Below are 121896 nucleotides of genomic sequence, written 5' to 3' on the forward strand. Positions count from 1 at the left end.
AAACTCTAGTGTCTATAAGATTTTTTGCGATACTTGCTCTTCTTACCACATAGGACAAAAATAGCGTTAGTTTACAGTCAGATTCAAAGAACATCTTTTAAGAAAATATGACACAAGCACCCAGAATTCATCTTTGGCCGACAAACTTCTGATTACAGGTCACGCACCAAAAGCTTTTCACGATATCAACATTTTACACACGGAGAAGAAAGGCTGTAGATTAGATATTTCCGAAGAATTAGAAATTTTTAAACACCTTTTCGTAATGATGATCTTATTCTTGATGAGCAGCAACAATTACGTAATAGAAGCTTCTTCTGTGGTATAAAGCCGTTACTTGATATTTGATTTCGTGTTCCGTCGTGTAGTTACCAAAATACTTTTTCTACCTAAGTCGACTCAGAATTATTTTTTAAAAACTTATACAGGGTGAGTCAGGAAGAAAGGTACATGCTTTGAGATGCGATAGTATTAGTGATTCTGAACAAAAAACTTCATATGGACATATGCCCTATTGCGAATGGTTTCCGTGATAGAACAGGTTTAATATCACTTTTGTTCGCTTTAATAGCTCGAAAGCCGCACACTCCAACGAAAACGTGTCTCAGTACACAATTAAACAAAATTAAATTTTCTACAAAAAAAGGTCCTATTTATTTTTAGTCTAGGACTAACAGTTTGCGCAGAGAGGTCGCGAGAACTTTGAAAATCTCGTGCGACGCGCGAGGGCTGTAGCTTAGGCGCTTTTTTGTAGGCCCGTTTTTGTTAGTTTTCCGACGTGATAGAGCACAAGCGTCCTGTATCATAATGTTGGTCTCAACTTCCTCTGTATTACTGTGGTACGTTGTAAAAAATGACAATGAATAATACAGAAAATAAATAGAAATGTGCATTTAAAGGGTTCTATCTTGGAAAACAGGCATGTATCCACACCAAGTTTTTTTGTTCAGAATCACTAATGCTGTCACCCGTCAAAACACTTACTTGTCCTCCTGACTCACCCTGTATTAACTGTATTTCATGTTTCATCTTTCTTTTCTACTAGCTGAGTTATTCAGCTCCCCTTGTATTTCTAAAATGACCTCTTGTGTAGACAATTTGTTATCGTGTTTGCTGCTATAAGATAAAACCGTTTTCGTTTACTTCACGTTCAAAATAATGCTCATCATCGCAACTTTCATCTGTCTACATTTTGAATGTCAGGTAGCCTGTTCGTATTTGCGGCTGCTAGATGGCACTCTTGGTGTCATGTTCATCTGCCAGCAACTGTTAACGCGGGCGTCTCAGTCTGATGCTGCCGTAGCTCGAAGCGTGTGAGCAGCCATCAGAGGCTGGCCTTTTATGTATTCTGTTTTACAAATTTATGACTAAAGCTTTATTGCTTGATTTTCAGTTTAATATGTGACATGTAAGTAATGTTTCTTTTTTGTGCTACTAGCCAGTACTTACAATTAAAATTTTTTTCTTCCCTTAATTTTATAATTCTGTTATAGTCCGATTTGAGAGTTTTATTTCTGATGGAGCACTAATAGCAGTGGTGAAACTTGGGTCAAAAGACTCCTTTTTTGCGAGCGAGGGCTGCTATTGCTATTAAATTTACCGTTTACTGTCCCGTTGTGGCGGTTTTCATCTCACTGCCCTTGATACACAATGCAGCTCTACTAAAATGGAAGAAAATGCTGTTTATACCGATGTGCTTGGTCTTATGTAGCTCGGCGAATCTTGTCTTTCCTATACATCGCTATATGATACAGGGCCTTACCTCTTGAAAAAATCACCGTTTTTTGCTTTTTGAATTCGTTAACACATAAATATAAAATGATATTTCACTTGGCACCTTCGTCATTACAAGAGCTATGTCGATATTCTTTTAAACAGATATATTTTAACAAAATATTTTAAAAGATGGAGGTTCGAAGACGACCTTGCTATCTGACGGTTTCGGTGAGCAGTCTTTATCTGTTTCTTTTTTTTAAAGAAACAGATAGTATACACAATATTAATAACAAGTACTGCAATTACATAACAGTTTAAAGAGAATCCTAAATTTCGTTTTACTACATGCAAAGAAAATATGAAGGTTATCTTCCTCTATAAATGATATTTACGATAATTTTTACCTTACTTTTTTAATTGGTTGGTTTCGTTCGTTACTGTTGTTGCCCTAATGTTACAGATGTGTTACAGGACCTTTCTTAATGTTGGTTACTTCGGGTAACCATGGTCATTCATTCTGTCTGTCCTTGTTTCTCTATTTGGATGTCGTAACGTCTGAATTCACATCTCCTTCTGAGCCGCTAACTGCAAATTTTGTCTGAACTCGAGTAGGAAGGTTGGTTAACTATGTAGTATATTGCTGGTATGTCGTACCAACTGCATTAGTCGCATATTACTTGTGTCACTTCGAGACTCTAAACAGTAGCTTCCCTCATCATTAACGACACTGTTAATATGAAAGGTCCTTATTGTCCATGTTCCTTTGTGTTTTATTTAGTCTGAAGGAAGCTAGGTATTTATTTCCTTTTATCACTGTTTTGCAACAAAATTTCCTTTACGGATTTTTTTAAGTAACCAGTTTTTTCCTACGTTTCATTTTTAAGTGTTAAGGTAATTATGCCTTCTTAGAAAATTCTAGCGTTTTAGTGGTGTAACAATTAATTCGGTGTCCCAATCATCGGCTTTTATACCATCTGCCTCTCGTTCCCTTCGTTTCGTGTAAGCACCTCACAGATTAATGTAGGAAGTTGTATATCTCAGAAATTAACAGTGCTGTTCAATTAGCTGCTTAGAGGAAAATACCCGGTTTGTACCAACCACTCCGTGTGTATCATTGTCTTTGACGAATGGAATTAAAGGTAAGCCTGTTACCCACTGGTACTGATTAGTGTCACTGGACGTTAGGGAATTGAATGCTAATCTTCCGGTAGGCGAGACGATTAGGCTTAAAAAAATCTGTTGAAGTATAAGAAACGTTAGAACAAGGAGACGAGTGAGCCTGTCAAGTAGTTGCAGCTGGTCATGGATTTTTAATTATTTCTCGTTTAACAATATATTTTACATCCAAAGCAATGGATTGGCATTGAGATCAGGTACATCAGCCACAACTGCCGATACTTCTATTCATAATTTAGAAGAGAAGCTTATTAAACTACTATAGATCCTTAATGAATACAGTTGTCCATTATACTCAAAAGTGGGTATTATTTGCAAATAGTATTGATGACCTCGACAGTATTTCTGATGTACTTAATGAGAAAACGGACTTCACTGTATAACTTGAAGTGAATATCTGAATTCAAATTTTAGCCCAAGATATAACAAGGAACAATAATTTTCAAGCCTTTGAAGTCTTAAGTCTAAAGTTACTACAATGGATGTTGTGATTCCAAACATTTCATACCACCAAGTAACCTAGAAAGAAGCTGTATTCAATAAGTTTGTGCACAGGGCATCGGATGCGACGATGGGTGTAGCAGACAGATAGCGGTGAATGGCAGTTGTGATACACATGTGGCTTTAGGACAAGGAGAGTAGGCAAGAAAAATTCGACCAGTTAAGGTTAACAGAAGTAAAGTGGAAATAACTTCAAGAAACTTTTTATGGTGTTGAGCCACAGTCATGCAATACCTTTTAAAAAGAGTAAACAGCCATTTGTCTGTGTATTACTATACATATCTTCTGTGCTATCTAGATTTTGGTTTTTATGTCATTATCAAGTATTGTGCTAAACGTTGTTAGGCCATTATTAAATCATATCATGTATTCCAAAGCAAGAAAACAAGACTTACACGTGAGTTTAAAATGTAATGTCAGAGAACTACTTTCTTCGACAGTTACATATTGAAGTCATGTGTTAGTATTGTTTACTTGCTTTGGACTGCATTAACAGATATGACATGATAATGGTGTAACAACTTTTAACCCTATACTTGATAATGCTACAGAAACCGAAATTTGGATAGTACAGATATAAATAAATTAATACACAGTCAAATTGTGGTTTACTCTTTAAAAAAATGTTTTCAACAAGTTAGGGATTATTTTGGAACAACTCATTATGCAGTTAAGATTCCAAGCGAAATAATAATTTGCTTAAAAAAATTCACATAGAAATGTTCGATATTTGAAATCTATTTCGACACACGTGGTACCTGTGGTCTTGTTGCATGACTTCAGAACTTCGCTTTCAAAGTATGCAACAACAAAAGTCATTCGCCATCTATCGGCTGTGTGATCCACTACAGTATCATGTGACCCCTAAAAAACATGTGAGTGCCAACGTCCCAGTGTTCTCTAGAGAGGTACAGAGACATCAGTTCTCAGTTGCGGACGTTCTATTCAACAAATCATTTGCAGTGTGACATATTGATGCACTACAAGGTTCAAGAGCTGTATGTTTGATCCAAGAAGGCTGGACTTTGTGTCACGTTGTTGCAAACGCCAGTGTCTCTCCATCTATCATCCGCAGGTTGTGGACACGCTACAGGAAGATAGATCAGCTCACAAGACGAGCTGGCCAAGGTTGCTGACACACTGTAACCCCATGTGAAGACTGATATCTGGCCATCTCTGTGTTGCGGTGCTGTACGGCTACCCCCAAAGCACTGCAAGGCGATCTCAAAAGGGCCACTGGAGACACTATGTACTATCTATTCTAAGAACCAGGTTACCAGAAAGGACCGTTCCCATGTCAATCGCCAGTTGTTCACTGGCGAAACATGTTATTTACAGACGATTCCAGATTTCCTCTGACGCAATGCGGTGGCCCTGTTCCTGTGTGGAGACGCCGTCATGAGTAGTACCTGCCAAATGCCGCCCAGGAAATCGACAGATTCGGCCAAGGTTCTGCGATGGTTTGGAGAGGCATGAATGTTGACAGCTATACTGATCTTATCGCTGTTCATACATACTAACGTCGAGGCTCCGAGAGTTGGTGCCACGAGGGATGTCTTTCAACGCCTGGACATTGAAATAAATGGGTGGTCAGCGGTGAGCCCCTATCCAAACCCCATAGGCCACCATGTATGGCACATGCTTAACAAACATGTTCTTTTTCGTCGTGATTCACTACTGACTCTCGAAAACTCACAGACGCTCTCATTGGGTAACGGGTTCTATAGAGCGACCTCCGTAGACTTATACTGAGAGTGTCACCTAGGCGTCAGACGTTAATAAACACGTGCACAGGGAATGCACTTCGTTGAAGCTAGCTAGGTCCAAAGGAAAGTACCAGGGTGACGGGATGAATGATGATTAGCAGTTTGTTATCAGCATCTGTCGGAAATTTCGGTTCTTGTTATGTAAATGGAGGAGGAAGTGGTTGTATACTTAATTTGTGAACGATGGAGGAATAACTTCATAACATACCTGGTTCTCAACTAATGCTCAATGTAGTATTACAGAAGCCCGAAGTCACGTTCCCCTAATTCGTTTGGGGAGTGTAGTTTAAAGCATGAGGCCGAAAGTATGAGGAATAACTTGAACCAAAAAAATGTTGAAATGTGTGTGAAATCTTATGGGACTTAACTGCTAAGGTCATCAGTCCCTAAGCTTACACACTACTTAACCTTAAGTATCCTAAGGACATACACACACACACCCATGCCCGAGGGAGGAATCGAACCTCCGCCGGGATCAGCCGCACAGTCCATGACTGCAGCGCCTCAGACCACTAGGCTAATCCCGCGCGGCTAAGTTGAACCAAGTAGGTGTTTATAGAAATATCATCTAACGCGAGGTATACCGACAGACAGGGATAAGACAAGCACCAGAAGCAAAGAACAAAAGCTCCTTGGACGAAATATTAGTGACTCCCCTCTAGTAGAGCACGTTGGTCACTTTGCAGCGCAGTAAACAGTGCACAACTGGTACCAGCGGTGATGTGAGACTCCACCCCTGGCGTTGAGTGAAGACAGTGATTGGCTGTGTATTGCAGTGTGTTGAGTGGAATCAGCGCAGTGATATAGGTCGACGTGGGCAGGTAACAGAATGGCAGAAACGAGCTGTTGTGTTTGGTCGTATAAACCAACCGATTTGTTTTCCGCATCGCGACTTGGGCCGACTTAAAAAAATTGTTCAAATGGCTCTGAGCACTATGGGACTTAACTTCTGAGGTCATCAGGCCCCTAGAACATAGAACTACTTAAACCTAACTAAACTAAGGACATCACATACATGCACGCCCGCGGAAGGATTCGAACATGATACCGTAGCGGTCACGCGGTTCCAGACTGTAGCACCTAGAATCGCTCGGCCACACCAGAACGTTCACCTCAACATCCTGAGGAAGTAGTTGTTGCCCTTTCTTCTACATTATCATGATAATAATATTGTGGACATTCCTGTTTTCCAAGATCACGCAATCGCCTCTCAGTTGACTTGCTAAATCATCTGATCTAAATTCCATAAAGATTGCGGATGACACATAGCAAGGAACGTATTAGCGATTTAGTAGTTTTGTTTGATCTCATCATCATCAGTGACTCTGGGCGCATGTGGCATCCTGTGGAAACTTTGAAAGGTCGTGTTGTTACAAGGAAAAAACTTGACGTCTTTGCAGGTAACTATATTTTGGTCCGGGGTGGTTCTACGAAACAGGCCACTTGTGGTATCACGTATCGATGCAAGCCCACAGGCGTCGAAAAGTCGGCAAAGGAACTGTAAGTTTCTATCAGACACAGATAGAGGGCTCTTGGGATCTGGTACACCCAGTGCTGCGTGTCTTCTGAGATGCGCCTCCAGTGACTCCGTATAATGAGCGCCCACTTCCGCCCCCATATGGATGGCCGGTGGCAGCCAGACAGCCCAGTCGCACTTGGAGCCCCTTCCCTACATGGCGCTGCAGCTCCGACGACACCGATCGTGCTTTAGTACAGAAAGCCCCATCGTTGTAGATGCTGTCTGAGCTGGACTATGTTTCTTGCTGCATTATTTGTTATGAGTCTGTGTCGGTAAACGATTTATAGACATACAGTCAGCACGGATTCAGAAAATATCGTTCTTGTGAAACACAACTAGACCTTTATACTCATGAAGTAATAAGTGCTATCGACAAGGGATGTCAAATTGATTCCTTATTTTTAGATTTCCAGAAGGCTTTCGACACCGTTCCTCACAAGCGTCTTCTAACCAAACTTCGTGCCGAAAGAGTATCGCCACAGTTGTGAGACTGGATTCGTGATTTCCTGTCAGAAAGGTCACAGTTCGTAGTAATAGACAGAAAGTCATTCAGTAAAACAGAAGTAATATCCGGCGTTACCCAGGGAAGTGTTATAGGCCCTCTATTGTTCCTCATCTATATTAACGACAAAGGAGAAAATCTTAGATTGTTTGCAGATGGTGCTGTCATTTACCGTCTTGTAAAGTCATCAGATGATCAAAGCGACTTGCAAATTGATTTAGATAAGATATCTGGATGGTGCGAAAAGTGGCAATTGACCTGAATAAGGAAAGTGTGAAGTTATTCACATGAGTATTAGAAGAAGTCAGCTAAATTTTGACTACGCGATAAGTCACAAATCTGAGAGCTGTAAATTCAACTAAATACATAGGGACTACAATTACAAATAACCTAAACTCTAAAGATCACATAGGTAATATTGCGGGTAGAGCAAACCAAAGACCGCGATTCATTGGCAGAACACTTAGAAGGTGCAACAGGTCTACCAAAGGGAACTGCTTGCGCTACGCTTGTCCGCCCTATTCTGTAGTACTGCTGTGCGGTGTGGGATAAGCATCAGGTGGGACTGACGGGTGACATCGAAAAACTACAAAGAAGGACAGCTCGATTTGTATTATCGCGAAATAGGGGATTTGTATTATCGTTAAATAGGGGAGATAGTGTCACAGACATGATACGTTTATGGGGGTGGCAATCATTAAAACAAAGGCGTTTTTCGTTGTTACGGGATCTTCTCATCAAATTTCAATCAGACGTTTTCTCCTCCGATTGCGAAAACATTCTGTTGGCACCCATCTACATAGCAAGAAAGGATCATCACGATAAAATAAGAGAATTCAGTGGTCTCACGGAAAAATTTAAGTGCTCGTTTCTACCGCGTGCCGTTCGAGAGTGGAACGGTAGAGAGACAGCATGAAGGTGGTTCATTGATCCCTCTTCCAGGCACTTTATTGTGAATAGCAAAGTAATGTGTTGTGTACAGAGCTGTACACAACACCACCCGCTACGAGGAACTAAAGTGGGTTTACTGACGTTGCACGAAGCCAAGAAGGACAATAAGTATACGAAACAGCAATTCGCAAGAACAGATTTTATAACATTCCCAGTGTTCAACTAGATTACTTCCCAGTTCCATAGATCTATTCTGACTCTAGTATAAACATCAATCGCAAAAAAAGACATTCGCAGATAACTAACGTAAATATAATCTTCAGCACTAAGACTTGTTGTTATCTTTAGAGGAAGAGGGAAGCATTGGTACCTCGTTGTGTTCATGCAGTACTTTCAGTGTTGAATTAAACGAGCCACTGTTCGAAAATTCTAGTGCTATGTGAACAAGTAGACACAGACAGAGGGACCTCTGAATATGAAAACGCAAACTGTTGAACATGTAGTATTATAATGGGTCGGAAAAGAAGTTCACCAACGGTCTTGATTGAAACTGGACAAGGGCTATTTGTCTGAAGGACATTATTTTGTGATTTCTACATTGCACTTCCAAGTACGTTCGATTGGTGGTTTAAACGTGTGCACCCAGATGATGAGAGGGAGAATCTAGAAATGTGTAGTGTTTAACCTTCCTCTGTTGTGTGTAGGATCACTGAACAAATATGATGATTAGGAATTGCCTGGCCGTGAATGTGCAACAAGCGGTTTCACGCAATATAGCTGGTAACTGTGCTCCAAGCACAGAGGGAACTCCCTTAAGCAAAATACAGCGACTGTATCCCGCCGAAATCTCTGCAGAGGGGTCGGATTATTGATCCGCTTTTGCTACGGAGCACGCTAAGAGAAGGGACGAACTTGGGTCTTAAATACCGCCTTGGCGTTAAGGCTAGCCATTCGGAGTCTGTGGCGTGGAATGGAGCGTCTGTTAATGAGCTTCGCGAGGGGCAAGGGTGGCGGCAGCGGCGGCGGTAAGCTACCGGAAACCCCGTCTCACGTTGCAGCGGGAGTCCGCCCTGCTGGCGGCTCTGGAGGCTGGACGGCGGGTTCCAAGCCCAGTTGCTCAGCACTGTGGCTGCCCTTTGGTGTTTCAGTACCAATTAATCTTTCGTTGCAAACGACACTGTTGTTGTTGTTGTTGTGGTCTTCACTCCTGAGACTGGCTTGATGCAGCTCTCCAATCTACTCTATCCTGTGCAAGCTCCTTCATCTCCCAGTACCTATTGCTGCCTATATCCTTCTGAATATACTTAGTGTATTCATCTCTTGGTCTCCCTCTTCGATTTTTACCCTCCACGCTGCCCTCAAATACTAAATTGGTGAGCCCTCGATGTCTCAGAACATGTCCTATCAACCGATCCCTTCTTTTAGTCAAGTTGTGCCACAAGCTCCTCTTGTACCCAATTCTGTTCAATACCTCCTCATGAGTTATGTGATCTACCCATCTAACCTTCAGGAGTTTTCTGCAGCACCACATTTCGAAAGCTTCTATTCTCTTCTTGTCTAAGCTATTTACGTCCACGTTTCACTTCCATACATGGCTACACTTCATACAAATACTTTCAGAAACGACTTCCTTACATTAGGTCTATACTCGATGTAAACAAATTTCACTTCTTCAGAAACGCTTTCCTTGCCATTGCCAGACTACAGTTTATATCCTCTCTACTTCGACAATCATCAGTTATTTTGCTCCCCAAATAGCAAAACTCCTTTACTTCTTTAAGTGTCTCATTTCCTAATATAATTCCCTCAGCATCACCCGATTTAATTCGACTACATTATATTATCCTCGTTTTGCTTTTGTTGATGTTCATCTTATACCCTCCTTTCAAGATACTGTCCATTCCGTTCAACTGCTCTTCCAAGTCCTTTGCTGTCTCTGACAGAATTACCATGTCATCGGCGAACCTCAAAGTTTTTTTTTCTCCATGGATTTTAATACCCACTCCTAAGTTTTCTTTTGTTTCCTTTACTGCTTGCTCAAAATACAGATTGAATAGCATCGGTGAGAGGCTACAACCCTGTCTCCCTCCCTTCCCAACCACTAGTTACCTTTCATACCCCTCGACTCTTATAACTGCCATCTGCTTTCTGTACAAATTGTAAATACCCTTTAGTTCTCTGTATTTTACCCCTGCCACCTTCAGAATTTGAAAGAGAGCATTCTAATCAACATTGTGAAAAGCTTTCTCTAAGTCTACAAATGCTAGAAACATAGGTTTGCCTTTCCTTAATCTTTCTTCTAAGGTAAGTCGTAGAGTCAGTATTGCCTCACGTGTTCCAACATTTCTACGGAATCCAAACTGATCTTCCCCGAGGTCACCTTCCACCAGTTTTTCCATTCGTCTGTAAAGAATTGGCGTTAGTATTTTGCAGCTGTGAGTTATTAAACTGATAGTTCCACGACAGTGATACGAACCGCATAAAGTCTAGATACACTTGAGGTGATAAACAAATTGCTTTTATTTTGCTACCACCTTCGGTTTAGTACATCACCGTTAAGCGCAGAATCCTCCCCGCAGTCTAGAAAACTTTACACTACACTATAGTGACGAAAGTCATGGCATAGAATTACGCACGTATACAAATAGCCGTAGTTTCGCTAACACAAGAAGCGCTGTACATTGGCAGATCTGTCATTTGCATTCTGCTGAGTCATATGAAAAGACTTTAAACGCCGATTGGTAGTTGGAATTAAACGCACGGGGAATTCCATTTCGGAAATTGTTAGGGAATTCAGTACTGCGGGAGTGTCAAGAGTGTACAGATAATACCAAATTTCAGGCACTACCTCTCACCACGGGCGCCGTAGGGATCGACGGCCTTCGTTTAACGACGGAGAGCGGCGGCATTTTCGTACAGTTGTCAGTGCTAACAGCCAAACAACTCACTGTGAAATAACTGCAGACATCAATGTGGGATGCACGCAGAACGTGTCCGTTAGGACAATATGGCGAAATTTGGCGTTAAGGGGCTATGGCAGAAGACGACCGAAACGAGCGCCTTTGCTATCGGCACATCACCTGCAGCGCCTCAACTGGGCACATGACCGTATCGGTTGGATCCTAGACGATTGGAAAACTGTGGTCTGGGCAGATGAGTCTCGATTTTAGTTGGTAAGGTGTGATGGTAGTGTTCGTGTGTGTCGTAGACCCCATGAAGCTATGGACCTAGGTTGTTGACAAGGCACTACACAAGCTGGTGGTAACTCTGTATTGGTGTGGGCTGTGTTTACATGGAAATCACTGGGTTCTCTGGTCCAACTGAACCGATCATTGACGGAAAATGGTTATATGTGGCTACCTCGAAACCATTTGAAGACGTTCGTAGACTTCATGTTTCCAAACAATGATGGAATTTTTATGGATGACAGTGCGACATGTCACCACGCGTCAATATTCTTCGCAATTGGTTTGAATAACATTCTGGACTATTCGATAGAATGATTTCGCCGCCCAGCTAGCCCGACATATATCCCATCTTACAATTATGGGACATCATTGGGAGGTCAGTTCGTGCACAAAATCCAGCACAGGTAATACTTCTGCAATTTTGGATGGCTATAGAGGCTGCATGGTTCAACATTTCTGCAGGGGACTTACGATTACAAGAGTACGTGCCACGAGTCGTTGCATTACGACGAAAAGAGGAGGTCCGTCTTGATGTTAGGGGCAGATATAATAGAAATGTCAGTAGTGATGAAACGATTAATTAAAATGTCGAATGACTCTGAGCACTATGGGACTTAACTTCTTAGGTCATCAGTCCCCTTGAACTTAGAACTACTTAAACCTAACTAACCTAAGTACATCACACACATCCATGTCCGAGGCAGGATTCCAACCTGCAACCGTCGCGTTAGCGGTCGCGCGGTTCCAGACTGTAGCGCCTAGAACTTGTCGGCCACCTCGGCTGGCAAAATGTCGAATGTTTATGAGGAATGATACAACATTGCAAAAGGATGTAGCGCATTCACGAGGAGCGATAGAACGTGGCACTAGTATGTTGAATGTTCGAGAGTGATAGTAAGTAGTAAGCAGTGCAGTGTATAGAATTCACGAAGAGCGACACATATTGCAGCAGAATGAATATGAGGAGCGAAGAATCGTTATAATAGACTGTAAAATATTTGTAGGCGTGACTGAACACTACAGTTGATTGTAGAATATTTAAGAAGAGTTCTATAGCATTTGCAGCAGATCACAGAAAAAAAAACATGAAAAATGATAGAACATCGCAGTATAATGTAAAACGTTCATAGGGACCGACAGGGCGCAGCATAAGGTTGTAGAGTGTCTATGACCAGGGACAAGCAATTTCCTATAGAATGTAGAACCTACATGAGGGTTGACAGCACATTGTAGTATAAGATGGGCTCCACTTACAATGGCTACAGTGAGCCAACCATTACCATGATCAAAAGTATCATTAATGTCAATACTAAAATTAAGTCTACAACCACAGAAAACACAAGGTCCGTCGACAAGTGCAGTAGCAGCCACACTCCTCACTGGTATGCGGTTCTTCTTGTCTCCAGCTGTTGTGGCGAACTCGATGTTCTCGATGGTTTTATAAACTGTCTGTTTAGAACGGCGACGGCTACAATGTAGCAGTAGTAACCTATTTGTGAAGACAGGTAATATTCAAAATGTACACGAACCACGAGGGAACAATAAAACTGCCGGAAGACCAAGGACGAATTGATCGGATTAACAAGGGTGCAAAACAGAGATTCAGTATTTGACTCCGAATGCTCCACTCATGCATCAAAGAAGCAAAGGTGGAAATAAGAGAAAGGCTCAGCAGAGTGGTTAAAATTGAGGATGAAGGGATATCGGTGAAAAGATTCGCCGATATTGCTATCCTCAGCAAAAGTGGAGAGGGATTACAGGATCTGTTGAATGGAATGAACTGTCTGAAGAGTATGGAAAAAGACAAAAGTAATGTCGGGTCGTAGAAATGAGAGTAGCTAGAAGCTTAATATCAAAACTGACGATCATGAAGTAGACAATACGAAGGAATTCTGCTACGATGGAAGCAAAATAATACATGAGGAACGAAGCAGAGAGAACATAAAAATAGATGGGCAGAGGGAGAGTGGGCATTCCCGGCCAAGAGAAATTTAGTGGAATCAAATACATGTCCTAATTTGAGGAAATACGTTTGGAGCACAGTACTGTGAAGCAGTGACACATTGACAGTGGGAAAACTGAAAAGTAAGAGAATCGAAGCGTTTGAGGTGTGGTGCTACAGAAGAATGTGGAAAATGGGGGAAGACTGATAAGGTAAGGAATGAGAGTGTTCTCTGCAGAAATGGCGAAGAAAGGAACTGTGAAAAACCCTGCAAAGGAGAATGGTCAGAATGATGGAACATGTGTTAAGACATCACGGAATGATATCTATGGTACTAGAAAGAGCTGGACAGGGTAAGAACTGCAGCAGAAGAATGTGTATCAAAAGTTGGAGATTGGAACTCATGCAACACACGAATGAGGCCGTAGGGTGCAAGTGCTGCTCACAATTGAATAGGTTGGCGCTGGGGAGGAATTGATGGAGGGTTGCATCATACCAATGACAAGACTAATGACTCCCCCCCCCCCCCCCCCCCACAAAAAAGTCATGAATCAGAAGTGATAGAAAACTGCTATAGAGTGTGTAACGTTTAGAGTGTTCACACGTTTAAGTAGAATGTAGAAAGGTAGAATGTGTGTGAGGATCGATGGAACATTGTAGGAGACGGTAGAATGTTCATGAGAAGTTATAGAACACTGAAATAGAATTCAGAACATTTCTTACAGTCTACAAGGTTCCTGAGGAGTGATAAAACATTGTTTCAGGGTATAAAACGTTGCTGGAATGTGATACAACATTGTGGAAGATAGTATAATGTTTACGAAAATGAATGCATATTTCAGTAGACTTTAGAACATTTATGAGGACCGATTGTACATTGTAGTAGGATGTAGACGGTCCTAGATGCGTGTTAGACCAATGCAGCATAATGTAAAACGTTTGTCAGTGGCCATGAAATATTGTTGCAGAATGTAGAATGTTCATGAGGAATGATAAGACATTTGATGTAGAATGTAGAGGCTCATAATGTACGTGATACAAAACTCCAGTAGAACACAGTATGCTAACGAAGTGAGGTAGAACATTGCAGCAGACTATAGAACGTTAATGAGCAGCGCTAAGGTATTTGCAGTAGAGTGTAGAACATTCATGAGGGGTGACAGAACGTTGAAGTAGAATGCAGAAACTTCACGAGAAGTAGTGTGTACCATTTGTGTCAGGACAGCAAGCTAGAGCATATGATTTTTCGACAAATATGTGTTAACAAGATAGATTACAATGACAATGTGATTGTATGTGAGCAGTTCATGTCGCCTACAAAAGACACGAAGTTTGAAGTTTTTCTCAAAATGGCATTTTAAGAAACTTCTGATACACATTACCTAGACACACATGTTCGAAAACTTGTAACCTTGTCTACACTGGCGTCATATTTCTTAACTTACAGATGGTATGAAAGACCAAAGTTGGTTGCAAAATGAAAGCAATTCACCTCTCAACTATCAGCTAGTGTACAAGTTAAGCTATGTACAGTAGTTACCATCTGTTACGACCACTTGTCAAAACTATTTTATCTTTTCTGAGTCGTCTGGAGAAGTCTTCCATTTGCCTCTACCGTATGACTGTAACGTGGGCACCCTCAGTTTAGGAATGTTTAATCAAAATAAGCTCCTCGAGGACTGATTTTACGCAGAAGGTAGAATAGCATTTTTATCTATATAGATAAAGAAGTACCTACCCGCCAGGGGAGCCGAGAGCGCTAATGTGCAGCTTCCTGGACTTGGGTAGGCGTGACAGCCCCGGATCGAATACACCTGGCAGATTGACGAGGGCTGGTATGCTGGCCAGTCTGGATGTTGTTTTCAGGTGGTTTTCCAGATTCCGCTAGGTGAATAGCAGGCTGGTCCCCGCGTTTCTCCTCAGTTACACGACTCTCAGACATTTGAAAACGTTCGCACTCTTCCATGGCTAACACTATATACAGACATCTGGTGTACACTCATTCAGCCCTGGGGCATTCAGAGTGGCAGCAGGAAGAGCATCCAGCCATCCCCTGTAAGTAACACTGCCAAATCAATAGTATCAAGGCCGACCCCGCATTACAGTGGAATAAAAGCGCGAGAAAGAAAGATAATGAAGTACCTATAACTTTTCTTTTCTTTCCTTTTTTTTAACGTATCGAAGTTTATATTCTTCTGCATCGTTAATTTCTTTGTTGGAAGTGTGCACTGAATCGACAGTTGGTGCGAAACATCTCACGAGCGTGGACAATCCACTCTCTTGAAACGAGAGCTAAGAGTACCGACTGACTGCAGTTTGAAGAACTTGAACCGGCGTTTGACAACAGATATCCGTTTGAGTTTTACCACTTTATCCAACTATTTTCTAATTGGTTGTATTCACACAACAACAAATATTTTCCAGGCAGTTTGTTGTCTGTGTTAATCACACAGAAAGTACCTGCCATCTAGTATAGTATAATGTTGTTTCGATAACTGAGACCATTTTCATTAAATAACAATATACAAATAAAATACTGATAAAATAGTAATGCGTTTCAATTGAGAATCGGTGAAATCTATTCCGGGTAGTAGTATAAGTTAACCGTTACAGTTAGGCATATAAATACTTTGTTTACATACATGGAAAAGGGGTATGCATGGGAAGCAAGAGTTACGTGTCATAGAATGAAGCTTTGTTTATCTCGAGCAACATGTCATCGGGCGTTGTCTTGTTAGCATGAAGTGCTAGGAATCTCAATAGTACTTTCGTTACTGAGGCAGTTGTTGCTCTTAACAGTTCCCACAATTTAGCTATGAGATCCATGATTTCTTCTGACACGATGACTGTTGTTAGTGCAGCATACGGCTTCAGAGCCCGTTGAAGAAGATAAATCATCGTCGCCGCCGCTTTTCATGTTAAGTTTCTCGTTATTCTCGTATTTCCTACTTTTAATTATTTCCGTCTTTTTCCGGTTTGCGTTTAAACTTCTTACTGTACTAATTACTCTGTTCATTCCATTCCTGCACTTCTTCTTCACTTTGCTGAATACAGCAGTTTCATTGGATGAATCTTATCATTAGTATCCATTCAGCCTGGACTTTAACCCCACTCACGAGCCTTTCTGTTAACTGCATCATTGCTTCTTCGATGAATAAACTCAACACTAGAGGCGAACGACTGCACCCTTTTTACTCGGTGCAAATCGTTCTTGAGCTTCCAGTCTTATTGTACCGCCTTGGTTCTTGCACATATTGTATAAGACCCGTCATTCCCATTGCACTCTTAATGTTACCGCCCTTGCTTTTAATTTTACAGATTGTTGGTCGGACTATATGACGATAGTCACTCCGACGATCATTTTGTCTTCGATTTCTTCACCTTTTTCCTGTAGTTTTGTAGCCTTGGCTGCCTGTACTTCCTGTTTATTTCATTTATAAGTGACTTATATTGATGTATTCCTGTCTCTCCCTAAATATTTTTGTACTACCTCCTTTCATCAATCATTTGGAGTGTATGCTTTGTTACCAGATTTCTTCTACCCATGTCTGACCGTCCTACATCTGTGACTGCCATTTTGAAAGACGTTCACTCCTCTTCAGATGAACTGCGTACTGTGGTATTTCTTTTCGCAATGTCCACATCTCTACCGAAATTCAAACGAGTCTCATCCCACCTCAATGCTGCAGTACCCCACTTCGTTTCACACTGACTCTTCCGTACGATTCTCTTAAACTTCAGTCTGTTTTTATCATTAGTAAATTATGATCTGAGTCTACATCTGCTCCTGGGCATCTGGTTTCAAATGCTCTAACTGACTGAAATGTAATCTAGGTGGTATCTTTTGGTGTTACCAGGTATTTTTCAAGCATACCTACTCTCCTTGTAATTCTTCAACAGAGTATTCTCAATTAGCATCTGAATTTTGCTGATTTTCTACTGAAATTGATATTATTCTTTGTTCACCTGATCGGAAATGATTACCTCCTTTCCGTTTCACATTACTGACCGTCAATATATGATCTAGATTGAGCCCTTGCATTGATCTTTTCAAACGTCCTAGGTTTTCTGTTATGTCCACATTCCCGACATTCCACGCTCCAACCCGTAGAATGTTATCCCATCGACGCTTATACCATCCTTTCCTCATGGTCATCTCCCCCTTGGTAACCCCTCCGGGAGATCCGAATGGCGACCAAACAACATGGTCATCAGCCCCTTCTTCCACAGTCAGACAGGTCGCTTTACACCCATTTATCCATAACTGGAGGTTTCAGCTGGTATTCACAGAGAGTGATTGCGTTTTGTTGGAAGTTGCGGGTTTATAATTGTCTACCATTTTTCTGGTCATTTGTCATTTTCTGTGATCACTCATTAGTGCATAAGGATTGTAAGTAGGCTGTTTAAGTTTTTATGTTGGTAATGCCAAGTAGCGCTCTGTATAAAAATCACTGACTGTGCTGTGTGCAATCTGTGGCTGGTTGGCATTGTTGGAATATTCGCTATTGTAGTGTTGGGCAGTTGGATGTGAACAATGCGTAGCGTTTGTAAGGTAGCAGATTTTGCATCTTACATGATGCTAAATCAGTACTAATGCACCGAAGAATAATTGATAATTGTCCAACCGATAAGAGAGGACGGACACAAAAAAAGTAAGTTGTGTGTGTCATGTCAAACTAAAGAGATGGCCACAGAGGCTGGAACACGACCGGAACCCCTAAGGATGGTGTTTATGTCATGTCAAACTAAAGGGATGGCCGCAGAGGCTGGAACACGGACGGACCCCTTTGTTGACTGGCACTTCATACCACCAAAGATGTTGGGAGGGGCTGGGCAATCACAACAACAAGTGAGAATGAGCTATATGCGAAAGAGAGAAAGACGATTTAGCGCCACAGTGGAAAACTTGCGGAAGACTGTGACGGGATTGGCGCAGAGCGCGTAGAGATACGTATTAAAAGTATTTGTTTGGGTATGTCGTGATTGGTTACAAACGCGCAAGGATACATGGAAATCGGTGTTGTGGTTAGCTACCAATGCGCATGGATCCATGCGGCGAAGAACGGCCAGGTTTGCAAAAACTCTGAAGTATGACTCTGAGATCGGCAGTGGACTAGAGCAGTCGCAGTGTCTGGCTGTCTTGCTTGGAGAGCGTGGAGAGAAGTAGGTTGGAGAAATTACCGGCATTGAGTCCAGTGGTTACTCTCCAAGTCAGAATAGTGTAGAGCATACGACTCCACACACGTAGCATTATCTGTTCCTCTGAGGATAGAAACAGATTTGTACTAGCTTGTGGTGTTCTTATGCAATCTGAAGTTTACCTCTGCTGCTGCGCACTTGAGTCGACCAACTACTCTTGGCATACGTGCAAGTAGCTTGAGTATTCACTCGTGACGGACTCCGCAATTGAACACTTACGTACAGGAGTTTACGGACGCAAACCACGCCGAGATTACAGCCAAGCTCGCTCACGGGAAAGACGGCATCACGACGTTTGCTTGGCCATCCTTCGTAATCATCACGGAGAATTACGGTGATATTAGCAATCATCATCCAAAGTAGAACACTGTAATTCTAAATGAGTTCGTATTCCGCTAGCTCTTTGACAGGCGCTCTCTGAGTCTGTCCGTTCAGGCAGAACTTCATTAGAGTCACTTGGGGGTTCAGTGTTGACTGAAGTAGTTAGGAAAAGAGGATGCATTGTACCAGTGATAGGATAGTTAGGTTAGCGTGTGTATTGGATTGTCATGTTGGTATCGTATGCTAATCACCGCATTATTTATTTCGTAGCTAGCAATCACCATATTCTTTTTAATAATTAGAGTGTTATGATAATTTCTATGCAAATGATACTGGGGGCACAACAGCGAGTTTAAACAGAGCCAACTTAAGTCAGATAGCAACTCATGGTCGACTAAACTACCAATAGATATTTATCAATATATCGATAATTTAAAAAAAACATAGGCTGCATGTTGTGCAGTTGGAGGTGAGCTGCCAGCAGTGGCGGATGCGGGGAGAATTATGCAGAGTTTTGAGAGCGGACGATCTGGACGTGTGTCCGTCAGAAAAAGGAAATGTGTAGGACTGGATGATGAGTTTTGAACACTATTAAGGAAAATACATTGTTTGTTCTCCATCAAACTCTTTCATTTAATAACTACGCCTATCAGTAGTTAGTGCCTTCAGTAGTTAGAATCTTTTATTTAGCTGGCAGTATTGGCCATCGTTGTATTGCAGTAGTTCGAGTAACGAAGATTTTTGTGAGGTAAGTGATTCAGGTAAGGTATAGTTTGTAGTTAGTCAGGGCCATTCCTTTGTAGGTATTATTGAAAGTCTGATTGCGTTGCGCTAAAAATGTTGTTTGTCAGTTTAGCGTTGATCAGAATAAGTAAAGAGAGAAATATCTGAGTACGTTCAGTTTTGCTCATCTGTTTGAAAATCCAATAACGTAGAGGTTTACCAGCACAGTCATTCTTAATTTTTCTAAGGGGATGTTTCAGGATCTCTTACGGTCTGCACTGTCCATCGAGCATTGTATTAATTTATTCTGTTGTTCGTAGGGAGCTAGCTTTCTATGTATCCACGGGGCTGCCCCGGAATCAGGCATCTACAGAAGGAGCACTTGCAGTATGACCTTAGAATTAGGGAGCGTAGCACCGAGGGTAGTGTTTCTGAGCTGGCGGCCAAGTTGCGAGCTTTGTTGGACACTCAGCTTTGCTCTTTCGGCGATTAACTTTGGGTTTTCCTCGATAATATTTCCGCGGACTTGGATGAGGGGCAGCGGAATCTGTCCTTTCTGCAGGACAGTCAACCTACTGTTAGGCAAATTGTTAGAATTCAGGCCCACCTAGCACGTTTGGGGAATAGTTTGAGGGACATTACCTCCTTGCAATTTAGTCAACCTAAAGTTACCAAGCTGGGAAATTTGAGTGATTGGGCGACGGATTTGCAGGTGCAAGCAGCGTCCTCAAGCTTTGAAAGTCAGGAAGCGGGAGCAAGTCCAGCAGCTATCCCCACAAATTAATTCTCTGACCAGTCATTTGTAGCCCAAGGTTTAAGTATTTCAGTGCACCGTTTTCAGCAGTTTTTGTAGTTTTGGTGCGATTTGAATTTCGTGTGGATGCCTCACCACGTGATATTAGCATTACTCTAACCCCGTGGCGTATGGTATTCTGAGTGATTTTATATCTGAAGTCTCGAATCGGGAGGGCTCAATAGGACAGCTGTACATCGAAGAAGCATTGATGTAAATAAAAGAAACGTTGAGGAGTGGAATTAAACTTCAAGGTGAAATGATATCAATGATACGATCCGCAGATCACATTGTTATCCTGAGTGAAAGTGAAGGAGAATTACATGATCTGCTGAACGGAATGGACAATCTTATGAGTACAGAATATGAACTGAGAGTAAATCGAGGAAAGACGAAAGTAATGAGAAGTTGCAGAAATGAGAACGGCGAGAAACTTAATATCATGATTGCTGGTCACGAAGTAGATGAAGTTAAGGAATTCAGCTACCTAGGCACTAAAATAACTAATGAATGACGGAGCAAGGAGGCCATCAAAAGCAGATTAGCAATGGCAAAAAGGGCATTCCTGGCCAACGGAAGTCTACTGGTATCAGACCCAGGGCTTAATTTGTGGAAGAAATTTCTGAGAACGTACGTCTGAAGTACAGCATTGTACATTGTACAGTAGTGAAACGTAGACTGTGGGAAAACCGGAGCAGACGAGAATGGAAACATTTGAGATGTGGTGCTACAGATGAAAGTTGAAAATTAGCTGGACTGATAAGACAAGGAATGAGGAGGTTTTGCGCGGAATTGGAGAGGAAAGGAATATGTGGAAAACACTGATAAGAGAAGGGACAGGACGATATGACATCTGTTAAGACATGAGAGAATGACTTCCGAGGTAGTAGAGGGACCTGTAAAGGGCAAAGACTGCAAAGGAAGACAGAGATTGAAATACATCCAGCAAATAATTGAAGGCGTAGGTTGCAGGTGCTACTCTGAGATGACGAGGCTGGCGGGCCGCATCGAACCATTCAGAAGACCAATGACCTACACGCACACACGCACACACACACACACACACACACACACACACACACACACACACACACACAATTGTGGGACAGATTGTCAATAGGAAGCTCTCGCTCAGAATGCGGAACGAGCTTGAACCGCTGAGTCAGTAGGTCGAACGAGAGCGCCCAGCCACATTGGCTCTTGGATCTATACTGTATCAAACACTTCCGAGGGCACGAGTCCCAAGGATAGGTCGCGCTTCGGCTTTTCTTCCATCCCACTAACTTTCGGGAACTGCAAGAACTGGTTAGGGACGTCGAACAGATGTGCAGAACTATAGACCTATATCTCTAACGTCGATCAGTTGTAGAATTTTGGAACACGTATTATGTTCGAGTATAATGTCTTTTCTGGAGACTAGAAATCTACTCTGTAGGAATCAGCATGGGTTTCGAAAAAGACGATCGTGTGAAACCCAGCTCGCGCTATTCGTCCACGAGACTCAGAGGGCCTTAGACACGGGTTCACAGGTAGATGCCGTGTTTCTTGACTTCCGCAAGGCGTTTGACACAGTTCCCCACAGTCGTTTAATGAACAAAGTAAGAGCATACGGACTATCAGATCAATTGTGTGATTGGATTGAGGAGTTCCTAGATAACAGAACGCAGCACGTCATTCTCAATGGAGAGAAGTCTTCCGAAGTAAGAGTGATTTCAGGTGTGCCGCAGGGGAGTGTCATAGGACCGTTGCTATTCACAATATACATAAATGACCTGGTGGATGACATCGGAAGTTCACTGAGGCTTTTTGCAGATGATGCTGTGGTGTATCGAAAGGTTGCAACAATGGAAAATTGTACTGAAATGCAGGAGGATCTGCAGCGAATTGACGCATGGTGCACGGAATGGCAATTGAATCTCAATGTAGCGAAGTGTAATGTGATGCGAATACATAGAAAGATAGGTCCCTTATCATTTAGCTACAAAATAGCAGGTCAGCAACTGGAAGCAGTTAATTCCATAAATTATCTGGGAGTACGCATTAGGAGTGATTTAAAATGGAATGATCATATGAAGTTGATCGTCGGTAAAGCAGATGCCAGACTGAGATTCATTGGAAGAATCCTAAGGAAATGCAATCCGACAACAAAGGAAGTAGGTTACAGTACGCTTGTTCGCCCAATGCTTGAATACTGCTCAGCAGTGTGGGATCCGCACCAGGTAGGGTTGATAGAAGAGATAGAGAAGATCCAACGGAGAGCAGCGCGCTTCGTTACAGGATCATTTAGTAATTGCGAAAGCGTTACGGAGATGATAGATAAACTCCAGTGGAAGACTCTGCAGGAGAGACGCTCAGTAGCTCGGTACGGGCTTTTGTTAAAGTTTCGAGAACATACCTTCACCGAAGAGTCAAGTAGTATATTGCTCCCTCCTACGTATATCTCGCGAAGAGACCATGAGGATAAAATCAGAGAGATTAGAGCCCACACAGAAGCATACCGACAATCCTTCTTTCCACGTACAATACGAGACTGGAATAGAAGGGAGAACCGATAGAGGTACTCAGGGTACCCTCCGCCACACACCGTCAGGTGGCTTGCGGAGTACGGATGTAGATGTAGATGTAGATTCGATTGAATGCCTTTCGTATGACGATGAGGAGCGGAGGCGTGAGGACTTAGAAACTCCTCCGCCCACTTCAAGAGTCAGTAGGGCTCCTCCTTTCTTGGAAAGGTTGTTTTCGGTGGTGCGCCCGCGATCACTTGGTGTGCGAATGGTCCGTAGCACGAGGTCCTAGACCGGGAAAATGGTGCCAGGTGAAGATGGGTGGGTGGGAACTGATTCCATCGGTGGCGAGCGTCATGGTCCACACGTATTCAAGCTCCCTCTGGATCTGACTTCCCTTTTATCTCTTCCCTTCTACGACAAGAACCCTTGTGCGAGTTGTTGGATTCTGGTAGCTAAGCGTCCTTGAATTGTAATTGGTCTTTGGACTTTGGAAATTCGCGTAAATTATCTTCCTTGCGCCCCTACCCTCAGAAATGTAGTGTGACCAACGGGCAAGTTACCTCTGGCGAGGTGCGTGGTAGTTTGTCCATTTGTAATTTCTCATTGCCCGTTACGCTCTTACTTGTTAAAGATCTAGCTCTCAGTTAATTGCTCAGGTGCGATTTTATTCAGAAAACTGGATTCGTTCTCGACCTTGCGAGCCGCAGCTTCTCTTTCAGGTTTCCGCCTAGAGACAAGATAGCCTTTTGCTCTTGCTGCTGCGCAGGTGTGTGGGATGAGAGAGTTGAAGCCAGTTTCGCTATGATGAATCCTGGGTCCCCTTTGCAACCGGCAAGCTTCAGCTTCGATTCGTGAACTTCAGTCAAGTTTTATTTTCTACTTGGTAATTTCACTTACCTGAAGCTGTTATTAAAGAAGGCCTGCATGATTTCAATTTGATAATTTTACATAAGTGAAACTATTGCTATAGAAGGCCTGCCTGTTTCCCATTTGGTAATTTTGTTTAACTCAAGCTGTTATGAAAGAATGCCTGGCTGTTTTCCAATGGTTAATTGTACTTATCTGAAGCTGTCATTAAATAAAGCCTGCCTGTTTTCTATTTGATGATTTCATTAACTGAAGCTATAATTAAAAAAGGACATTCCGTTTTCTGATTCGTAGTTTTATTTAACTGAAGCTTTTATTATTGAAGGCCTCCCTGTTCGTTTTTGATTAAATTAAGAGCTGCCTCATAATTTGAGTTATCTCAAACACTTATTAATGACGGGCTAAGTGTTTTTATTGCCCTATTATTGAGATCTATCCTCAGTTGTACTAATTTAAGGAGATGGGACCTGGATAAACTGACAAAACCAGAGGTTGTAGAGAGTTTCAGGGAGGGCATAAGGGAACAATTGACAGGAATGGGGGAAAGAAATACAGTAGAAGAAGAAAGGGTAGCTTTGAGGGATGAAGTAGTGAAGGCAGCACAGGATCAAGTAGGTAAAAATAAGAGCGCTAATAGAAATCCTTGGGTAACATAAGAAATATTGAATTTAATTGATGAAAGGAGAAAATATAAAAATACAGTAAATGAAGCAGGCAAAAAGGAATACAAACGTCTCAAAAATGAGATCGACAGGAAGTGCAAAATGGCTAAGCAGGGATGGCTCGAAGACAAATGTAAGGATGTAGAGGCTTATCTCACGAGTGGTAAGATAGATACTGCGTACAGGAAAAATAAAGGGACCTTTGGAGAGAAGAGAACCACTTGTATGAATATAAAGAGCTCAGATGGAAACCCAGTTCTAAGCAAAGAAGGGAAGGCAGAAAGGTGGACGGAGTATTAGAGGCTTTATACAAGGGCGATGTACTAGAGGACAATATTGTAGATGAAGACGAAATGGGAGATAAGATACTGCGTGAAGAGTTTGACAGAGCACTGAAAGACCTGAGTCAAAACAAGGCCCCAGGAGTAGACAACATTCCATTGGAACTACTGACAGCCTTGGGAGAGCCAGTCCTGACAAAACCCTACCATCTGGTGAGCAAGATGTATGAGACAGGCGAAATACCCTCAGACTTCAAGAAGAATATAATAATTCCAATCCCAAAAAAAGCAGAGATGCGGAAATTCCCAAACTATCTGACTGATAAGTCACAGCTGCAAAATACTAACTCGAATTCTTTACAGACTAATGGAAAAACTGATAGAAGCGGACCTCGGGGAAGATCAGTTTGGATTCCGTAGAAATGTTGGAACACGTGAGCCAATACTAACCTTACGACTTATCTTAGAAGAAAGATTAAGAAAAGGCAAACCTACGTTTCTAGCATTTGTAGACTTAGAGAAAGCTTTTGACAATGTTAACTGGAATACTCTCTTTCAAATTCTGAAGGTGGCAGGGGTAAAATACATGGAGCGAAAGGCTATTTACAATTTGTACAGAAACCAGTTATAAGAGTCGAGGGGCATGAAAGGGAAGCAGTGGTTGGGAAGGGGGTGAGACAGGGTTGTAGACTCCCCCCGATGTTATTCAATCTGTATATTGAGCAAGCAGTAAAGGAAACAAAAGAAAAATTCGGGGTAGGCATTAAAATTCATGGAGAAGAAATAAAAACTTTGAGGTTCGCCGATGACGTTGTAATTCTGTCAGAGACAGCAAAGGACTTGGAAGAGCAGTTGAACGGAATGGATAGTGTCTTGAAAGGAGGATATAAGATGAACATCAACAAAAGCAAAACGAGGCTAATGGAATGTAGTCGAATTAAGTCGGGTGATGCTAAGGGAATTAGTTTATCAAATAAGACACTTAAAGTAGTAAATGAGTCTTGCTATTTGGGGAGCAAAATAACTGATGATGGTCGAAGTAGAGAGGATATAAAATGTAGACTGGCAATGGCGAGGAAAGCGTTTCTGAAAAAGAGAAATTTGTTAACATCAAGTATACATTTAAGTGTCAGGAAGTTGTTTCTGAAAGTATTTGTATGGAGTGTAGCCATGTATGGAAGTGAAACAGGGACTATAAATAGTTTGGACAAGAAGAGAATACAAGCTTTCGAAATGTGGTGCTACAGAAGAATGCTGAAGATTAGATGGGTAGATCACATTGCTAATGAGGAGGTATTGATTAAAATTGGGGAGGAGTTTGTGGCACAACTTGACAAAAAGAAGGGACCGGTTGGTAGGACATGTTTTGAGGCATCAAGGGATCACAAATTTAGCATTGGAGGGCAGCGTGGAGGGTAAAAATCGTAGAGGGAGACGAAGAGATGAATACACTAAGCAGATTCAGAAGGATGTAAGTTGTAGTAAGTACTGGGAGATGAAGAAGCTTGCACAGGATAGTGTAGCATGGAGAGCTGCATCAAACCAGTCGCAGGACTGAAGACCACAACAACAACAACGCAAAAACATCCTCAGTCTATGTTGTAATTAACTGAAACTGTGATTGCCTGAGGTTATGTCAATAAGGTAGTAACAGGAAATGACACATGGTGGTACATGGGCTCTAATCCTTTGTGTCACATCCCTTTATTCATAATTGTAGGTTTCACTGTTCATCTTTCCGTTTTGCCTCTTGGTAAGTCATTGAGTTCAGGATCTTGTACTCCGTAATTTTATGCCCCATTGGGAGTACTGTGCAGTCCAAGCGAGCAAAGGGGAGTGGTGCTCTCCACAGTTGTCACAGGTGGGAGGAGGTTCACATGGAGTATCTGGATGCAACTGACGTCCGAAATCTCTACATGTGGCGCTGGAATTGCTGTGGGAAGATATGAACCCAAATTTCCATCACTTAAAGCGCCACATAGGGGCAGCGACGTATTGTTTTACGTCACATTGGTATACCTTCACAAAGACCTTTTCAGGTGAAGAATCACCTTCAAAGGCCGAGATTAAGGCACCGGTAGCAACCCTATTATCTTCTGGTCCCCTGTAGACGAGACGGACGAAGTGAACGTCCCATTGGCGCTTGGCTCATAGCTGGACTGCAAGATGCCGCGATGAAAAATAACTCCCTGGGCTTTGTTGAGTCTTTTATGGGGAGTGATCGAAACGGGAATATCGTTCAGCTTGTCTGTGCCGAATGACGCCCGTAACTGGGCTGGAGATGCTGTCTGAAGAAGGATTGACGTACCGTGCATTTTGAACAGCGCTATCACTTCCCCAAACTTATCCTCCAAGTGTTCAATGAAAAATAGAGGCTTTATAGCTGTACTTTTCTGCGTCATAGTATACCTACCCTTCTTACAGACTGCTGGCGCCATGCGGCCACCATTAAGAGATGAGTCTGTTTTCTTCATTGTGGTTCATCTACTCTTATGCCACCCACTCCGATCAAGGGCTCTCCTCATGGGGTCAACCAGCCACAGCAAAGGCCACCTGGTGCGATGGACGGTGCTGGGAGTCCTGATGTCCCAAGAAGATGGGCACGTACTCCTTGGCATACGTAAGGAGTTTGCAGCTCAGGCATCGGCAGTGCAACCAACCCCTTTGTTGTCAGAGTACTTCCACCAAATTGGTACATGACGCTCCCACAATGACATCCTGGCTACGACGCTGGGTGCAGAGAAATCCAGTATTGTACTGGATGCGGAAGGGGACAGTGGGCAACGGCACAAGATGACTTCTACATCTACATCTACATCCATACTCCGCAAGCCACCTGACGGTGTGTGGCAGAGGGTACCCTGAGTACCTCTATCGGTTCTCCCTTCTATTCCAGTCTCGTATGTTCATGGAAAGAAGGTTCTGTGTCGGCTCTAATCTCTCTGATTTTATCCTCACGGTCTCTTCGCGGGATATTCGTAGGAGGGAGCAATATACTGCTTGACTCTTCGGTGAAGCTATCTTCTCGAAACTTTAACAAAAGCCCGTACCGAGCTACTGAGCGTCTCTTCTGCAGAGTCTTCCACTGGAGTTTATCTATCACCTCCGTAAAGCTTTCGCGATTACTAAATGATCCTGTAACGAAGCGCGCTGCTCTCCGTTGGATCTTCTCTATCTCTTCTATCAACCCTATCTGATACGGATCCCACACTCCTGACCAGTATTCAAGCAGTGGGCGAACAAACGTACTGTAACCTACATCTACAAAAAGCCTCGGTGAACTTCCGATGTCATCCACCAGGTCATTTATGTTTTGTTTTCGGATTGCATGTCCTTAGGATTCTTCCAAAAGAATCTCACTCTGGCATCTGCTTTACCGACGATCAACCTTATACGATCATTCCATTTTAAATCACTCCTAATGCGTACTCCCAGATAATTTATGGAATTAACTGCTTCCAGTTGCTGACCTGCTATTTTGTAGCTAAATGATAAGGGATCTATGTTTCTATGTATTCGCAGCACATTTGTATACATTGAGATTCAATTGACATTCCCTGCACCATGCGTCAATTCGCTGCAGATCCTCCTGCATTTCACTACAATTTTCCATTGTTACAACCTCTCAATACACCACAACATCATCTGCAAAAAGCCTCAGTGAACTTCCGATGTCATCCACCAGGCCATTTATGTATATTGTGAATAGCAACGGTCGTATGACACTCCCCTGCGGCACACCTGTAATTACTCTTACTTCGGAAGACTTCTCTCCATTGAGAATGACATGCTGCGTTCTGTTATCTAGGAACTCTTCAATCCAATCACACAATTGGTCTGATAGCCCATATGCTCTTACTTTGTTCATTAAACGACTGTGAGGAACTGTATCGAACGCCTTGCCGAAGTCAAGAAACACGGCATCTACCTGTGAACCCGTGTTTATGGCCCTCTTAGTCTCGTGGACGAATAGCGCGAGCTGGGTTTCACACGACCGTCTTTTTCGAAACCCATGCTGATTCCTACAGAGTAGATTTCTACTCTCCAGAAAAGTCATTATACTCGAACATAATACGTGTTCCAAAATTCTACAACTGATCGACGTTAGAGGTATAGGTCTATAGTTCTGCACATCTGTTCGACGTCCCTTCTTGAAAACGGGGATGTCCTGTGCCCTTTTCCAATCCTTTGGAACGCTACGCTCTTCTAGAGACCTACGCTGCAGGTCGGAAGGTGTCCACGCTCAAACAGCTAAATTGTCAGTCGTGTTGCATAGCTATGACAATAAGAGGTGCAGAAGATCTAATCGGACAATGAATACCTGGTGCACCACGTAAGGTGTCGTTCCCCAAACGGCCTGCATTTCTGTAGAATTCTAAAAGTGTGAATTCAAACCCTAAAAGGGGACCAAAACTCAGTCAGCCAAAAGATTGGAGACTCCCTTTAGTGTCCTCTAACGACAGACAGGAATATCTCAGGCTTATTGTAACCACCGAATCCGCATTTGGATAAAGAATCGTCACCACAGTTGTTAGACTACAATCCATGTGCTCTATGAATACACATTATGTATCTTTAATGCAGTGGTTTCCGTTGCCTTCCGCTTCCTCATTCCGGTAGTCATTGCTGATTCTTCCGCCGTTTTGGATCAGTTTCGATCCCAAGTGCAACGGAACGCTCTGAAATTCTGTCCACTTCTCCGACCTCTTGAAGGGGCTGTTAGCAGAGCGAAGGTGACATCTTACTTCGGAAGTCTTCAGTCCCCATTGCTGATGATTTTTACTCAGAATTAAAGCAGAGGTTGTTTCGAATCCAGGACCCAGGATGTTTCGATTACTGGGCAAAGACGCTACCCCTAGTCCACGGGAATGCTCTAAGCGGCCAAAATATCTGTTCCTAATGGTACAGTGCCATTATCCAGTAGAGGCTGATCGACTCTTGACGTATGTGAAATAATGTAAGCGGTTCTTGTATGTTGTTATTAACTGAACTGGGTTATTGTTTCTTCCGCTACATTAATGAATGCATAAATGAATGTTTATCTGGGAACCGATAATGTGGGGACTGATCTTACGAACTTCTTATATTCATAGCGGGTAACCTGTAGCTTTCAGCTTAGCTGTTAGAATAATGTGCGGTGGAAATGTAAAAGTTTCAGGCAACAGTGTACCTGTAGACTTCTTCCCATTTCATTAGCTTTTTGAGGCTTCTGTCTGTAAAGGAGGTCTAACAGAAAGCGCGGCTGAAGATACTACAATGACTGCTAACATCTGGTACAATATTCGACCCAACTATCGCTGTTATAATCTGCTCAGAAGACTTCCCTTTTTTTAAAGTTCTCCAAAGTCGATGATGCTTGACTTTCTTCCAGTTTCCCGCTTTCTTCACGACTCTCGAAGTTTTAACATTCTCTATATCACATCGCAAAACGTTATTCACATTCAACTGCCTTCTCGCAAATTTCCCTCGAGCATTCGCACAAAGATACGAATGGCGGAATGAGTCACTTCAGTTGCTTTCTACAAAATAAATAGCCATTATGACTTTATTTTTGATTCTTTGGAGCGTCGTTAATGTAATTGGTTCCTGTACCCCAACCTACAAATCCATGCTGATCAAATGCATGCTGATTCTTCTAATCTTAGGAACGATACAGTTGTCACAATAGAATTGAGGAATCCAAAACTCGTCTGTTTGTGTGATTACGTAGTTATTGACAAAGTGAGGACGTATTGTTTAGAAAATCTCCACGCCCACATAATCATGGAACATTATCATGAAATATGACAAATTTTCTATCAATAGAACATATGAAATTTACAAGCATGGTATCAATGAATTTTACCTTATTGCTTATATTTGACATTATATACCGACGTAAGTGATAACTTCTCACTATATTAGATGAAAATTTACGGACCGATATTATGCAGCTTTTGGTGTTACATTATTAAAAGTTCACTGGCAGCAAGCATAGTTTCGTGTCCTTTAGTACGTGACACAGAGTTCCAAGCGCGATGTGACGCAAAGAAGATATCACTCTTATGAACAGTGCCGCCAGGGTGACGAAGCCCAACAAGAGCTTTCGAGAAACGTTGTTCTCTTCGTTATTGATAAGAGGACGCCTAGAAAGTTCCGTGGCGCTCTGCGCCCAAAGTTCAGGCTTTGTTGCTGACTCACGAACTGCCCAGAAGCTTCCAGACGTCGACCAGCCTGGACGACTTCGCAGACTCTTATCTGACCTTGTGCGGCGGTTCTCGGCTGCCTTCATACTCGTATCTGCGTAGCGTCCAGCGGCGCAGCTTATCTTATAAACACTTCGCGATTTCTGCAGTGCTCTTGATGGGCCCCCCATGAAAGTTGTAGTTGGTGAGTCGGGTAGACGTCAAGAGTAGCATCTATAGCTTTTGAGCTGATGTTCCCTATACCTATGACTGACGTAATGTCTCCATTAACCAATCCGTTTCAAATCGTTTAATTTCTCGATTCAGTAGTTACAAGATAGCAGGTGTGTGTGGAAATGTACACTGTTTCCAAAACTTACACTGAAAGTTGCACGTTAAATTTCACTTTCATTGTTGCCCATTGCTCTTTTTTCTTTTACTTTGTAAAATCACGAAATAATCCTTTCAATATTCAGCATTCGATCAGTCGTGTATACTCTTTGAGCTATCTCTTCGTAGTACTACTGAAGTGCGTCTGCATCTTTGGTACACACCTCGGTCATTCAGCGAATAAGAAATGTTGCCAGTTGTCTGAGCCGCGAGACCGTGTAAATGCGAATGGGGATTGCATTACTAGGGGTTCTGGAGTAGACGCGAGGTGTTTCAGACACCTACAGTTCTGCACTAGGTCTTACCAACTGGTTTGACGTGGTAGTTACTAGCAACGTAATGTTCATTTTAGTCATGTCTTGCAAATATTCCTACGTTTACTTTATCATGATTCCACTTACAGAACTTGGCCGTGAGTTGTAACGTAAGATGGTATTCATGCACGTAGCATCAGAAAAGTTTACTGGTCACTCGTTTTTGTAAGCTGCTACCTGGTTTACGGAATCCAGTGAGATCTATTCAACACGTGGTGTTATGCATTAAACCTTAGCATCCTCTCCTGCATTATGAAGAGTTGATTATCTTTTGGAAAGACGTACGTGCAGAATGTATACTTTAATTGCTTTTACCGGAATTTCAATTCATGCTACATGCACTGAGATGCCACGTGGTTTTTTTTTTAACCAGTCTGCACAATTTGAAAGAAATATCAGGATTATATTCATCATTCCTTTCAATTATTTTGCTCTTCCTGAGACATTCCTTTAGGTAGCAACATGGTGGCGCGCCGCCATCCAGCCAACACTTATTAGTAAAATCTTTGTCACATCAGTGCTAAGTAAGTCTACGAATAATCAAATACTTCAATGGAACACAGCTATTTCGGTTCATTAATAATTAATATCCTGCTATGTGTAAGTAATTTACAGGCGCAGAAGGTAAGTTTTGAGACGCTATTCCATAATGGGGACTGCTGTTGGTTACTACGCAGTGTGTTTCTTCGCATAATAATGAGCTACGTTGTGGAAAAGATGGTGCTAAGGCATCTGCCATTTAATATGTGCAGACTTTGCTTTTGAACTGCGACAAGATCTTATGGGACTGCCGAATTCGTTCAGTGATAAGGGTTCAAATTCAGTAATTTCTCTCTTGAGGAGTCCTGTGTCCTAAGGAAAGTCTCTAAAGAATAGTCAAAACATCTCTTCATGAAGTATGTTAGCGTTTTAAATGCTTTAGAATTGGTACGAGTGGGAAGGATGAGGCAAGGTGATGCGCCGAAATTACATTACACATTTTGTTTAAAATAATTTATTGCATAGGAATTAGGAGTTCAATACCAAAACCAAAAAAAAACCTTGTTTTAACTTTCACAGAATGAATAACACATGTTATGTATTTCATATTATAACTGATGATGACAGCGCGCTACAAGAAATGGTGATTCACATGAAACCAAACTGGATCAATAAATTTTACGAACAAACTATAGCTCAAAGAAAGAAGATTCGAAAACTGACATAAACTTACAGAGTTTAGGTAACAACCGTACAAGATAGAGCTTGAGGAAACTTAGCTGCGCATTTGCGAATTTTCACTTAGTTTAATCTCAGAAAAATGAATTTGCATTTACCATATAAATTATTAAAACTTATTGAAAGGTTTGTAGCAAAGTTCAATGTAGTGAGCAGATTTTCAAGGGAGTAAAAACAATTACGTACTTTAAGTAGTGAACACTAAAATTTACGATTAAGTACACCAACGCTAGATAAGGTAAATCTTAGCCACACAGCCTTTTGAAACAGCATCTACCTACAGCACCTGACACATCTCACTAGAAAAAGTGGTAGTTTCAAGAGAAACACTGACTAGCCTACAACACGACAAATTAAAATACAGATATCTTAAGCCTGGCTCCGAATGATAACATACAGGTACAAGCCCAACTGTGAAATGGCGTCTTCCTCATTTTTTGACAAAACATCTGTCAAGGTGGCCTTTAAAATTCGTTAACAGAGAGGAACATTTGCGCAGAAATACCTGAAACAGATCTGTTACCACAAGCAACAAACGTAACTAAAACATAAGGGTTGCCACTTACTAACTTCTTACACGCAATAGCTGTTGATTTCTATGTTAACAAACCACGACCAACTTGGGGTCACAGCACTGTTCAGATGTTGACATGAGAATAAACGTAACTTTCAGATATAACCAAGAACAGTATAAGTAGTATAAAAAGTCTCACCCTATTCTGGAGGACTCGGCGGAAGGAAACCACCGTCACATAGCTAAGCTCTCTAGACCAGTTAGTTAATGCGGTGGCGACAGGATACTAGAATAAGAATAACGGACATGAATCCCAAAGTAGTCTGCCACAGTGTCACCAATTCATTGAAGACTCCATAGGATCTCGCCCCACAGAAACCTGATCTGCTCTTCAGGATGTTAATAGAGCCCTTCGAGAGCACTCTAGCAATGGAAAGCCGAACCACGCAACTATACAAGTAACAGTCCAACGTAGACGCACTACAGTCGACTGCCCCGGCACCTGTCGTCACAGTCCGTATCACACACAGACCCTCACGAAGGCCTATCACACAATCAATGGTGTTACTCCCGAAGCCAGAATTCATGCAACGTGCACAAGTCCAAATAGTCTCCCATTCGCTGCATAAGAAACCCTCTGAGGGAAAAATTTTGAGAGAACGCTCGATTTATCGAAGACATTAGATGGCGCAGCAATACCATCGCAAAGGAGTTTGGGAAAAGCGAGCCGGAAGGCTCAGTTTTACAAGATGAGGCAATAATACACCCAGAAGGGTGTTACATCATAACAAACAAACAAACTGTGCGTCATACCGACGTATTAGTACTTTTGAAACAGTTAATGTTTTTTGGGTACAATGACAAAATTTTTGAATCCGTTACCCTACTACAAACATGGCCTTTGTCGTCATTACGAAGTCCATTGATATGTAATATGTTGGGTTAATATAGCTTCTTCTGTGGCATCTGCATACGTTTTGTAACTGATCTATGGCGAAACGTATGAAAATAAAACTAAACGCCGACCGAACAAGCCATGAAGGCCCAATGGCACCGACCGGTCGCCGTGTAATCCTCAGACAACAGTGGTCACTGGGTGCGGTTATGGAGGGCATGTGGTCAGCACACTGTTCTGCCGGTCGCATTTCAGTTTAACAGACCGGAGCCGCTATTTCTCAGTCAAGTAGCTCTTCAGTTTGCCTCACAAGGGCTGAGTGCACTCCACTTCCCAACAGCGCTCGGCAGACTGGATTGTCACCCCGACAGCGCTTAACTTCAGTTATCTGACGGGAACCGGCGTTACCACTGCAGCAAGGCCGTTGGCATAGAGAAAAGTGTGGCGTTTGAAATCAAGAAGTACACCATGCGTCCCTCCATTAGTTCATGAAATGTGAGCATTTGAAAATACTTCCGGGTGAGAATATATTGCGATTCTTCACTGCTGGAACTCCTCTAATGCCTCTTCACAATTTTGTTTCATGGCCAGAAAATTGTTTTTTAACACAAGAATTGATGCTAACACCCTAGGGCCCTAAAGCATGCCTAGTATCCTGGTCTTGACTCTATGGCATGTTCTGAAGTTCTGAAACAGGATATACTTCCTATTAAAAATGCAGTAATACTGTCATGCAACTAAATGTTCATCACATCTGCGCTGGAGCTGAAATTAAAATGTACCTGCAGGACATTGCAGGCCATAAGAGTCAAATTATTATTATTTTAGGATCTTACAAAGGATAAGAGGTACTGAAATCGGTAACTATATTGCTTTTTAAGAATCAACAAATTTGAAAACGATAAATCTTAAATGGTAATCAGGCGCAATGTTTCGAATTCTCAACTTCGACTTGGGACTGACTTTGTTCGTAAAATAGTGCGTGTTTCCTAGTACTCTTATAAAAAAATCTTATCAGTTTAACAATAGGCCTGAGCCCTACTTATCCATAACACTCTGGGAACATTGTAGACATTGATGAAAGATCTATTAGTCTCGAAGGAGTGTTTTAGGAAATCTCTTGTAGTTATAATTTTTAATTACTTTTAACAAAAGCCGCCAAATAGGCCAAACATGCTTCAGATTACATTATGTAACCTAATACTGGACATGTTCGCACAACTGCCCCTATCTCTTTTTTACTTTTACCTGAAGACATGTTGGTTGCATGAGGAATCTTCGTTTACTTACATACCTTCAATAGTTCGATATGTTTGTTTTTCTTCGTGCAAAGAACAGTTGTGAAAACCGAAAAAGAAAATCTTAAGAAAAATACGATCTCACATGATGAAGTTGCATCCACACATTGTATACTATCATGAAACGGAACTGTACAAGTAAGGACAGACTGTCTTAGACAGCAATGTGTATATTTATCATAGTTCATTGTAACAATAATAATGCCATAGAACTGTTTGTAGGTTTGATCTTAGATGCGTCACATACGATTTAGGCATAGTATTTTGACTTACTGTCACGACCGATCAAGGAATGTTGTCAGTGAAAAAACGGCACTAGGCCCACTCCGTAAGTATGCTACCAATGGCCAATACAGATCCAGTGTAGTGCTTATGCTACCCAGGTAACTTGACCAATGCCTCGAGGATCACATTGGATTAGGCCTGACATTCCTAAACTTTCCCTCTGACGAAAAGCTTTGAAAATCTTATTACTTTGATAATCTTGCTTATTTTACGGCTTAATGAAATTAATAAAATTATTAAAAATTAGAAAATTTTGTTTTCCGATTACCCTAGCTTTAAATCGTAACTAATAACACACATCATAATATTTTTTTTCAAAATAAGAGTTAATTATTTAATTCAATTTTATTTAGTAGTTATTTAATTTTACCCTTAACAAATAACAGAACAGTGGAATAAAGTTGTTAATGGCTTCGCTGATTTTGGGTCCTTAAACATCAAATCTTGTTTATATAGTAAAAGTTGAATTCTAATATCTGGTGCAGCATCAGGCTTGTACCTGAACTTCGTTTTCGTGGTAGCATAATAAAAAAACCCGGCTTCCCGTGCATATTTAGTGGTAAACGGAAGTAAAGCAATCGTCGAGTAAAATAATAATAACTTGTTATACTGAAAAATTCATTCAGATATTACATAATGTCTGATCTGTATGGTCATGTTATAAATTATAGTCACTTATTACGTCAATTAGCATCTTATAGTCCCTTGCAGGTGTTTGCTGGCTCATCTGTTATGGAATATAGGTTTCGAAACCAGGAATTATTCTTACTAATCTTACTATTATGAATATTGCTGAAGAGTTGTCTCCAAGTCACATATGTGTTCTATGAATAGCTTAGAAACTTCTACATCTATTTAAAAATTGTTTTCAGTCAAACATTCATGTAAAGTGGCACAGCAATTATAATTGTTTACTTGAAATGAAGAAATCCAAAATTTCAATGTTCTCTCAATGACGCAAATTTGTCTCTTGAATTAAAAATTGTAACAGTCTTTCCTATCGATGAAAATTCAATTTCTTTGTAAAAATATGTGCGCAGATATGGAAGTCTCATCAGTGATAAACAATTTCTAAAAAATTTAATAAAAGTGCTGAATTACTTTTCGCATTAAAGAAGACCAATAAACCATTACAAAATTCATAAAGCCTCAATATTGTCTTGCCTGTGAATAGCGATATCGCTTATATATGTAGTAGAAGTACTTTAAATAGTCTGGATTGCAGTGGTCGAGACTTTACGTGATTTTTCAGTCTGACAGCTTCATCCATTTCATATTTTAAATCAGTAGGCATTTTTTTGTTTCTAGAGCTTGCCTATGCAAAATACTATGACTGCAGCTGCATCTGCCAACATGTGTGACACCTTAGTTTTACCTACCATGGCTGTAGCACCATTTGTGCAAATGGGCCTATATATGTAACTCTCGCAACCGATCCTTTTTTTTGCAATATATATAAGGCAATGTCCTGACAGACTGAATCATGTCCCAGCCCCAAACCGCAGAGGATAGAAACTTCGAAAGGGCGTGGATCTTATACTGTAGACTTCAGTTAAGAGGGGATTTTGCGAAATTCCATCCCTAAGTGGGTGAAATAGGAAATGAATGTTTTTTTAAAAATTGGTTTCTATGAAGGCATTTTTGAAACAAGACCTACGAAAATTTGTGTTTGAGTTTTGGTCAGAAATAAAGAAATATGTGTTCCAGTATTTTTGGAAATTTAACCCTTATGGGTGAAAAATAGTGGAAGACAATTGTTTCAATTTCATATTTTAAAATAATTATTAAAGATACACTGAAGTACTTTTAAGGCCTCATCTATAAAAACTGGTGTTTAACTTTATGGTTACCAATAAAAAGAATAATTGTTTCAGTATGTTTGATATTCACTCTTAAGGAGTTGAAGTAGGCAATGAAACGTTTTATGTAAATATTTCATTATGGAAGTATTGTTGAGGCTAAATCCAAGAAAACTTCAATTTAGTTTCTCTGCTAAAAATAAAAAAATACGTATTTCATTGTTCTTGAAAATTCAGTACCTAAAGGGGTCAAATAGAGGGTGAGGTGTTTTAGCACAATATTTCATAGTGAAAGCATATTTAAAGCTGTATCTTTAAAAATCGGTATCTTACTTCTTGGTTGGAAATGAAAAAAAAAGTTTCACTTTTTGTGTAAATTCAAAACCTGTGGGCGTGAAGTAGGGCCAGACTGATTCAGTCACCTCTCATCACGCAACCACTAAAGATGGATACTAGAAATATGGAGATGGAATGGATCTTATATTGTATGCATCAATGAAGAAGGGAAGATTCTACATTCCACCCCTAATAGGCTAAAATAGGGGATAAAAGGATTTTTCAAAATATCTGGGTATTAAGGCAAGCTAGAACCACGGAAATTGATGTTTGGTTTCTCAATCAGAAATGAATAACACTTGTTTCAGCATTTTCTGAAATTCAGCCACTAAAGATGGTAAGCAGTGGGCGAAAGTGTTTTTGAAAGTAAACCGTTATTAAAGAACTTCTAAAGCATTTTTAAGGCTAAGTTTATGAAAATTAGTATTTGAATTTTGTCTCAGAAAAAAATTGTGTTTTACTATTTTTGGAAGTTCAATTGCTAAGAGCTGAAATATGGGATGTAAATTTATAAGAAAATGTTTCGTTATACTAAAAAAATTTAAAACTATATCTATGAAAACTGGTACATTCTCTTTAAGATTAGACACAAAAAAATTTAGCTAGACGATGAAAGTTTCTATGGAAATATGGCCGAAAGAAAGCAAAAGGCATTACTGGCAAAAACAATGAACTCTAGTTACCAGAATCGCTTTTTGGTCAGAATTGCATGTTTCCATGGCCTTAATTAGCGTGCCAAATATAGAAAGTGTTGCAAATTGATAACAACATAAAAATTAGATAAACTAAAAAAAATATCTGTGCAGACCATACAATCTGCGAGAGTGAATTAAGTATACAAATAAATTATGCTTAGAAATTTTGTAAAAAGAAAAGCAATAATGTAGAGATCCCTTCTTTACATTTTAAATAATGGATTTCCATAAGTCTACAGTCTGTTCTCAGTTGAAGTTCGCTCTCAAATGAGCGCAGGAAGTATATGAAGAAAATGACTTCCGCATCATGTACGTACGTGAGACGGAAACGTCGATATATTTTTCTTTGATGAATACAGGTAACAGGGATACATTACCTGTTAAATACGGCACACTCTATGTTAATGGTTTCTCATTGTGCACAATGTCAGCCATATTATGTACTTTAAATATGTAAACATATTCTGTAATACAAAACAGGTCCATAAGACCAGAAAGATGTTATTTCGACAATGACATGTCACGACAGGTCAACCATATTTTAACATTTCAGTACGCATTGAGAATGGCTAAAAGTCCGAAATCATAACTGCGAAAAATAAATGAACAATTAACAGTCAAATGGCAGAAATTTTTTTCAAGAAATTCTATATGACTGTGGTTTCCTTCGAAGGAAAAATCATAGTGTATATTAGAGGCTGTACATTTAATAATAGGTATTAAATTTAATACCTGTAAAAGCAGTAGATATACCCGTTTCGTGCTTGATAAAAAAATAGATCGTTTGGTATATAAGATACACGTTAAAACGAATATACAACCGCATTTAAATTGAATGAGTGCATAAGTATGACTAAACAATAATATATTCATTCATATTAAAACTAATTATGTGTACAGATTGTGTAAGCTGACATCATACAAGACCAGTTTTCAATAGTAGATTCCCCTGATGTCCAAAACAAACATTCTTCTTCTCATATCGTACCGAATTTGTGATGTGAATGCATGCGAGTACCAGTGGCTCTCATGGGGTGCAGCTGCCCAACTATGACTGCATGTAGCTATCAATCGACCACAATGTTATTTCAACTGGGAGACAGGGCGCTTCTGCCGGCTTATCATGAGCTTTTATCATGATATTTCACTAGGAGAAGCAGTGTGATCCGTGTTCCTTACTACTGTACTTGTTTACAGGATCGTCTCTTCGCGTTTCCGCATTGAGGGCCATGTGCAGTAATATCGCGGTCGAGTTGTGGCGCCTGGAAACAGGGCGAGGAGAATGCGCGAATTCCTTGAGCTGCCATCATCTACGAGGATACCTACGTGCCGTCTCATGTCCAACGTGTGGACGTTACTTCAAAGGGACCACATAGTTACCTGCAGACTCACATGAAGAAAGAAAGGATGAAAAACTTCTGTTAAACGTTCCGTCTGCGACGGTGTCACTAAAAACAAAACACGAGCTGGGATGGGAAAAGAACAGTGAATGTATTTGAAAAAAGACACAAAAATTAAAAATTAATAGGAAAATAAAAATAAATTGAATGTAACTCCATCTTCTGTCTGGAGTATCGGACTACGACTGGTGAGGACACAACAAAGCAGAACCAATTTCCGTTATTTAGGTTTTATTTTTAGGCCTAAAAATAAAACCTAAATAACGGCGATTGGTATTGTTTTATGGGAAAAATAAATTGCACTCTCATGACCCTAATCAATATCTCTAGCACAAACCTTAAGAAAAATAGCCACAATATGAACTACACTATTGGTGACTTGAAACAAGCGCGAATTTGGCATGATGTGTACTACTAACCTGGGAATGCAAATGATTGGCATTTTAAACAGAATCGCACAAAGCATGTTACTGTGACATCTTCTACAATCTATATACAGAGTGCAACAGCCATAAGTGCAGACATTTCCACTGGTAACTGAGGCTAGTGTACCGAAAAATATTACGTCAGTATTATGTTACTTGCGACTAGTAATTATAATAGTTACAAGTCGTATGTTTTGGGTTGGGTAACACCTCCAAGTACAAATGACAAAAGCAAACCATTAATTCTTACTTTCCCCTGGTCAACAGATCAGGTGTTGAAGTGTTGACATGTGGACGCAAAAGGTTCGTCAATATTGTCAGGCGTAATCCACTTGGTGGTGCAGTTACAACCATGCTGAAAACATTGAGCAGTAAATTATGTGAGGTATTTGCAGAAAGACTGTTCGAGAGAGAAGAACAACCAACACATCGATATACACTCCTGGAAATGGAAAAAAGAACACATTGACACGGGTGTGTCAGACCCACCATACTTGCTCCGGACACTGCGAGAGGGCTGTACAAGAAATGATCACACGCACGGCACAGCGGACACACCAGGAACCGCGGTGTTGGCCGTGGAATGGCGCTAGCTGCGCAGCATTTGTGCACCGCCGCCGTCAGTGTCAGCCAGTTTGCCGTGGCATACGGAGCTCCATCGCAGTCTTTAACACTGGTAGCATGCCGCGACAGCGTGGACGTGAACCGTATGTGCAGTTGACGGACTTTGAGCGAGGGCGTATAGTGGGCATGCGGGAGGCCGGGTGGACGTACCACCGAATTGCTCAACATGTGGGGCGTGAGGTCTCCACAGTACATCGATGTTGTCGCCAGTGGTCGGCGGAAGGTGCAAGTGCCCGTCGACCTGGGACCGGACCGCAGCGACGCACGGATGCACGCCAAGACCGTAGGATCCTACGCAGTGCCTTAGGGGACCGCACCGCCACTTCCCAGCAAATTAGGGACACTGTTGCTCCTGGGGTATCGGCGAGGACCATTCGCAACCGTCTCCATGAAGCTGGGCCACGGTCCCGCACACCGTTAGGCCGTCTTCCGCTCACGCCCCAACATCGTGCAGCCCGCCTCCAGTGGTGTCGCGACAGGCGTGAATGGAGGGACGAATGGAGACGTGTCGTCTTCAGCGATGAGAGTCGCTTCTGCCTTGGTGCCAATGATGGTCGTATGCGTGTTTGGCGCCGTGCAGGTGAGCGCCACAATCAGGACTGCATACGACCGAGGCACACAGGGCCAACACCCGGCATCATGGTTTGGGGAGCGATCTCCTACACTCGCCGTCCACCTCTGGTGATCGTCGAGGGGACACTGAATAGTGCACGGTACATCAAAACCGTCATCGAACCCATCGTTCTACCATTCCTAGACCGGCAAGGGAACTTGCTGTTCCAACAGGACAATGCACGTCCGCATGTATCCCGTGCCACCCAACGTGCTCTAGAAGGTGTAAGTCAACTACCCTGGCCAGCAAGATCTCCGGATCTGTCCCCCATTGAGCATATTTGGGACTGGATGAAGCGTCGTCTCACGCGGTCTGCACGCCCAGCACGAACGCTGGTCCAACTGAGGCGCCAGGTGGAAATGGCATGGCAAGCCGTTCCACAGGACTACATCCAGCATCTCTACGATCGTCTCCATGGGAGAATAGCAGCCTGCATTGCTGCGATAGGTGGATATACACTGTACTAGTGCCGACATTGTGCGATGCTCTGTTGCCTGTGTCTATGTGCCTGTGGTTCTGTCAGTGTGATCATGTGATGTATCTGACCCCAGGAACGTGTCAATAAAGTTTCCCCTTAATTGGACAATGAATTCACGGTGTTCTTATTTCAATTTCCAGGAGTGTATATACAGATAAAGGTACCACATATAAAAATATCTGCATATGACAGCGGTTTAATTACAGACTAAGTAGGAGCCGTCGCACTCACAAAGCGTACTTGAATATTTGATTTCTTGTGAGATCATTTTTTTATTCGTGTAAGAACGAAAAACATTTATCACCGTGAGACAAAATTCATAGGTGGCTGGATGATGGCATATCGAGGCCACAGTTTATTGGTTTGGGTTCCTCGAATGTCGTGCATGTATGGAATCGATGGGTTCAGTAGAATCATACTGGACGTCACTCAGGATTTTTGTGGCCTTGTGCGACTAGCGCACGAGAGGGCCGAGACATTTGTTCGGACATACAATACCTTACGTTCATTTCATATGCCTCGACTCACGAAGTGATTTTGTTTACATATTCACATGATCAGTGCCCACAGTACGGAGCGCTAAGGAGTGTCAGCCAAGCTACTATTGTTGTCTCTTCCATTGATGCAACAATAGGGGTGCGCCAATAGCAGTGCTAATATTGACAGCACTTGAGGTGCTCCTTGTCGTGGTTCGGCGCAGGATATCACGCCTTTCCTATGTGTCAAGTCTCAAAAACGAATGCACGTTGCCAGATTGCATTCAGCAACGTCATATGGCAATACCATGTGTCGTGGTGGTATGGAGTGGCGCTGAAAACAATACACAATCAGAGCTGTTTCACATAGCTGCAAATTTAAACAGCAGGTACTACGTAACATAGGCGTAAAGTTCGGTGCTGTCCCCTGTGTTTGACTTCTTCGTTTAGCTACCTTCCAACAAGATAACGCAAAAATGCATAATTCAAGTGGCGCCCTGGCGTACCTCGACAAGAGTGTCTTAGACTGTTTTCCTGACCAGAACAGCCTCCTCTACTTCACCCACTGGAAGTATCTGGATACGATTAGCAGGGATACAGGCACGACACCACTCATAAGCTACTACGATTGGCGAATTATGTCACAGAGTTAAAACAGTATGAAGCGACGCAGACGTGTCTTTCATCTGAGTACGACTTGATAACCAGCCGTTGTTGTTGTCCATACTGCCCTCACATACCTCGATACCAAAGGTATTCGACTATTACCATGGCCCATACTTTCAGAAGATTTCTCTCCCGTTGAAAACTTGTTGCCGAGAGACTGCTTGCACCACCATTCCGCTACCGCAGTTAACGAGACATGCAAAGACAAATGAAAAAGTACACTTAAATATGAATATACTTATTTGCACGAACCCTTTGGGCATACTCAGTTTTGAATGATTTTGAAAAGCAAATATATTTTTTTTTCAAAATAACTTAGATCTTATTGTGTAATGCTTGCAATATTACGTATATATTACGTATTTGTAACAACTTAGTATTTGATATCCTAAAAAAGTGTAAATTGGGAGCTCTAAGACTGATATTTCTTTTCACCATTTTACCGAGAGTTCCAATTTTTTCTGCTTGCTTCAGAATTATTTAAAATATTAAAAATCATCATGCAGACTACACCGATATAACAGCTCAATTACCTACTCATTGAGGTAACTGTAATACTTAAAGATATGAACCAGAATCTTCTTCTAAACAATCACAAGCAATTTACCTCTGTGTTGAACAACATAGGTATATCGTTAATGATGCATATATACTATCGTTAAGTCCTCAAGATGTCACCAGTCTTCTCAGAAAATAGTTTACAGTAAACCATCGACCTCTTTCTGCTTGTCGTCTGAGATTGGTTGGCTGGGAAGTACCTCAGTTCGTGGTTAAAGAAAGAGTTTCTCAATGGTCCAGCTACATCATCTACATTTTAGAAAAGACTTCTGATGTTGTACATCTTGCTGAGGCCTGTAGAATAGATTGTTTCCCATAGTTTCGTAGATGTATAGGAGAATTCGTTTCATTTCACTTACTTCAGCTGCGGGGGCACCGTCGCTGAATGCCAACTGAAGAGGTTTGGGTTCCATTCCAGGCCGGATCGAAGACTTGCTCTGCTCGGGGACTGGCTGTTATATTGTCCTCATCATAATTTCATAATCATCGACGAGTAAGTAACGTCGCACAAACCGACTTGCTCTTGGTGGCCGGGCAGCCACACGCGAGAGAGAGAGAGAGAGAGAGAGAGAGAGAGAGAGAGAGAAAGAAAGAGAGGGAGAGAGAGAGAGAGAGAGAGAAAGAGAGAAAGAAAGAGAGAGAGAGAGAGAGAGAGAGAGAGAGAGAGAGAGAGAGAGAGACTTATGTGGCATTACAGCAGCTGGCTTGCTTCGTAGAAATTCATCTACTCTACCCAAAACGTGGTCAGCAGGTTACTAACTATACCGTCGCAATAATTACTAACGTTAGTACTATGCAATAGTATTACGAGCTACCACAGAAGGATCATGAGCTACGTTTCGGATTTTCCGCCCACAGTTGTCAAAGACGTACGACCATCTAGCTCTGAATGTCAGAAAAGCAGCTGACACCCCTGTACCCTGTACTCACTCGGAGACTCCTTGAAAGAAACTCTAAAAAGGGAATTTTTCAAAACAAAATCTTACATGATCTAGAGTATTATTCCTTTTTCTGAAATCTTTACACAAAAGAAAACACAGAAAAAAGAGAAAACTGACTTAATTGTTGCATGATTCGTCTTATTTTTTTTTAGTGACACCGACACTCTCAGTGAACTGTAAACGAGATTCTAAACATAAGTATTACAGGCATTCTGAAATCCATCATTCGAGAAGCGTGGGCCATTACCACGTGCACTCTCTTATGGGATTCAGATTCAAGTAAATCTGGTCATAGTGCATGCTTCAGTTATGACGTCAGGAGTGCACTGTCATCTTTGTATCAAACAGTTGAATGGTACTGTTTTTCGGTTTTCATGTCAATATGTTCTTAAAACCACCAGTCAACATATAGTGTTTCGAATTCCCCCCGTTTTTTTCGTACGCTTACAGTTTGTTCCCAAAAGTCATGTCAAATGATATGCCGCCAGTTCAGATGCATACGTTCATTAGGCTGCTTATTATAAAACTAATGCAATATGCGGCTTAAAGTTTTCATCTAATGACCGTTAGCGTCTTATAAGAGCTCATAAATTAAGAATTTCTGTGCAACAACGGAGAGTGACAGATGCTAGAAATGCGAGGACAGGCAAAAAACTCCAGAGTGGTCACAATACCGTCCGACTGTTATCATGTAAGCGACATTATTCGTATTTTTTTCGCCGATTTTGAAAGTTCCTCGCATTTCGCTCGATCAGTTTCTGTAAGTGTGAGGTGATTCTAGATAAATCGTTATAGTTCATGTTAGTTCTTTTTTGAACATTATTATAATTTTGTTCGAATACAGTCCTGGTTTCCGTAGTACGTTGTTAACGCTTTTCTGAGCCTATACACACCGTACTAAGATAGACGAATTTTCATTGTTATTGCACTCACGAAACACGTTGATTTGTTCGCATTTTCCCTGTGAACTACACACATGTGTAAGTTACCGAGAAATGGGAAAGGCATTCTGCATCCAAACAATAAGATGAAGAATGAACTTTAAATACAGTCACCCAATGTTTCATATGGAAGTTTATTTTTATTCATTCTTTCTTCAGAGTGCGGTAGGTGCTTCGAATTTTTGGCTCGACCTGCTGTCGCCAATGTCACCGAATCAGTGGTATCGCACGATAAGCTATCAGTAACATTTTTTTCATACCGACTGCCCTCTCTCAAAAGCACTCTAGATGGCTGATATCATATGGTGCGACTGCGAATCCTTCTTCCACATTTTCGTGTTTATTTTGAGGTGGTGGACTGCCATACTCACCGTAGAAATCAGGTGTTTCTCTTTTAACCAAACACTTGTTCAGGCTTCATCAACGGCCATAGCTAGGAACTTTTCGACTTGTCTGTTAATGTGTGTAATATTTCAGTGTGGCAAGAGATTAGCGGCATAAACTGGCCAAGTGTTATAAGCGTACAGCAGCCTTGTCAGAACTAAATCTCGACGATGTTTGATTGCGAACCTCAACCAAGTATTAAAGGGATTCCGACATTCAATAAAACATGAATATAAAGAACGTGCTACACATGATTGACAGTAAGAGGCTCTCAGTAACCTTGCAAGATGAATTATCTCATTAGTCCACGGTGTTACGGGAAACGGTTGGGAAAACTTTTAAAAAATTGCCAGGAATTCTCTGTACCAACAGAAGATGCATTTGTATCCATGTTCAGCAGTTGCGTACATTGTTGACTTCAGCTGAAAAGGAGCACTCGAATTTCAAAAGTGCTAAGTTTGACGAGAAAAAGAGTTGACAGAACTGTTAAATTTGCAGCAAGTAAACAAAGTGTATAATGATTGTGAAATATGTGGTATTATTTATTCTGATGTTCATAGTTTGTATTCAGTATAATATACTGATATGATTCCTCGTAATAGGAAAAGACAAAAATTATAACCTGATGGAAGGTTATAAAATATGCGAGAGAACCATCAATGCTTGTCGCAGAAGAGTTCAGTGCAAATAAAAGTAGAGAGGACATCCTTATGTGGGAGTTTTCATCCTCCAAAAGTTAATGAAGGTATCTTCTAACTGAACGTTTATTATCACTATTATTGTTATTCTTAAGTTTTATCGGGGATTAGGGCATGGATGCAGATAAGGATGGTGAGACCATTGGAGGTCGTTTAAACAATCGCCTTAGTTGTTGAAAAATTTTTCTAAAAATTATAACACAACACATTTCTGTTGCAGTAGTCCTTGTCAGCAGAAAAAAAGAAACTTAATTCTGACTAAACACAGATTAGGTGATCTCTAGCCAAGTTAACTGTAATCTACACTGAGGCGATGAGACTACTGGTAGTGCGATATGCATATATACAGATGCCAGTAGTACCAAGTGCACAGTGTGTAAAAGGGCAGTGCACTGGCGGAGCTGTCATTTGTACTCAGGTGATTCACGTGAAAAGATTGCCGGAGTGATTAACGCTGCACGACGGGTACCTTACAGACTTTGAACGCGGAGTGGTGTTTGCAGTTAGACACATGGGCCATCCCATTTTGGAAATCATTAGGTAAATCCACAGTGTCAAGAGCGTGCCGATAACACCAAATTTCGGGCATTACCTCTCACCACGGACAACACAGCGGCTGATGGCCTTCAGTTAAAGACCGTGAGAGGAGTTTTTTGAGTAGTTGTCACCGCTAACAGACAACCAAGACTGTGTGGAATAGCCGCAGACATCAATGTGGGAATTGCAACGAACTTATCTGTTGTGACAGTGCGGTGAAACGTCGTTAATAGGTTACGGCAGAAGATGACCGACGCGAATGTCTTTTCTAACAGCACGACATCGCCTGCAGCGCTTCTCCTGGGCTCGTGACCACATCGGTTGGGTCCCAGACGACAGGAAAACCTTGGCGTGATCAGATGAGTCCCGATTTCTGTGGGTAATAATTGATGGTACGATTCGAAACCATGGGCCCAAGTTGTCAACAAGCCATAGTGCAAGCTCGTGGTACCTCCATTTTGGCGAGGGCTGAGTTTACATTTAATGGACTGAGTCCTCCGGTCCAACTGAACCATTCATTGACTGGAAATGGTTATGTTCCACTACCTGGAGACCATGTGGAGCATTTGATTGCCTTCATGTTCTCAAACGACGTTGGAATTTTTTATGGACGATAATGCGCCATGTCACCGGGCTTCAGTTATTCGTGACTAGTTTGAAAAAAAAATTCGGTCAGTTCGAGCGAATGATTGGGCCACACAGATTGCACGACATCAACTCCATCGAATGACACATAATCGAGTTGTCACTTCATGCACAGAATTCTGCACCGGCAACAGTTCGCTCTTACGGACCGCTGTAGAGGCAGCATGGCTCGAATCCATGTCAAGTCGAGTTGCTGCACAATGCGGCACAAAAGGAGGTCCGACACGGCATTTGGGGGTATTCTATGACTTTTGTCTCCCCAGTGTCTAAAGTTAAGTTAACGCGAATCTCACTAACAGCCGAGCAGCAAAGAATTCTACAACGCGAGCCAGTCGAATCGAATGCTAGTTAAGTGTGCTGTGCTCATCAACGGCCGAGCCTGTTTCACTTTAACATTGTTTCCGTCGGAAGAAACTATTAAATTGTAAGACAAACGCGTGGAACGCTCTGTAATAACGCACATACATGCGAAATAATGAAGGACTGGAGGCACATGCTACAGTAGCTATAAATGAATGAACAACATTCTTTGCTTTATTAAATAATATACTCTACAGCATCCTACATGCGTAGGACGCACATAATGTGAGCGCATGCATCATTACTCTGCAATTCACGTGTAACTATTTGCGACGCGGTTCATAGAAACACTTTCAGGCTAGACTTTTACTTGATTATCCTTCCTTCGAATACCACGAGTGAAAAATCAGCACTAAATACTTACGTGAAAGCTCTGATATCCCTTATTTCAACTCTCCCCGTTGGATTTCGAGTCCTCCCCCGGACATGTGTGTGTTGTGTTGTCCTTAGCTTAAGTTAGATTAAGCAGTGTTTAAGCCTGGGGTTGGGTTTCACAGGAACTTACCACCACCCGTATTTTAACACGAGTGTCATTTATCTTTATGCATATTTGATAGATTTGACTCAAGAAAATATTAGAGCATTCGGAGGTGAAAGTTGTTCAATTAAGTTTAGTGAAAAGATCTCGCCAGAATGAAAAATGTTTAACGACTACCATCCCCAGACACTCTCTCCCCTTTTTTGTTGTTAATACAAAACCAGATGACTTTCTTAGAATTTTTTCGACGTGCTCCATCAATATTATCCTGTAAGAATCTCATATTACATAGTAATATTCCAAAAGAGGAAGAACAAGCCTAGTACATGCAGTTAGTACATGCAGTTTAGTAGAGTTGTTGTACCTTCTAAGTGTTCTGTCCACATGTTGTCAACGTTATATCCGTTACGATACATAATTTTCGCTAGGAAGCCTTTACACGTTCTCTATTCAATTTCAATTTTTGGAGCCCTGAACAAAGACATTCGTAGCCGTCGATTTGCTACGGACGAAGATTAGCACACCTGGGTACGTTCGTGGTTCAGCAGGCAATCGCAAACATTTTTCCATGAAGGCATTGAGCGTCTTCTCTCACAGTGGGGTAAATGTATTAACACTTTTTGTGATTACTTTTGAAATAATAATCAGTTTACTAATTTTTTACCACCAGTCTCGTTCTCGTTTGACTGCAGCTTATAGTTATAACTTCCTTTTCGCTCCATACATGTCTGACACAACGCCTTTTTCTAATCTTGTGCAGTTCCTGGTACTCCGAAAGTCAATAGAAATCTGTGCGTCGTAGAGACACAGCGTTAAGAATACTAAACGGAATTTCATTGCACAGGTACATGTCGGCTGGCCTCTGATATTCGGCTGGGAATTGACTATCTGTAATTCTATGAACAAAACAGTTTATGCTCCAAATTTACATCGTAAATGAGAAAAGAGGCGGAGGAATGTAACTACAGTGTAATATGTAATGCCGCGAGTCTCATTACTAATCGATCCACGATCACTTTTCACGATCACTGATGACCATCGCATCTTCCCGGACAGTGAGCTATCTGCCTACCGCAGCGACAAGGTTAGGTTACACGGCGACAAAAGGCTACACAATTTTTCTCGATAGACTGCTGTTATGCCGTACGGAATTCTTTTACTTTTTCACAATAAGTAAATTGAAAAGATATGAGAGAAGCAAACGACGAAACACTGCGTGACGTAGTTACTTAGCTATCATCTGTCAGAATGATGGAGTATACAGCCAAGGACGTTTGGGCAGCTAAGACAGACAGAATCTTGACGAGTTATCTCATTTCGTAGTTTCCAGCACTAAGACTATAGTGGTACGTACCATCGAGCCGGTGCTGTTACTAATATCTTGAATTATCAAGACAGAAGTGAAATAAATCCCCCGAAATTTTTTTTGTACAGCTCACATTTATGTAATCATGTTAAGAGATAGTTTCTCAGTACTCGAAGTGATCTCGTATATCTATTGTTCAACGTACTAACACACCTACCGTTAATTTACGTGTATTTGGAAAATAAACTTTTGGAGGTATTTTTATGTGTTTTCATTAACAATTTAAAGTCATATTCTAGAATGGATATGTTATGTGATGCAATATTTCTCCCAGGAGGACGTTGAATACACCATCATTCCAGTTTTCAATGTCATTCCACAGGTACGTTGAGCTCGTCAGCCTCGACTGAAACAAATAAGTAAATAAATAAATAACTACGAAAAATAAGAGAAGTAAAAAATGCGAGAATTTTTAATGAAATGTAGCGCCAAATATTCCAAACTAGTGTCAAGAATGTTTGCCTCCTCTGTAGCTAATTGTACAGACCGCGAAAGCGCTTAATTATGTCTCGGTCAGCCTCAATCATTTATATTCAGATTTTAAACTGTCGAATTATTCATAGACGTGGTTGGTATATGAAAGCGTGAACGTGAAAAGAAAGTCTAGACAGCGTTTGATAACTTTAAGACACTATTCGTGAAGGCTCTTCAATTCTTCGCAGTTGTCTAGATGATTTTTTTCCAAACCTCAGATGGTATATTGCCAGACTCATACATATATATAGTGAATATTCACTTCCTTGGTACTTGCCCCAATTATTTTAGAACTTCTGATACAATGTTATCTATCCCTCCTACCTTATTTGATCTTAAGTCTTTCAAAGGTCTTTGAAATACTGATTCTAATACTGGAACCCCTATCTCTTCTACATCGACTCCTGTTTCTTCTTCTGTCACATCAAACATGCCTTCCCCCTCATAGGAGACTTCAATGTACTCTTTACACCTATCCGCTCCCTCCTTTGCATTTGACAGTGAAATTTCCATTGCACCCCCTGCTTTTAATTTCATTGGAAGTTGAAACTTCCTGGCAGATTAAAACTGTGTGCCCGACCGAGACTCGAACTCGGGACCTTTGCCTTTCGCGGGCAAGTGCTCTACCATCTGAGCTACCGAAGCACGACTCACGCCCGGTACTCACAGCTTTACTTCTGCCAGTATCTCGTCTTGTTTTGTCGTTTCTATAGACTCAGTTAGTCCCTCGGCCAATCTTTTCTTTTTCGGTTTCTTCTTCACATTTCATACAGCCATTTAGCCATATCTTTCTTGCACTTCCTATTTATTTCATTCCTCAGCAACTTGTATTTCTGTATTCGTGAATTTCTCTTAACGTTTTTCTACTTTCTTCTTTCATCGATCAACTGAAGTATTTCTTCTTTTACACATAGCTTCTTCGCAATTACCTTCTTTGTACCTATGTTTACCTTTCCAAATTCTTTGATTGGCGTATTTAGAGATGTCCATTACTCCTTTACTTAACAGAGTGCTAAGCTATTCATTATTGCAGTATCTATAGCTTCAGAAAACTACAAGCGTATCTCTTCATTATTAAGTACTTCCTTGGGGATTGATTGTTTCTGTCTAGTTTCTTAAATTTCAGCCCCCTCTTTCTCACTACTTATTTATGATGTGAGTCTATATCTGCTCCTTGGTACACCTTACAGTCCAGTATATCATTTCGGAATCTCTGTCTGACCAAGATGTACTCTAACTGAAATCGTGCCTTATCTCCCAGCCTTTTTCATGTATACTTCCTCCTCTTGTGATTCGTGAACAGACAATACGCTATTACTTGCTGAATGTATTACAGAGCTCAATTAGTCCTTCTCGTCTCTCATTTCTACTACCTGTTTTTATTCTCCTTCCCCTACAATCGCATTCCGATCCCCCACGATTATTAGATTTTCATTTCTCTTTATGTAGTGAAGTGCCTATTCAGTAATCTCACATAGGCCTTACTTTCTCTGTCTGTTCATCATCAGCTTGAAACGTCGGCATGTATACCTTAACTGTCGTATCGGTTTTGGTTTGCTGTCGATTCTTATGAGAACAATCCTATCGCTGAACTGTTCACAGTAACTCACTCTCTGCTCTACATCATTACTCATAACGAATCCTACGTTGTACTGTTTTCTGCTGCTGTTGATATTACCCTACACTGGTCTGGCCAGAAAGCCTTTTCTTCGTTCCATTGCACCTCAGTGACCATTAGCATTTCCCTTTTCAGATTTTCTAGCATTCTTACCACGTTCAAACTTCTGGCATTCCACCCCCGACTGGAGAAAGTTATCCTTTCGTTGGTTATTGGATCTTTTTCTCAAGGTCACTTTCTCCTCCCGGAGATCCGAATGGGGGACTATTGCACAATACAGGGTGTTAGAAAAAGGTTCGGCTAAACTTTCAGGAAACATTCCACACACACAAAGAAAGAAAATATGTTGTGTTGACATGTGTCCGGAAACGCATACTTTCCATGTTAGAGCTCATTTTATTACTTCTCTCCAAATCACATTAATCATGGAATGGAAACACACAGCAACAGAACGTACCAGCGTGACTTCAAACACTTTGTCATAGGAAATGTTCAAAATGTCCTCCGTTAGCGAGGATACATGCATCCACCCTCCGTCTATTGCACAATACAGGGTGTTAGAAAAAGGTTCGGCTAAACTTTCAGGAAACATTCCACACACACAAAGAAAGAAAATATGTTGTGTTGACATGTGTCCGGAAACGCATACTTTCCATGTTAGAGCTCATTTTATTACTTCTCTCCAAATCACATTAATCATGGAATGGAAACACACAGCAACAGAACGTACCAGCGTGACTTCAAACACTTTGTCATAGGAAATGTTCAAAATGTCCTCCGTTAGCGAGGATACATGCATCCACCCTCCGTCTCATGGAATCCCTGATGCGCTGATGCAGCCTTGGAGAATGGCATATTGTATCACAGCCGTCCACAATACGAGCACTGAGAGTCTCTACATTTGGTACCGGGGTTGCGTAGACAAGAGCTTCCAAATGCCCCCATAAATGAAACTCAAGAGGGTTGAGGTCAGGAGAGCGTGGAGGCCATGGAATTGGTCCGCTCTACCAATCCATTGGTCACCGAATCTGTTGTTGAGAAGCGTACGAACACTTCTACTGAAATGTGCAGGAGCTCCATCGTGCATGAACCACATGTTGTGTCTTATTTGTAAAGGCACATGTTCTAGCACGACAGGTAGAGTATCCCGTATGCAATCATAGCGGTGAATCGAGGAAGTAGAGTACATACTGACGAAACTAAAATGAGCTGTAGCATGGAAATTAAGCGTTTCCGGACACATGTCCACATAACATCTTTTCTTTATTTCTGTGTGATGAATGTTTCCTGGAAGTTTTGCCGTACTTTTTTGTAACACGCTTTATATTGCCAATCTCCTGAATATGAGTATGAAGCACTATTTACAAGTTTACTGTAGTACCAACAGTTTATTTTCCCAATTTTTGCAGTGAAGGCAACTTATACACGCTATTCTTAGAGATTACGTTTCAATCACAGGCTTTGCACGTTCTATGCTTCATATTGAATTAACATATCTTATTATTTCGATCAAATTTTTGTGCAATATCGTGGTCACTTAATCACAAGCAGATAATTGAGTCGGTGAGTTACCCTCAAGACCAGATCCATCAGACATTGGCGTCTGAGGTCGATTTACGTGATCGATGAGGACTACTTGAAACAATTTCATAATTCCTTCTGTGTCAGATTGTGATGCAACTAGTCAGTCGTTGGCGACTGAGATAATGGCGGGAATTTCTGGTGCAGGCAGGCACAGACTTGAACAATTTAATGCTTTTTCTTATAACTTACATTTCCAGCAATTCTCTCATACGTGACCGTTGTGAGTGATCGAAGTGAGTAAGGATCTTTCTCCAGAACTAGGTTACCCTCTGATTATCTATGATTTTTCTGTATCCTATTTCAGCTTAGAGACATTGTGCACAAAAAAGAATGTGCATACTTCGTTTATACTTCTCCTTAATATTTCCTTTTGAATATGTTGCTTTTATTGATTGCAGCTTTAACCGTTAAAACCCTGAATTATTTCTGTTGGTGGGGGGGGGGGGCAAGGACGATTTTTCTTTGTGCTGATTTCAGGTGATCTAAAATGATTTTAGTTGCATGAGTTATACAAAACTGTGTACCCGTTTTCAAAATATACTGTATGCACTTGGCTTCTTTTATGGACTAAAATAACTAATCTTGAAATACTGTTGTAATAAATAAACTGATCATTCAATAATTACCAAGCAGTGTAACAATAATGATAATATTTTTTAATCAGTGGAATACAATAAACCGTTTCCGTGTATACTGATCATTTCGACTTGCAGCTCCATGTCTTTACCGTGTTTGCAGTTAAAATTGTAGGATGTTAGGTCCGCCAGTTATGCAAAACACCGTTTCTTCCAAGTATCCAAACATGTTTCAGCACCACTGTGGCATCATCAGTATGCTTCCGTTTTACTTGATCTGTAATGTTAACATTTTTACTAAATGACTACAAAATTAATTGGATATTCAGTTCAAACAATAATGCGTTTCTTTTTTTATTACCTTTTTCGAGTGGTTGTAGTTGACAAGCTACCTGCAATAAATAATACACAAGTGGTCCTGAAAAACCATGCACATCAAATGTAAAGATATTATCAAGAATAAACGAATTATTGTTTAACTAAGTATCCATATAATTTTGTAATCATTTAGTAGAAATGTTCACATTACTGATTAAATAAAACGTAAACCCACTGACTATGGCAAATTGATGCTGAAACATGTTTGGGTACTTGGAGGAAAGGGTGTTTTGCATAACTGGCGGACTTTACATCCTACAAGTGCCATGTATTCTGCGGTCACAAGCTGCTGTGCACTGCTATGTTGACTTGTTGATATTTTTGTACTGAAGACCAAAAGTTGGGGGAACTTGTACTTTATAAAAAGATTGAGCACTGAAAAATGTGTACATGGAGTTTCCACTGGGGAAAAATATTTCTGCTCCAACTAAGAGAGAGTAAAATCTAATGTGGAGAATTGTAGCCAGTGGATGTGAAAGCATTAAGAACAATGCAGAAATGATAAGTAGACAGACTATGGGCTGAGAGTAAGTGTAAGAGTGATGAATGTAACAAGAAATATGAAAAATATGTTAAGCTGGACACAAGACCTCAAATTAGTAGCAGACAATGAATAGGAATTCTGATGCCTAGGAAGCAAAATAATTCATAATGGACGAAGAAAGGAGAATATAAGAATCAGACTAGCACAGACAAATATGGAAATACTTGCTAAAAGAAGTTTACTAATATCATACATGGAACAAAGATTGAGGAAGAAATTTCTGACAATGTGCGTCTGGAGCACAGCTTCGTATGAAAGTGAATTGCGGACTGTGGAAAGACCACAGAAGAAGAGAATCTAAGCTACTGATATATACTGCTAAGAATCACTTTAAAAACTAGTTAGACTGATAAGGCAAGAACTGAAGAGGTTCTCCGCAAAGGAATATTTGGAAACTGCTGATTAGAAGCAGCACAGAAAGAAGGATATTTAGCATCAGGGAACAGACTCCTTGGTACGAGATGGAGCCTTGGAGTGCATGTAGGGAAAGACAGATACTGGGACATTTCTAACAAAAAACCGGGAACGTTGAGTATAAAGGCTGTTCTCATATGGAGAAACTGGTACGGAATAGAAGTTCATAGAAAGAAACATCAAACCGTTGTGGATACAAAAAAAATTCAAGCACACAACTTATTCGCTAAGTAACTGAAACTGATTTTAAATGAATATTCTAATACGCAGTTTGATGTAATTTAATACTACGTCACAGACTGAAACAATCCCTGTGTCAAACTTGGTCCCAAACTCGGGAAAATGTTTTTTGAGAATAATACTCTACAGTGGTACAAAATTCGAAAACTGGTAAAGAGGTATTGGAAAAATTGAAGCTGTGGAGGCGAGTATTCTCCCTGGAGAGTTCGTAAGGTAAGAGCATTACCTACGGAAGTCAGACATTTGATTCGAATTCCGTATAGTAAAGAGCTTTAATTTGTCAGTGAGTTTCGAGAAAGATTTAATAGTCTCATCGGCCACACTGAGGTGACAGTTAACGATAACTGATAGAAACTGGAATATTAACAGTGTGACTGTGTCAGTCATAATACCCTTTTAGGGAAGTTAATTGTGTATGGAAATAATATTTCAGCACATCCACTGTTTCATACTAATTTATAAAACAAAATGATTCGAGTGACTCTACGCTTTTCATGAAACAGAAAGAAATAAGCAACATCATCTGCACGGGGAGAAACTGGAACTGAAATCCCACAGGGGTGAATCATAGGCCCTCTAATATGATTGTCTTGTGTTGGCGATCTACCATTTTATCCTCTGATGCAAATTTTATGAACATCCATCTAAGTTTTGGAGTAACAGAAATATTTGCAAGTAGAACACTAGAAGGAAAACTGTTATGCATCATGCTTAAACGAATCTGGCCCTGAAATGGGTGAAATATTCACCTCCAAAAATCTTTGGCTGTCAATGGGAATAAAATGTCCGACAAATACTATAAGAGTTTTCAAATGTCCTTCATCATTAATACCTCCTTCTGTGATGTATACAAATAATTACATTGATATAGAAAAGGACGTAAATATACAGCATATAGCCACCAAATATTTTTCACCTTTTAAATAGGTGTTCTGCGTTTGTTCAGCTGGCACGTTCCACATTATACCTTAATAGTGAATGTGATACCAGGTGATCAAAAAGTCAGTATAAATTTGAAAACTTAATAAACCACAGAATAATGTAGATTAGAGGTAAAAATTGACACACATACATGAAATGACATGGGGTGTTATTAGAACAGAAATAAAAAAAAATAAAAATACAAAGTTCACAAAATGTCCGACAGATGGCGCTGGACAGCAAAACGTCAGTGACTGTGCATGACAATCGTGTATAAAAGGAGAATGTTGACGTTACCTGTAAAGGCGCTTTTAGTGAAGGTGTATTATCAGAATCGGGAATGTGCCAGTCCAGCTTTACGATCCTATCGCCATAGGAAGCGGATTCGAACGGGTAAAGATCCGTTGACAAATGCAGCTGTGGCGAGAATGGTTTCGAAGTTTGAAGCCACGGATTGTTTAGACGATAGACGCCGTAGAGTGGCTGACCGAGCACAAGGCGTAATGCTGCTGAGACAGTTCAGGAAGAAATGGAGACTACCGTCTATGCACGGAGAAGTCAGAGCTCGTGCAGTCGCACGTCGCATCGGCACTCCATACACTACTGTTTGGTTGGCACTGAGTCTTACCCTCCGATGCTATCCGTACAAAATCCATCGGCATCTTGAACTATTACCTGGCGATTTAGTACAGCGAAGGGCATTTGCGGTGTGGGCGTTTCAAAAGATGGTGGAAGATGACGATTCTTTGAGTAACGTGTTGTGGAGCGACGAAGCTCATTTCACGCTCCGAGGATCTGTCAACGTCCACAACTGCAGAATTTTGGCTACCGAAAATCGTAGAACTGTCGTGGAAACTCCATTGCACGATGAGAAAGTCACGGTATGGGTTGCATTTACCACATCTACCGTTATCGGGCCTTTTTTCTTCGAGGAAATGCTTGATTCGGTTTTGTAACTGGTACCGTGACGGGTGAGAGGTACGCTGATTTGTTACAGAACTGCATCATCGCCAGCCTGGCTGATAAACACCTGCTGGAACTTACGATGTTAATGCGGGATGGCGCTCCACCCCATCTTGCTAGACGCGTGAAAGATCTATTGGGCGCGTCGTTTGGTGATGATCGTGTGCCCAGCCGCCACTTTCGTCATGCTTGGCCTCCCAGGTCCCCAGACCTCAGTCCGTGCGATTATTGACTGAAGTCGCAAGTGTATCGTGATCGACCGACATCTCCAAGGGATGCTGAAAGACAATGCCTCACCATAACTCCGGACATGCTTCACAGGCTGTTCACAACACTATTCCTCGACTACAGCTATTGCTAAGGAATGATGGTGGACATATTGAGCATTTCCTGTGAAGAACATCGTCTTTGCTTTGTCTTACTTTGTTATGCTAGTTGTTGCTATTCTGAAAAGATGAGATACCATCTGTCGGATATTTTTTGAACTTTTGTATGTTCTTGGTTCTAATAAACCCCATGTCATTCCAAGCATGTGTATCAATTTGTACCTCTCTATCTACATTACCCCGTGATTTTTTCAGCTTTCAAATGTATACTGACTTTTTGATCACCCGGTATATGGAACACGGAACTAACTGAGAATCTTGTGATGTACTCCTGACACCACGTAAAAAGGAAGTAAGGCAGGAATGATAAACTAGATAGGTACTTACGTAGTTTTACCGTCTGGGTAACTACCAGGGTGGCCCAGAAAGTAATGCACCGTACTTTTTTCTCCAACAATTCTTTATTGAACATAATGAGAATTACACACTCGAAAGAATGGCCTTTATGTACACATCCTATTTATCCACGTATTCTCCATCCCATTCTACAGCATTCCTCCAGAGCAATACAAGTGCGTGTATGCCCTGTCGGTATCAGTCCTTGTCCTTGCGGCGGAGCAAGTGCTTCACTGTGTGAATCACCTCCTCGTCATCCTCAAAATGTCTTCCACGAGTGACATTCATTAATGGCCAAAACAAGTGGAAGCTCGTTGCAACATGTGAGGTGTGACATCTGTGGATGGCCTCCCTGAGCGCTGCACATCGTAAACCTCTACAGAACCGCCTTCTGATGACTTCATCCTCCGTGCCCAGCGACTAGCTGTACTTCTGTCAGCAGCAAATGATCCACAGACTTTGGACAAGTGTTTGTTAGTGTTCCCCATAGTTCCTTTCTCTGCAGTGAGAAATTCCATGGCAGCACGTTGCTTGTAACGTACATCATCTACAGACGCCATTTTGAAACTGTCCTGCTGCTATGCTATCTGTCGGAAGTGACGGAAACTTCGCGTGCTCACTCAGGAGACTTCAAATAAGATAAACGTAATGTTTATCATTCGTAGAATTATTTTCATGTGAGAAAAAAATGCGGTGCAGTATTTTCTGGACAACTCTCGTAGTTTCGGAGATTTTACAAGAATTCAGTACTCACCACTCTGGCCATTGCCCTGGTGACAGGTGTGTCTGGTAAGTAATCCGTGTGCCTCGCAGACTGGACATGCTTCACGTTGAGAGCGTAGTGGGGACGCTCAGACGGTGGTTTCCACACCTGCGACAAGGACACAGTACCAAGACAGGGGAGCCAGAACGCTCGACACCGAAGACAGCACATACAACATGTACACAAAGTATGGCAGACATCAGGTAAATACGGATCATGTTCATGACCTGCTGTTAATACATTTAACTATCACCATCAGACTGATTCAGAATTTTCTGTAAGTGGACCAACTTTTTTTTTTTAGTGGGTTGTTACAGTTTACGTGCAGGAAAAGGCTGTGGATACAAATACTACTGGCATTATGTTCAAAACCCCTCCAGGGAATGGTGCGGATGAAGTAATGCGTGTGAGATTTCACCGGAGGCATGGCACTCACAAAGAAACTGTCCAATCTGAAATGTCAAAAACTCCTCTAAAATCTTTTGTGCAGGAATAATACAAAGGGAAAAACACAATGTCAAAATTTTTGCTGCTAAGACACAATGCAAGTAGTTTAAAAAAATGTTAAAATTTGCCAGACTAGTAGCTCGCCAGATGGGGGCGAAATATACACCCATGCCGTAACTGTAGCAGACAGCGCATTTCCAACACAGAGGGCACATCTCCTTGGTTCACAACACATCGATAAATAGATAACATGGCACAGTGCGATCGTAATTTGTAAAGCGAATTTCAGTTTCCAATGACAGTTTCTCTGAGACAGTTGTTTGTAGTTAGTATTCGCTCGAATCTACATCTCATTTTATATTCGTAATAATTAGCAGTTACCTTTGCAGTACCGGTACATGTTAACGATGGAGATAAAACAGAATTAATTTCTTGCTATAAGCTTAGTAATGGCATATGTCAGGTTCCAGAGTTAGCCTGTAATGTGGAATTCAGTTAATGTTTTCAGCTTGTAAGGTGTCAGGCAAATTCAACACCTTCCATGATAACCCTGACATGAGAAGCAAATCCAGCAGTATGACACATCGCTCCGAATAAATCGTGACATTAAATTAACCAAAGTAATACGAGTAACGAGTGAGCAAATGGAGTACCACAGACTAACACAAGAATGCCTAAATGCATGTCATACCTTCCCACCACGAGACAGACGCAGTTCCGAAGGCAGAAACAAGAACAGAAGCCGAGACCAGAACCGTGTCAAGTTAGAAGGCCCTACGATAAGGGACGGACACCCACGTCTCCAGCGAACCGCTAGAACCACCCCCCAGCCCATGTTAAAAGCGAGTGCCCTTCAGTAGAACAGTGTAGATCTTACGATAACACAAAAAGGGCCACCCTTTTAGCGTGAGACGTTTTATCGTCTCTGTTACGTCAGGAATACCCTCCAGACCATGTTAAAAGGTAGAGCCCTCCAGAAGAACAGTATAGATCTTACAATAACGCCAAAAGGACCACACCAGCTGCAAGTTTTAGCGTGACACTTTTTCGTGTCTCTGTTACGTTGCAAACTTTAAAAACATTGCCCCACCACGAAAAGTATAACGTTTCTCATTGGATAGACAGAATTACTGTAGGCGGAGCTTAAGGTTAACATTGAGACCCTGATGGTTCAGATGAAAACACAGTCAGTTACTGTTCTTAAACCAACTTCAGTAAATTGTAGTAAGGAGAAGTTAGAGGAGAGTTGCTTCCGAGACGGCGAGGTGAGCGGAGCTGTGCTGCCCACCGCCCCCTGACAAACACCGTCAAGGTAATGAACGCACGTGATGCCACATAACAGCGCATAAAGCTTCACTCGGAACTGCAGAAGTCTCATCTGATACATCCTCTTTTTGCGTAATACTAGTGTCGATCGTCAATTAAAGCTCATGGTGTTCACATTTGCCATTGGAAGTAAAAATCTGAAACGCGATGATTTTTCTGTTATTTAGTTATTGAGAAGACAAATCAGCCACTGTAATTTACGACAAGTTAGATAAGTAATTAATGATAATTGAGGGTCACTGAAGACCAATTTGATAGTTTTCTCTTTTGTGAAACTTAATTTAAACCTAGATTATAGATGTGATATGGCATAGGTCATCCTTCAATCCATTGTAGAACTTGGAAATCTACTAAGGGAATATTCGTTCACATTTTTGTTGAATGCACTTGGTTTTTACCATCCTGTATTAAAACATATCCTTTTATCAATAGTGCAATTTATAAACAATGTTTTGTGAGTAGAATAAAATTTCCTATGGTAAACTTAACTGCTTTTTCGACGTTATTTTACCAGCTAACTAAAAATAGGAAAGCCTTGAACCCCTTCCACTAAATTTAGTTAGTATTAAGACTTTTACAAGGAGTACAATGGAGCTGATGCTGAAATAATTAAGTATTTGGTTATATCACCGCTACTCTCACTGAACTCTTCTGAACTCTACACGTCGTGTGTGGTCTGGCGTCTCCTTACCAGCAACAGGTCCCAGGTTCAAACTAGTCAATTCCCTAAAAATCACACTCAGAACGTCGTTGTGCCAAAGTGGTAGGGAGACACGATGTAGAACAAACAGACACCTCGCAGAGTGTTAGAGAATGGCGAGCCTGCCAGGATAGTAAAATACCATGATTGAAGGTCGACCACATGACTAACTAGGTCAGAATAATATCCTGTTGAAAAATGTTCGCAATAAAAAAAATTGTTTTGAACGTTATAAGTATTCGAAAACAGTAGCTGCAGCGAGAGATAGTAAGAAAGTATTCAATAAAAGTGAGACATTCTGGCACAGACAATAGCATAATTAAGTTATGAATTTTAAAAATTGTTAGAATTCAGTTTTCTCTCCAATGCAAGCGCACAGGAAGCGGATAAATCGTTGACATGTTGGTTCTGACCCAACAAATAAGTGAATTGATTGTCAAGTCATGTGAACAAAAGGTTTATGAAACGCGTGAGATCGTATGAGCGCATATTGACTCGAAGTAGAGCGCTTGAATTGCTTTTAAAACAGAAAATAAGATATTCGGAATGATTAGCAGTGGCAAATCGAGACCTTGACCGAATTGAAGTAGAGTCTGAGCATGAAAATGGACAGAGAATAGAGGACAGTACAACAGACGATGTAGTATCGCGAGAAATAGGACATATAACGCACCATGACGTGGATAATGTACGTCAAGGCATAGAAAACGTAAGTCAGCATACGACAGAGGAGCAGGAAAGTAGAGAGACAGTCGATGTGGATACTTGCGTCTTGAATACGTAGAACCCATAGTACAAGTAATCAGAGCTCCCTCACCACAAATTACAAGGAATGCAAGCAGAAACGTGTCACAGCACAGTTCAATGGAATCGTTTGCGAACCAACACTTGGGCGAAAACACAGAGCGTAGGACGTCGGAAGAAAATGCAATAGGACCCACCAATCTGGCAGAAATCTTACAACAAATCACGGAAACCATGAAAAGGCAAAATAAAGACATGTTGTTGTTGTTGTGGTCTTTAGTCCTGAGACTGGTTTGATGCAGCTCTCCATGCTACTCTATCCTGTGCAAGCTTCTTCATCTCCCAGTACCTACTGCAACCTACATCCTTCTGAATCTGCTTAGTGTACTCATCTCTCGGTCTCCCTCTACGATTTTTACCCTCCACACTGCCCTCCAATGCTAAATTTGTGATCCCTTGATGCCTCAAAACATGTCCTACCAACCGATCCCTTCTTCTAGTCAAGTTGTGCCACAAACTTCTCTTCTCCCCAATCCTATTCAATACCTCCTCATTAGTTACGTGATCTATCCACCTTATCTTCAGTATTCTTCTGTAGCACCACATTTCGAAAGCTTCTATTCTCTTCTTGTCCAAACTAGTTATCGTCCATGTTTCACTTCCATACATGGCTACACTCCAAACAAATATTTTCATAAATGACTTCCTGACACTTAAATCTATATTCGATGTTAACAAATTTCTCTTCTTCAGAAACGCTTTCCTTGCCATTGCCAGTCTACATTTTATATCCTCTCTACTTCGACCATCATCAGTTATTTTACTTCCTAAATAGCAAAACTCCTTTACTACTTTAAGTGTCTCATTTCCTAATCTAATTCCCTCAGCATCACCCGATTTAATTGGACTACATTCCATTATTCTCGTTTTGCTTTTGTTGATGTTCATCTTATATCCTCCTTTCAAGACACTGTCCATTCCGTTCAACTGCTCTTCCAAGTCCTTTGCCGTCTGTGACAGAATTAGAATGTCGTCGGCGAACCTCAAAGTTTTTACTTCGTCTCCATGAATTTTAATACCTACTCCAAATTTTTCTTTTGTTTCCTTTACTGCTTGCTCAATATACAGATTGAATAACATCGGGGAGAGGCTACAACCCTGTCTCACTCCTTTCCCAACCACTGCTTCCCTTTCATGCCCCTCGACTCTTATGACTGCCATCTGGTTTCTGTACAAATTGTAAATAGCCTTTCGCTCCCTGTATTTTACCCCTGCCACCTTTAGAATTTGAAAAAGAGTATTCCAGTCAACATTGTCAAAAGCTTTCTCTAAGTCTACAAATGCTAGAAACGTAGGTTTGCCTTTTCTTAATCTTTCTTCTAAGATAAGTCGTAAGGTCAGTATTGCCTCACGTGTTCCAACATTTCAACGGAATCCAAACTGATCCTCCCCGAGGTCCGCATCTATCAGTTTTTCCATTCGTCTGTAAAGAATTCGCGTTAGTATTTTGCAGCTGTGACTTATTAAACTGATAGTTCGGTAGTTTTCACATCTGTCAGCACCTGCTTTCTTTGGGATTGGAATTATTATATTCTTCTTGAAGTCTGAGGGTATTTGGCCTGTCTCATACATCTTGCTCACCAGCTGGTAGAGTTTTGTCATGACTGGCTCTCCCAAGGCCGTCAGTAGTTCTAATGGAATGTTGTCTACTCCGGGGGCCTTGTTCCGACTCAGGTCTTTCAGTGCTCTGTCAAACTCTTCACGCAATATCGTATCACCCATTTCTTTCTCCTGATAACGACATCCTCCTGAGTAATCCCCGCCCGGAGTTCCGAATGGGGGACTATTTTACCTCCGGAATATTTTACCCAAGAGGATGCCATCATCGTTTAATCATACAGTAAAGCTGCATGTACTCGGGAAAAATTACGGCTGTAGTTTCCCCTTGCTTTCAGCCGTTCGCAGTACCAGCACAGCAACGCCGTTTTGGTTAATGTTGCAAGGCCAGATCAGTCAATCATCCAGACTGTTGCCCCTGCAACTACTGAAAAGGCTGCTGCCCCTCTTCAGGAACCACACGTTTGTCTGGCCTCTCAACAGATACCACTCCGTTGTGGTTGCACCTACGGTACGGCCATCTGTATCGCTGAGGCACGCAAGCCTCCCCACCAACGGCAAGGTCCATGGTTCATGGGGGGAAAATAAAGACATAGCGAACCAAATTCAAATTCAGAACGCAGAAACCACGAGACAAATGCGTGTGATTAAAGAACAAAACAAAAAAATTCAGTTACACCTAAGTCATATTGAAGACGCGGCAAAAGAATCTCGAGAAGTGATAGGAAACTTAATAACAGGTCACAATCAATTGAGAACAGACATTGACAAGGTACAAGCGAACGTACAAACATTGCGTAGTGACATTCAGGACGAGATCAAAACATTACGTAACAACACCCAGGGAGAAGTCAAGAAACTAGAGAAACAGATAAACGAAATTACTAGACAAGCAGCAGGTACAGCGCGTGAAGTTGTTGGAAACGTTGTGTTACACAAACGTATCACAAAAGCAGCGCTGAAAAGATATGATAACCGCATAGTCAAAATAGAAGCGCTAACGAAGCGACAATTTCAAAAATTGCGAACAGAGTTGTTGCAAACCATTGAAGAGCGTAGTGAACAGGATCGAACAAGCACAGAATCTGCAACCACATCCGTATCTGTAACAGCACAGGAAAAACAAGCAATGAACGAAGATATTACGCATTTGCGATTCCAATCACAGGCGGAAAGTAACATATGTGAAATCAGACAGCCTGCACAGCAACAAACACGTTTCGAAATTCTTGATGAACGAAAGTCATCACAAACACACGCAGAACCACAAATGTATGTTTCAAGACAGTCTGGATCGTGCAATGAAGCAGCAAGCTTAGCCAGACAAGATACCCAACCAATATGTGACAATGGAAAGCCAGGTCGCGAAGAGTACAGTGCAATGCAGTCAGCTACACGTTCACAACCGATGGAAGAAAATTATTGCGTACCACTCCAACGATACTACGCAATGGTAGACGAAAGTGACAATGGACATATCCAGTGGATCTACCACAACCGGAAGGAACGACGGGAGAAATGACCAGAAACAAAAGTGGCGAGAAATCGCGAATTTCATATGGAACTATGACGAAGTACAACAACGATCATTTCCTCACAGTCAGAAAATTTCAACACTTTCGAGAAGGAAACTCATTACAACCACGAACTTTTATTGATCAATTCCGAGTAGGATTACCAGAACACCGGACGCTAGCACACAAATTAGACTTAATATGTGCACACATGTCAGGAACAGTCGCAGAATCCATGCAGAATGTTGCAGCGACATGCCGATCGTACGAAGATTTCAGAGAGAAGTTTCTCTCACGATATTGGTCCAGTGAAGCACAGATTAGAGTGAAGTACGAATTATTACGGAACCCATATTTTGAAAATTCAGGAGAGAAGAGGCCCGTGAAATTTTTCGAAGTAACGGCAAACAAAAATCAATGCTTAGATGTAACATACAGTGACGGAGAGTTGATTAAATTATGAGCGATGAAGTTACCATTGAAATACCAGCAATCATTAGTAGGTCGAGGAGGCATAACGTCGAAGCATTTAAAGGTATTCTAACGGAACTAGAGTTCATATTTTCGGAAGATGACGCAAGAAAAAGACGAAGCGCACGTGAAAACGAAAGCAAAAAGCAGTGGAATCTACAAGACACAGTGCGAAGAAACAATAATTACGAACCATGTGATAACTTCGCACCAAGAAACGAGAACAATTTCAACAAAGAACCGGTTATGGATTTAGAAGAGAATATGGCAATAACTACAATTCATCCAGGAACGGCAACAACTATTACAGAGGGAATAACGACAACCGGAACGGTTACTGGAGAACCTATAGACCGACAAATTATCAACAAAGAAACCACTATCAACAAGCTGAACAATAAAAGAGAATACAGATAAAAGAGGTGGAGGTAAGACCACAAAACCCCAATAAACGTTTTAATTGACAGCTAAGCGCCCATGCCAAAGAGAATGACGCACCGTCCCAGGACAATTGCAGCACCTTGAACAGAGAAGTAAAAATCTTATAACGATAAGAGAAGAAGAAAGAAACAAATCCGCAGGGGCCAGATGATAACGAAGACAAGAAAATAACATTATTGTGTTGGGACGAAATTAATTGGGAGAATACTGACGAGGAAGATGAGTTACCAGAGGTATGCACAACGAATGTAGGAGGAAAGGACGAAGTAATGAGTATTGCAGAGCTATTTGAGATGGAAACCAGGGAAAGTGTATTCAATGAGGATAATGCGCAGTCGACAGAAGTTCAAAATAAGTTACGAATGGGCACACAACCCAACGTATATAATGAAGGAAGTTATGAAGCGATAATTAGAGCATTTAAATGCGGTTATGTGGAAGTAGCGACGAAGAAGGAGAAGATAGACGAGGATGAGGAAAAAGTAGAGGATGATGAAGAAAGCATAAATGAAGGAAGAAATAGAGAAGAGGAAATAAAAAAGAGAGAAGTAGCTGTCGAAGCTTATCCTACAGAAAGTTCGAATTCACAAGGGAAATTCCTAAAAAGACTCATGTATGATTCAGTGGAGGATTCGTTGATGCAAGAAGAAGATGAACAGAACCAACCCTTCCAAATTCAACCAATTGTGAAGGCCATTGTAAAGCATATCCCAGTCAATATTGTAATTCATAACGGAAGTGAACTGACTGCGATCTCAGAAAATTTATTCATGCAGTGCAATGCCAATCAGGAATTGCCATTTCTGAAAACACGTAAGATTAAAGTAAGAGGTCCTATTAGAAACAATGCTGCGGAAGTTACGAGACAAACAAGGTTAACTCTTTCGTAGCAAGGTCAAAAGATCGAAGACAACTTCGTGATTATATCTCAACTAACTGTAGGTTTGATTATAGGTGCAGATTTTTTAAATGAGAGACGAGCGATAATAGATATGGGGAAAGGTAGCGTAACATTCGGGAATGTCACACTTCTCTTTGAGCAAAAGCTAAAATTAGAAGAAATACCAGTTATAAACAAACAATTAAGAATGACGCGAGATAAAGAGGATGAAGAATTAGAATGGTATGCACAAAAGGGGGAATCGCCTCAATTGATGTTAGAAGTCCATAAAGAAATCGACGAAAAATTGCAAGAAGTTCAAGGTATTTCGGAACACAGTAAAAGAGAACTAGAGGGTATTTTACGAGATAAAGCAGAGGTATTTTTACCTAAGACTGGCAGTATTAAACACTAGCAGTACAAGTTTGAAGTAAAACAGCACAAACCATTTAGAGGGCCACCCTATTCAATCCCATTTAGCTACAGGAATAAAGTATTCCAGGAGATATCTAAAATTTTAGATGACAATATTATTGAACCAGCTACCTTCACATATAACAGCCCGCTCCATATTGTACAAAAACAAGATCGGACCATCAGGTTAGTGCTTGATTCCAGACAAATCAAAACAATCATAATCACTGAATCAGATCGCCCAGAAAAATTAGAGGAATTGGTACAAAATTTCCACGGTGCTAAGATATTTTCATCAATTGATTTACGGAGTAGTTTTTGGCAAATAGAGTTGGCCCCAGAATGTAGAAAATTTACAGCATTTATCGTAATCGGTAGATGTTTCCAGTTTAAACGATTGCTATTTGGTTTAAACATATCATCAGCAGAGTTTATTAGGGGATTTGATACTATAGTCAGTCCTGAAATTTGACAAAAAATTACTTGTTATGTTGATGATGTGATTATAGCAGAACCCTCTTGGGAACGTTACAACGACACATTAAATCACTTTTTACAGATCATGAATGAGCATGGGGTCACAGTAAATATAACAAAATCCAAATCTGGAAGGCCAGAGGTCAGATTTCTAGGACACATAATTTCCGAGAAAGGGGTAATGCCCGACCCAGAAAAACTAACGGAAATCAAAGAATTCTGTACTCCATATAATAAGAAAACTCTCAGAGGATTTCTAGGTCTCACTGGGTTCTATAAAAAATTTATTTGGATCGACTCTCTCGCAACACCACGCCTAAGTGCATTGACCGGAAAAAACACGCCATGGTTATGGGATCAACAATCCAATGAAGAATTTTTAAAAGTGAAAAACGCACTAACAACAGCACCGATTTTAGCACATCCTGATCTAACAGAAAATTTTTGTATGGCCACTGATAGCATGAAAACAGGTTTAGGAGTTGTTTTATTCCAAGAATACGAACAGGCAGGGCTAAGATCATATAGAACAAATGCAACTGCCAGTCGGGTGCTCACAAAAAGCGAGAAAAACTATTCAGTCACGGAGCTGGAAACATTGGCCATTGTATGGGGCTTCCAACGTTTTCGATACTTCGTGTACGGAAGAAACACAAAAGCATACACTGACCACAAAGCATTAGAATTTCTGTTATCCGCCAAACTAACTCATGGGAGGTTAGCCAGATGGATGTTAATACTACAAGAATTTGACTTCACTATTACACATATACCAGGACCAGCGAATGTATTAGCAGATGCTTTATCATGTTGTCCACAGGGTGCATCCAATAACATAGGTTTGGAAGCAACAGAAGACAAGTTTACAATGAACTATATGAAACAAGTACCTTTCGAAAATTACATTACGGCACCATTGGAAAACATAGGCAAAGAACAGAACAAGGATCCCGAAGTACTAGGAATCTAACACAAGTGGAAAAGTAAAGATTTTCCAGACATTCGACAGCGTATTTCGTAAAAAACAATGTTTTTTTTTAGACGGAATGTTGCAATGAATGAATGGTTAATTTATATCCCTGATGAACTAGTTAATAAGTACATATGGTATACACATTTAAGTAGTGGCCACTTTGGACCAAAGAAATGCTTTTTAAAAATAAAACAAACAAGCCATTTTCCTATTATGGAAAGAAGAATTAGAACAGTATTATTCAAATGCAAAAAATGTATGAGTGCTAAACATGTCACTTTCCGAACCAAACCACCTTTGTTTGCAATAATCCCTAAAAGATTAAAACAAATAGCTCCAACAGATTTGATGGGGCCCCTCCCATGCACAAAAAATGGATACATTTTCATATTTGTCGTTTTGGAACTTACTTCTAAATATGTTACCTTGAAAACATTGAAACGATCAACAGGACTTGCTATAAGTAAAGCATTTAGACAAGATTTTCTCAGACAAGTAGGTCGAGTGGAACGAATAATTTCTGATAATGGCCCACAATACAAATCAGTGCAATGGCAGAACATGTTAAAACAACACAAAATAAAACCCATCTACATATGTAAGTACAAACCTAGCGTAAATCCAGCAGAATGATCTATGAAGGACATAGGCATTTTATGCCGATTATATGCAGGCAAAAGACACAACACTTGGGATATATACCTTAAAGATTTTCAAGAAGTAATAAATGAAATGCCACATAGCACTACACTACTACCTCCAGTTACTGTACTTAAAAATATTGAACCCCCAAACATAACCAGAGAAAATGTTAGATTTCCTATTGTACCACGTAGACAGCACAAACAAGTCATAGCAATAGCACTCTCGAACATCAGAAAGGCAGCCATTAAAAGAAAAGATAGAACAGCAATTAAAAGAACATTCTCAGTAGACCAGAAAGTATTTGTAAAAACACACCATCTCTCCAGCAAACAGAAACAAAAAATACATAATTTTTACGCTGCATACAAAGGACCTGTCATAATTAGCAGAATTTCTCATGATAATGCTGTGGAACTAATCAACCCAAAAACAGGCAAAATGTTAGGACTTCACCATGTGAGCCCTATCAAAAAGTTTGAAGATTAATTTTATTACTGGTAAATAATCAGCACAATATTTCAAGATTATGTTGCAGATAAGATCGTCAGGAGAAAGAAGAATGAAGAGAGAGGAAGGTGAGAAAAAGAAAGTAGTTTCAATAAAAACAAAAACAAAAAGAAAAACAACACAAATAGTACCATAGATTAAGGTGAAGGGATAAAGCATAGATAGTCTAACAGCATGAAATACTAAAATGCTATACACCACGACAATACATAAAAATAAAAAACGAATTTGACGATTCTTGTAGATGATAAAACTCAAAATATCTTAGAATTGTAACATGGAAAGGCGCCAAAATTTGTAAAGCTTTTAAGAAGGTGTAGAACAATGTAAGTACTAGACATATGTTAGCTGATTATCAGTAAAACGTTTTGTAAGAACCATTGTAAAAACTCCAGCAAGGACAAGACGCAACGACCCACTAGTTGCAACGAGAGAAGTTTCAAGAAAGAAAAGGATGTAATTAGCAAGACACGATTTCTACAAGGCAGAAGCGTTGAGAGAAAGGAAAGGACAGCAAGACCAACAGAAGGCCCTTGTATTGGAAGTGGGCCATAAATGTGACCACTAAGCGGAACCCTGCTGGGACAGAACAGGGAACCACACAGTTGCGGAACCCTGCAGAGACACGACAGGACACCGAACGGCAGAAGGGTCTCGGAATACCCCCACTCAGTGGAGCGAGCAAAAAACAGCCCAACTTGAAGACGGCTTGGGCAAGCCACCACTGCCAAAAAAAATGTGTAAAAGTTACACTACCACTATTAAATAGCACACTGATGCACGAAACTGAAGAAAACTTCCACAAAGTAAAAATGACATGCCCAAACAATTTATCAAACTGTTACTATGAGGAGAACTTCAAAGCGACTAGTTAGCAATAAATATTTCCATATCCTGCCCAGAGAAGAACCAAGAAACAAGTAAGAAGCAGAGAAAAAGCAGGAAGAACAGAAGTTGAAGATTCACAAGATTGAGACCAAGAAAGAAGATGGGTAAAGAATAGACGACATACCTTCCCAAATCCCTGTCCTATTGTAAACTAGTCGTCTGCGAAGTATTACAACGAAAAACGACCGCTTTCAGTGACACATAACGATGACTTTCACGCATACAAACCCAGTAAACCACGAGATTCTGTACTCACAGTTCCATTCCATTATGGGACCTCCACAACAGCAACACACACTTGCAAAGCCTACAAGGAACGACGAACCGAGCTGTACATAAAATACTTGTCCACGTCCGTCTCGCTCAAGTCCACCAACTTCGTGCAAAAACATTCCCCAACCTCATTCTTAAACATTCATAGGATTGTGTGAAAGTGTGAAATCAAATTATGTGATGTAGGAATTGTGCAAAAGAAATGTGTGAAAAACTAAATAAGTTAAACACACCAGACAGCTAATAAACTAAGAAAATAACAGTCATTGACTATCGCCTTAAGTAAAAAATAGGCTATCGATAAAAATAAGTCATTAGTTCTGAAATGGACAGTATATAAAGAACAAAAGTAAGGCATAATAAACACTAAAACTATATGCCACCTATTTTCTCCTCATAAAAATGAAAGAATAACTATATTTTACTTATTTTCTCCTTATGAAAACAAAGAATAAAAAATTATCTTGTTGGATGTTTTCCCTTTTTTTAAACATTTGTACCATTTGTTAGGATAATATCTCAATAATTGTGTAAGCATATTTCTTTGTCAAAGCAACTCTTGGAAATAGTTCTTATTTGTTAGTGTAACAATGCCGAAATGAGTGTCTAGAAACAAAAACATTTTACCTGTATATGATACTTAGAAAATGTGTTACGAATAGAATTTTTTAAATTACTACATTTATAAAAACAATATTTCTAAGAAAATCGATGTGAAAGACTCCTCACTCTCGATAACAAACTTCTTAAAAAAAACTTCACACTTAAAGAAAGAAAGAAAGTAATTAAAAATTAATAATAGCATAAAAATGTTCTTCTCTCGTCATTTTTGAGAATAATATGGAAGAATATAAAAATATAAATTAGTAATACAAACTAGCATAGGACAGAATAACATGGCTGAACACTAGGCAACAAAATTCAGATAACGGAATAATTTTTTACTGGCTTGGACAACGATTTAATCATTGCCTAACTTCAGTACAAAAATTAAGTTAGAAGGGTGGTGATATGTAAGGTGTCAGGGAAAAACAACACCTTCCATGAAAACCCTGAAACTTAATTTAAACCTAGATTATAGATGTGATATTGCATAGGTCATCGTTCGATCCACTGTAGAACTTGGAAACCCATTCAGGGAATATTCGTTCACATTTTTGTTGAACACTATTGGTTTTTACCATCCTGTATTAAAACACTTCATTTTATCAATAGTGCAAATTATAAACAATGTTTTGCGAGTAGAATAAAATTTACAGTGATAAACTTAACTGCTTTTTCAACGTTATTTTATCAGCCAACTAAAATTAGGTAAGCCTTGAACCCCTTCCATTACATTTAGTTAGTATTAAGATTCTTTTACAGGGAGTGCAGTGGAGCTGACTCTGAAATCATTAAGTATTTGGTTATATCATCGCTACTCTCACTGAACTCTTCTGAACTCTACATGTCATGTGTGGTGTGGCGTCTCCTTACCAGCAACAGGTCCCAGATTCAAAATAGTCAATTCCCTAAAAAACACGCCCAGAGCGTCGTTGCGCGAAAGTAGTAGGGAGACACGATATAAAAGAAACAGACACCACGCAGAATGTTAGAAGCTATGCAAAGAAGAAATATGAAAAATTTGATATGCACTCTAAATCACTTACGTCTCTTGAAGACCTACATATGTTTTATTTATGTCAATTTTTTGGACCTTCATTCCAATAATGTCGACATTTCGTTAGAAATTGCATAAACATTACAAGAAACAGGAAATAATTCGGACGGTTCCGTGAAAGCTGTTCCAACTGTGATGGTGGTGATAATTATAGTCCACGACAAAAACAGAGTTCCTTCCAAGCCCAAGGTAATCATGTACAGTTATAGCTTCCAGCGACATAGGAATGGCTGTAAATTTTTTGGTTCAACGAAGGAGAGAGAAAACGCCTAAATTTGAGCAGTATGCACAACCTGTTTTGTATAGTAAATTCTAAAGAATTGTATACATGAAAGAAAAGTTTGCCCAGAGTACGAAATATGCACTAAATGAGACTCGCAAAAAAGAGGAAAGAAAAATATTCGAAAGATTGAGAGTTTCTCGCAAGAGTCAGTGCACCATTACCGAGTGAGAACCACAATACTGGGCGCTGTGAAATAGAAGGGAGATGAATATAATTGATTTCCAGGCTTCTATACACTTGTTACACTGATTCTGGAAATTATACGGAAAAGGTAGTCGCAAAATTACGAAGTTTACCTCAACGTGTAGAGAAGACTCCATTATTAGGTAATAATATAGAGAAATTCGCTGCTGAGGTGGAGGCAAAGCTATATGTCATGCAATAAAAATTGTGTTTAAATCCCATCAGTCAGGTTTCATGGAAACAATACTTTATCATTTCGAGTGAAAAAGAGATTCGCTTGTGCAGTCAATGTATGCACATTCGTGTACAACAATTCCGAAGATTCTTGTCAGTGGATTACTGTTTCCTCATCTTTACCTTTGTCTTCAGGAACATAAAACTTAATAGGACAAAAAATTTGAGAAAAATGACTGATTACTTGCAAAAGTTTTGTAATCGACGTTGCACAGTGTGGAAAAGTGGGTTTGAATAATTTTCAGTGTTACATCCGAAACCCTTCTTACCATTTACAGAAAATAATTCATTGCTTTTATATGACACTTGGCCCAGAAATAACGACTGTTAATATAATTAGGATAGCACCCGAAACTAATAGTGTGATTCAGCCTCTCGATAAAAAAAAAGTTGAAAACTGTAAAGCACTTTCAGAAAATTTTTGGACAGTAAAATTATCGACAGCTCTTTGACATTTCAGAATTATCAGCAGGATAGTACTGTTAAACTCCAGTCATTTCTGCACTGTCAGTTTGCATGACCACATTTTATGAATTTCACTATGTATGCTTGGTGTGGAGCACAATATGCAGATCGTTCCCCACGACCGTTTCTTACTCCATTCTAGTTCTGTGTAAATAAAACTAGTAACTTCTGTGAAGCTCTTGAAAGCATTATTATTATTTTTTTAAAAAAATCGATTGTGCCTGGCGTAAGGAGTATGTTCGTTTTCTTCTTCCAATAGACACATCTTGTTTTCCTGACTGATACAGGGAAAAGGAACTATTTAATTGTCAGAAATTTTCATAAAAATTGTGCTACAGTAAATGTTATGAAATATTTAAAGTCAAGAAATTAAAATCCACCCTGTTGGAAGTCGTCTTTAATGTAGCATTATGCACTGCCTTTATTTCCTTCCTCTGCTAGTCACTTGCATGAGATTTTCATCTAAAACAGTTTAGGTGTCGATATGAACTGCTAATAATTAAAAAAATAATGATCTGAGATATTTTCGGTATGGTTTAAGTGCTTAAAATTCACGTGTGTGCACACTGGACTTCGTGATAAGCGGCACTGCTGGTACGTCCTCTTGTCTCGGTTGCGTTTGCTTATTCACTGATTCGTGCGCTTGTGCGGTACAAACCGCTGTTATAAGCTGTTCCTCATGTGGCAAAAGAGCTCTAAGATTAAAAGAAAAATACTTACAGTGACCCTTAGCACCCAAAACGTTGACAATGCATTTCTTTCGGTGAATTCTTCCCTCGAGAAAAGCTGCGTGGTGGGTTTCGACTTGTTGGACTGGACCTTTCCTTTGTCAGTCACACAGTCCCGTGACACCTGTTGTCCCAGCAAGCATCTGCCGTTGCCAGACCTTCAAAGCCACCGATAGAGCACTACCCTCTTGCGCTAGGGCTCAATTTAACGTAGCCTGTTATTAGTACTTTTATTTGAGCACTGTAATACTGTCTGTTTCGTTCCTTACCTTTTCAGAAGCTATTCTACTTCTTGTTACTGTTATTTGCTGTATGCTGTGTGATATTCAATAATGTCACAATTAAATTCGTGAAATGTTGTGAGGGGTACCACCCGGCAGCGCTCTCTGGGCTAGGGGATGGTTATCCAAGAGTGGTCATAGAAATGGTTTGCACATTACGTGCCTACTTCGAGAAAGATAAAAAAATTAACGGAGGCCCCCTTTTCTTGGCTAGGAAGGTGAGCAAAGGAACAATAGCACCTCTCAGTGTAAACGAAAACCTGTTGTGAACATTAGCAAGGGAAGAAGAAGCTGGTTTTTCTGGTGGAAAGAAGTATGGATAGCGGGATTACGAAGTCATGTTTATGGTTATTACCGTAGAAAGGAATACCTTACACTCATCGGATGAATGCTCACTTTCAAAACAAAGGAGTTCCTTATTCAGAGCTGTAACACATAGTTGTTTACAATTCTGTACGACCTGAACTACCTCTATGGACATTTTTCTGCGCTTGAGGGGGAAAAACATAGATGTGTTGCTGATCGGAGAATAACAGGTTAATTGCAAACATTTCGATCTGTCCTTGTAATGAAAGCAATGCTCACTTTCAAAACAAAGGAGTTCCTTATTCAGAGCTGTCACACATAGTTGTTTACAATTCTGTACGACCTGAACTGCCTCTATGGACATTTTTCTGTGCTTGAGGGGGAAAAACGTAGATGTGTTGCTGATCGGAGAATAACAGGTTAATTACAAACATTTCGATCTGTCCTTGTAATGAAAGCAAAGGGACAACCGCTAATTCTTTGACAGAGTCCCTGTTTAATGCAAATGAAACAATTATTTATGTTTTTACTGATCTTCAATAATAAAATCGTTTCCCGCTTATCGAAAATTCGTTAAAGCTGTCAGGAATTGTATTTTCATTAACGTTCCGTATACCGTCTTCATAATTTGTTACCGCAAATAATACCTAAATAATGAAACCGAGCAGCTCTTCGAGGATACAAGTTTGTCAACACCGCCTTTGTGCAGTGAATAGTTGGTGAGTTTGAGCGAGCTGAATAAAACCTATGATTACGCGCTGGAGGTGGCAATTGCTCTCCGAGCTTCCATGTATTCCTGCCGAGATGTCAATCCTAAAGTAATTATGAACAGAGAACTGTTTTACTCCAATTACAAATTTATTTCCGTTTGATATTTCAAATGTTTTAATTACTACCTGCTATTGAAAAAGAAAAGTGTCTCCAAGTGACAATTTTCATTTTCATGAGATTTTATTGAAAGTAGCCTCATCAATTTATAGTGAAGTTAGTAAATTTCTTCCGGTATAAAAAGAATGTGCAGCTGAATACGTTCATATCAGCCACAGGTTATATATTCTTCATGTGTTATACTAAATTTACCTGGTCTAATTCAGATGCACTTCTACAAAGTGTGTTAAATTCTACACCTTCTCTGAATGCCGCACTCATGTTTACAATGCCTCAGTCCCATATTGCACTGCACCCATACTTTCTTCTTCCTCCTGGAACTATAAAACGAAGGGATGTGTGTGTGCATCTACAAACTATGTGTGCATAACTGAGAGAGTAATCTGCAACTGTGACAGTTTGGCAAACTTTAACAGATTGTGAGTAAATAAGATTTTCTGTTGGCCTTGGTCGGACCATTTGTGTGGTCACTTCCGTTGTGAGGATGAACAACGGTATGTTTAGGGCTGCTATTCACAGTTTGCTAGGAGTTTGGTAAGTTTAGTTGCTTTGAATTTGTGTAAGTTTTAAGTCAAGCTGAAGCCGTAACTTTTTCCTCATACAGCTTTACAGTCTGTTCGCTTGTGACGAGTTTTATTTCTACATCGCGAGTCTCGAATACTTAAAACATGAACTGATTTCATAGGCTGTTCTTTGATTCAACTAATGTAGGTGTGTTGAATGGGTAGCGACTGAGTTTAGTCAATTTATAATTTTATTAACTGACGAGTTCGTGTGCATTATACGATACCCCTATGATTTTCCCCCTAATTTTTCAATCCGTTTTTTCGATTCTTTTTATTTTTCGGCATTTGTTTGTTCAATACCACTATGTTAGTGTCCGTGCTCAGGAGCCTTCAGCTTTCACATCTTGTTATCTTTTTACGATAAATTCAATGCAGTTTTAGTCCGTTCTTCCTGAAGTTCCTATCTGTTCGTTACTTACTTCCGTTTCTTTACCAGCCTTTTGTAATGTAGCTTCAAATGGTTCTGAGCACTATGGGACTTAACATCTATGGTCATCAGCCCTCTAGAACTTAGAACTACTTAAACCATGCGCGAGGCAGGATTCGAACCTGCGACCGTAGCGGTCACGTGGTTCCAGACTGAAGCGCCGAGAACCGCACGGCCACACCGGCAGGCAATATAGCTTTCATAATCTACTTCTTACAGTGTGCACTTAAATAAAAAGTGATTGGTAGCTCATAATTTGATCTTCGTTCGTGTATTTCAACGGTAAATTTACACTTCCATTGCGTGTGCTAAAATCGATGGACTGACGTCTCTTTGCTACCCACGATTGGTCATAGTTGAAGGCCTTTCTGCAAACATCATCAACTGCACTTGAGTATTTTGTGAATGTATGGTTAATCCATGATTTTATGTTTCAGATCCATAAACTACGAATTTAATAGCTGACTGAGAACCAAGGTTTAAGATTTATCAAATATGAAACTTGTGATATGTCCACATCTGACCAAGGGCGCAACTTACAGCACTTCCTTACACAATAATTGAATACAGGCCATTGTTTCTCATGAATTCTGCAATCTATACATTAGCTCAAGACTCGTTAAATGCGTGGCATTAACTCACAAACCAGAACCAAGACTATTCAAGCTACAGCCACAACCTTATTTAATACTGCAGCCTTCTACACATTGGACAGCGAATTTTTATATGGTGATCCTGAGGGATTTTACTCTTCCCAGAGAATTTTCTGAAAATTAGTTAGGTTTTCATATCCTGCATAAATGTATTAATTTCTTAATATTTGTCCTTGGTACTAGGATAGCTTCTACATGGTTTTAAGCAATGACCAGTGCGGAAACACGGTTGTTGTGGTTTCTACATTGCTTCTCTCGTTTTTTATTTTGTATGTGAGGCTGTAGCCTTTCGCCCCTACTCTTCAATCTGTACATTGAGGAAGCAGTGATGGAAATAAAATAAAGGTTCAGGAGTGGAATTAAAATACAAGGTGAAAGGATATCAATGATACGATTCGCTGATGACATTGCTATCCTGAGTGAAAGTGAAGAAGAATTAAATCATCTGCTGAACGGAATGAACAGTCTAATGAGTACACAGTATGGTTTGAGAGTAGATCGGAGAAAGACGAAGGTAATGGGAAGTAGTAGAAATGAGAACAGCAAGAAACATAACATCAGGATTGATGGTCACGAAACCAATGAAGTTAAGGATTTCTGCTACCTATGCAGTAAAATAACCAATGACGGACGGAGCAAGGAGGACATCAAAAGCAGACTCGCTATGGCAAAAAAGGCATTTCTGGCCAAGAGAAGTCTACTAATATCAAATACCGGCCTTAATTTGAGGAAGAAATTTCTGAGGATGTACGTCTGGAGTACAGCATTCTATGGTAGTGAAACATGGACTGTGGGAAAACCGGAACAGAAGAGAATCGAAGCATTTGAGATGTGGTGCTATAGACGAATATTGAAAATTAGGTGGACTGATAAGGTAAGGAATGAGGAGGTTCTACGCAGAATCGGAGAGGAGAGGAATATGTGGAAAACACTGATAAGGAGAAGGGACAGGATGATAGGACATCTGCTAAGACATGAGGGAATGACTTCCATGGTACTAGAGGGAGCTGTAGAGGGCAAAAACTGTAGAGGAAGACAGAGATTGGAATACGTGAAGCAAATAATTGAGGACGTAGGTTGCAAGTGCTACTCTGAGATGAAGAGGTTAGCACAGGAAAGGAATTCGTGGTGGGCCGCATCAAACCAGTCAGTAGACTGATGACCAAAAAGAAAAGACAGATCTCGAATAGAAATAATTGATCAATGTGCTGGATTTTTAGTGGTGCTACGTTTGGAAGTTTCCACCACTAGGTTTTGAGAAACGGGGATACACAGAGTTCTCAGAGTGGATGCAAAATTCTTGCAGTAAGTGATAACAGCTTTGTAACGAACCAGGACCATTGTTTACCGGATCGGGAACAGTTTATGCCAAGATTTGAGGAACTAATGGTTACGACAAATCCCGAGTTGAGAGTCCAGGGGAGCAGATGACCGACAACAACGAGCGTTTTGGGGCGCAAATGAGGGCACCTAATGAGCACATGTCTGTGGCCAACGCATGGATTATTGTGGTACATGGCGAGTTCCGAAACCTGTCAATAAGCCTTATTGTCGCTGAACTTGGGCCAAGGTTTGAGCGTTTAGAGCAGCGGCTTTACATAACAGAGGGCACTCAGCTACACGTGAGCAAGGAGCGTCCATCTTGAGCAGGATTTCCAGCCTCTTAGGGACACGTGTGAGCATATGCACAAGGGGATGTTAGCCTTGGTAGAGATTTCGAGGGCAGAGAACAATACGTTCGCGAGTGCCAAGATCACAGGAAACAGTGTGGCAGTTCGCTGACTTGAAGAGCGTTTTTAACCACCAAAACTACACTCCTGGAAATGGAAAAAAGAACACATTGACACCGGTCTGTCAGACCCACCGTACTTGCTCCGGACACTGCGAGAGGGGTGTACAAGCAATGATCACATGCACGGCACAGCGGACACACCAGGAACCGCGGTGTTGGCCGTCGAATGGCGCTAGCTGCGCAGCATTTGTGCACCGCCGCCGTCAGTGTCAGCCAGTTTGCCGTGGCATACGGAGCTCCATCGCAGTCTTTAACACTGGTAGCATGCCGCGACAGCGTGGACGTGAACCGTATGTGCAGTTGACAGACTTTGAGCGAGGGCGTATAGTGGGCATGCGGGAGGCCGGGTGGACGTACCGCCGAATTGCTCAACACGTGGGGCGTGAGGTCTCCACAGTACATCGATAGTGTCGCCAGTGGTCGGTGGAAGGTGCACGTGCCCATCGACCTGAGACCGGACCGCAGCGACGCACGGATGCACGCCAACACCGTAGGATCTTACACAGTGCCGTAGGGCACCGCACCGCCACTTCCCAGCAAATTAGGGACACTGTTGCTCCTGGGGTATCTGCGAGGACCATTCGCAACCGTCTCCATGAAGCTGGGCTACGGTCCCGCACACCGTTAGGCCGTCTTCCGCTCACGCCCCAACATCGTGCAGCCCGCCTCCAGTGGTGTCGTGACAGGCGTGAATGGAGGAACGAATGGAGACGTGTCGTCCTTAGCGATGAGAGTCGCTTCTGCCTTGGTGCCAATGACGGTCGTATGCGTGTTTGGCGCCGTGCAGGTGAGCGCCACTATCAGGACTGCATACGACCGAGGCACACAGGGCCAACACCCGGCATCATGGTGTGAGGAGCGATCTCCTACACTGGCCGTACACCTCTGGTGATCGTCGAGGGGACACTGAATAGTGCACGGTACATCCAAACCGTCATCGAACCCATCGTTCTACCATTCCTAGACCGGCAAGGGAACTTGCTGTTCCAACAGGACAATGCACGTCCGCATGTATCCCGTGCCACCCAACGTGCTCTAGAAGGTGTAAATCAACTACCCTGGCCAGCAAGATCTCCGGATCTGTCCCCCATTGAGCATGTTTGGGACTGGATGAAGCGTCGTCTCACGCGGTCTGCACGTCCAGCACGAACGCTGGTCCAACTGAGGCGCCAGTTGGAAATGGCATGGCAAGCCGTTCCACAGGACTATATCCAGCATCTCTACGATCGTCTCCATGGGAGAATAGCAGCCTGCATTGCTGCGAAAGGTGGATATACACTGTACTAGTGCCGACATTGTGCATGCTCTGTTGCCTGTGTTTATGTGCCTGTGGTTCTGTCAGTGTGATCATGTGATGTATCTGACCCCAGGAATGTGTCAATAAAGTTTCCCCTTCCTGGGACAATGAATTCACGGTGTTCTTATTTCAATTTCCAGGAGTGTAGATTGTGAGGAGGAAAATTTGAAAGTTAGCCTGGATGTAGCAAAGCTTGCGGACAGGGTGAATAATTTTAATGTATCTGCGAGTAGTGAACGAAGCTCGCCGGCAGCAGAAAATGAAAGGAAGTGCGGTCCTTGTTGAAATCTCAACGGTAGATTTAGAATAGCTCATATATAAGTTTGAGCATCGGTTCAGGAGTAATGAAGAAATAGATATTTATTACAAAAATGCTAGGCGAAGTAATGACGACAGTGACTCGGGGCTTGAGAATGAATTTGACCTCTGGCACAAGACTGGTAATATGTGCGAGCGAGGAAAATGTAGGAGTTTCTGTGGGCGTTCTCCGAGAGGGGAGGAGCGCAACTATAATTATAAGCACTTCCTCTCAGTGAGACGATTCAGAGATGATATGTACGGAATTCTCCCCCGGTCGTTGGTGCACTAATTTCACTTTTATTTGACTCCCATATGGACCATTTCACAAAAAATCTCATTTGTCTATGGATATCTAAAGCGAGAACCTCTGCTACGAATGAAGTCACTTGCTCGCTTATTGGTGGGAATACCGGGCATTACAATGTTGCCAAACCAAAATCAGTCCAGTTTTCGAGTCCAGCGTGAATGTTTGAACGCATGGTTCTGCGCAAACAGTCCTTGTGCAATCTGCACCAGCATAATTTATCCGAATATGTATTGCGAAGCTGCCGATGCAAATTCGCCACATACCTCTAGCCAGTAGGTGAAATGACGACGTAAAAAAGTTTATACTACTGGCCATTAAAATTGCTACACCAAGAAGAAATGCAGATGATAAACGCGTATTCATTGGACAAATATATTATACTAGAAGTGATATGTGGTTACATTTTCACGCAGTTTGGGTGCATAGATACTGAGAAATCAGTACCCAGAAAAACCACCTCTGACCGTAAAAACGGCCTTGATACGCCTGGGCATTGAGTCAAACAGAGCTTGGATGGCGTGTACAGTTAGAGCTGCCCAAGCACCTTCAACGCGATAACACGGTTCATCAAGAGTACTTACTGGCGCATTGTGACGACTCAGTTGCTCGGCCAAAATTGACCAGATCTTTCCCATTGGTGAGAGATCTGAAGAATGTGCTGGCCAGGGCAGCAGTCGAACATTTTCTGTATCCAGAATGGTCCATACAGGACCTGCAACATGCGGTCGTGCATTATTCTGTTGAAATATAGGGTTTCGCAGGGATCGAATGAAGGATAGAGCCACGGGTCGTAGCACATCAGGAATGTAACGTCTACTGTTCAAAGTGCTGTCAGTGTGAACAAGAGGTGACCGAGACGTGTAACCAATGGCACCTCATACAATCACGCCGGGTGATAAGCCAGTATGGCGATGACGAATACACGCTTCCACTGTGCGTTCACCGCGATGTCGCCAAACACGGATGCGACCATCATGATGCTGTAATTAGAACCTGCATTCATCCGAAAAAAATGACGTTCTGCCATTCGTGCACCCAGGTTCGTCGTTGAGTACACCATCGCAGGCGCTCCTATCTGTGATGCAGTGTCAAGGGTAACCGCAGCCATGGTCTCTGAGCTGATAGTCCATGCTGCTCCAAACGTCGCCGAACTGTTCGTGCAGATGGTTGTTGTCTTGCAAACGTCCCCGTCTGTTGAGTCAGGGATGGATCCGTTGCAGCCATGCGGATAAGATGCCTGTCATCTCGCCTGCTACTGATACGAGGCCGTTGGGATCCAGCACGGTGTTCCGTATTACCCTCCTGAACCACCGATTCCATATTCTGCTAACAGTCACTGGATCTCGAGCAACGTGAGTAGCAATGTCGTCATACGATAAACCGTAATCGCGATAGGCTACAATCCGACCTTTATCAAAGTCGGAAAAGTCTTGGTACGCATTTATCCTCCTTACATGAGGCATCACAACAACGTTTCACCAGGCAACACCGCTCAACTGCTGTTTGTGTATGAGAAATTGGTTGGAAATTTTCCTAGTGTCAGCACGTCGTACGTGTCGCCACCGGCGCCAACCTTGAGTGAATTCTCTGAAAAGCTAATTATTTGCATATCACAGCATCTTCTTCATGTCGGTTACATTTCGCGTCTGCAGCACGTCATCTTCGTGGTGTAGCAATTTTAATGGCCAGTAGTGTATAATCCTACTGCATGAACTGTAGTTTATCGCAGATGAATGCACATCAAACGGAGGGCAGGTCACACAAACTCATTACAGCGCATATCCGCGTGCTAACAATCGCGGACGGTGTACAAATAGAATGAAAGTCTGCTATAATCAGCACTGACGACCGACACCAGCCGTAGCGAAACAACTGGCGCCATCATGGTGGCGATAATCGGAATAGGGAAACAGGAATGTACACGCGTGATGACGGGAATGGACCGAATGAAACTCGGAATACTTACGGGAATGATGGTCGTTTCCATAATGAGAGTGGTGACAATCATCACGAGAATATTATTCCTGGGACCTGCCATTGAGATTCGGTCAGCTAATCTCTGCCATAATTAGCCAAACGCCAGATTGCGTACACCACAACGATGACTGTCTGATTAGGAGGGCTTTGTGGCAAAACGAGATATGATAGGAACCTGCAATTTACTTTTTCTTGCAAGATTAAGTTGAAAGACGATTTTCAAAAACTCCTCCTCCTAATTTAACACATGTTTTAGTTGTGTTGAGGACACCACCTTAGCTTTTTATATGTCGCCTTGGCCGTGTTTTTTATGGGCACCACTAATTACAATCCAAATGATCAGTCGCTGTGTTGTTTACCCTTTCTTTGTAGATTTTGTCTTTCGGCCATCCCCACAGGTAGAAATCTAAATGAATAACATCCAAAGATCTTGGTAGAAAAGAAACGTGACCGTTTATGCCGACTCACGTTCCGGATAATGTTAGGTTTTGATGACATATCACCTCACGAATATATAGGGTGTAAGTAGGCTGTTTAGGTTTTTTTTATTGGTAACGCCACGTAGCGCTCTGTATGAAAATCACTGGCTGTGCTGTGTGCAGTCTGTAGCTGGTTGGTATTGTTGTAATACTCGCCATTGTAGCGTTGGGCAGTTGTCTGTTAGCGGCACGTAGCGTTGCGTAGTTGGAGGTGAGCCGCCAGGAGTGGTGGATGTGGGGAGAGAAATTGCGGAGCTTTGAAATTTGTAGGATTGGATGTCATGAACTGCTATATACGTTATGACTTTCGAACGCTATTGAGGTAAATACATTGGTTGTTCTCTACGAAAAACTTTCATTTGCTAACTACGCCTATCAGTAGTTAATGCCTCCAGTAGTTTGTATCTTTTATTGAGCTGGCAGTAGTGGCGCTCGCTGTATTGCAGTAGTTCGAGTAACGAAGATTTTTGTGAGGTAAGTGATTTGTGAAAGGTATAGGTTAATGTTATTCAGGGCCATTATTTTGTAGGGATTTTTGAAAGTCAGTTTGCGTTGCGCTAAAAATATTATGAGTCAGTTTAAGCACAGTCTTGTATAATTGTTCTAAGTAGACGTTTCATCAGGGTAAACATTAATAAACATAAACTTTAGGGACAGATTCCTGACTGCAAATTGAGAAAAAATGTCCTATGGACATATGTCCGGAAATGCATCGTTGCCATGGTAGATGGCGATGACGCATGATAGTTCCTCTGAACAAGTGCGGTGTGTTACTTGTATTTTGCAGGCTGTGTGATTGAAGCAGGGTACTGTAAGCAGCAAAATGGTCTGGTATTGACGTCGGGAACAAATCGAAATGGTGTTTCTGTACGGCCAAACAGATGGAAACGGTAGATAGGTAGTACAGCTACACCAAAACAAGTACCCTGACTGACTCCAATCACATCACACAAAATTCCAAGTCATTTTTGGGCGTTTGTACGACCGAGTGTCCTTTCACACAGACGAACGTGTTGGGAGGCGGCGGACTGTGCGAGCATCAGATTTAGAGGACTGGGCTCTACACGTCATTGAGACAAACCCAAATACAAACTCCAGGCACTCCGACATGCTGTAAGCCGGAGTACGATTTTATGTATCCTGTCTGACAATCGCTACTATCTCTATCACCTGCTGTCCCTTAGAGACCACTCTGAACATATGTTGTGATGTGGACGCTTGCAGCTCTGTACTGCGTTCCAGCACTATCTGTTGTTGCTACACACATACCGTCCATTTCCAGACACATGTTAATAGAATTTTTTCTTCCATTTCGAGTCAGGAATCCGTCCATGCGCTTCGTCGGTTTCATTAATGTGCAGTGGCCCTCACAAAGCTGGAAGAAAATATCCATCACTGTAGCCAAAGGAATCTTTGCCAATAATGCTGGAAGCTCAATTTCAAGACATACTAGAGAACGGAACCATGTTTAACTATACGGTAACATCAAACAATACTATGTGCCTAATCAACTGATATCATATCACGCCACGCGTTCACAGAAAAGCGTTCTTGAAACTGTATCCCGATAAAAGCACGTGAGTTTTCGTCGGACCACCAATGTGAGTTACAAGTCTCTCGAATGCAAGTGGCTTCGTCATTAATCAGTATTAGTGGTATTACGCCGAGGTTGTCATTAACCAAAGATAAAAGCCCAATTGTCTACCTTCATTCCAAATTCGAAGGTGTTGAACCAGATAGATACTAGAAGGAAAGATACTGTGCGTACTTAACATCTGTCATGTGGTTGTACGTCGAACAGTTGATAAGAGTAAAAGTTCTGAGTATGGCTATTGATGCAATAATATGTCTTCTGCCACTTCCACCAGCTCTCCATTTGAACGTTCAGATTATGACTGATTGTCACTGCACCAGTCTCGTACACAGTAAACCTATATGAATGTGATATTCTGCAATTGGGATATTGTTTACCGATTCTCTATAAGTAGCAAAAGCGTCTCCATTACAAAACCCTTGCACAAATACCGCATCAGCGTACTCCGCATTTGAAAATACTCGTTTCACGCATTAAAGTTATATCAGAATTAGTTAACAAATCAATTAGTTAACAATAACAAAATGGTTAAAATGGCTCTGAGCACTATGGGACGTAACTTCTGAGGTCATGAGTCCCCTAGAACTTAGAACCACTTAAACCTAAATAACCTAAGGACGTCACACACATCCATGCCTGAGGCAGGATTCGAGCCTGCGACCGTAGCGGTCTCGCGTTTCCAGAGTGTGGCGCCTAGAACCGCTCGGCCGCCCCGGCCGGCTAACAACAACAATTGAAAAAAACACCACAATATGAAATTCAAACAATTATGACAAAAGTTGAACAAACTTATAGTGGCTGGAGTACCCGTATGTGAAATGAAAACTAATTTCTGTAACTAGCTGTATCTTTGTAAGCACTAAAAATAGCACACATATAATAAGGAATCTTCTATTCGAATTAGTCTATAATATAAACTCCTAAAATATTTGATACTCTTTCTGAAACACACTGTGTAGAGAAAATTAATAACGTTGATGCAAATAGGTGATATAATTACTTTCGGTACCCACTTCATACTATCTCTTTTATGGAGACATAACAATCTTTATCGCCAATAATCGTATAACACACATTCCAAAGCTTGAGTACACACAGCTACCGTCTTTCATCTCACATTTAAATTAGCGCTTATAAACCATAAGACAGTCAGTGTTGTTTCTGGGTACGCGAATAAAATGTGTGTGTTTTAATAATGCCATCAGAAAGAAGCGTAACCACTATGTCGTTACTGACTTACCCTGACCTCGATGCCACAAGTTTCGAATACGTGTTTGGCTGTACCGATGATGGGTCCTTGGTGTTTCAGGCGAGCCGACAGATCGTAGAAGATGGTTAAATTTTGTAGCTTGAATGAGCCCCTGATGTAGGTGATGCCATGCATTTCGTTGAGTTGATATTCTCTTGGCTCAAATGCAATCCTATCAAGACTCATTATGAAGCCATAGCGGAACATCATTTTGCCTTCGAGCTTAATACCGTAGACCGTTCGACTGAAAAGGTAAAATATGAGTCAGGAAATCTCGAAATGTGTTTTGAAAGATGAGAGTTTTGCAAAAACTGTGTGCAAACTAAATATTTAGTAGTCTTAATGTACAACGTAGCCCAATAAAATGTATTTCCTGTAGATTAAAGGCTTCATTACATCTTACATTGCACTTTTTGTGAGCATCAAAATTCTATTGTAACGGAATGAGTTGTTAGTCGATCGTATAATATCTAAGTATCTGCCTTAAATGTTTTTGTGTTACTCTTCTTATTGTTCTGCTGCTTCTTATTCCCTTAAAATCAAGGATGATGCCCATTTATTTCGCTTGTGGATACTTTGGGAAACTGATCAATATAAAGTACATGACATTCGTTGTGACTTTACAAAACATAAACTAAAAAGTTAGAGCTCATACACTGCCGTTCCTTCAGCGTACGAATCATGAATTTGTGGGGGCGAGCTGAAAAGTAATGTTTCAGAATTTTTTATTCCTTTCTCAAAATTGATACGAGGTATTACATGTCATGCATACTTCTGCGATATAAATGAAAGCTGATACGCGTATTTCTACATCTGAAAGGGAATGTGTATGCAAATTTCGCGCCATTCGCATTAGAGTGTAGCTAGCAGTTCACTGTGCGTAATATTCGTTCTAATGGACGTGAACCTTAATTACCTTTATCGAACATGGTGAGTTGATGTCAGACAAGAATGCCTTTAAAGCGATAAGGACGTCACTATTAACACTTCATTGAGTTTGAACAAGGTCGCGTAACTGAGCTACGAGAAGCTGAATGATCCATTTGCGATATTGCATAAAAGGTTGGTAGGAATGTAGCCATCGTACATTGCTGCTTGGAGCGGTTGTCACGAGAATGTACGGTCGGAAAAAGACAGGGATCCGGCACTACCAAGAGAGAAGACCATCGTGTTCGGCGTATGTCTCTGACACATCGTACTGCATCAGCAACAGCAATTGGAGCGGCAGTCGGCAGCAGCAGTCAGCACCACAGTGACACAACGAACTGTTACAAATCAGTTACTTCAATGGCAGCTCCGAGCCAAAAGCCCCGTAGCGTGCAGTCCACTGAACCAAAGCCATCGACATTTGGGACTTCTTCAGTGCTGTCATCGGCGGACAGGGTGGAGGTCTCTTGTGTATTCTGATCAAACCTGGTTCTGTCTGGGTGCCAGTGATGGCCATGTGTTGGTTAGAAGGAGCTCAGTTGAGATCCTGCAGTCACCCTGTCTGCGTGCCGAACATGCCAGCGCTTTACCAGCTGCCGGCCGGGGTGGTCGAGCTGTTCCAGGGACTACAGTCTGGAACCGTGTTACCGCTACGGTCGCAGGTTCGAATCCTGCCTCGGGCACGGATGTGTGTGATGTCCTTCGGTTAGTTAGGTTTAGGTAGTTCTAAGTTCTAGGGGACTGATGATCTGAGATGTTAATTCCCATAGTGCTCAGAGACATTTGAACCTTCACCATCGGTTACAGTCTGGGGTGCGATTTCGTATAACAGCAGGAGCACACGAGTGGTTATCCCCTGCACCCTGACTGTAAATCTGTACATCAGTCTGGTGATTCTATCTCTTGTCATGCCATTCATGAATAGCATTCCAGGGGATGTTTTCCAAGAGAATAACGATCGTCAACATACCACTGTTGTAACCCAACATGCCCTGTAGAGTGTCGACGTGTTGGCTTGACCTGCTCGATCACCAGGTCTGTCACCAATCGAGAACATATTTGCATATCAGATGACAACTCCAGAATCGTCCAGTAACTGCATGAACTGTGCCTGCATTGACCGACCATGTTCAACAGGCATGGCACTCCACTCCACAAACTGACATCCGGCACCTGTACAACACGAAACATACAAGTTGTTGCATGCTTGCATTCAACGTTTTGGCGATTACACTGGCTGTTAATGTACAAGCATTTCACATTTTTAATAGCTTATCTCACGCTTACATTAACCTATCGTCTTGCAATGTTAATGAATTTTCAACGTGTATTACGGAAATCTTATTACTCTACATTAATTATTTCTTGTTGCTGCGATTTTACTTCCGTCATTGTATGTCAGTGCGTGAGAAGCATCGTCCTATAATCTACTTTCTAACCGCATAAAACATGTCTTAAACAGAAATTCATAGAAAAATGAAAGTTTTGTACGGTGAGCGCTCCGCTGCACTGCAGCATGTGCAACATCCCGACACTGTCATCGATCAGCCTTCATACAGTCCCGATTTGGTACCACGCAAACCTTAAAGAACACCTTCGACGATTTCACTTTGATAGTGATGAAGTAATGCAAGCAGAGGTAGGGATATGGATCTATCCACAAAGTCATTGTATTGTGTCTATACCAGCGAACAGGTTTCTCGGTGGAAAGAAAGGTGTTCCTCCGCAGGGTAAATACTTCAAATGGCTCTGAGCACTATGGGACTTAACACCTGAGGTCATCAGTCCCGCCGGCCTTGCTGGCCGAGCGGTTCTAGGCGCTACAGTCTGGAACCGCGCGACCGCTACGGTCTATGGTTTGAATCCTGCCTCGGGCGTGGATGTTTGTGGTGTCCTTAGGTTAGTTAGGTTTAAGTAGTTCTAAGTTCTAGGGGACTGATGACCTCAGAAGTTAAGTCCCATAGTGCTCAGAGCCATTTGAACCATCATCAGCCCCCTACACTTAGAACTACTTAAACCTAACTGACCTAAGGACATCACACACATCCATGCCCGAGGCAGGATTCGAGCCTGCGACCGTAGCAGCAGCGTGGTTCCGGACAGAAGCGTCTAGAACCGTTCGGTCACAACGGCTGGCGTCCACAGGGTGACTATCTTGAGAAATATACAGGTAGACACAAAGATTAAAGATCAAGGAAATTAATGTAGTTGGTTTTCTTTAAAAAGCTTTAAGGTTTTTCCAGATAAATAATAGAGATGATAAAAGGTTACTGTGTGAATGGCTCCTGACAAACGCTCCACCGCACACCGTTACATGGATTTTGGAGGAAGAATGCTAACATAAATAATATTATTGTGCTTTTGTTATAGAGACTGGAATTGTTCTCTTGTAACTCTGAGGAAGACTACTTTTTACGGATGTAAAGATTAAATTCCTATTCCCTTAAGTATCAAAGCATAAATCTTTGCATATTGTTATCCTACACTAATGGTACACTATCTTACCTCTTTCTTTAAATTTCAGTCACGTTTAAACAGGGACGCTACCCTCAGCGCCTTGTATTGAAAAGTATCAATTTTTTTAAAAAAAAGTTATGATCTTATACACAGAAATGACAAATGTTGTGGAATACCTCCTGATATTGTGTAGAAAGTTCTTTTGCGGTGGCGTAATACAGCGCACTACGTGGCATGGTCTCAAAATGTCTTGGAAGTTCACTGCAGGAGTATTGAGTCATTCTGCCTATACAGCCGTCTATAATTACGAGAGCGTTGGCGCTGTAGTATTTTATGCACCATATGACTTCTCGATTGCGTCCCATAAATGTTCTATGAGATTCATGTCGGGCGGTCTGGGTGGCCTAATCATTCACGCTAAATGACAACATGTTTTTCAAACCAGTCGTGAACAACTGTGACCCGGTGACATGTAAAACTCCATATTTATTTCGGAACTTTAAGTCCATGAATGACTGAAAATAATCTCCAACTAGCCGAATAGAACAACGACCGGTTCAGATGGATTAAAAGACCCCGAGCGTTCCACGTACACACTTAGCTATCACCATTATGAAGACACAACAAGCTTACACAATGATTTGTTGACGAGGTCGGCACATGGCTTCGAGGGATCTACCAACTCTCGAGCACTATCATCATCTCTTACCAACTGGAATCCAACTTCATCAGACTAGGCCACGATTTTCTATTCGTCTAGGGTCCACACGATATGGTCACGAGCTCAGGAAAGGTTTCGCAGATACGTCATGCTATTGGCAATGGTACTCGTGTCGGTCTCCTGCTGTCATAATCCATTAACGCCAAATTTGCAGTGTCCTAACGGATACGTTCGTCGTACGTCCCACATTGATTTCCGCAGTTGAGCCACGCAGTCTTGTTTGCCCGTTAGTACTGGACAACTCTATGCATACGTCACTGCTTTCGGTCGTTAAGAGAAGACCGTCGGCTTTTGCGTTGACCGTGATGAGAGATAATGCATGAACTGAGGTATTCTCGGCACATTCTTGACTCTGTGGCTCTCGGAATACTGACGAGCCGTGGTAAAATTTGCTGTTTTGAAGAGCACGCCGCAGCGCGTAGTGTGAAGCAGTCGCCTTCCGATTCTGGCGGTGGCGCCGGTGTGGCAATCGCAGCTTTGGTGTCTCCCTCTGGTAGAAAAGGGAAAAGGTAGCCTGCTCGCGTGCAATTAAGGGGCGCTATGAACTCGATAGGCGGTGAGTCTGGTCTGTTGGTCAGCCGGCTCAGTGTGGGCCAGTCAGTGTCTGTCTGTCGTCTGGAGTGCTAGTATGTGTTAGGCCGCCACTCTGCTCGAGTTTGTTTCGGCAATGGTCATTGGCGGTCGGATCGATCGGTTGCTCGGTCGCACACTGAGACACAAGACGACTTGTCCACCTTGAGTGTCGGCGCATGTGAGGTCGCCGCGTGAGTCCAGCCGGCCGCGCCGTATAGCGAGGGGTAGTGGCTTCGCGGCCAACACGAGAGCTACGGGAGTCAACCCACGACATCGGTCTGGCTAGTGTGAGCTGCGACGCCGTGAGACGGGAGTTCGGTGTGCCTTCCTGCGTCCGTTGCATCGGCTGGCAGCGGACGGCTCGAAAGAGCGTTTTGGGAGTGCTGCGCCAGGTTTTCGCCAGACATCGCAGTTTATTAGAAGTCACGTGATTCGTCTTATGTTTCTTCATTTACCTGTTAATTTCTACTTCTTTTCTTGGTCAGTCTCTCGTCCCCAGCTTGCTAGTCTGTCTCTCGTTCGCATTTGTTAGGCAGTTAGTGTCTCTCTGTCTGTCGGTCGGTCTGCCCTACGTTAATAGCTACCTTTGTCATGTTTGTCGGATCCGGTGTTAACGAATTTATTGCTTGAAATGTAACGGCCGAATTCCTGAAATATGTTTTTATCTTGCCTATCCTCTTGAGAGGTTTTTAAATCAAGTTGCACCTTCAGTGGCAAGTTTATTTTTTAATGTTAGTGTTTTGTACCATTTCCATCCCTCCTACGGGGTGCACAGTTTATGTGCTTGTATGAGTTATTAAAATTTTCTGTTTAAAGTAATCTGGTGTGTTGCAGATTTGCACCAGTGTAGTCTTTCAGAGGTTGTTGTGAGCGATCATGACTACGGCTGTGTCAAAAGGGAGCGGCAAGGTTCTCAGACCTAAAGCTCATACTGTCAAAATTTGTTCTTTCTGCCTCTGAATAAATTTTAACTTGATATTTAGAAGGTGTTTTCTGATTATAATTTTAAACCTGTTTAAAAAATAAGGGCTTTTTGGAATAAAATTTCCATTTCTTTACATAAATTTAATTTATTTTCATCAGTTACCCACTGGCAACTACTTCCATAGTGTGATTAAATGTGTTAATGTTCTTGATGAATCGCTAGTAAATAGAGTACATTTTTACGAAAAGGTTTTGAAAGTAAATTCACTGTTCAACTGAATTTCCTTATGGTTTCCAAAGTGCAATATCCCATGCATCTAGCTCCAACTACCATTTCGCGTTCAGAGCTTTTAACTTCCGTCGTGCTTCCGTAAGAGCGTTGCGAAACTTTTCGCATAAATCACCTGAGTCCCAATGACTGCTCTACCAATTTACTGCCCTTTCCAACTTGTGTATGCGATACTACGACCATCTGTACACGGGCATATCGCTATCCCATGAGTTTTGTCGCCTCAGCCTACCTGAACTCATATTTAAAAATATTTATGAAGGTGCGGAAATACCGTATACATTTTGTACACGTAAAGTAAGTTTACAACTTAACAACTGCAGTCATTGCCAGGAGTCTAGTTAGTACATACACTATGTGGTCAAAAGTATCCGGACGCCTGGCTGAAAATGACTTACAAGTTCGTGACGCCCTCCATCGGTAATGCTGGAATTCAATATGGTGTTGGCCCAATCTTAGCCTTGATAACAGCTTCCACTCTCCACTCTCGCAGGCACACGTTCAATCAGGTGTTGGAAGGTTTCTTGGGGAATGGCAGCCCATTCTTTACTTAGTGCTGCACTGTGGAGAGGTATCGATGTTGGTCGGTGAGGCCTGTCACGAAGACGGCGTTCCAAAACATTCCAAAGGTGTTCTTTAGGATTCAGGTCAGACTCTGTGCAGGCTAGTACATTACAGTTACTGTTGTGTAACTACGCCGCCGCAGGCCGTGCATTATGAACAGGTGCTCGATCTTGTTGAAAGATGCAATCGCCATCCCCGAATCGCTCTTCAACAGTGGGAAAGCAAGAAGGTGCTAAAAACATCAATGTACGCTTGCGCTGTGATTGTGCCACGCAACACAACAAGAGGTGCAAGCCCCATCTGTGAAAAACACAGCTACACCGTAACACCACCGACTGCGAAGTTTACTTTTGGCACTACAACACTGGCACAGGACGTTCACCGTGTATTCGCAATACCCACACACTGCCATCGTATCGCCACATAGCGTACCGTGATTCGTCACTCCACACAAGGTTTTTCCACTGCTCAATCGTCCGATGTTTACGCTCATTTCACTACGCGAGGCGTCGTTTGGCATTTACCGATGTGATGTGTGGCATATGAGCAGGCGCTCGGCCATGAAATCCAAGTTTTCTCACCTCCAGCCTAACTGTCATAGTACTTGAAGTGGATCCTAATGCATTTTGGAATTCCTGTGTGACGGTCTGGATAGATGTCTGCCCTATTACACATCACGACCCTCTTCAAATGTCGGCAGTCTCTGACAGTCAACAGGTCGGCGTGTACGCTTTTGTGCTGAACGTGTCGCTTCACGTTTCCACTTCAATATCACATCGGAAACAGTGTACCTAGGGATGTTCTGGAGTGTGGAAATCTCGCGTACGGTCGTATGACACAAGTGACACCCAATCACCTGACCACGCTTGAAGTCCGTGAGTTCCGCGGAGCGCTCCCATTCTGCTCTCTCACGATGTCTAATGACTACTGAGGTCGTTTTATGGTGCACCTGTCAGTAGGTGGCAGTACAATGCACGTAATATGGAAAACTTGTGTTTTTGCGGGCGTCAGGGTACTTTTGATCACTTAGTATACATAGAGCCGAGTTGTAGGTAACTTTCTTGACCAGTAATGCGTATGCCGAAGGTTCCGCGTCCCATGTCAGTACTTGCTTTAGTTTTGAATAAATTTCATCATCTTGGTTGTCGAATGCTGCCGATAGAAGAAGCCATTTACAATCTACGAAAATCCATTTTATAAATGATTGAAGAGCCTACAATAGAGGGCACCATTTTGCCCTTGATGAGAGGAACGACCCAAAAAGGCGGATGAACCAGCGATGATCGTAGTCAGGAGGAATCAGAAGACAGTGGAAACCCATAGATTTGCAACAAATAATGATAATCCACAGGGCATGCTGTCTGTAATTGAGAATGAGTCATGATGATCTTCCACAGGCAAGAGATTCCATATTAGTCTTCCATTCCATCTCCGAGAGGAAACTGCCAAAGTGGAGATAGTTGCGAGAAAAATATTTAATAACAATGAAGTAATTAATATTCAACGAGTCTTAGTGTGGAAAATCAGAAGTCTGAATGTGGTAGTGAAGTTAGAAAATCTGAATCGGTCTAGATATAGTGCGTATCAGTGAATTTAAACGAAAAGAAAACAAGAATCTCTGGTTGGACTAATAAAGGGTAATATCAACAGCAGGAAATAGTATTGTAGTAGTATGCAAACAGGAAATCACCGCAGAAGGCGAGTTACTGTGAGCATAGCTGCGATAGTAATATTCTATTCAGAATTATCAGCTATAGAGGCCGATGTCAAAAGAAGAGAAAATGATAGAGGAAGTATATTAGCATAACGAATGTGTTTGCAGCAGGATGGAAGACCTAAACCAGAGGCTCATAACGATTCTGCGACTGTATCGCATGCGAATTTCTCGTCCTCCACTATTGGGTACAGGAGTGTAGAGCTCTCCTTAATAGGTCGGGCGTGCACTACACCCGGGAAATGACTATTAGGGTAGCGGAGTACGTGTGGCGTGCACATGGTGCTTTTTTAAGTTATAGAAACCCTCCCTTGGAATTAAAGACGATTTGCCTTATAAATTAGCCACAACGTCCTCAGAGAACATTTTCCGTTGCAGATCAGAGATAGAAAGGGTTAACTGTTTTTGTAAACTGGAGGAGCATCCAAGGAAATGTCCCAGAATTAGCATCGCTTACTGAAGGTTATAATGGAAGGATAGTATTAGGAACAGAAAGTTGGTTGAAAATAGACGTTAATGACAACGAAATCCTAAGTTCAGTTTAGAATATTTATCGGAAGGATAGATTACTCGGCAATAGTGGCGGCGTGTTTACTGCATTAAAGAACGCGATAAAATCTTGCTAGGTTATTACGAATTCCGAGTGTGAATTAGTGTGGATGAAGCTAAGTATCGAAGATCAGTCAAAAACGATAATCGGATGCTTTTATAGACCGCCTGGTAAGAAGCTCTAATGGTAGAGCGCTTTAGACATAACATGCAGAATATCTTTAGTAATTTTCCTGATGATGCCCTTGTAATAGTGGGTGACTTCAACTTGCCAGGTATAGATTTGGAGTGTCACGCTATCAGTACTGGTGCCAGCGACAAGAATTCGTGTGAGATGGTTCTGGATGTCTTGTCCGAAAATTGAGCAGATAGTTAGAGAACCAACACTTTTAACGTTCACAAAAGCTGGTGAACTGTATCTTTCTTTCTACTGTGTAGGCGCATCTGATGATAAGGCTTGAAGCCGCGAAACTGGTCGTGTTTTAACTAACAAAAATTTTCCCAGCTGCAGGCCGAGTTCTTTGTAACATAACAACTCGTGAGGGTGACATCTTACACCTCCTGGCAATAAACAGATCAAAACACATTGAATCAGTTAATGTAGAGGAACATATAAGTGATCATAAGGCAGTGATAGCATGTATGACAACGGGTCTGACAAAGAATGTTTATAAAGGTAGGAAGATATTTTTCCCTAGCAACAGTGACAGCACACAAATTTCAGAGTATATGTTTATCCGAGCAGTCACTATCAAATGTTCGGTGATAACGAAGATGTTGATATCAAATGGAAAAAAATTCCAAGGAAACATCAGTACGAACCAGACAAATATGTTCGGAGTAAGATTTAAAGGATGGAAAAGATCCATCATAGTTTAATAGCTATGTCAAAAACTGCTTCCTAAACAAAGAGAACTCCATCTCAGATTCAAGAGAAGTAAACACGTAGGTGACAAACAAAAGCTGAACGAAAAGAAATTGGGCATAAGGAGAGCAATGAGAGAAGTGTTAAATGACTTTGACCGATCTGAGTGAAAAACCTAAGAAGTTTTGATCGTATGTAAAATCAGTAAATCAGTAAGTGGGTCAAAATCATTTCTTCATTCACTCAGCGACCATACTGGCACCGAAACGGAAGATGAGAGGGAGAAGGCCAAAACTTAAATTCGGTCTTCCGAAATTGTTTCACCACGGAGGAATGTAACACTGTCCCATCTTTCAATCGTCGTTCGAACGTCGGAATGGCAGATATTGAGATAAGCGATCGCGAAATAGAAAAAAAAAAAAAAAGAAATTGCACTCGCTTAGTAGTGGAAAGGCGTCAGGACCAGATGATATACCTATAAGATTCTACAAATATTATGTGTAAGACCTTTCTCACTTTCTAGCAATAATTTATCGTAAATCGCTTGAGAAACGAAGGGTACCTAGCGACTGGGAGAAAGCGTAGGTCATTCCCGTTTTTAAGGATGGCTGTAGGACAGATGCACACGATCATAGACATACATCATTGAGTCAATCTGTTGTAGAATTGTGGAACATGTTTTATGCTCAAGAATTGTCACGTTCCTGGAGGAGGAAAATATCATCTATAAAAATCAACATGCATTCCGCAAACAGATTCCTGCGAAACTCAGCTCGCTCTGTTCCTCCATCGCCGGCCGGAGTGGCCAAGCGGTTCTAGGCGCTACAGTCTGGAGTCGCGCGACCGCAACGGTTGGAGGTTCGAATCCTGCCTCAGGCATGGTTGTGTGTGATGTCCTTAGTTTAGGTAGATTTAAGTAGTTCTAGGGGACTGATGACCTCAGCAGTTAAGTCCCATAGTGCTCAGAGCCATTTGCTCCTCCATCAGATACACAGCGCCGTAGACAATGGCGCTCAGGTTGATCCCCTGTCTATTGACCTCAGAAAGGCATTTGATACCGTCCGGCACTGCTGTTTATTAAAAAAAATTCGAGCTTAAAGTATCGGAGCAGATTTGTGACTGTCTTCAAGACTTCCTTGCAGACAGAACTCAACACGTCGCTCTTGACGGAACGTTCAGAGGATTGATGAATGATGCGGGCTCTGGCAGTATAAATGTAACATATTGCTCATACATAGGCAAAGAAATCCACTGCTCTATAGCTACACTGTTGATGACAAACCCCTGGAAACAGTATCTGCCGTAAAAACAGAGGCGGGACGGTCATCGGTTTCAGACGCCAACAGGGACAACGAACGACGGACTTCTGCAAGGGGTGTCACAAAAGATTAGTGTGTACAGCGTCCAGAGATCAACAGTGGACAAAATCTTGCATAAGAAGTTACGTCTTTATGTCTACAAGGTTCAGCTGCTTCAAGTACTTAAATCGAAGGGCAAAAATCAGCGCGAACAGTATGCAGTGCTAACAAAGGTTTACACAGTTACCTTTCGGAAAATATTTCTTTCGCTGACGAGTCAAGTTTTCAAGTATCCCGCAAACTCTGCTGGCGTAATGTTTCTTTATGGCGATTAGACTGTGAAATGGAAAGACGGCGTCCTAAGGTCAACGTGTGATCAGACTTACGTAAGAAATTAGATCATTGGTCCACTCTTTCCCAGCGATCCAATAGTCAACGGTGATATTTACCTGGACAAGATATAAGAGTTGGAACACTTGCAACTTAACTTCGAGTTTCCAGATAGGTGGACTGGACGAAAAGGACGGACTCCGTAGCCACCGCGGTCATCTGACTACTTATTACGGGCTTTTTTCACAGGTATGTCGAGCTAAGGGAAAGGACTGAAACACAAGACGAGCATTTTCAATCCATTTGAGCATGTCGCCCTCATCACACCTTTTGTGATGTTAGTTTGGCCTGCGCAGAGACATTCAAGAGAATCTTACACTTAAATTATCAACAGATCTTGAGTATCCTAACGATCGCTTGTTAATGGTTCAGGAAATGATAGGTGAATAGTTGTACGATCAATTGATCGCACCATGTTTTCTAGTAGAACATCACATCTTTGCCTTAGGAGAGCGTGGTTCGTGCGAATATCAGAGGTGAGGGCAGTGACTGTCACGACCGGGAAGCTGAAACGTTTCGCTCGCGGCGAGATGGTCAAGTTCGAGCCTGGCGGCGAGGCGAATAGTGTGCCGACAGCTGGTGGCTGGTAAAGGTTCGGCAGCGATACATGGAAGACAGGTGGTTCCTGGGTTGCGAACCAGTATTACCTCGGTTACGGCCGGCTGCAAAGCTTTGGACGTGTGGGGCGCGTAACATGGGAAGGAGCGTGTTACGTGCTTCAGCGACCGACCCGTCCTAGAGATGGACCGCTGCTATGTCGGCTCCTCGTTGTTTTTCCTGGATCGTAGTACGGATGTGTCTGGTGAGCTTCCTATTTGGTTTGTCGGATGCGGGTGAGCAGAGCATCGGCAGTAGCCATAGGTGTAACTGCCATTTCCTGTACGAATCGCTGATTGTTTAGTTCGGTAGTTTTCCGATTGTTTGTTTGTGTAATGTTTCAGTCTGTTATTTGCTGTAAGGCATCGTATTTATATTTTAAGTGGATTCATTTAAAGAGCGACGTCCTGCATGTACTATTACTGGAGCGTCTTCGTTAATGTTTTTACTACCTAGTTTGACTGTGTCTTTTTTTATTGTTTTCAAGGGGGGGGGGTCTCTTAATCTTAGTTATTAGGCCTTCTGAGTCTCCGTCAGTGAGGACTTTACTTTGTGTTTGTTACTACTTTTTTGTAGTGCCTATAATGTTGTTCGGAAGGTTATGTTCAATCTATTGGTAGTCAGGGTTCGTTAGCCATCGGAACGTGTTAACTTGGCGTTTAGTGCTCCACTCCAAGAGGCGGTTACCTGTTTAGCCCCTCGCCAACTTGCCGTGAGTTTTGTACAAATTGTGGTTGGCAGCCAGATTTCGTGCTCTCTAACTGTAATCAGTTTTTGGCCGCTTTACAAGTTTCGTTGATTTGGCTCTGTTAACTCACTGAAAAATTATTTTCTTGGTTTTCTTGTTGCTGTAATTTTGACTGTCGTGTGGCGGCCCTCGGTCTATAGTAGAGGCCTGGCCCAATTCCTGTACTAAATTCTGTATTCTTCTCTCAATTTACCATTTGTGTTTCTTTTGTGGGGACTTGGTTGAAAGATTAGGGGCAGCGTCCCAAAGAGGAGCCAAGTCCCCGCTCGACAAAACGGCCAGCCGGATGCAGGTGGTCCTTCGCTACTTAATCTTTCCGAGCCCACAACGACATGCCAAGACCGGACTGGAAAACACGTCGATGGATTTATTTGTTTTCTTAATCAATACACGCCTACTGCATCCTAACTTTTAATTTTTTTCTAGCTCTTTTAAATTGTTGAAGTATGAACCGGTTAATTTGCCAATTGAGTAAATACTAGATTTGTTCAATTAAATGTGTTTATGCAATTGTGGCTCGGCCAGTTGAATGATTATTAATCTTACTCCTTGTATGCACTGATGGTATTTGAAAAGACCGAATTCTAGGAAATTTATGATCTGCTAAATTCATGAAGGTTCTCACTAGTTGTTCAGAACGGAATATTTACCATAAATTTTCTCTGGTTATAGCTTTTGCTTGTTTTGCGCTCCTTTGCTATCTGTATGGTAATTTTCTTTTATGGTGTTTATTTTCGGAGTCTATTTCTATTTTGGATTTTGTATCTTAAACTTTCTCCGACAAAGAATTTTTAGCTCTTTTGTTGTACTGCTACAGGCGCTATTGTTGTATTTAATTTGTCTGCTATTAACGAATCTGGTACAGATTTTTGATTGTGAGTTATTCTGTTTCCAAATAGTCAATACATTGGAGTTGTTATTCCAATAAATAAATAAGTTGAACTTAGTTTTTTATGTTAAAATAAAGAGGAAGTTCACAATACGAAAGGTGTTGAATCTCTCTATGGCTCTGTCCTTCCTACCGCAGACAGTCTGAAGTGGGTATTGCGTACCAACAGGGAACTCATAAATCCATATTTCAGGCTTGCGAAGGGATCATGGTGTGGCAGATAATAGATGTCTAACGTGTGAATGACTCACCATTACGATATTAGACGAATGATTGAAATGCTCTGAAATAAGAAGAATGGATCGATGATTATTAATCAATCGAAGAGGCGATTACATGAAACGATATCAGTGCATGCCACTCAGAGATGTTGAATTGTAGCTCGCACCTTGGCACTGTGTAACGTAACTATGTCAGTGAGTTACAAATAATGTGCCTTAATCTAATTTCGAATGCGTAGTGTTTTTCAACACATGGGGCACCGTATCCTTCAGTAAGACATATTCAATAATCCGATGTCTTGGGTTTACTGTCATCGAACGCCCTCCATACAGTCACGACTTGACCTGTTTGCAAAACTTAAAAGAGCATCATCGAGGACTCCACTTTGGTAGTGATGAACCGTGGAAGCGGAGGTGAGGTTGTGGTTCCGTCAGCAACTTCAAACATTCTACAATGGCAGTATCAACAAAATTGGTCTGTCGTTGGGAGAAATGTGTTGGTCGCCAGGGCGACTGTATTGAGAAATAAATAAGTAGACATGGAGAATAAAGACGTAGATTGTTAATAATGTTTGTTTTCTTTAAGAAGCTTGAAGATTTTTCACATGAAAAATTCAAAGGGTTTAATTTTCAGCACGACCTCGTAATTTATGGCCACCCTTTGTTAAGCCAATTTTTGAAAATGTATTTAGAAGTTCATGACAACCTTACAAGGAATGTTCATAAGCACAGAAGATGGTAAAGATGCAGTTACAGGAAGTATAAACTGACAACGCCTAGATATGATTGTCGAAGGAACTTGTTTATATCGTAGTCATAATAGTTCTCATTGTGTTGGTAATGTGGTGACTGAAATTTGTTTATGGATATAATTCTGGTCAAAGAGCAATTTACGTTCGTGGTGAAACGAGTATAGCTCGAGACTGTCTCTACGTATTGTGTTTATCTGTTGCGCGTCAAGTACAGGTAAAGATCCAGAATGAGATTTTCACTCTGCAGCGGAGTGTGCGCTGATATGAAACTTCCTGGCAGATTAAAACTGTGTGCCCGACCGAGACTCGAACTCGAGACCTTTGCCTTTCGCGGGCAAGTGCTCTACCGTCTGAGCTACCGAATCACGACTCACGCCCGTTACTCACAGCTTGGTCGGTTATTATCATATTTAATGTAAGCGCGGGCAGTTTTTGCCTGTCCCTCCCCCCACCTCTCACTTTAGACATCGCTGAGAACCAAAGAGTTCGATACAGTTCCCTACAGTCGTTTAATGAACAAAGTAAGAGCGTATGGACTATCAGACCAATTGTGTGACTGGATTGCAGAGTTCCTAGATAACAGAACGCAGCGTGTCATTCTCAATGGAGAGAAGTCTTCCGAAGTAAGAGGGATTTCAGGTGTGCCGCAGGGGAATGTCTTAGGACCGTTGCTATTCACAATGTACATAAAAGACCTTGTGGATTACATCGGAAGTTCACTGAGGCTTTTTGCGGATGATGCTGTGGTGTATCAAGAGGTTGCAACAATGAAAAATTGTACTGATATGCAGGAAGATCTGCAGCGAATTGACGCATGGTGCAGGGAATGGCAATAGAATCTCAATGTAGACAAGTGTAATGTGCTGCGAATACACAGAAAGAAAGATCCCTTATCATTTAGCTACAATATAGCAAGTCAGCAACTGAAAGCAGTTAATTCCATAAATTATCTGGGAGGACGCATTAGGAGTGATTTAAAATGGAATGACGATATAAAGTTGATCGTCGGTAAAGCAGATGCCAAACTGAGATTAATTGGAAGAATCCTAAGGAAATGCAATCCGAAAACAAAGGAAGTAGGTTACAGTACGTTTGTTCGCCCACTGCTTGAATATTGGTCAGCGATGTGGGATCCGTACCAAGTAGGGTTCATAGAAGAGATAGGATCCAACGGAGAACAGCGCGCTTCGTTACAGGATCATTTAGTAATCGCGAAAGCGGTACGGAGATGATAATTAAACTCCAGTGGAAGACTCTGCAGGAGAGACGCTCAGTAGCTTGGTACGGGCTTTTGTTGAAGTTTCGAGAACATACATACCTTCACCGAAGAGTCAAGCAGTATATTGCTCCCTCCTATGTATATCTCGCGAAGGGACCATGAGGATAAAATCAGAGAGATTAGTGCCCACACAGAGGCATACCGACAATCCTTCTTTCCAGGAACAATACGAGACTGGAATAGAAGGGAGAATCTCCCTTGTTGTTGGAGCAGTTGTACATTATTCGCAGTCATAATAAAGAGTTTATCACAGATGAAGAGGTGCCAGCTACAATAAATGAAGCAAGTGAAGGTGATGAAAGTGATCCAGAAGAAGATGATACAGTGCTGACATACGTTAGTGACAGAGCAATTGAAAATGAGTCAAGTTCACGGAGTTCATCCCCTGATAAACAGCCTGCAACTGCTTCCAGCGTCATTGCTACAGCAAGAAGCGGTAGGGAATGTATTACTGCGCCTCCAATGCAAATACGCAGATCAGTACAAAATACAGTGGATTTTCGTGAAGGTTTGACTCATGAAGGCCTGACCTGTAGTGTGTTAGAATCTTTCAAAAATTTTATAACTCCTGAAATAATGAAGATTATCGTGGACTATACAAACCAAGAAGCTCGTAATAAGAACTTAAAACTTACAACTATAGAAGAAATGTACACCTTCATCGGTATTTTGATACTCATGGGCATAAATTGTGACACTAGACTGCCTCTTTAGGACTTACGGGGGAAAGTACTGGGAAAGAATATCTACATAGCTACAATGAGTCGCATTGATGTGGAGATTTCTGTTCCTGATTAGACTTGATGATAAAGAAACAAGAACCGAAAGACGTAAACAGGATAAGTTCTGCCACCTTCGTGAAGTTTGCGACAAAAATTGACGAAATGTTTGTGAAATACTACATACCAAGTGCTGATCTAACTATCGATGAAATGCTCGCCCTATTTCGAGGAAGAAGTCCCTTTAAGGTCTTTACGAAAGACCAGCCTGGGAAGTATGGTATATTATTTAGGATGGTATCAGATGCCCACACTCGGTATGTTAAGTTATACCTACACGAAAATAACAATGACTTGTAGAATATAGCAGTGCTGATAAATGAGGTCTCACTTCAGTTCTTGGGTGTAGTCGTGAAGAGGCAACCGGAAGATTCCATAGTCTTTCACTCTGGCGTCTAACAGCTGTGCTAGCTGGTTCATGAATCTCTTTCCTCTGTTCCATGGCCGCTCCGTAGTTCCTGAAACAAAAAAGGCGAGTAATGAATTAGGTACATTTGCATCTCTGATTTTCTAGTCGCGGTATTATTGCGAAACATAAGTAGGATGCATTAATTTGTTGCCCAACTATTCTTCAATAGCACGCTCTCGGAATTTCAACCGTAGCACTCTCCGTGAAGCGCAGCGGCAATGATGTAACGACTTCCACTGAAGTTTGTTGAGCTTCTCCACAAAGCTCTCGCGCTGACTAAACGAGACGTACGGGCTCCCATCTCGATAACCGACGTGTGACCGGGTGAGTGGTGTCCTGACCACATGCCCCTCCATATCCGCATCCAATGACGCCTGTGGGCTGAGGATAACGTCGGTGGTCTGTCGGTACCGTTGAGCCTTCAGGACTGTTCTGAAGGAGTTTAGTTTTATGAATTATGTTTCCTTCAGATTCCGCCAGCGAATATCGGCCTGGCGTCTGCTTTTCCTACAGTTAATTTTGGGTCCCTCCGTACTGTTGCTCCTAGGTGTTTTACGATTGTTACTGTCTTCAGTGAGTTTTCACTAGCAGCATAATCCAACGTAATCGAAAGGTAATGGATTTCTTAGCCTATTAACTCGCAGTATGTTAAATTTATTGATTTTGAGATTTCCTGCGCCAATCATCGATTCTACACAGATCTAACTCCATTTCGCTGCTGTCTTCGGCGTTATCGCCTTCCTGTAGACATAAGCATCGTCTGCAAAACAGCCTCATCGAGCTTCCGACCTTATCTGATAGATCATTCATATATACTGTAAACGGATAACGACTAAGCTGGCATTTTTATCACAATCAGAGAATAGCACACTCCTAGTATTTTGTTAGCAGTTCTCTCAGATTGACTGTGACAATGATTGACCTCTCTTAATTATGTGTAAAGTAATATGATGCGAAAACTAGTTCTTCCACTTGTAAAGAGTACTGGCTTATCGCATTATGAGGTAGCACATGGTCTCTTTCATGAACCTTACCTCGAAGAAAGCGAATTATTGACAAATTATTGACAAGCAGTCAACATGAATCCGAGAATTTCATTCTTGTGAAACACAACTAGCACTTTATTCTCGCGAAGCAATGAGTTCTATTGACAGCGGACGTCTAACAGATTTTTTCTAATTTCCAGACGGAGGCAGTCTGAGCAACTCTCTTAAAATGTTTGTTGATGATGCTCTTGTAAAGTCATCAAATGTTCAAAACCAATTGCAAAATTATTTATACAAGATATCTGTATGATGCCAAAAGTGGCAACTGACTCTAAATAATAAGTTTGAAGCCATCCACATGAGTACATAAGTCCGCTAAATTTCTGTTGGATCCTCATCAGATGGGTCCGCGGAGAACATCAAAAAAGTTCAAAGGGGGGCAGCTCGTCTTTTATTATCACGAAACAGGGTAGAGAGTGCTACGGTCACGATGTGTGAATTGGAGTGGCAGTCATAAAACAAAAGCGTTTTTAGTTGGGACAGGATCCTTCCGTGAAATTTCAATTTACAACTTTCTGCTCCGATTGCGAAAACATTCTGTTGGCGCCCACCTACGTGAGGAGAAAAGATCATCATAAAAACATAATAAAAATCAGAGGTCCCACCGAAAAATCTTTGAGAGTGGAAGAGTAGAGAAATAACTTGGAGGTAGTTCGGCTAACCCTCTGCCAGGAACTTAATTGTGAATTTCAGAGTAATTATGTAGATGTAGACGAACTCGTCTCACCTATACTGTTAATACTGTTAGTCTGACCTGTGTATAGACATTCGAGAGACTCTTACATGTAATGCTCAGCAATTCTAACAATAGGTGAATGATTAAATGCTCTGCAATGAAATGAATATATCCATGAGTGTGTCACAATTGCACTGAAAACTTAGAGAGAAGTAAGTATTTGTGGCAGAACCCGACTCTAACTAAGATTTCCCCCTTATAGCGAGCAGTCTCTTATCAGTTACGTACCTAGCAACCACTCTAGAAATTACTTCCACCAGAGGTTCACCCATAGTATATGTGGGAATACTGTCAAAAGGGTTGACACTATTAGAAGATTTTTCAAAATGTTTTGCAAATTTTACCAGCTTTTAATTAACAATTTATTCTCAAAATAACAAATACCATATTTCAATTAACCCTCCCTGCAATTTAGTATTGAAATTGTTTTGAATGTCCCAGCTGTTAGAAGGTCAAGCTAAAATTGTATTTGTACCCGGAAAAATTCAGAACCTATTTAGCTCCGTTTTATAGAAATTGTTCGTCTTAATGTTTGACCATAATCGGATATCTGAGTACGAAATAAAAATTAAAGTTGGCTGCCCCGCCCACCGGCGGTTCGAGTGCTCCCTTCGGGCATGGGCATGTGTGTTGTTCTTAGCATAAATTAGTTCAAGAAGTGTGCAGGTCTAGGGACCGATGACATCAGTAGTTTGGTACCTTAGGAATTCACACGCATTTGAACATTTGAAAATTAAAATTGGATTAATGAGTACATAAGTCTTAGGGAGTGTGAAGACACACAGTAGGCAATTACACAGGTATTAATTGGCCACCATGGTTACAGATTGTAAATGTGCAAGCGTGACATCTAAGGTAATCATTCACTAATAGAGAAACTCGTAATAAATGTGTAATGCAGATGAAACTATGTTTTTCGCTAGCCTGGGCTAGTTCTTGACAAAATGAAAGTGGAAAGAAGATAAGGATTTCTGGTCAGATGAGTATAGGGTACTATCAACACTAGCAGAAAATCATGTAACTGGAGTAGGATTCGTTATGAATAGGAAGGTAGGGCAGAGAGGGTGTTACTGTGAACAGTTCAGTGATAAGGTTGTTCTTATCAGGATCGACAGCAAACCAACACCGACAACGATACTTCAGGTATACATGCCGACGTCGCAAGCTGAAGATCACGAGATAGGGAAAGTGTATGATGACATTGAAGGAATAATACAGTATGTAAAGGGGGATGAAAATCTGAAAGTCATTGGAGACTGAAATACAGTTGTAGGGGAATGGTGATAAAATCAAGAGTGCAACGGTAATTCCACTGTTAAATGCAAGAGAGACAGCGGATAGGCGGAAAGAATAAACTGAAAGCCTCTATGAGGGGCAAGAGTTGTCTCATATGATAGAAGAAGAAACAGGAGTTGATTTAGAAGAGATAGGGGATCCAATATTCGAATTTAAAAGAGCTTTGGGGGACTTAACATAGAAAAGGCAGAAGGGATTGATAACATTCCAAGAGCATTTCTAAAATTGTGGCAAGAAAACGACTACTGACGTTAGTGTGTAGAATGTATGAGTCTGGCGACATACCATCTGACTTTCCGAAGACGGCAACAGCTGACAAGTGCAAGAATTATCTCACAATCAACTTAACAGCTCATGGATTCAAGTTCCTTAGAACAATAATATACAGAAGAATGGAAACGAAAATTGAGGATGCGCTAGATGACGATCAGGGCTTAGGAAAGGTAAAGGCACGAGAGTAGCAGTTCTGACGTTGCGGTTAGTAATGGAAGCGAGACTAAAGAAAGATCAAGACACGTTCATAGAATTTGTCGACCTGAGAAAAGCGTTCGACAATGTAAAATGGTGCAAGATGTTCGAAATCTGAAAAAAGTGGAGGTAAGCTATAGGAAGAGACAGGTCATATACAGTATGTACATGATCCAAGAGGGAATAATAAGAGTGGGAGACCAAAAAAGGGTTTGAGATAGGGATGTAGTCTTTAGCCCCTACTGTTCAACCTGCACATCGAAGAAGCCATGATAGAAATAAAGGAAAGGTTCCGGAGTGGAAGTAAAATTGAAGGTGAAAGGATATGAATGATACAATTCGCTGCTGACATTGCTATCCTGAGTGAAAGTGAGGATTAATTACGTGATCTACTGAACGGAATGAACAGTCTAATGATTACAGTGTATGATCTGAGAGTAAATCGAAGAAAGACGAAGGTAATGAGAAGTAGTAGAAATGAGAACAGCGAGAAACTTAACATCAGAATTGATGGTCACGAAGTAAGTTAAGGGATTCTGCTACCTAGGCTGTAAAACAACCAATGACGTACGGAGCAAGGAGGACATCAAAGGCAGAATAGCAATGGCAAAAAGGGCATTCCTGTCCAAGAGAAGTCTACTAATATCAAATATCGGCCTTAATTTGAGGAAAAAATTTCTGAGACTGTGGGAAAACCAGAACGGAAGAGAATCGAAGCATTTGAGATGTGGTGCTACAGACAAATGTTGAAAATTAGGTGGACTGATAAGTTAAGGAATGGGAGGTTCTGCGCAGAATCGGAGAGGAAAGGAATATGTGGAACACACTAATAAGCGAAGGGACAGGATGATAGGACATCTGTTAAGATATCAGGGAATGATTTCCATGGAACTAGAGGGAGCTGTAGAGGGCAGAAACTGTAGAGCAAGACAGAGATTGGAATACATCCAGCAAATAATTAAGAACGTAGGTTGCTAGTGCTACTCTGAGGTGAAGAGGCTAGGACAGTTAGCACAGGAAAGGAATTCATGGCGGGCCGCATCAAACCAGTCAGATGACTGATGATAAAAACAACTTCTATACCTAGAAGGCTAACAAAAAATAATATTACAAGGAAGAGTAAAATAACGTGTAATTTGTCTTGGTTAACGTGAAAAGTAGTCATAAAAATCAAAGTCGACGTCAGACAATATCAATAATGTATGTTAAAAAATGACGAAATTCCTCCAGCTGTATTGAGGTGTTGGTTTTATTGGCAACTAGTTTCGATGATGTTACAACGTTATCTTCAGGCCCATACTTGTCAGCAACCGTATGTGTCTAGCACTAGTAGTCAGTGGTGAGATAGGCGTGTTCCATGAGGAAGGCTCGTCGGCACCCACGGCCTCGCCGTTAATTCATCGGGCGGATTTGAACTAGGGCTGTGGCCCTGACCGTGTGTAGAAAGAAAATGCAGTAATACGCAGGGCTATTCGGGCGGGAACCACTGAACTCTAACAAGGTATACCTTACAAAGACATTTTCGCTACATAAAACATTGTAATTCGTTACAAATTATTATAATACATAATATAACTCTAATATTTTATGTATTACCTGGAAAAGCTAACGGTCTGTTGACACATAGTCATTACAGATACAGAAAATTATCATTCTCGTGAAAAGCAACTAGTTTAAAATCCTCGCGAAGTAATGAGTGCTGTTTGAAATTGATTCGGTGTTTCTTGGTTTCCAGATGGCTTCTGACACCGTACCTCACAAAAGCTAATGAAATTTAATGTCTACGTGTTATCACTTCAGCTGAACAAATAGATTTGTGATTTGCTATCAGAAGGGTACAGTACGCAGTAACTGACGGAAATTCATTGAGCAAAACAAAAGTGATATACACCGTTCTGCAATGAAGTGTTGTAGGCCCTATTGTATCCCTAATCCACTGAAACGACTTAGGACACAATCTGAGTAGACCTCTTAGCTTGTCTGCAGGTGAAGCTGTTATTTACAGTGTGCTAAAGTCATAAGAAAGTCAAAAACAATTGCAAAATGAATAGACGCGTTATTTGTATGGTGTGGAAAGTTGGAATCGCCTCTCAAAAAGAAAAATATAAGGTCATCAACATGAGTAGAAAAAGAAATGTGTTGAGTTTCGGTTACTCGAAAAGCCATACAAATTTAGAGACTTCAATTTCGACTAAATACCTAGGAATTACCATTACGAATGATTTAAACTCGAATGATAGCAAAGATAATGTTGTGGGGAAGGCAAACCAAAGACCACGTTTTAGTAGCAGAGCACTTCGAAGATGCAACAGGTCTACTAAAGAGAGTACCTACACTACGCTTGTTAGTCCATTGGTAGAATATTGCTGTGCTGTGTGGGATACCTAAGTAAAGAAACGAAGAGAGAGTCAAAAAAAGTCTGCAGCATTGCCAAAATTACTCAAGATGGTGGCTATTTATCGTGCCCCTCCCCACCCACCCCCACTATCTCTCCCTGGGGGCGGATGTGACAACATCGCATTTTTGAACTCATCAACACCACTCCCCCCACCCTCCCCCACTTCCCCTCCCCTGTACTTCCCATTACCCCTCCCCCATTAACCCTACCCAGCTTGGAAAAAGACTCAGACTAATCTGTTTCTGGAGATGAAGGTACTGCCTTGGGAATTGTGTTCATTTATTTATATGTGCTACAAGAATTTCCTAAAATTTGACATGGAAACCGAACTGACAATTACCCTACAGCAGAGCTGCTTAAAAATCAACTGAACACAACTGCTTAAAATTGGTGGGACAATAGCGAAACGCTCCCTGAAGAAACAGATTTCATGGCATGAAGTTGACTTAAATTTGAGCAGTATATTGCTTATTTATTTATGCATTAATTTGATTAATTAACTAAATTCCTTGGAAATGTGTTCAGTTGACAAGATGTGGGTGTTCGATAGAGAGGGGTTTAAAAAGTGTGTTACCTGTAAGCATATAACTGAGGACTTGAGCATAACTTCAAACATGATGGTTGGCAAAATGAGATAATTGATTAGCACAGGGGGAATAAAGCAAATAATGCCATCCAGGGTGGTTGAGCGATTCTAGGCGCCACAGTCTGGAACCGCGGGTTCTAATCCTGCCTCGGGCATGGATGTTTGTGATGTCCTTAGGTTAGTCAGGTTTAAATAGTTCTAAGTTCTAGGCGACTGATGACCTCAGAAGTTAAGTCCTGTAGTGCTCAGAGCCATTTGAACCAAAGCAAATAATGGTGATGCAGTAGGATGGACTAAGGGTGCATTTCCCAACTCATAGAGCTGTTTATTTATTTTGAAATAGCCGGCCCATCAGCAGTGTAGAAGCTTTGACGAGTCTAACAAAATAGCTTAAGCGATATAACACTGTTCATAGAAATTGTTGTGGAAAGTCTTAACATGAAATAACAGTGGTTTAAGCGTAATTCTAAATCGGACGAACGAGAATACGCGCAGGAGACCATATTTCAGTGCTTAAAAGTCTCCGGAGGCCACAGGTATAAGGGTCGAATATAGGCATCAGCAGTGAGAAGCGGCCGAGCGGCTCTAGGTGCTTCAGTCCGGAATCGCGCTACAGCTACGGCCGCAGATTCGAATTCTGGAGGTGTGTGATGTCCTTAAGTTAGTTAGGTTTAAGTAGTTCTAAATCTAGGGGACTGATGACCTCAGATGTTAAGTCCCATAGTGCTTCCGAACAAGGAAGTACCAGGACAGTATAGAGGATCCGCCATCACACGCAAAGACGTGCCCGGCTCCAACACAAGTACAAGGGGTCGGCGAGGATGCAGTCCGTTCTTGTTTCTATAAATAGTTTATGTCCATCGTTTGTTACATCATTTATACAGTGGGTTTGTGCATAAGTTCGTAGTGTTTTTCCACAAGTTTAATACATATAACAGACTTTAGTCTTACAAATCTGCCAACGCTGGGAAAATTTTTCGGTTCCTCGACTACAAAAAGGACATGGTTTTGAGGCGAATAATTCGTCTAGCTATGTTTGGAGCGCATTTTCCCCGGAAAGAAAGTTTCTTTTGCGTTCTTCGATAAAGAGCGGAAAAGGTGAAAATCCCGAGAGCGCAAGATCAGGTGAATAGGGAGGGTGCAGAATGATTTACCAACCCTACTTCTGCACAGCTTTTTATTTTTTCGTCAATCTTGCAGAATGCAGGCAGGCGTTATCATGGACTACCATTTCTTCACGAAATCTTCCTGGTCGTTGTTCTTGTATTGCGTCTACAAGACGTCTCAGTTGTTGATACACTACTGGCCATTAAAATTGCTACACCACGAAGAAATGCAGATGATAAACGGGTATTCATTGGATAAATATATTAAACTAGAAGATGATGCTGTAATTTACCGTCTAGTAAGGTCATCCGAAGACCAGTATCAGCTGCAAAGCGATTTAGAAAAGATTGCTGTATGGTGTGTCAGGTGGCAGTTGACGCTAAATAACGAAAAGTGTGAGATGATCCACATGAGTTCCAAAAGAAATCCGTTGGAATTCGATTACTCGATAAATAGTACAATTCTCAAGGCTGTCAATTCAACTAAGTACCTGGGTGTTAAAATTACGAACAACTTCAGTTGGAAGGACCACATAGATAATATTGTCGGGAAGGCGAGCCAAAGGTTGCGTTTCATTGGCAGGACACTTAGAAGATGCAACAAGTCCACTAAAGAGACAGCTTACACTACACTCGTTCGTCCTCTGTTAGAATATTGCTGCGCGGTGTGGGATCCTTACCAGGTGGGATTGACGGAGGACATCGAAAGGGTGCAAAAAAGGGCAGCTCGTTTTGTATTATCGCGTTATAGGGGAGAGAGTGTGGCAGATATGATACACGAGTTGGGATGGAAGTCATTACAGCATAGACGTTTTTCGTCGCGGCGAGACCTTTTTACGAAATTTCAGTCACCAACTTTCTCTTCCAAATGCGAAAATATTTTGTTGAGCCCAACCTACATAGGTAGGAATGATCATCAAAATAAAATAAGAGAAATCAGAGCTCGAACAGAAAGGTTTAGGTGTTCGTTTTTCCCGCTCGCTGTTCGGGAGTGGAATAGTAGAGAGATAGTATGATTGTGGTTCGATGAACCCTCTGCCAAGCACTTAAATGTGAATTGCAGAGTAGTCATGTAGATGTAGATGAACTGACATGTGTTACATTGTCACGAAATTTGGGCACATACATCCTGAGAAATCAGTACCCAGAACAACCACCCTTGGCAGTAAAAATGCTCTTGATAGGCCTGGACATTGAGTCAAATAGAGCTTGGATGGCGTGTACAGGTACAGCTGCCCATGCAGCTTCAACACGATACCACAGTTCATAAAGTGTAGTTACTGACGTATTGTGATGAGCCAATTGCTCGTCCACCATTGATCAGACGTTTTCAATTGGTGAGAGATCTGGAGACTGTGCTGGCAAGGGCAGCAGTCGAACATTTTCTGTATCCAGAAAGGCCCTTAGAGGACCTGCAACATGCGGTCGTGCATTATCTTGGGTTTCGCAGGGATCGAATGAGGGGTAGAGGCACGGGCCGTAAAACATCTGAAATGTAACGTCCACTGTTCAAAGTGCCGTCAATGCGAACAAGAGGTGACCGAGACGTGTAACCAATGGCACCCCATACCATCACGCCGGGTGACGCGCCTGTATGGCGATGACGAATACACGCTTCCAATGTACGTTCACCACGATGCCGCCAAACACGGATGCATCCATCATGATGCTGTAAACAGAGCCTGGATTCATCCGAAAAAAATGACGTTTTGCCTTTCGTGCACCAAGGTTCGTCGTTGAGTACACCATCGCAGGCGCTCCTGTCTGGGATGCAAACCGCTGCCATGGTCTCCGAGCTGACAGTCCATGCTGCTGCAAACATCGTCGAACTGTTCGTGCAAATGGTTGTCGTGTTGCAAACGTACCTTTTACGTTCTTGGGTAGAGAGCAGAAAAGGTGAAAACCCGAGAGCAGAAGATCAGGTGAATAGGAAGGTTACTTCTCAACTCTACTCCTGTAAAGCATTGACGGAAAAGTCAATGTAGCAGAATGCAGGCAGGCGTTATCGTGGACTATCATCACTTCACGCAATCTTCCTGGTCGTTGTTCTTCGACTGCGTCTAAAAGACGTCTCAGTTGCTGACAATAAATGTCAGGAGTGAGGATTACACCTTGGGGTGCATTTAGTAGTACATCGCAACATCACTGTTCCACCAGATGCATAAGATAATCTTTTGTGGATGCACGCAGGTTTTAAACCGGGGAGTTGTCGCATTGTTCCCTGATGTTAGCATAAAGGACACCATTTGTCGTCACCAGTTACGATACAGGAAAGGAATGATTGGTGTTGCTCACAAGCCAACTGATGACATGCAAAAAGGGACGCAAATGTGGCCACCCACAGATCTTTGGATCAGAGAATGCGTATCTCATACACTAGATTTTTGAACCTTCCCCATTGCATTCACATGTCGCACAATGATGGCACGATTACAGTTCATTATATTCGCCACTCGTCGAGTGCATTAACGTGGATCGCTGTGGATTAATGCGTTGGAACGATCTTCATAAAACGCTGAACGTCTTCCTGAACGTGGAGAGTCACTAATGTCAAATTGACCCTCCTCAAAACTACAAAATATTTTTTTACAGTTCTCTGTCTACATCTACATAGATACTCCGCAATCCACCATACGGTGCGTGGCGGAGGGTGCCTAGTACCACAACAAACATCTTCTCTCCCTGTTCCACTCCCAAACAGCAAGAGGGAAAAATGACTGCCTATATGCCTCTGTACGAGCCCTAATCTCACTTATCTTTATGGTCTCTCCGCGAAATGTAAGTTGGCGGCAGTAAAATTGTACTGCGGTCAGCCTCAAATGATGGCTCTCTAAATTTCCGCTATAGCGATTGACGAAAAGAACGCCTCATTTCCTCTAGAGGCTCCCACCCGAGTTCCTGAAGCACTTCCGTAACACTCGCGTGATGATCAGACCTACCAGTATCAAATATAGCAGCCCGCCTCTGAATTGCTTCTATGTCGTCCGTCAATCCTACCTGATAAGGTTCCCAAACGCTTGAGCAGTACTCAAGAATAGGCTGTATTAGTCTTTTATAAGCGATCTCCTTTACAGATGAACCACATCTTCCCAAAATTCTATCAATGAACTGAAGACGACTATCCGCCTACCCCACAACTGCCATTGCCATTACATGCTTGTCCCACTTCATATCGCTCTGCTATGTTACGCCCAAATATTTAATCGACGTGTCTGTGTCAAGCGCTACACTACTGATGGAGTATTCAAACATTACGTGATTCTTTTTCCTATTCATCTGCATTAATTTACATTTATCTGTATTTAGAGTTAGCTGCCATCCTTTACTTCAATCACAAATTCTGTCCAAGTCATCTTGTATCCTCCTACAGTCACTCAACGACGACACCTTCCCGCATCATCAGCAAACAGCCGCACATTGCTATCCACCCTATCCGAAAGATCTTTTATGTAGATAGAAAACAACAGCTGACCTATCACACTTCCTGGGGTACTCCCGATGATACCCTCACCTCCGATGAACACTCACCATCAAGGACAACGTACTGGGTTCTATTACTTAAGAAGTCTTCTAGCCACTCACGTATTTGGGAACCAATCCCATATGCTCGTACCTTAGTTAGGAGTCTGTAGTGGGGCACCGAGTCCAACCCTTTCCGGAAGTGAAGGAATATGTCATCCGTCTGATACCCTTCATCCATGGTTCGCAAGATATCATGTGAAAAAAGGACGATTTGGGTTTCGCAGGAGCGATGCTTTCTAAAGCCGTGCTGATGCATAGACAGCAATTTCTCTGTATCAAGGAAATTCATCATATTCGATCTGAGAATATGTTCGAGAATCCTGCAACAAACCGATGTTAAGTATATTGGTCTGTAATTTTGAGGATCCGAACTTCTACCCTTCCTATATACAGGCGTCACCTGCGCTTTTTTGCAGTAGCTCGGGGCTTTACGTTGGGCAAGAGATTCGCGGTAAATGCAAGCTTAGTAAGGAGCCAATGAAGTAGAGTACTCTGTCCAGTAGCGTTGTCCCAATACATGGCGCAAATTTTTCTGACTGCTTCCGCTGCTATCACCCCTCCATTGAACTCAAACAGAAGAATTTGTTGAAAAAGTTCCGGTTTCTCCACATCGTACTCCATTTTCTAGCGTCAGTCTGCTATCCTCAAATGTCAAAAAGACAATATGTAAACTCAATAGCAATAGCGATGTACAAATAAAAAATTACAGTTGGTAAATAAACCCAAAACATGCAATGCAAAACGCTGGGAAATTATGTGCCAGCCTGATAATACTACTTGTTATGATCTCCTATTCCTTAATGAAACAAATTAAATAATTAAAAATGAAAGAGTAGCCTGCGAAACTAACGTAAGAATGCAGTTGTAATTTGCATGTAATTTTTATAATGTCAGATAGGTCATGATATTTCAGCTGCTAAATAAATAAATAAATAAATAAATAAATTTTGTTGAAGGTGTCGGCTCGCGATAAACTTTAAATGCTGGCACAAATTTTCATACCACTATTGGGTAGTAAATCTGTACCTTATACAGCTATTGTCAACGAATTCGCAATCAGCGGATCACTCTCGGAAACTATTTCGGGTTACATTGTAGGCGTTCGATCTGGGATACTGCACACGTGATTAACGTGTTGTCTTGGTGGTCTCACCTACAGTGGTGCTCGGTGTAGAAGACGGTGGTGCAGCCGATGCGAGTACCAGAGCGACCAGAGCGGCGAACACGGGCGCCGTGGGCGGGCCCATGTCTGCCTGCGGCGGAACTGGCCGGCGGCTGCGCTCCGGCGGGCGGCCCGCCTCCAGATAGCGGCGACGCCCACCCAGCGCATCCCTCACTATCGCCGCGGCCCACTCAGCTGGCCTGCGGCCTCTGCTCTCCAGCCACTACTGAGGGGTACAGATGACGCAGGAAGAAATAATGTGTCCAGTCCATAAAGCCAGTATCTGACGTCGATCTCTTCGTCTTTTCTGTGACTTACAAAGCGAAACCTATAAAACCGAAGTTGTTCACTACTCTTTCACACATTCTTCCTAGTGTCCATGAAGCTGAGTTTGCTGAATATCGACGTTAATCGACGTTAATCAGATTCACGTTTTTTGTTTTATATCAGACGTCCAGTATCGGACAGATGAGATAAAAGCCATCTGATTTTCCTTCACTTCAGCTTGTTGCAAATACGGGGTCTTTCGCAATGATTTCAAATTTGAATAACACATAAATTAATCGCGAAACGAAGTTGAACATTTTACCCAAGGTGCAACATTTATTACGTATGTGTTCCTGTCTGTGTCTATGTCGATGTCCCTAAGTGCAGTGGTGAGTTGAGTTTTGATTTCTGAAATACGCCACCATCTGATTGTCTGTATTTTAATGATTTGGGGACGATTTTGGTGTGGATATTCAACCTGACGTGCATGACAAGATTCCAATACTGGGGGCAACTGATTCTGACGGGATGACTTGTACCTCAATTAACAGGTACAGGTTGCGTCTTCTTGTAAGCCCACCACTTGTAATTATTATCAGATGTGTATGCCTCTTCTTGAATGTCTCTGTCACCACAAGCACATGTGCCTGGACGAAGTCCAAAATCCGTATCCCATCCTCATTCAAAGTGCCTTGTCCATTTCTACCAAGCAATTGGTCATACGCATTTCTCGCCGATCGCAAAAACTGGTTCCAATGGCTCTAAGCACTATGGGACTTAACATCTGAAGTCATTAGTCCACTAGACTTGGAACTACTTAAACCTAACTAACCTGAGGACACCACACACATCCATTCCCGAGGCAGGAATCGAACCAGCGACCGTAGCAGTAGCGTGGTTCCAGACTGAAGTCCCTACAACCGCTCGGTCACAAAGGCCGGCCGCCTATCTTACATTACCATTGAGGTCGCCTTCTATTGTCAGATATTCCTCGGGGTCAGTAATGCGTAGACACGCATCTAATTCTGTCCACATTCATCCTTCTGTTCATCAGTGCATACGACTTGGGGCGCGTAGCAGCACACAGTTCGAAGTGTCGATGTACCAGACTCGATTTTAACTCTCATGAGTCGATCAGAATTCTTTATACATTTAGGACACTGTCGTGTTACTTATCGCGAGTCACATTGTGGCGTTATAGCACAGTTTGTACCCATCGCCGATCTCCCCGACCTTCGCACCTTTACGTTTCGTTTCTTGGACACATGTAATGTCTAGGTGTCGGTTTTTCAAGGTTTCATCTAATTCCCGGATTATTCCAAACTTGATTCTCATGTTGACATTAGCAATTCGAAGGTGGACCATTAGCCACCTCGTGCAGTTACGGGTAGCCCTTATCCATCTGTCACGTTTCTCGGGCAATGGGAAAGCGCCCCGCTTGTGGGGTTGCCCTAGTATTCATACCCAATTTTCGAACAGATATGCTTATACAATATACTGGGTTATATCATTTAAGAATACCTTGAGCCACTCACATATCTGTGAACATACTCCAAATGCTCACACCTTCCTTAAGAGCCTGCAATGGGGTGGTTCGTCAAATGCTTTCCGGAAACCATATCAATATGAGTGTTACCCTCCATACTTAATTCTCAGTACGAATATACGAGGGCCACTCCAAAAGAAATGCACACTATTTCTTTTTTTAATCCATCTTTTATTCTACATGTTTGAAAGTTTTACAGTGTGTAGATACATCCTTTAGGAACAATATTTTTCATTTCTCCATATAATTTCCATTCCTCTCAACTGCATTACGCCATCTTAGAACCAGCGCCTGTATACGCGCACGGTAAAATTCTGGACCAACCTGTTGGAGCCACTGTTTGGGAGCTTGCACAAGGGAGTCATCACGTTCTACGAAGAGAGTCTTTCAGTTTCCCAAAGAGATGATAGTCACATGGAGCCAGGTCAGGACTGTAAGGCGGGTGTTTCAGTGCTGTGATCGCTTCCATGGGTTTTTGACTGATATGTCGTGCAACAGCAAAACATCCTGCTTTTCTCGATGTTGTCCAACACGACTCAGTCGAGCCTGAAGTTTCTTCGGTGTCGTCACATATGCATCAGAAAATCTCTGCACATTGTTTGGAGCGTGTGCAATACGAGGCCTGCCGCTGCGAGGACAATTCTGAATATCGCTGTGTGCGCTTTCATCACGTGACCTGCTTGCCCACCGACTAACGGTACTGCGATCGACAGGAGCATATCCACACACCTTTTTCAACCTCTTGTTGATGTTTCCCACTGTCTCGTTTTCACAGCACAGGAATTCTATGACAGCACGTTACTTCTGACGAACGTTAATTATAGCAGCCATCTTGAAGACATGATGTGAGGGCGCCACTCACGGAAACAGGTTGAACTACGTTCGAAAACAAGCAGGAAGGTTGTATCTACACACTTTAAAACTTTCACACCTGCAGGATGAAAACTGTACTTTTACAAAAATAATGTTCATTTCTTTTGGAGTGACCCTCGTATCATGTGAGAAAAAGGCTAGATGAGTTCCGCATGAGCGATGCTGTCTAAAACCAACCTGATACGTGGATATACGCTTCTCAAGAAAATTTGTTATATTCGAATTGAGAATGTATTGAAGGAATATGCAGCAAATTTGGGGATATTGGTCTGTAATTATGTGGGTTCGTTCTTTTACCTTTCTTACGTACAGGAGTCACCCGCGCTCTTTTGCTGTCGCTTGGAACATTGTGCTAGGAGAGAAATTCACGATAAATGAAAGCTAGGTAAAGAACAATTCCGCAGAGTACTCTTTGTGAAACCAAAATGTGATTCCATTGGCGCCTGGTGATTTATTTGATTAAAAATCATTCAGCTGCTTCTCCACGCCAGGGATGCTTACTACACTCATGCTCATAAATTGAGGATAATGCTGATGCATGATGAAACAACGCTCCGGTGGGCGGTTTGTGGGTTTAAATCTCCCCCTGGGATATGACCCTGCGGTGCATTTGACCTGCAGTCGTCGCATGGCGGCGCTGGCTTCAGTCCACATACGCAGAGGAGTGTTTGTGCATGTTGGAGTATGGTGCAGCGATTAAGTGTGTAGACGTTTTCAGACGTGGTAATGGTGACTGTGTATTGAAAATGACTCAAAGAACACATATTGATGACGTTATGAGGGATATAATACTAGGGCGACTGGAGGCTGGTCAAACACAGCAGGTCGTAGCTCGGGCTCTCCGGTCACAAAGTGTGATCTCAAGACTATGGCAACGATTCCAGCAGACAGAAAACGTGACCAGGCACTGCCGTACGAGACGTCCACAGTGTACAATACCACAAGAAGACCGATATCTACCGTCAGTGTCCGCAGACGGCCACGGAGTACTGCAGGTAGTCTTGCTCGAGATCTTACCGGAGCCACTGGAACAGTTGTCTCTACACTCACAGTCTGCAGACGACTGAACAGACATGGTTTATTCGACCGGAGACCTGCAAGATGCGTTCAACTGATTCCCGGGCACAGGAGAGCCCGTAAAGCCTGTTGTCAAGAACATAGCACATGGTCATTATAACAGTGGTCCCAAATTATGTCCAGGTATAGTCTGAGCAGTGATTCGCGTCGAGTTTTCATCTGGCATGAACCAGGAACCAGATGCCAACCCCTTAATGTCCTTGTACCTGTATGGAGGTCGTGGTTTGATGGTGTGGTGTGGGATTATGATTGGTGCACGGATACCCCTGCTCGTCTTTGACAGATGAACTGTAACAGGCCAGGTGTATCAGGACGTCGTTTTGCACCATTACGTCCGCCTTTTCAGGGGAGCAGTGAGTCCCACCTTCCTCCTGATGGATGATAACGGACGGCCCCACTGAACTGCCATCGTGGAGGAGTATCTTTAATCAGTAGGTGTCAGACGTATGGCCTGACTGTTCTCCAGACCTAAGCCCCATCGAGCACGTCTGGGATGTTCTCGGTCGACGTTTCGCTGCACGTCTTGAAACCCCTAGGACGCTTCAGGGACTCCGACAGGCACTGATCCAAGAATGGGAGACCATACCCCAGCAGCTGATCGACCACCTGATCCAGAGTATGCCAGCCCGTTGTGCGGCCTGTGTATGTGTGCATGGTGATCATATCCCACATTTATGTCGTGGTACATGCTCAGGAAACAAGGGCGTTTTGTAGCACATGTGTTTCGGGACGGTTTTCTCAGCTTATCACCAATACTGTGGACTTACAGATGTGTGGCATGTGTGTTCCCTATGTGCCTATGCTATTAGCGACAGTTTTGTATAGTGCCACATTGTGTGGCACCACATTCTGCTATTATCCTTAATTTTTGAGCACGAGTGAAGTATGTCGTCCATATGTCAGTCTGCCCGAAGGTCAAATAGGAGTATGTTTGTACGATTCTCCCGTGTGAAGGATTTCTTGAAATTGAAATTTAAAACTGCCAACGGCATTGCCCCTGTGATTCAGATCACCTAAGTTAAGTGCTTTCTGGCTGGGCTAGCATTCTCTTATCCTTCTTGAATGATTGATTAACTTTGGAAAACGTAGTTCGTGTAATGACATTATGATAGCTAATCCCCGTTTCTATACTGACACTGTCAATACGGTCCGGCCTCTTCGTAGTGACAAGGCTTAAGATATTTGCATTGCATGTGGGCTGCCGAGCTAGCTGCTCAAGACAGTTTTCTGAAAACGTGTTCAAAAGTATTTCGCACGTCCGTTCCCCTGCAATGAAACCATGCACATTTCAGTCTATACTCTGTAGGTTAAAGTTGTCCCCAACTAGTATTGCATGATCTGGGTATTTACGCGCTTCTGACCGTAGAATATCTTTGAATGACTCTATAATTGTCACAGCGGAATCGGGTGGCCTGTAAAAACATCCAACAGCTAACTTGGTTTCATCTACATCTGTTATACATGACCAGATAACTTCACTGGCACTCACAACTTTTCCCTCAAAAGGGACAATACTTTTGTCAGCTGCAATTAACGCTCCTCCTCCTAGGGCCTCTAATCTGTCTTTTTGACATACATTTCACGAGCCGCTAAATTTCTACGAGCTTTCCACTTAGGTTTTCAGCCAGCTCTCC

At 41.7% G+C, this 121896-nt stretch overlaps 1 protein-coding gene across 2 annotated transcripts; it reads right to left on the minus strand.

The window, feature by feature from the left end:
- Nucleotides 1–50248: 50248 nt before the first annotated feature.
- On the minus strand, nt 50249–116598 carry LOC126267988 (uncharacterized). 2 transcript variants are annotated; one of them, XM_049973335.1, is made up of 6 exons: nt 116491–116598; nt 104102–104228; nt 87226–87478; nt 59240–59356; nt 54665–54695; nt 54411–54580 (listed from the first exon to the last, which is right to left on the minus strand). In XM_049973335.1, exons 1-6 carry the CDS (start codon nt 116582–116584, stop codon nt 54483–54485), a joined length of 720 nt encoding a protein of 239 aa, XP_049829292.1. In that variant the 5' UTR covers nt 116585–116598; the 3' UTR covers nt 54411–54482. The 2 variants fall into 2 exon arrangements, with proteins under 2 accessions (XP_049829293.1, XP_049829292.1); XM_049973336.1 differs by lacking the exons at nt 54411–54580; nt 54665–54695 and adding an exon at nt 50249–50398.
- Between the last annotated feature and the right edge of the window lie 5298 nt (nt 116599–121896).

This window comes from Schistocerca gregaria, chromosome 4, assembly GCF_023897955.1.
Source record: "Schistocerca gregaria isolate iqSchGreg1 chromosome 4, iqSchGreg1.2, whole genome shotgun sequence".
Taxonomy (NCBI): domain Eukaryota; kingdom Metazoa; phylum Arthropoda; class Insecta; order Orthoptera; family Acrididae; genus Schistocerca; species Schistocerca gregaria.

Coding starts and splice junctions, on each gene's coding strand:
- LOC126267988 (XM_049973335.1), bottom strand. CDS start 116,584: ATGGGCCCGCCCACGGCGCCCGTGTTCGCCGCTCTGGTCGCTCTGGTA. Junction 59,357..87,225: donor CTTGTGGCATCGAGGTCAGG/GTAAGTCAGTAA, acceptor TCCTTGTCGCAG/GTGTGGAAACCACCGTCTGA. Junction 54,696..59,239: donor CCAGGGCAATGGCCAGAGTG/GTGAGTACTGAA, acceptor TATTTATTGCAG/GTAGCTTGTCAACTACAACC.